Source organism: Corapipo altera, unplaced genomic scaffold, assembly GCF_003945725.1.
Source record: "Corapipo altera isolate COAL_440 unplaced genomic scaffold, ASM394572v1 1, whole genome shotgun sequence".
Classification (NCBI taxonomy): Eukaryota; Metazoa; Chordata; class Aves; order Passeriformes; family Pipridae; genus Corapipo; species Corapipo altera.
This window is the reverse complement of record NW_020884873.1, coordinates 15469564-15612173: the sequence shown is the minus strand read 5'-3', so window position 1 is coordinate 15612173 and position 142610 is coordinate 15469564. Positions and strand designations below refer to the sequence as shown.

General features: G+C 41.7%; 6 protein-coding genes across 23 annotated transcripts in view; 4 read left to right on the top strand and 2 right to left on the bottom strand.

The window, feature by feature from the left end:
- The window catches only part of TST (thiosulfate sulfurtransferase), a 14776-nt gene extending 3554 nt beyond the window's left edge, over nt 1–11222 (top strand). The window contains exons 2-7 of one of the 2 annotated variants that reach the window (XM_027663906.1): nt 5266–6093; nt 7622–7810; nt 8731–9058; nt 9345–9492; nt 10734–10844; nt 11053–11222. In XM_027663906.1, the coding sequence (XP_027519707.1) occupies nt 5266–5564 (299 nt within the window). In that variant the 3' untranslated portion in view covers nt 5565–6093; nt 7622–7810; nt 8731–9058; ... (1 more) ...; nt 10734–10844; nt 11053–11222. The remainder of the gene's footprint in view (nt 1–5265; nt 6094–7621; nt 7811–8730; nt 9059–9344; nt 9493–10733; nt 10845–11052) is intronic. The other variant, XM_027663902.1, reaches the window with a different exon arrangement.
- Nucleotides 11223–34217: 22995 nt separating this feature from the next.
- On the bottom strand, nt 34218–46527 carry CSF2RB (colony stimulating factor 2 receptor beta common subunit). Of its 4 annotated transcripts, XM_027663762.1 has the most exons (14): nt 46245–46526; nt 45150–45280; nt 44066–44195; nt 41889–42073; nt 41412–41560; nt 40202–40373; nt 39985–40117; nt 39723–39883; nt 38699–38844; nt 38423–38597; nt 37302–37392; nt 36949–37018; nt 35707–35810; nt 34218–35430 (listed from the first exon to the last, which is right to left on the bottom strand). In XM_027663762.1, the coding sequence occupies exons 2-14, from the start codon at nt 45217–45219 to the stop codon at nt 34233–34235; spliced, it is 2784 nt and encodes a 927-aa protein (XP_027519563.1). In that variant the 5' UTR covers nt 45220–45280; nt 46245–46526; the 3' UTR covers nt 34218–34232. The 4 variants fall into 4 exon arrangements, with proteins under 4 accessions (XP_027519563.1, XP_027519557.1, XP_027519548.1 ...); XM_027663756.1 differs by having other exon boundaries at nt 39985–40373; nt 45150–45502; nt 46127–46527; XM_027663747.1 differs by having other exon boundaries at nt 39985–40373; nt 46127–46527.
- Nucleotides 46528–47758: 1231 nt separating this feature from the next.
- NCF4 (neutrophil cytosolic factor 4) lies at nt 47759–103294 on the bottom strand. Of its 11 annotated transcripts, XM_027667401.1 has the most exons (13): nt 103077–103105; nt 59689–59785; nt 58796–58886; nt 56508–56592; nt 55180–55333; nt 54810–54880; nt 53289–53416; nt 52264–52321; nt 50587–50685; nt 49717–49847; nt 49558–49623; nt 48557–48781; nt 47759–48180 (listed from the first exon to the last, which is right to left on the bottom strand). In XM_027667401.1, the coding sequence occupies exons 3-13, from the start codon at nt 58825–58827 to the stop codon at nt 48171–48173; spliced, it is 1059 nt and encodes a 352-aa protein (XP_027523202.1). In that variant the 5' UTR covers nt 58828–58886; nt 59689–59785; nt 103077–103105; the 3' UTR covers nt 47759–48170. The 11 variants fall into 11 exon arrangements, with proteins under 11 accessions (XP_027523202.1, XP_027523145.1, XP_027523168.1 ...); XM_027667344.1 differs by lacking the exons at nt 58796–58886; nt 59689–59785; nt 103077–103105 and adding exons at nt 100593–100719; nt 103226–103294; XM_027667367.1 differs by lacking the exons at nt 58796–58886; nt 59689–59785; nt 103077–103105 and adding exons at nt 100593–100816; nt 103226–103269.
- Nucleotides 80294–93863, top strand: PVALB (parvalbumin). Of its 3 annotated transcripts, none has more exons than XM_027667465.1 (5): nt 80294–80381; nt 83998–84065; nt 86040–86172; nt 86642–86751; nt 93763–93863. In XM_027667465.1, exons 2-5 carry the CDS (start codon nt 84005–84007, stop codon nt 93846–93848), a joined length of 390 nt encoding a protein of 129 aa, XP_027523266.1. In that variant the 5' UTR covers nt 80294–80381; nt 83998–84004; the 3' UTR covers nt 93849–93863. The 3 variants fall into 3 exon arrangements, with proteins under 3 accessions (XP_027523266.1, XP_027523274.1, XP_027523283.1); XM_027667473.1 differs by lacking the exon at nt 93763–93863 and adding an exon at nt 92094–93722 and having other exon boundaries at nt 80300–80381; XM_027667482.1 differs by lacking the exons at nt 80294–80381; nt 93763–93863 and adding exons at nt 83619–83691; nt 92094–93722.
- A 117-nt stretch (nt 103295–103411) lies between the features above and the next one.
- IFT27 (intraflagellar transport 27) lies at nt 103412–114128 on the top strand. Its single transcript, XM_027667453.1, has 7 exons — nt 103412–103539; nt 106773–106852; nt 107910–107969; nt 108636–108695; nt 109642–109759; nt 110061–110170; nt 110318–114128. The coding sequence occupies exons 1-7, from the start codon at nt 103506–103508 to the stop codon at nt 110414–110416; spliced, it is 561 nt and encodes a 186-aa protein (XP_027523254.1). The 5' UTR covers nt 103412–103505; the 3' UTR covers nt 110417–114128.
- A 13480-nt stretch (nt 114129–127608) lies between these two features.
- The window catches only part of CACNG2 (calcium voltage-gated channel auxiliary subunit gamma 2), a 52332-nt gene continuing 37330 nt past the window's right edge, over nt 127609–142610 (top strand). The window contains exons 1-2 of one of the 2 annotated variants that reach the window (XM_027667439.1): nt 127609–127724; nt 128268–128413. In XM_027667439.1, the coding sequence (XP_027523240.1) occupies nt 128272–128413 (142 nt within the window). In that variant the 5' untranslated portion in view covers nt 127609–127724; nt 128268–128271. Of the gene's footprint in view, nt 127725–128161; nt 128414–142610 lie in introns of those variants that run through there. The other variant, XM_027667433.1, reaches the window with a different exon arrangement.

The window sequence follows — 142610 nt, the reverse complement described above, 5'->3', positions numbered from 1 at the left end:
GTGCTTTTCTTCTCATTCTCAGCCCTGGGGTTGTCCTTATCTCCCTTCTGCATACAGAACTCTTCAAATTTTGCCCATTTTCCCAGCTCTCAGTCCTGCTTCCCCCAAACATAAAGCTTTTGCTCAGCTTGAACGTTCAGTGGGAGTGAGAATGAAATGTAACTTTTTTTCCCCTCTCTTCTCCAAGAGGAGTCTGGAGCTGGGAGTGGGCTGGCTCTGCCTTTGTGGTGTAGTAATACTTGAGGCACAACAATGGAGAGCGAGAGACTTTATCAAAGTCTGTTTCAACCCACAGGAACCTATGAGGACTCTCAGGGAGCAGGCCAGGACCAAGCCTAAAGTGTTCCTTACATTGTAGATTAGACACGATCAGTAATCGTCCCTTCCAGGAAATACCATTTGATGGAAGAGAGAGATAAACAAGTGAAGAGGTCAATAACTAACAACCCCAGGTTTGGGGGTGAAAACTGGAATATTTATTGAACACACGCTTTGCAATATAAGGGTCTTGGGGGCAGGACATATTAATGAGGAGGACGAGTTATGCTAACTAGGGGATGGATTATGCCAACTAGAGGATTACACAATTTTCTGCTAGAGTTACACAGTTGGTTAATGTTTTCCCTTAGCTAGGACCACATGGGGAAAAGAACAAAGAGGTTTCTACGTGGTCTGATATCATCACAAAGTCTTTCCATATCTTGCTGAAGGAGACATGACAATCAACATAGTTAAATATCAGTAGGTCTTGTGAGGAAGTTCCTCAGAGTAAGGAGTTTCTCCCAGCTCCTGCAGTCCATGGCCTGCTACATAATCCTTTTCTGCTGATATGCGAGTTTCAAATTGCTACAAACAAGGAGGCAAGAGAGGAAGCATTTGGAAAAGAACAGCTATCTGCAGCCAGCACACTCCAAAACTACAGGGAGTTAAATATGGACAGAGCATATCTTTTACCTCTTTGACATTAAAAAATTCCATCTGGAGCTTTCATCGCAAAGGGAAGGCTGGAGAGGAGGGGCTGTAGTCTTAGCTAGATAAATAGCCAACAATAAAAACTGTATGTAAGCAGAGAGTCTAACAGATGTGGAAAAGGGGATTAAGTATTGAAGAAGATAACATATTACAGGTTACAAATTGTGAGGAAGGATTGCCAGACACCAAGCTGAGTGAGACTTGGCAAAAGGACTTAAAACAAATACAAAAACTTCTGGAACAAAGTGAATAAAAAGAGAACATGGAGAGAAAGAAAAAATAAGGTTGCTATGCAGTTAGCAGGGGTTCCATGTAAAAGATTATTTGTGTATAGTCTTAGAATTATACTGAGTCTTGAGTCTGTGCTACCGTGTTTTCTTCTATCCTAAAGATAAGTCTTCAGAAGGAGAGCAGAAATAAGGGGAAATAAGTTTATTATTTATAAAGAGAGAGTATAACCAGAAGATATCCCCATGCTCAAATCTGTGAGGCAGCTGATCTCTATCCCAAATATGTGTCAAAAATTAGTTGTGTGACATTGCAACTCCATGAGGCAAGAATTTGATACATTTAATCAGAGAATGGTTCTGTAGGACAGAAACACTAGCAAAGGGCGTATTTTGTATAGGAGATACAGCACAATCTAGTCGGCTGTTGGGCTATTACCCTAACATGGATAGACTAGAAGGCTTTCAAAAAACACTTCAAGAAAAATTATTTTAAATGCAGGCAAATTTGAGTAAAATACCTTGGTAAACACTCCCTGCAGCCAAGGGCTTTATTTCCTTGCCAGCAGAATTGATTGGCTAGATAAGAAAAATGGGAACATGCATGTCTGGAAGTTATGTCTGATCTTTTCTTTCAGCCATTGGAAGCACCTACAAGGTAGTGTTGTTCCATTTGGACTTCATTAATACTTTGGACATGAGGGGCAGTTATTAGTTCAATATAAGGAGACAACCAATAGCACAAGTAGTGTTAGATTTTTAAAAAATTTGACTGGAAAGGAGATAAGGGAGATAAACTTATGCTGAAAGGAGATCTGTGGGACTGGAAGTTGCCAGCATGGTCCCATTATTATGCTTCTGTGTTTTATTTCATGTTTTTCTGAATCATCAAGGCACTGAAAATAGGGGGTTGCTATTGAAATGTGCTGCTGGCATAGCCTTGGGAAGGTCTTAATGGTCATATGGGGAGTATTATGAAGTAGCACCTGCAAATATAGAAGTGACAGGAAGTATAACACTACACAGAGTTGGGTGCTTAGTAGCCCAAAACACTTAACTACTTATGTTTGTCTTACAAGCTGAAGACCCAGATTTGGAAGCAATAGAAGAAGATAAGACTTGAATGCAAGAACCTCAGATGCAATTTAACCGTGGTAATAGCAATCATTAACCTCCTGTCTACCAACTATGGTGCTAGGAAATGTCACTTCCTTATCCAGAAGCCTAGTGGACACCTAGAACTGTTCCTAGGGTGGCCAAAGCAGAGAAAAGCATATCTAACAGGCTCTTACTGGGTTTAGGCTGAGGACATGAGGTTGTTGAGAGTGCTGAGGGCTTGCCATCAGTCTGTTAGAGCAATAGCGGAAGGGGGAGAAGACTATTTCAGCTGTAGGGCAGTGTTAGCTCAAGGATAAATGGTGTATGGAATGACCGTGATGAAGTTAATATTGAAAATCAGTATTCCTCCTCACATGAGCAAGGAGGTGCCTCAGTGGGAAGTTTTGTGACAAGAATCCAAACTGTTTCCGAGATAGATGCTTTTTTTGAGAGGGAGCCTATAAAGTGATCACTGTAGTAGCTGGGACCCAGGCTCTCTAGTCCTGGGGTTCCTTTCTGGAGTTTCTAAGGGTGACTGCAGGAATCTGACATGGAGTATGCTCTCTCTGAGGCAGGAGCAGATGTATCCTCTCCCCTGTTAAGATCCCAGCTGCATCCAGCCTTGCCTTCCAGACCTGTGTTTCTCTGCTCTTGACCTAGCAGAGAGAGATGATGAAACTTTCTCAACCACTCAAAAGCACTTCTTAGGCAGCCCAAGGGATTGTGGTTGTGCAGTTTCAGCTCTGTCTTTCAGCTGAACACCCACATAGATGAGTAAATGCAGTTTCTACAGAATTCCCCATCTTTCAACCGCAGAGTGCAAGCACTGGTCTCTGACTCCAACAGTTTTGAATCTCTGGAGCAAGGAAGTCTCCTTATAGATCAAAATCAAAACTGCTCTAAAATGAGAGTGTTCTTTTCAGATCTGCTCAGCTCCTACCCAAAGAGTTCTTTAAGGGTAATGAGTTGTCACAGCAGTCTCCAATAAGAGAGGGGTACAAACCTATTTTAAGGTGTGTGAACAGGCTAGACAGGTGATAATGACCGTGGTGCCTGGGATACCTAGGAACTGAATCCATGGCCCAGCAAGCTTCTTTGAGCAAGAGTTCCCTTCTAGTTCAGCCTCCAGGACTTCCTGATCTCAGTTCACTTCCCAGTGCCCTAGGATGGTGTGAGAGCATTGTTCTGTGGTTCACAGACTTGTCTGTATTGGGGCAATCACTGGTACTGCAGCAGAGCCCCGCAGAAATCCCTTGCTGAATGACGGGGTCAGGAGCATTCACTCTGTGGGAGACTGGTAGCCTAACCCAGGCTTTCTCTAGTAAGAAGCTTTGCAGTCTGAGAACTACATACGACGTTTTCTCACACTCAGGTTTTATTTCCTCTCTGTCATACAGACACTATATTGATAAGTGAGTTTTGCAGTTCTCTGTACTGAAGTGATAAACTGTTGTTTTCTGAAACTGGAAAAATGTGGTGAAAGCATCGGTCCAAAACACTGTCTCTAATTTTTTTTTTCCTTTTTAGACGTTCGTCCCTGCAGAAGTCAGCAGTTTTTCTCCTGACTTCTCTCAGTAATGCTAAACACTTCTGAAGGATGCATGAGGTGACTACTAGACAACTGTGCCATATTTCTAAAGCACTCAGGGTGGATGAATCAAGAGACAAAGAGGAGCCATCTGGAATAGGGAGAGAACTTGTGAAGCTGACTCAGGACATCTTTGGTTGTCTTTAGGCTCTGTCTTTGTCCAGCAGAGCAAAATTCCCCTCCTCGATACGCTGCCAAGGCCCTGTTTTCTCTATATGATATATCTCGTCATGCCATGACATCAGTCTGCGTGAATGATGAGACTGCAATGTCATTATGATGTGTGATGTCAATCCCTGACTAGGTATAGTTTAGAATCATTTGTGACAGGTTCCCTGCCCCAGTCTCTTCTCCTGACATCAGTTACCCTGGTGACTTGGGCAACTGGAAAGCTGTCAGTGAAATAGATTACTATGTAAGTGACTTTCTCAGGGTTGTCTCATTAGAAGTTCAAACCTAGCAAGGAATCATTCCCCCAAATGCATTTTCAACGTAATATATAGTGTTTCTGGCTCCAGCAAGGCTTGATCCAAAGCCTCTCAAAATCAGTGGAAAAGCTTCTGTTGATTAAGCCTATGGTGACAGAGTTTGTATTTGAAGGGCGTGATGACAACCTTATCCATCATATTTTTATATCTGCTTCTCTCTAAAGACTTCGTTTTGAAATGCAGCTTTCAACTTGCCTGAAGTGGTCAGCTATACCAGCAGAAAAACATAACCCATGCTGATTTCATCCATAGAGTGGATAAAAAGTGATACAAAATCTGACTTCTCACTTTTCTGACCCTATTGTCCCAGGATAGCTGCCTCAGCAATAATATAACTGACTTTAAAGTTGCTTTATGATTTACTGTGATTTCTGTTATTTACTTTTCTGAAATATGATTTTAAGGTGACACAGGAATAAACTGTGAACATATAACTGCTTTCACAAATTCCACGTAGAGACCATGCTTCCTGCTTCTGAAAACTGTTTCTATGCACTGCTAGCATACTTGGGGAAGCTCAAAAATGCACTGCTGCATTCATCTTTACATAGATGCCTATAATGCCTTTGCTAGGGCTTTTTCTGTGTTGGTTCTTTGATTCCTGTCATGTCTAGGGTTTTGTCAGATTTCTACTTCTCACTGCTTTCAGTGGGGAAAGAGTTTGCTAAATATTCTGGAAGCTTTGACTTCAGCAACGTTGAATAATCTTTGTCCTCCTCCTTTTACCCCTGTACTGCTTTGCATCTTCATCATCAAGTGAAACAAACAAGTCTGTTGGAGAGAGTGAAAGTATCTGCAGTGATGCCTCTTTAATATCTCTTTCTTGAACATCTTTCACCACCTGCATTAATGTGTCCTTGCTCACATTTCCTTTTCCTGTTCACTCTTGCAGGGCTGGAATCTGGCCACATCCCTGGTGCTGTGAACATACCCTTCCACTCATTCCTATCCGAAACCGGACATGAGAAGAGTATTGAGGAGATCCAAGAAATATTCCGTGCGAAGAAAGTGGATCTCTCAAAGCCGCTGACGGCCACATGCCGCAAAGGTGTCACAGCGTGTCAGATTGCCTTGGCAGCCTTCCTGTGTGGCAAGCAGGATGTGGCTGTTTATGATGGTTCCTGGTCAGAGTGGTTCCACCGTGCCCCACCACACTACAAGGTCTCTGAGGTGAAGCGCAACAAGGCCTAGAGGGAGAGCTTTGTCTTGGGCAGTGAGATCTAGCAGCTATTTCCAGCCCAGAGTAAAGTGAAAGGGAGGAGATAGAAGTAAGGAAAAAATATGCTGATTTGTATTTTGCAAATTTTTCTAAGAATGATCAGTAGATTTCTATTAATCTTCTGGGTTTTCTCAATTAATAAAATCTAAGATGATGCATCTGTGAATATTTTGAACTCTTCTCTGTTACCTGTAACATGCTTGTGCTGAGTGGGAAAAGCACCTTTGCAAGGAGAGTTACACACTTCCCTGGAGACTTGCAGAAATTCCAGTGGCCTGATGAGAGCTCGGGTCAGGAGCAGGATGAATGAAAAGTTGGGGGCTAAAATACTGGACTGGATGCGGGACACAGGAGGGTCAAGCAATGGTTCTGTCATTAACTCAATGTAAGACTTTTTGCCAGCCCAATCTCTTCCCATTTGTAATGTGGAAAATGGGGGTGCCTTCCATATGCCAACCAGATCCAACCCATCAGGACATGTGTTACCTTGCTGGCGTTCAGGTAAGGCACATCACAGAGGAACTTCTCAGCCCACTGATTATTACCGTCTACTGGTTTTCCAGATAGGCAGCAATGAGGTCCCAACAAGAAGGCTGCAAACAATCAAGAGGGACCTCAGGGTCTTGGCTCAACAGATCAAGGGATCTGGAGCACAGGTTGTGGTCTCTTCTATCCTACCAGTTGCAGGGAACGATGGGGCAAGAAACAGGGAGATCATTTAGAGGAATACCTGGCTTTGAGACTGGTGTTACCAACAGAGTTTTGGGTTTTTTGATTGTGGGTCAGTTTATACAACACAGAGCCTGCTGACAACAAATGGGGTCGTTCTGTCTCAAAGAGGGAAAAGGATCTTAGCTCAGGAGTTAGAAGGGCTTATTGAGAGAGCTTTAAGCTAGATTGGAAGGGGGAAAGGGACAAAACCAGGCTTGCCAGTGATAAGCAATGGGGTGGCATGCCAAAACTTGAGGAAGTAAGTGCTAGTAAGATCCCTCAATCTGCTCCATGAGGTGTCAGCTACCATGAACCACACTCAAAATGTTTCTACCAATGGATACAGCATGAGGAACAAACTAGCAGCTTGAAGCTTTGGCCCAGTCCCAGAGATACGACATTATTGGCATAAATGAAACTTAGAGGATGAGTCCTGTGACTGAACTGCCATGTTGGACGTTTAGAGGCTCTTCAGGAGGAATAGGCAGGTCAGGTGGGTTTGAATATGAGTCAGCAGTGCCCTGGCAACCGGGAGGGCCAACCATGTCCTTGAGGGCATCAGGCAAAGCATCGCCAGCCGGTCGAGGGAGGGGATTGTTCTGCTCTGCTCTGCGCTGGGGCAGCCTCACCTTGAATATTGTGTGCAGTTTTGGGCACCACAACAATGTTAGGGAGCATCCAAAGGAGGGCAACAAAGATGGTGAGGGGTCTAGAAGGGAAGCCATATGAGAAGTGGCTGAGATCACTTGGCTTGTTCAGCCTGGAGTCTACAACTTTCTCTTGAGGGAAAGCGGAAGGGCAGGCACTGATCTCTTCTCTCTGGTGACCAGTGACAGGACCTAAGGGAATGGCATGAAGCCATGTCAGGGGAGGTTTCGGTTAGATATTAAGAAAAGATTCTTCGCCCAGAGGGTGATCCATCACTGGAACAGGCTCCCCAGTGAACTAGTTATGGCACCAAGTCTGACAGAGTTCAAGAAGCGCTTGGGCAACATTTTCAAGTATATAGTATGATTCCAGGGGCTGCCCTGTACAGAGCCAGGAGTTGGACTTCAACAATCCTATTGAGTCCCTTCCAACTCAGGTTATTCTACGATTCTATGATTCTCCTTCCTCTCTAATGAGAGTCAGGAGCTCATGTGAAGCATTTGGAGATGCTAGAAGATCCAGTTTGCTTACATACAGTCTTGTTGATTATCATGACTGTGTTAGGAGAGTCTCCAAGAAATCCTGTCTGTGATGTGGACTTCTGGGTACAGGTATTTCATGAGACATGGACCTTTTACTCTGCTCCTTGTTTGTTTTTTCAGTCTGCCAGGATAACCCTTTACGCCATGTGGATTCTGTTTCCCATGGAGATGGAGCTCATAGCTCATAGAAGGAGTGAATGCTGTTCCTCAGCAACCATCTCCACTCTTCAGCTTCCATCCCACCTCTATACCTGGACTTCAGCAGGACCTGCCTGCTTGTAAAAATCACTGTGACATCACCAGGGATCATGGACCAGGTGAGATAGGTAGCTATGGAAGAGGCTTTTCCTCTTGGTAAATCATGGATCATTCCTTTAAAAAAAAAAAAAAAATCCAGTCTCATTTTGACATTCATGGGGCTCCTCAGGTCTGAAAAGTCAATGAAACCTCCTCATATTTTGGAGACCCAGTCAAGTGTGGAAGGCATATGAAACCACTCTTGGCCACACCTGGTGGCTGGCGAGAATGGCCAGTTCCTACACTTATCTGAGGAGGTTAGTTTTCTGCCTCAAAAGACAGCTCCCTCTTCCTCCAAGGCTGCATGTCAAGAAAGTCAGAGTGTTAGGCTATGCTAAATCTTTCATTCAGAAAGAAAGATCAAGTTTAACCATTTTTAGCTCTTTGATCAAGATATGTCTTTTCTGATTGATTTTCTATTGCCCGTCACAGGGTTGGCTTAGCAAAGGAATAAGACGTACTTCTTGTGACTTCTGTTATTGAGAAGGATGGTAAAATGGCCTTGAAGTCCTTCTTGGCATCAAGGTGTAGGAGTCTCTGAGCGGTGCTTTGACTTTGGACCCTCAGGGTCAGAAGTAAAACAAGAAGCATGACAATAACATCATATACAGTTACAAACTAGAAAGTAGGAACAGTTTCAGGCTTTGGTGTCATTTTGTCCAGGAGTAACTGGGGAAAGGAAAGTTATTGACGAATGGGATTTGGGAAATAGTCACATTGCCTCACTACACAAAAATTCTGCTTTGTTGGAAGAAATGGGAGAAGAGGAGGAATTTCTACATTAGCAGACTGTAAAGTTCTTTCCACTGAATATATTAATAATAACAAACAGACCTGGTTTTGTTTTATGTAGGAGGTGGGAGTTAACACAGCAGTTTATTTAGCAGCACAGATTCCTGCACTTTGATCATGTGTAACTGTATGGTTCTTCTTTAAAAAGAATCAACAGTGATAGAGAAAAGAAGCAGATTGTGCCCTGTGAGTTAGGACTGGCTTCCTCTCTTCATCTCTTTTGGCCCTGTTCTTTTTGTGGAAGAGGATCTGTCCCTTAATACCTTTGCAGAGCATGCAGCACTGACTCCTGGAGTCTGACTGATACAGTAACTTCAGCTTCAGGATCTCAATATTGTATAAGACATGCTGCTGCAAAGAACTGGCACAGTGTAAAACCCAAACTGGTGGTGGTTCAAGTCAGCCCTGGTGAAGCACTAGGCTTCCTACTCCACTGGCTGGTGTCTTCATTCCAATGACTGCCTCAAGAGCAGAAGGTAAGCCTGTATATCATGTCCTGAGCTAATTTGACAAATCCAAACATACATCCCTACCTGATCCAGATCTCATTTGAACTGCTGCTAGTGCCAGCAGACTCACAATTACCATATTTATCACCATGGGCCATGGCTTCAGTTTTAACAGCACTGAGGGAGACTCAAGGACAGACCCAGGTCTCAGGGATTAATCATAGCTCAGAGAGCTATGCAGGGGAGGAAATGCCAGGAGTTTGCACTTTGGAAATGTGGAATGACAGTGGTTCTCTGTTGTTTGTGTTTTCAGCAACGTCAAGCTCAGTGCAATGCAGATTTAGACACAGGACAGAAAAGACTCACTGACTGTACTGAAGTGACAAAAAAGTCTTTGGACTGGACATCTCTTTCAGATTATGAGCAGCTGGGTTACAACCTGAGATCAAACCTCTTCCAAGGTGAGGGGATACACATGCCTATCCCTGACCTTCAAAGCTGATTCCATCTACGCTTTGCCAGGGCTCAGGGCAGCCACATTGCTATGTGCAGACATCTGACTATAGGCAATACTCACTTTCTCTGCTTATTCCTTCTATCCACAGTCACTGCTTTTCCAGACTGTGGTACTTGAGGAAACACAATCTAGATCCTCCCATTCTATTCTATGCATCCTATCCCTTTCTTTTCATTCACTCTTTTTTTTCCAAGGTGTGAAAAGCAAACATGAGTCATGACTCTTGTTCTCCATGTTCAGAGCTGTCCAAATGGACACCATTTGCAATTCAGTGTCCTCTGTCATCTCCAGTTGCTAGTTATCTCCAGTTCCAGTATTGACTTTATTTCTCTTCAAGACTTTAGAGATGTGGGGCTCTGAAATATCTTGCCCAAACCTCTGTTTCCAAGGTTCCCCAGGATCCTTCTGTCATTGGAAACTGAGCAATCATCCCATTTTGTTACCATCATATCCAAGAAACTCTGAAATAATTGTCTGTGATTCTAGTTTCTCATGTACCAGCATAAGACACATTCCTTTTCCTTGTACAGTACGTTCCATGTCAAGACCTTGCTGGGTATTGAAGACTGCATTGTCCTCGGTTTGTGTAGTCACACAGAAAGGAAGGACATCTTTCCTCAGGGAGCTCAAAATCATTATTGTCAAGAAAAAGGTGTGATAAAAAGGAAGGTGAAGTGGAAAGGATGAGAGATTAAAATAAAGCCCCCTCGTGGCTAAAAGTCAAGAGGGGATGAATAGAGAAGTCACAGTTGGGAATTATCTGTCAAGTATTGTGGCAGAAAAGGGGATCAAGAAGGGCTGGAGTGTTAAGATGGTAGTTTTTTTGTGGAGTTGTGCTGCTGAGTAGGAAGCTACTCACATGAATGAGGAGATTCAACATGAGGTAAGTGGGCACTCGACTAAAGAAAGGGCACTGGGATACAAATAAAGATGATACCTTACAGCAACCTCTGTGTGTATCTCATACTTGAGGATGAAAAGCAGATAAATTGGCAAACACAAGCTCCCTCCTGGGTGATGATGAAGCTATTTTTCAGCACTAGTCACAGACCTGATCAAAGGTACTGCAGTCAACACATGCCTTTTCTTCAGCCCTTGAAACTGCTGGTGTTGCTCTCCTGATCAATTCCAGGACTTCAGTAGGGTGATTTCTGCATACAATTCCTTATTTGCTGTTCCTTGCAGGTGGCCCACTGAAGAGCCGAAGCTTGATGAGAGATTCCTACACCCCTGATATAATTCAGAAGGCAATCAGAGATCCCAAAAATTGGCATGGAAGGAGGATTTATGAGCTAGGTATGGCTTCTGCAGGAAAAGTACATTGCTGAATTCCTTAGATGGGTGCTGCTTCTGCCAAAGACAATGAATGGGTTTGGGCAAAGTCACAAGAGGACTAAAAATTGGCATTTTAAGAAGAGAGGAGCTCTGCAGCTAGGATAATCCTTTGGGTATAATAGCACTAGGAAGGAGGCTGTATCTGAACTATGATTTGCCTTCTTTACAGGGAAATGGTATGAGAAATATTTCCTAGATCTTAACGTGCAGAAAGCAATGAAGGACAAATACGGGGATAAAAAAGGCAAGCCTTAGAAGATGAAGGTTTGAAGACTGGAGTGCATTCAGCAAGTGATCTTTTTCCTCAGCCATCTAATAAACCTCCATGTAAAACCTGAACCCATTGCTTGCTAACTGTCAACAGCAGGTTTGTTGCTGATTCTCTCTTGCCCTCTCTATTAGAGTGTCTCTGGGGAGAGCAATGCAAGATAAATCTGAATATAAATGCAAAAAAACCCAAAACACTTTGTTGGTCATTAGTACAGCAGGAATGATTGGTGTGTGAGGCACATACCTTTGCAGAGGGATGTGGTGGTGAGACAAGCCCATACAGAAATTCATCTACTCAGCACCTAAGTTGGAGTAGGACCTGTGAGCGGTGTAAGAGGGTGATGGTGGAAGGGGTGCATGTGTGTGTGTGAGAAAACTCATGTTTGCCAGAAGATTCGTGATGTGTGGACAGCTACCCCAGCAGTCCAGAGAGAAATACAGAGGATGCACTGGGAACAAACGAAGGTTGCCCAAGGACCTGAGTGCTGTCTACCTCTCTCACTGAAGACTAGAAAGCACCCGCACAGGAAAGCTTCAGATCTGTGTGTACAGGGCAGCTAGACACACCAGAAGAACCAGCTCCTTATTGATACTTCCAGGGTGAATTTGGGTTCTCTTGCCAGAAGGGCACCAAACCATGTCCACTTAATAACCTGGGCATGGCTCTGTGTGATTGGCACCCTACGTGGGGTAGTCAAGGAAGGTTTTCTGCACACCATTCTAATTCTGTTGTTATATCTGTCACACGGAGAATTTCAGGGAGCAGCAGTAATGTGTGAAAGCAAATGGAAATTCAGTTGAGGAGGCATCAGTGCATTCACTAAAGCCCACACTATTTGCAGGCCAAGCAAATGAAAAACCAAACAACAGCTTATCCCACCTAAAGAGAATAGGAAAGCTGCAAGAAGCCCAGGACTTCTCCAATCTGCAAATCACCCCACAATGTGCACGGACCCTTACTGAAGCTCTCATAAGCCTTACTTGTCCCTGACAGCCCTTTCCCTAACTCAAAGATAAATGTCGCTCAGAGAGAAACGTGTCCACCGCACAGTCTGTACAATCTGAAATTCAAGAGCATATTTGGACAGTAAGCAAGAATCACCCAAGGGCTTGAATGATACAGGACATGCAGGGTCTTTAGAGCTTCCTGATGTGTTTTTCTCACAAGTTTAATGGTCCTTATTGCAGGATTCTGCCTTCCAGCTCCAAAGTGTAGCAGTTTCGTGTGGTAATCACAAAGTACATTTCTGGCAATAGCAATGCCCTGATCTTTCCCATCTGGTCCTAAGCTTTTTCCCACTTTAAAAGATTGATGCTTTGCTCCCTGTTTTGGGATAGAATTAGGATTGTTATTTCACCGTTGGCTGGTGATTAGATAACAATATGCTGACTTTGTTAAAGTAGTGAAGGAGGTTAAAATTTAACTAATATAATAATCGAGTGATAATCATTTTCCACTGCCAATAATTAACCATTTGGACTTCTGATGTTTCCAGGCACATGTCCAAGCCTTTGAAATTAAGGAAACTGGCCAAACGGCAGCTTGTAGAAACCTCCCTGTGGGTTTGCTTTGTACATCAGTACTAACTGGCTCCTGCCTGAGCGCACACGCCACACTAGCTCCAGCTGAAAAGCGCAGCTCTGTAGGAACAGCCTGTTCTCTGTGTTGCAGCCAGCTCTGATGGCCAATATAACTCCAGGTACATAATAAACGCTGTCTTCTGAGACCACAGCAGGTCCTAATCCAGAAAACATGGAGCTGAGCAGAAATCTACTGATGTTGTTTGGCATACTGGAAGCAGGCAGTTCAGGGCACAAGCAGCTAATACACAACACATAATGTGGGCTGAATCTGCACGTAGAATTACAGATCTGTTTCTACTAGACATTAAAAATGCCTATTAGCCATTAGAAATAGACACTAGGGCAGGCAGACTGCAGGATTATGGTACAGCTTGAGGTAAATACCCTTTTGCTATCTGTGAAGGGCTCATAAAGAGACTGGATCAGAAGGGAAATGGACTGAAATGTCCTGTTGGTGCACCACTGTGCACAAACTGTGCATTTTCTCTTGCAGTGGAATGAAGTCACTTGGTGTGCTTTTTACAAATTACAATATTTTATAAGCACTTAAATAGTATAAAATACTTGGCATTCTATAATGCACTCAAATGGTGACAGCTGTTTGATGATAAACATAGATGTGGCAATCCCCCTTCATCTTCTTTTCTTTGCCAACTGTTACAGATCAGCCAGGGACAAACACTTTCAGAGAGAGGTGACACACTGAAAGCTTTCAGGTGACACACTGAAAGCTGCAGCACAGCCTCTGGGAACAATCAATAACTGAAGTCTCTGAGTGCTGAACAGACAAATTTAGCCAGAACCTTCGTTTGGACCATTGCCCTGTGTGCACTCTGTGTTGACTAGAGTGCTTTAGCTACCTGAACATGTGTAGTCAAAACCAGCTTTGGAATCTCCAAGTATCATGCCATATGAAGTTAGACAAGAATGAGCCAAAATAAGTGCTCACTGCAGCTGAAATCTCTCTTCTATCCATTCTTCTGCTCTCATTCCTTCTTGTTTGCTTTGTGCTGGTGTTGACACTTCCCTACGCATCCTCTGAACTGAGCCAACTTGATAAACCACCAGAAAATCAATACAGAAGAAAAAAAAAACAAAACAAAACAGAAACACAAACGAAGTTAATAGGTTAACAAATTAAATTTTCTAAGCAAAGGACCTTGTTGCAGACAAAGAGATACAGATGTTGAGGAAGGAGAGTGGAAAGACAGTGGAGGGGGAAATGGCCTTTCCCTGCCTTTTTAATGCAGTGAGAAATTAATCTGCCTCCGCTATTTTGTCTCACTGGACTCAGTGCTTTGCGGCACAGGTAGCCTGTATTTAAGTGATTTTACACGGTCTGGTCATTGGGTGGCAGCTCTGAGCCAATGTTTTTATCTGACAGGGCAGAACTTGGGGGGAAAAGTGAGATTTTCTCTGGTTTAGCTAAGCCATTCACCAAAATTGCTCTTTAAGAACTGTTTTGGTCATCTATAAAGTCAACACATTTGAAATAAAGATAATTATAGTATAAAGATTTGAAACAGAAGGGATCTGTTGCATCTAAGCTTCTGCAGCACTCTCCTCATTACTTTTTCTTGCAGTAATGGCTATTTCCAAGTTCAGGCTTATGCATACCTGCAGTTGAGGCACAGACTATTTTGCAGGATATCACTTTTAATAAGGATTTCCTGTTCTCCAAACAATATTTTTTTCTTTTCATTTAACCCTCTAACCTCTGCCTATCTCACGTTATCCTGAACAATTCCAACCATTGGTATCTCCACTGTGTATGACTTTGAATAGCTCATATAAAGAGATGGTGACAACTGTAAGAACAGAAGATGGTCACTGCAAAAAACTCTTATCAGAGTCTTCAGCCTGCTATTCAATGCAATCCTTTGTGCTGTAAAGCTTGCATAGAAGTAAAACTTAAATTCAGAGCTACATCCATCCTGAGGTAAGCCCAGTATTCCTAAAAGAATGGAGTACTTACTGCTGATCCTGCCTATAATGGGATAAAAGAGAAATCCAGCACTGCTTGAAGTGTCAAGAGATCACAACAAAAAGGGAGTGGGTGGACTTCAGTGGATTTCACTCTTGGGCACTGGGTTTAAAATACAATTGTGTCTTATGTTTGAAGGTATTCAAAACAGTTATTCATCCAGAGAGAATGGTGATTTGAGGGTTAGGAATTACCAGTGTAGTTCCCCTTGATACTGGTAGAGCAAAGGAGGCATGCAGCAAGAAAGTTAAAAAAAAATCCAAACTCAAATAGTGCATTCCTCACAGTTTGCTTTGGGTTTTGTTTGCCACAGACTCCTCTCTGACAGAGCCAAGACTTCATGGACTGAAGCTGCCAAGAGCAGTGACCTGGTAGGAGAGGTGGGATCACTGCACTTGGAAACAACATCTCCTTACAGATGGAGAATGGGCTCTCTCAGCTCTCGGCAAAACAGGGGCGAGGGCTACGTTAACAAGAAGCTTTCAGGTTCTGTTTCTGATTTTAGTAAACAGGCCTACCAATTTTTGTGCTGAGTTGCTATTTTACCCCTTTTAATAACATTCTCTTTTGTTTAAACCCTTGGATTCATTGCTCCTGAGCAGGAAAACTGATTATCCAAGCTCATTATGTGCCCAAGCAAAATCATTTTCTTTTCCTATAACCTGAGAGCCTTGAACTGAAATTGATTAACTATTTTTAGAAAGAAGCCCTAGCTAAATCTGGCTTCTTCCCCTGCCAATCTCACCTATCAGGGGAGTGCAAAACAAGCCTATCTAAATGGAGGTGCATGGAAATTATGACTTGTCCCTTTTACCAAATACATTAATATAACTAAGAAAGAGGTAGGTTTATTTGAGATCTTTCACCACGTTGGATTAGAATCAGGAGAGGAGAGAAAATGTGGAAAGAAAATGTGATTATGATGGTGTCATTTTTCAAATTTTCAGATTGGTTGTCTAAGACACCTACAACTCCAGAAGGCTTTTCTGAATCTCAGAGCTGGCTACTTTCCCTTTCCAACAGCTTTCTTAGGGCTCTGAAGACCTGAAAGGTCTTTGTGCATTTTCTTCCTTGTCCCTGATGGATCCACCATCACGTGCGGGCTCTCTGATCATTTTAATGCATTTACAAAACTTATTTACTTGGTGTGATGGGTTGACCATGGCTGGCCTCTGAATGCCATATATTCTCACTCCTCCCTCCCAGTTGTGCAGCAGTTTTTACCCTTTCTTAGGTATGTTATCAGAGAGGTGCTACTAAGCCACTCTGTCACTTGCCCTCCTCAACTGGACAGAGGGAGAGGAAAACTGTTACAGTGCTGCCATAATTAAATATGACTACACAGATCTCCAATACAGGTTCTTCAGGAAAAAAAATACTCCTTTTCAAAATATATGTAAGGATATTTTTGTGGGTTCTGAGTGTCTGTGGGGGCTTGAAGGGCCTCCAAACACATCCAGGTGCAACTCAGGAGAAGAGGTTGGTGCTTGACCTCAAACTGTGACCATGACACTGGTTTTCCCAGGAGAAAACTCAAGGCAAGGGTGGTCACTGGGAGGCTGGATGAAAAAAGCACAGGACTTAGCTGCTACTGACAGCTCTCTAACTAGCAGCTCTCTAAGGTGCTAACTGCATACAACAGATGACCTGCACTGTCTTCCAGGAAGCTACAAGGAATCTTTGGCCCCATCTCTTGTACACTCCTCAGAAGATGCAAGCCTTGAACTTTTCTGTGCCACAGGAAAAGATCAACTGTTTACTGCCAACTACAAGTGTTCCAATTCAAAGATATGCAAGCACAATTCAGCTTTTGAGAAAAACTATATTTTTCCTGTAAATAAAGCAGGGCCAGGGACCATTCTCTGGCCCCCTGGCAAAATGACCCAGATCAGCTATGTCTGCAGACTTGCTGGTCTCCTTGGTCTCCCACAGAGTCTCTGCAGTCTAAAACACAGCTAAAGTTTTGTGTCTCTGTTTTTCATTTCAAAGTGCACTGTGACCACTGTGTTATAGCTGTACTGGCAGCGAAAAGGGATGTGTGCTGCACAGCCTGGGTGCAAAGCCTTCCAGAATACTGTTGAAGGACACTGGACACAGCCTACCCTGGTACAGTCGTGTCCATGTTGCCCAGTGGGAATGGTTGCTATGCTGTGCTATCTCCCAAAAGGTGCCAGGCTGTTATCTTGGAGAGCACTAGTTGGCACAGGCCAAACCATGGCAGGGAGAGTGCTGACAACAAAGCAGTGCAAGCAGTTACAAGGCATTGTGTGATACTACATCTTGGCCCTGACTTATTTAGGAGTAATAACTCAGGCAATGTGACTGCTAGCATCAGCATTTATGAAGCTCACAAGCTTTCAGGGATACTTTTCAGTTAGTTTTTCAAAATAAAGGTCCTCTGTCTCTTACGAGCACTGAATGTGACACAAGAAAAAGGGAGAAGACAACGATTTCCAAGAAGTTACAAACAAACCCATCTTTCCTTCACACGACTTAGAAAAGTATATATTAAAAGAGCTGACTCTTCCTCCTAAGAGCCAGATGATTATCATGAAACCCAAGAGTCAATTTAATTTGTGTCAGCTTCCTTGACTGCTCTGCAAGCTAGGATATTTTCCCAAATAGAGCATCATAGTCACCTTCCCACTCTGTCTTTGAAGGTGTGACACAAATTTGAGGCATTATGGACAATTTGGAGCTATTTCTGATCACACTAACTAGGAACAATGCAGCATTTCTTTGTTTACATTCCACTTTCAAAGTCAGACTTTGCTTCAAGGAACAAAAAGTATGTCATTTCTAGGGGATGAGGAGGTAAGGGAATATGTGTATTTTTGTGAGAGGGAAGCTGAGTTTGGGCAGGCTGGGAGGAATTCAGCCAACATGTTTACCACCTTATTAGGTCAACATCTTTTATCTAAACCTATTTCCAAAGGAAATACAGAGGAAAAAAAGGAATCAGGTTTCTATCTTCCAACTTCCATCCAGGGAAGTCAAGGTCTGGACCTGTAGTGATTCCTTACAATTTCCATAGATGTTTGAAAGGTGTACACAGGCTTAGGATATAAACAGGTGAGAATGCTTCGTCCTTCCTATTGCAATGGGTGATATCCATGTGCAGCCTGCTCTCACCCTGTGGTTAGTAAGGAATCTTGCAAGAAAGGAGTAGGGGGTGGGCTGCTTACTCACCCTTTCAGCTCTTGAAGGTAGTTTATTTGCCTCAGAAGATTACTGAACTCCTCAGAAGTGTTCTGCCAACTGAAGACCGCCTGACTGGCTGCCATTGGCCAAAAATAAATATTACAATACTTCTGAGAAAAGAGAGATTGCATTGAGGCCAGGAAGAGCCAGGAGCCATGGGCACAAGAACACCAGCAGCACATTTGTGATAGATACTTAGGACAAGAACAAGCTTCCAGGCATTCACACTGTGTAATTAGATTTACAGACTTATCAACCTGTGTTTAGAAGTAATCTTTTCTAAATAACTTTTGTCCAAATAACCTTGCTGTTCTGATTTTTAGGGCCATTCTGTTTGCCCATGTAAACACAGTAGAAACATTGATAGAGGCAGTCTCACATAGATGGACACACCACTCTGAAAGTATTCCTGGCGCCTTCATAGCCTCTGGATTTGTTCTAACATTTCAATCAACTTTTCCCTCCTTCGTCCTTGCTCCAATCTGCAGTTCCTTTTTGCATTTCAGCCTTCGTTCTCTAGCTGGAACAAGCTGAGATCCTTTTCTCTTTGATCTTCACTAGCAACGTTGCTGTACTGCAACGAGGTGGGGTGGGCAGCTGCCTTGTTAAGTGAACCCAGACAGCTCATGGCTGCACCTCACTCCAACCCCAGCTGAGAGAATGTAGCTTTCTACAGAGGCTTTTCAGCCACTAGCAGTTGCTATTACTGACACATTTGCTGGCAGCAGCACCTGAAATGGAACACATGGAATTTCTCAGTGCATTTACCAACCTACTCTTTTTCCCCACCGTGAATCATCTCCAGAGACTGAAAACATGGTTGTTTTGTGCAATGTAAGAAGTCTCAGCTTTTTAACATTTCTTAATTCTCTACATCTTCATTTTCTACTCAAATACAATAAACCAGTAGACCACTAAATAAGGGAAAATCCATACCCATGAATGTTGACGGCACTCCCTGTGTATGGGGAAGCAGCAAAGCTGTTCTGCATTTCTTGTTACTGTGAGATGAAACCGTTGTCAATGAGGCCAATGCCTTGCTGCCACCCTCAGCTCCCAGCCCACCTTCCCCAAGCAAGCAAAGTCTGCAGCTTCCATAGCAGAAGGCTTGGCAGTTTACATGTGTACATATGTCTGTTATGCTGTGCTTACACTGGAGAAGTCAAAGAAGGTAGACCAGAGAAATATAGCCACCAGCTGGGACAGAGGTTTTGTGAGGACTGTGGGACTGCAGAGCTCCTACAAACAGAATTTTTTTTTTTTTTTTTTTTGGGCACTGTGGAGTCCCTTGTGCCACAGGAACACTTCTGTGGTTTGAAACTTCAATCCACAGCAAACTGCTAACATTTGGAATGTGATTCAATACTGAAGGGATAGTAAGAGCCACCTTCTCCATTGACTTCACAGCTGTAAGGTCAATTCATGAATGAATCCTACAGCTCTTTCTCAAGAATAATAGCAAGATAACTTCTCCCTATTCTTATTTCATGTGTTTTCTTCCCACCCTCCAATCTCTATCCTGTTTATTCCTCCATCTCTAGCTTCTACTATTATATTTTTTTTCTCTTTCTCCTATCTCTTTCTTATTCTCTGTTCCTTCCTCTCCCTCATACTCTCCAGTTTGACTGTTCTGTTTTCAGCTTGAAAGGAAGCAGAAGTAACAAAAAGATAGTGCAAGACATATCTACTATCTCTGAGAGGAAACCCAGTGAGAAAAACAACTTCTGTTTTTTTCACAGTTTGTTTTGCAGAAATTATTTTAACTTAGCTATACTCTGGCTGGCATAAGGAAGAAGTAACCTTCTTTACCAATCTGATTAGTTTTATCACCACTGTCTCTACTGTAACATTTTCTCCACTTGAGTGCAATAATTAACATGTCCTGCTATATTTTGTGTGTATGCTATCACAGCAAAGGCGGGGAGAGTGATTGAAAAGATAATGAAACCAACTGGATTAGCATGCTCTCTTTCCTGTTCTTCCCCATCCTGTACAGATCCAGCTTTCTCCCTAGCCTGGACATAACACTGGTGTCTGCAAGCTGGATACTGTGCTGGCTGCAAGATCACTTCACTGTCCTTTTGATCAGCTCCAGCTCTTAGGTTCATCAGCCAAGCCTCTTTAGACCCTTCACAGAACACCAGCCAGGAACTTAGTTTTAACAGCAGTTGTTAAAGTTCAGAATCACATTCATGAATTGATGAGCCTCAGAACACTCCATCCATGTGCAAGTTGTAAGAGGTATGTAGTTGTGACAGCACTGTAGGGTCCTCATTGGGATGCTCTCTGAAAAGAGGAAACAATCAGAAGACAGATCAGGCTAAAGGAAACAGTGGGAAATGGTAAAATAAACACAAGTTACTCTACACTGGAGAAGGCAGAGACAGAGAAATGAGGAGCTGGGTGATGAGATCTGTGAGGAATATCCCTGATATTGATCCCTACTGCATGTATTTCACCAATAAAAATTGACCCTTCGTGGGAGAGTGGCAAGAAGTCTCCAGCATCAGCTGTTGCTGTTAAGAGCTGATGTACTGTTGCTACATTGTCATTTATCAGAATTTTATTGTGAGTCTTTGAACTGAGAAAGTTTCAACTTTCTGAACACATTTGTTTGTAAATCAAAATGGTCATGCAAAAAAAGTAAGATTCTGGTTTACAACCTGCAAAGAAAATCTGGAATTGTTTTGTAATTGGTAAAATTAATTTTCAATAAATATTCTAATTCAAAAGATAAGTCCAAAAGGTTAAGCTTGATGTTTGGAATTCATTGGACTTCATGCCTTTGAATCAAATGGGCCTTATAACACTGGCTAAAACCTCAAACACAATGTTTTCTTTTTTCTCTTTCTCTTCCCCACCCCCAGACAGGAATCACAGCCATTCCCATACAGTGAACTATCATCTAAGATTTCTGATTTTACCTCTGTCTTCCTGAGCTGCAGAGGCCTGATACCCCATGAAATTCCAACACAGATGGAAAACTGTCCAGCAAGTGTGAGTATAACACAGAAAGCCTAACAGCAGCTCTCCCCGGTAAGAAGCCTGTTGTTGGAGGAAATGACAAACTGGATAATGCTGAACAGGGATTTATTTAGCCAAGCACTCACATCAGCATCAGTGTCCTAGGATAAGAATAGTTGTGAGTCCTGGTAATTCTCTGCATGTTTTGCAATAAACAAGGGTCCAAGCTGAATGGGAAGACCCTCAGGACCTAAGCAGTGTAGTGTTGACTCTTCTACCCCTTAACAAGAGAAAGAGTCTGGCAGACATCTAGAGACATAACTTCTAAAAACAACTATAGATTTTTTAAAAGCCAAACAAATGCTCTTACCAATCCACTGCTCTTCTAACAGTTGAAAGAGGTCTCAGTATAAGTCAGTAAGGGCAAGATATGAGTGAGTGATTTATTGTTTAAGGCAAAAAACCCTCAGATGCCTTATTAAGCAGGCCATTCAGCTTTGCCTTTGTGGGTTGTTTTAATTTGGTGAATACATTCCTGTGCTCACTGAATAAGCCCACTTGCCTTAGCAAGGAAGCTTAGCTCTAGGAAGTCATATGCAAAATTGCATATGCACTAGGAGGTTATATACAAAAATGAGAGGCATCCACTCTGTTTAACTACAAAGTCACAGAAAAGAGAAAGCTTTCTGCCAAGGAAAATGTACTTCAAAAATCTAGCAGCTGAAAAATTCATGTCCCTCTATCAGTAAACAAACATACCTCATGGGTATGGGATTTGCAGAGAACCTGCTTTTCCTTTTTCTTTCATGAAAAAGATCTAGGCAAGGGTAAGCTGTGTCTGTGTTGAGGAAGGTCACTGTTAAACAGGGAAAATTAATGTGCCCTCCCCTGAGAATTCAAAGTCCGAGAACAGGAGCTGAATTTGTCTCTGCTATCATGGGAACTACTGGCCCGGGGTCAGCTTGGTAGAGAGCTCTGTTTTTCAGAAACAGTAGAAAAAAAGATGGCAAGGAATGATTTTACCATTCCTAGCAGCCCAAGGGCAGCTGATGCCTAATCTTGCAAAGAATACCTGTACCCAATCCAAGGTATTTTCAGGTCCAAAAAGTGAAACAGGTTGTTTCAGCCATCATAGAGTTATTGCTTGAGAGACCATAGAATACATGGCATTCAGTACTGCAAATCACATGTTAGGCAAGGGATTATAATCCTCCCGAGTACTAGAGATACATGTTTATCTTCGGAATGATAGGTGTGCAATGGTGCGCTGGGGTAGAGTTAATTTTCTTCACAGTAGCTGGTATGGGACTGTGATTTGGATTTGTGCTGGAAACAGTGTTGATAATTCAGGGATGTTTTAGTTCCTGCTGATCAGTACTTACACTGAGTCAAGGCCTTTTCTGTTTCACCTCATCCTACTAGTGAGTAGGCTGGGGGTTCACAAGAAGCTGGGAGGGGACACAGCCAGAACAAGTGATCCCAAATGACTCAAGGGATATTTCCCACTGTATGGCATCATGCTCAGCATAGAAAGCTGGGGAAAGAAGAGGGAAGAGGAATGTTTGAAATGATGGCATTTGTCTTCCTAAGTAACCACAATGTGTAACAAATGGAGCCCTGCTTTCCTGGGGATGGCTGAACACTTGCCTTCCCTTAGGAAGTGGTGAATTAGTTCTCTGTTTTGCTTTGCTTCTGTGCCTAGATTTTGCTTTACCTATTAAACTGCCTTTGTCTCAACCGACAATTTTTCTCACTTTTACCCTTCCCTTTCCCATCCCACCATAGGGAACTGAGTGAGCAGCTGCGTGGTAGTTGCCAGGTGGAGTTACATCACAAACGGGTACATTTTCAATACCTTTTATTAAACACCAGAAAGCCTCCAACACTTATGAGTAATGGCCAAGTTCCTCCCTTGTGCAGGTCCTGTGCCTCTGCTCCATCAGCTGTGTTATCAACTGAATCTCCACTCGTGCCTCATAGGAAGCAGCCAGACCTCACTCTAAAGAAGTCTAAAGAAAATGGAAACCTTAGAGGTAGGACAAGTCAACAGATATAAGGAAGAGACACCTATTGGTGAGATAAAAAAAGGCAGGATGGAAGAAAATTTTCTTACAATCCATATCAAAACGACACCTAACAATGGGACAGGCAAAGTCACAGCTCACGCTGGTAACAGTCAGGCCTACTCAGGTGTGAAACTTCATGACTAGTCAGTTTAAGTAAATATACTGTCAGGCTTTGAACACTGTCTAGCCCATGAAGTTTGGGGTCTTCCCTAAATACCATTCACAACTCTCCCACTGATACACATGTGGAGAGTTGGGATATGTGTGTACTCTCACAGAGTCTCATTCTCTTTCTGTCAACAAGATGGAAGTAGAAAATAAAGGCAGGATGAAGAAATGCCAGGCTAAGGGAAAAGGAGCAATAATAGAAAAGGAAGGAGGAAAAAAAGAGTCCAAAACTCACATCTAGTAGTTCCAACCCCCAAACCCAAACAAGGAGCCAGAATAAAATTGATTATGAGCTCTCTCATCTTTACAGCTTTACATGCAAGCATGATTTTATGTTAGGACAATTCCTGGCATCACTGACTGTTCTTCCTCAAATGAATGCTCAGCAGTCACTGTTGTTCCTTCTTTGTCACTGAGTGTAGCTGAAGTCAAAACTCTGTGGTTAGGTGGGAGTCTTGGGCTTTTTAGACCCCAAACCACCTCTTCAATCAGCACTGGTATCATGTCTCAGAGTAGCTTCATATGTAGATGGTTGATTAATAGGCAAACTTTCTGCCTCTTCACCATAGGACAAGGACTGCTGTTTGGAACTAATAATAGGAATTTCTACCTTCTCCCTTCACCTTGAGAGTAATAAATAACCCCTAGGTTATGAGAAGGAATTAATTATCCATGTTGGTTCACACATCTGATTCATAAAAAGTACACTCCACTGAAACATAGTTCCATTGAACCATGAACCTGTCCAAAAAGAACCACTTCCCTGCCTTTCTTACCACTCTTGCTCTCAAAAACACACTACTGGTGAATTGAGAGATCTAGTCCTCCTATTTCTTCCCTTTAAGACCTGATTCACAGGGCTGTTAGGGGTGAGAGGGCTCACGCTGGTTTGTTAGCGGTGAGAGGGCTCCTTACCAATTCCTTCCCCACAGTAACAGCATGTGGGCCTCACCTGAATGCTGAGTGGTCTTCAAGGCAGGTGTTATTTGACTGTCTCATCTCACACACTGAGTCAGTGCAGACGTAACTCTCAGTGGGACACCCAGAGCCCAACCCCTCCCAGCAGAGCCTGGACTCCGCTTTCCCCTTTCAGTTGTGCTGTTGTAGTCTTCAGCACCAGCAGCAGGTTTGATTTCACAGAATCCTAGAATGGGTAGGTTTGGGAGGGACCAAACTTATCATCTGATCCGCCCCCCCGCTCAAGAAGGGTCATCCTAGAGCACATTGCACAGATTTGCATCCAGGTTGTTCTGGAATATCTCCAGCGAGGGAGACTCCACAACCTCTCTGGGCAACCTGTTCCAGAGTGTGGTCACCACACAGCAAAGTTCTTCCTCGTGCTCATGTGGTACTTACTGTTCCACATCAGTTTCTGCCTGAAAGATTTGTTCTCTCTGACATTCTTGACTTTAGCATAGGTCCTGCAATTAGGTTCCTGATCAGATGTATAAAATTAAGAGGAATAGGGAAGTTCACTGTTCACTGTTACACTTTGCTTAAACAATTTCCCAGAAGAGTGATATTTTTCTGCAAATGAGACGTAACGATCTCTTGACAGAGGCTGAACTTTACCGCTTGTTCCCTTTTCTGTTGATCTGCACTCGGAACCTGTCCTTTAAATCATCATTCTCCTTGTGTGCAATGCTTTCTGAAAGGAAAATTCATTTCCATGAAGTTAAATGGTCATTAAATAAAATATTAGTTTACGTTGTCAATGTTGTCTTAAAGACACATTCTTGCTAAGCCTGACATGTATAAAACTGTCTCCATCCAGTAGCACTAGAACTGTGGATTCTGCTTAAACCAAACCCACACAGTTGGGGGATAAAAATTCAAGCCACACTCTGACTACATATTTAATTTAAGTGATATCACTCTGCATCAGTAGAAGTGAGGAAAATACACTCAAATGGAGACAGTGTAATTTAACATATATTTAGATCTTTTTAATCTCAGGGAAAAAATTAAGGGGAGTGGTGGCATTTAGATAAGTGAGAGGCAGTGAAGTCTCTTACTGTTTTCTCCAGCCTAGATTGCAACCTCTTTGAAGAGAGCACTGTAGTTTTGGGCAGTGCTTTCAACAATTGAAAGTAGCAGAGCTCAGGCAACTTTGGATTACATCTTCCACAGCATAGACAATTTTTTGTGAATCAGTGCCAGCTGGAAGTGCTTTACAAATAAAAAATTAAAAAGCTAAAAGAAAAACAGAGTGGGCCAAAGAGAGGAAGAAGAAGGGAAAGGCACTTGACAATAATTTTCAGGATATATTGTAAAACTTAATGTTGTACACAGTGTACAGACATGAACTTGAGAGTGAAGACTTCTCATCTTCACATTCCCCAAAGGACACACATGCACTCTCCTTCTTCATACTTTCCCAGATCAAAAAAAAAAAGAGAGAGAGAGAGAGAGAGAGAGAGAGAGAAAGGGAGATGTGTAAGCTTATCCTTCCAGTTTTTTCTTAACAGGCAGAAGAATTATACCACTTAGATGGAGAGACCTCAGTGGTGAAAAATGAGGACTGGTATGGCATGGATATTCATGCACTATGTCTCTTGAAACTTCAGTCATTCATAAGTAATTGCTTTTTATCCTTTTCATGCTTGTTAAGCACACCCGCACTGTGTGTGATTCCAAGCAATACTTTGTTACTCCTCTCACTTAATTTACTCCAATTAAGTTTTGGCATCCCTAGACACAAAGAATCTACCTATCAGATGGAGTGTTTTTGCAACAGAGCAATGCTTGGTGAATATGAGATTAAAGTTCCCTTAAGTAGAACCGAGGCACGTCTGTTCAGCAAAGCTGCTACGGTAACTTGGGCTTGCATGGAATGTGATGGTATCACTGACAGCAAATTCACCATGTTGGTCTCATGGCAGAGTCTGGCACTAGCAGTTACCTTGTTAGGTTGCGCAAAAATGACTGTTCCAAGACATAACTGTGCTAAAAAGGCCTGAAGAGCTTTGGCTTAGGAAAGGTGAAAGGTAACTTCCTCTGTATAGTCAGGCTGTGAAGCCTTTCTTTTTAAAGGCTGCACAAAATTAACTGGTGTGTTAATTTCTATCTAAAGTGGTATCAAGTAAGAACCTTTAGCAGCACCTTAGGGCAGAGGTTCAAGAAAACTATTCTGATACAATGACCAAGTAGGAGGGATCAGTCTGCTCTGTTTGCTGATGCATAGTGAAAGCAACTTTCATGGGAATATATAAAAAGTAGGGCTACTGGGATGGGCTCTGACCAGAAACACTTTGATTAATCCTTTCAGAAAGCACAGAACTGTGAATTGTCAAGACACACAAAAAGGCCATTTGTAAATCTGTCAAAAACTTTTATCCCAAAGAGACACTTAATTGGACTGAATAGATGGATAAGTCAAGCCTTTCAGCTCCAAGACAGGACATGAAGATGAAGACAAATCATCCTTTAGACACTGTGTGGGTCTTGACATATCCATATGGGCCATCCATAGCCTCTCTTGCACTCAGTGGAAGTTTTATCAGGCATGTGATGTCATGGATTGATATCACAGTAGCCAGGCATCATCTGCTGGATTTAGCCTTCACCCCCAGGAGCAGGTCACCTCCCAAAAGGAGATCCTGAGTTACATGAACACTATCAACACTGCACCATGAGTTACTCAACAAGTAGCATGTGCAGCAAGGGCTGATAGGTGTCTTTGGGAGGACGGGTTCCCTTCAGGAGCAGAAAAATGGAAAATATCTCCTTCATTTCTCATGACCAATACAAACATGGACAAACATTTTGCTTGAAAAGACACGTGCAGTTGAAAAGATGATATAGCACAAGGAATCTAGGCATGCCCTCAGTAAGTGCCAAGAAAGACCCATTGGTGGTGGCTCATACCCACACTACCAACAAAGAAACAGCAGGCGAGAGGTCCCGAAAGCAAAGTTTAAACTGGGAGGCTGAAAAGGCAGTCCTACATAGTAGCATTCCTCAATGGTCCTGTTTTTATACACTGTCACATAACAGAGTCTCAGCGCATGATGGATTAAACCATGTAGGGAAAGAGGGATTATATTTATTCATATCTGGTAAAATTTCGAAGCAGATGAAGTATATATAAGATGGGTTCCACCCAATCAAAACAGAATCAGTGCTGCTGACATTTAAGATTAAAGACACTATGAGGCAATTCTAAAATGAAAACCAAGGAAATTATGCCAGATGTGGAAAGTAAATTGTTCAGATTGATCTATTTGTGTGTTCTGAAACCACAGAAAGCCTATGACTCAGAAAAAGGGATAGAACAGAAGGTGAGAAAAACAGAAACAAAACCAAAAACAACCTGGGTAAGCAGAGCATATAAAACTATACAACCAAATCAAGACAAATGCCTAAATATGTCTATACAAATATTTGCTTTTTAAAATACATTTTAAATGGCAGAATCATTGGCAAATGTCTTCAAAAAATTAATAGGCATTAAGGAATGTTGATGAAAAGAGTAGATTCAGTAGAACACTAATGCACAGATTTTTCCAGGACAAGGCAAAGGTTAGAGCTCTGGAATGGGACCACAGACTCCACTCAGCTGTTAGCGAACACTTTGACACGGCTTTTGTCTATACCAAAGAGCAAGCAAGGGATAGTTTCCAATATGCAGTGTGGAAAAGGCCTTCTATTGTTGGGGAAAGAGACTGGATACACGAATCTTCCATGACTGCTCTTACAGCCAGAAAGGAACCTTGATCTACTTTATTTGCTAGTACGAATCTAGTCACAGTCTACCTTTTTAGCCACTGTGAATGATTGCTTCTTGCAGTTATTTGTGAAAGCACTCATGAGAATGCAAAGAAACTGATTTAGTCCTGAATAATATACAAGACCTAGTACAAGTTGAAACAGTGAAAGCCACAAGTTTTCTACAATAATATTTTTAGGAAAAGACTGGCAAAAATAAAATAAGCCCAAGAAGCTGTTAAAGAATCAAATGTTTTCAGTGACAAAGAAGCTGTTTAAAGAATCATATAAAAATGTAGAGGTCCACTTAGGCCTTTCATAAGTCTACCCATGCTATGAAATTATGGTTATCATAGCCTTAATATTCTGAAAAAGTAAATGAGGCAAGACGCATAGAGAAAAAGGATAACTTACAATGATCTTTTCCAACTACATCCTTCTGTTTAATAAAACATAATTACTTTCTTTACAAGCCTTGCATAACCTATATTCTTACTCAATTGCTTTCTTATCATATGAATCTGTAAAAGAAATTGAACAGTTAATTGCCAAACAAATAATTGAGGTAAATAATCAAAGGCTTTGACAGGCCTCAACATCAGAGAAAAAGAAATACCAAATGAAAGCTTTGGAGGAGTACTCAGAAAAGAATCCAGGCAACTGCTGACCAGTCAGGCTGACTTTTGTACAGGATAAGTGATACAAACTGTAATGAAAAATAAAAATAGTAGAGAAGAATCTTCTGGGGAAGAATTAACATCTCCCTATAAAAGAGAATAGTCGTGCTTATAAAGCTAGTAGAGTTCTTGGAAGAACTCCAGAAGCAAATGGGTACAGGGTTATCCAATTAGTGTATCATACCTAGATCTCTAAAAAGCTTGAAGTCTCTAAAAAATGCATTTCTAAGAAACAAAGAGATAAAAGGAAGGTTATCATGGAAATTAAAGTCATTTAAAGAGAGAAAACAAATGGGAAAAATTAATGGCTAGTTTTCATATTGCAGGAAAGATTTAAGTGATTTCTCCCAGGAGAATTATGATCTTCAACATAATTATGTGTAAGACTGAGTGATGAGAAATCTCTTACCTGAGAGATCTGAGTGACTGAAAAGGCAAAATTTTATCCGGGTTACTCCAACCTAATGATGAGGGAGAAAACACTAAGTTATTAGGTATAAATGGGATTAGACATTAGAATCATAGAACCAGGGATTCATAGAATGCTTTGGGTTGGAAGGATCCAAACTATCTGCCACAGGCAGGGACATCTTCCATTAGACCAGGTATCTCAGAGCCCCATCCAACTCGACCTTGAAGTTTTTAATGAAGAACCATCCACAACTTATTTGGGCTACCAGTTTCTGTGTCTTGCCAGCCTCATTTAAAAAAATTTCTTCTTCTAAATCTATCCTCTCTCAGTTTAAAACTGCTGCCCATTTTTCTGTCACTACAGACCTTGGTAAAATGTCTCTCTCTGTCTTTCTTATAAACTACCTTTATATATTGAAAGACCATAATAACATGACCCTGCAGCCTTCTCCAGGCTGAATAACCCCAACTCTCTCAGCCTGTCATCAGAAGAGAGGTTCTCCAGCCCTCCAGTCATCTTCATGGCCTCCTCTGGTCTCACTCTAACAAGTCCACATCTTCCTTGCACTGGAGACCCCAGAGCTGGATGCAGCACTCCAGGTGGGGTCTTATGAGAGCAGAGCAGAGGTGCAGAATCATCTCCCTCAACCTTCTGGCCACACTGCTTTTGATGCAGCCCGGGATACTCTTGGTTTTCTGACCTGTAAGTGCACATTGAAATATAGAAACATAGACATTCACGTGACTGAAAAAAAATAATTCTAACTAAACAAGACCTAAGAACCTGTTAGAGCAGACAAATAATAATGGGAGAGTCCAGTTATCACAGACTGTCTAAATAACCTGTTTTCTTGAATTCAGTTCTGGTTATCTCATATCTGAATGAATACTGTAGAATACTGTGTAGAAACAGAAAAAGTACAAAGTTGTTAGAAGAGTTACATGATCTATAGGAAGAGAGACTAATTACTGTGGAATTCTTCAGCTTGGAAAAAAAAACAACTGAGAAATTATTTGACAGAAGTTTGTAGCATCTCAAACAAGAGATGGTGAATAAGGAATGATGGTTTATAGATTCTTCTAGAACAAAAGCTAAGGAGCAACTTGCCATGCAATTGGCACAAAATGAGTTTAGGAAAATGTGGGCATTATTTTTTTGTTTGTATGGTTTTATTTATAAACAAATTTAGTAATACTTTCCTATCAGACATTATGAAGCCAACAATTAAGTGGTTTTAGAAAGGAGTTAGTTGAACCTCTAAAGGCAAGAGACATGAAGCACATATTGTCTACAACACCTTAGATGTAACCTCCAATTCTGGAATGCTCTGGGCCAGATACCAGGTAAATGTATCAGTTGAGGATTTACTTATTTGCTGGATACTGATTCATGTTTACTACACCCGGACTTTAGCATCCACTGCAAATATCGGCAGAGACAGAATACTGGGCTAGATGGAATGATAGTTTAGATCTAATGTGTTAGTCTTATCTTCCTATACTACAGTCTCTGCTGCAAGTAGAAGGGGGGAAAAGGGTGTCTTTAGATGCTGAAACAACACCATGAATCTCTCATGAACCTGCAGTGAATGAAATAAACTTGAAAATGTGTGTCAACATCTTATATACGTCTGAATGCTGCAGGACAAACAGCTTAGAAGATGAAAAAGTACTCATCTCAAAACTTTGCAGTGCATGTGCATACTGTGAACCAGGAGCTGGAAAATTTTGAAAAGGAGAATAGGAAAAGCTACCCAGTTGTTTCAGATAGCTTTAGAACTCCTTCTCTAGACAAACAAATTATCCTTCAAGAAGGAGGACCATATGCTTCTCTATCAAAGAGCTGGAAAGTACAAAACAAATCTGCAGAGGTTTTGAATTAAAGCTGGCTCATGTTGAGTGAATTTGCAGAGGAGTTTGGGCTCACCCACTGAACATCATGGTGAAACATCTATTGTGTAATATGAGGAGTTGTTAGGATCCAGATTGTAGCATATGGAATCCTGGTAGGCCCTTGAAAAGGCTTGTATAAAGGGCCAAAAGAGGCACAAGTGCTACTTATTCCCCATGTAGAGAATGTGACACATTGTGTTTCTTTTCATGGGAATTTCATCTCCAGAGTGAGAGCAGAAGGGAGCAAGCAGAGAGTGAGGAGAAGAGGCAGAGATCATTCATTGGAGTTCTATGGGAGTAAGGTTGTGTGTAAAACATGCTTGTGAACAAGAAACCAAAAGGACTGCAGGATCAGTTAGGTTTGTTTTCCATTATCCTGTAGAGGTACAGGATTCTATGATTTTATGATTCTCAGAAATTCTCCAGCTGTCATTCCTTGAAGTCTTGGAGGGCTTTCCGCTGCAGGTTTCTTTTTCTAGCAAACCATTCAGCTCCATTTTCCTTTCTTACACAAAAGACAAACCCTGAGACAGCAGAAAAAAAACAACAGAGCAGTTCAGCATTGACCTTATTTAGAACCACTGAGAACACAATATACTTCCTCCCCTAATCTCATGCAAATTCAGGTAATACGTTTCTGGTTGATGAAGATTATGATACGGAATACTAAAGTGATTACTTCAGAGCAATGAAAAGAAAAATGTCTGCTGTTGAAACACGGGCAGAATCTTTTATGCTTGAGTGGGCAGTCAGGAAAGGGTTGCAATAATCTCATAACTGTATATACACTGCAGTGTAAATAGAGAGCTGTAAAATGTGATTTACAGTATTGAGATGCTTACCTCTCTTTTTTTGACTACATCAGAAACATAGGTAGCTCATCACGCAGATATACAGGCTGTGGGGCTGGAACTACTTAGTGAGAAGCCGTACAGAGAGGAGCATGTCATAACTGGCTCCTGAATCATCACAATGATGATTCCTCTCCTGCATAACAGTGCCTAGCACTGGGAAAGGTAGCAGCAACCTGCTTTTGCACAGTAACTTTGGGGCTTAAGCTAATGATCAGGAAGTTGAAGACCTGGGACTCATGACAGCTTCTAAGTCTTGAATCACCACATCAGCTTACAGTATTGTAAAATGCTTTTTACCACCAGCACTGCACCTGGATCTCATGCAGAAGAGCATGGAAGATTCACAGGATCAGCACCAGAAGTTTATGGAAGTTTTGATTCGGTAACCCAGTAAAAAGTGTATTCCTCTGGCATAGCAGAGCTATAGATTATGAGCCCTGCTTCCAACATTCATTACAGATTTTATTTAATAATACTTAAATGGATATTGAACAAGGAGTCCCTAGAGCAGAAATTCATTCTGCCCTAAACCGATTGTTATAGTTACTAAGAAAACCACTGCTCAGTTCCCCTAGTTTGACAATGGCATGTTACTCTGCAAGTTCCAGGCTCCTGAAGTGATCTTCAGACAATAATATCCACTCTGTGAATATTAATAATATCCACTCTGTGGATATTAAGTGCTTGTGTCTGTAAATCCTGTCTCCAAAATCAGCCTCTGCAAATGCCCAGTGAAGTGCAGAGAGACAAAAGGAACAGAGAGCTCTTAGAGTGCTGATGACAATGCAAATGGGCTCCATTCAAAAGCCACTGAGTTGAATAGAAGTTCTCCCACTCACTAATCTTCTTGATTATCAAACCCCAGCAATTCAAGGCCCAGGAAAGTGATGCATATCTAAGATGTGAAACCAGATACAAAATTTGCATATGAATTTAAACATCTCCTTTTAGGACACGATTAGAGCACAATCATACAGCCTGGAAGAAATTAATTGTGCCACTCCAGAAAGGCCAAAAAAATACATTGATTACAAAAGGTCTACATTGAAAATCTCATGAAGTGGTCATCAATATTCTCTATCAGAGGCTATAACTGCGTGTCTTTTACTGTCAAGAACACCAAACTCAATTTGCACACCTTTCAGATTTAAAATGGTATTTCTGAGAATGAAATCCTCAAAAAACAATTCATTTCACTGCAATTTCTGAATCAGCGCTGTCCCATTAACCCAGCAGGAGGAATCAGCTGGCAGAAACACAGAACTCATTATCTCTGTCAAATAATATAGCAAAGTCAGGAGAAAGTGTCCTGCCTCACAGGTGGCATAGCTAACATACAGAATTTTTTGAGGCCTGATCAAACAAGCTAATAGTAATTTTATGGTAACCACAATATTTTAACATATGAAAGGAACATATTTATATGAAGAAATAATATTTTTATTAGTACAGATTTTATATTTGAAAAAAAAAGAATTTTTTTTTTTGGAATGCAAGTCCACCTTCAGATCTGAAATCAAAGCCTTTTTGCTGGTCACAAAGTCACAGCTCTGAACAAAGGCTCTTTCCTTACACCACTTTCTTTACAGCAAAACAAGGAAAAAAATGTCTCCTCTTTCTCAACACATCTTATTACTCAGGAAAAAAAAAACAAAGAATCAATTACACAGTTAAGATTAAGAATATTATGTATAAACAGTCAATGAGCTTAAAATAATATGGTATTTTAACACTTATAAATAGAAAAGCTGCAGCAGATTTAAGCTTGTGCAGCTTCCCAACATTTCTTGTGTACCGTTTTCTGTTACCTGCCCCACTCCCTCTCTCTCACTGAACCTTAAGACTCCTTGGTTTTTCTTTCAGCCATGTTTCTTCTTCCAAATGGTTCTCTACAGCCTACTTTATGTATCCCACTAATGTTACCTTCTTATCCTTAGCACTTGCTGTGATATACTGCACATTAACATTAAGAAAGCTTTCCTGGACTTCAACTTTTTTTTTTTTCACATTTTATAGTTTTACCCTTCTATAACTATCCTGGTTTTTTGATTTTTGGGTTTTGGGGTTTTTTTGCCTTAGACAATACCTATTTCATACCATAGTGGAAAGGCAGAGATATGAAAGTCCCTTGGTGACTTTTAGATCTATTTTATAAACACATAGAAGTTCAACAAAATTGCTCTTAAGAATCTAAGTTTTCTTTCCAAGGTTTCCAAGCTTATCTTCTTCTGTTAAGTCTGCATTTCCTGCAATCAGTTTTGCCAGGCAATCTGGTATAATTGCAAGATGATTGTGATCTGTCACAGGATCATAAGGAGGATAAACTGCTCATTGTGGATAAGTCAAAAAGTTTAAAAAACGCCAAAGGCAAATACATGTATTTCATGCCAATTATGTGAAGAGCACTGAGAATGACACTGAGTTACTTCAAGTTTTTCCACATGTTGGACTGGAAGCTTGAAGATGAAACTGGTGTTTATTTGTTTCTTGGTTTGAAGGCTCATTTTCATCAGACAGTTGCAGCCTCTTTCGGTTATCAGTCTCTTCGGTGTTGATTAGTATTTGCCCATTTAACAGATTTCTTTGATCCTCAAAGATTGCTGCCAGGAAAAGTAGTCATCTGATTTCAGGATTTTGAAAAGCTGAATAGCCTGCATTTTTGATACATCCTTTTCCTTGCCAGTGATGGAGTCATCGTCAGATACAGGCTTCCCAAGTGTTGTCTTGCCCTCAGAAAGTTTCTTGACTTGGTGGTCTTCCTGACCATTATCCATCTTCACACTGGGTTTTAGGCTGTGGAAGCAATAGTCACCAACCTGGCAAAGGAAAACTGGCTCAGTGCTGTCAGGGTTCAACACCACTAAGTTACCCTCTGACAACGGCTGCTTTCTAGGAAGACCATTTTCCTTCTGTAAGACAGGCAAAGGAATCTTTGTGGCTTCTGAATGTCCGTTGAGGCCTAAAGGCACAGTAAGATAGTCTCCAAACCTCTCCAGGTGCAATTCAGGAAAAGAGGTTGGTGCTTGACCTGAAACTTGGACCATGACATCAGTTTTCCCAGGAGAAAACTCATGGCAAGAGTGATCACCGAGGGGCTGGGGCTCCTGTGAGCCACCAGGTGACTCCCCAGCAGTGACAAGTGGAGGATGGGGGGAGGAACTGGCTGATGGCAGTAACAGCCTCTCTGTGGTGATGTACTCCAAGGGACACTGCTGAGGAGATGTGGTACAGCTGAGAGCTTTTGGAGAGCTCTCTTCTTCTGTTTCCATCTTGGTGCCTTTCCCACAGGCTGGTGGGGCCGGTGAGACTTCTTCCTTATCACTGAGGTGCTGCATCATTTCCTTCTGATCTGTGAGTAGGTAGGGCTTTGGAGGACCTGCTCCTGGCTCTTCTTGCCTCTGTGGAGCCTGAGGACAGTCTTCCCTTGGGAGAGTCACATACTGAAGGGAAACTGATTTCTTACCGAGTCCCACTTGGTCCAGTTCCAAGGACTTATGTATATCAGGGTGGGAGGACATCACTGGATTGTACAAGTATGGACCATTGAAAGCAAAGCAAGGGATTGCTGTGTGGGAAGCAATACTTGCGTCAGCACTGTTTTTCCTTGAAACAGGAAAGGAATGACCAGCAATCTGACTAGAGCAGAAAACTGGGGCATGCTCTGCCTCATTTAAAGCATGGTATGAGTTCTGTAGGTCCGGTGCAACAAGGGAAACATCCGTCTTTTCAGTCTGCCCTTCAGGGCATTCTGCCAAAGTCTTCACCTGCCTGAAAGTGGGAAAGTTAAAAGTTGCTCATGAGAGGGATTATTGTGGTAAACATTAAACATAAAACAAGCTTATTTGAAAAACACATAGCTAAACACAGGCTTAGAAAACAGTTTTCTTGGAGATGCAGTCTAACCCAGGTAATAAACAATTGTATCCCCTTCTCAAAAGTAACCTGTACAGGCTTTTTAGTGACAGAGCATTTGATTGTATCCTGCCATGATGCAGGGAGTTCTTAGAGGCTATCATCCACAGTGTCACTGTGCTGTTCACTCACCTGTCCAGAATTTGAAGGAAACTAGCCTGCTCCATCTTCTCTGAAAAGTTGTATTTGTTGAAGTCCAGCTGGTTGCTTGTTGGCCAGTTTCCCAACTGTGGTTTCTGAAATGAAAAAGCAGACATGACCGAAGAGCAGTGTCTCACTGGCCGTAGAATCAGAAACAGGAACTGTATGTTCCTCATGGACAAAGGTACAGTGTGCTGTGTGAAAAACCGGCTGAAGGGCAGAGCCTCAAAGGTTTTAGTGAATGGGGCTACATCTGGCTGGTGATCAGTCACCAGCAGTGTACCTCAGAATGCAGTTCTAGGGCCAGTTCAATATATTTATCAATGATCTGGATGCAGGATTTGAGGGCACCATTAGCAAGTCTGCTGACAATCCCAAACTGGGAGATGCTCTTGACTCTCTCAAGGGACAAGAGGCCTTGCAGAGGGATCTAGATAGATTGGAGCATTGGACAATCATCAATGGAATGAAATTTAACAAGTCCAAATGCCAGATTCTCCACCTGGGACAGCATAATGCTGGGTACAAGTACAAATTAGGAAAGGAGTAGCTGGAGAGCAGCCCTGCAGAAAGGGCTGGGGGTGCTGGCTCAAATCAGTGTGCACCCTGACAGCCAGGAGGGAAAACTCTGTCCTGGAGGTCTTCAAAGATGGCATCATCAGCCAGTCGAAGAGGCAATTATCCTGCTGTATTTAGCAATAGTGTGGCCTCACCTTGAGTACTGTGTGAAGTTCTGGGTCCCACAATTTAAGAAGGATTTTAAGGTACTCAAATGCATCCAGAGGAGGACAACAAAGCTGGTAAAAAGGCTATTTTGGAGAAAAGGAGCATGTCAGGCAACCTCACGTCTCTCTATAACTTTATGAGGAAGGAAAGTTGAGAGGGAGGTGCTGATCTCTTCTTCTGGATATTCAGTGATCAGCATTAGCTAATTAAGTTTGCTAATGACACTGGATTATTTCAGTCAGTTAAAATTTTAAAGTACTGAAAATTTTCTAGCTTGATTTTACATCACAGTGGTGCTGACAAGCACAACACAAAGAAGTCTACTGGTATAAATATAAGAACACTATTACGTTGAGTAGGACCAGCACTTCTCCTAAAAATAATTCATCAACTAATGAATATAACTATTCGTTGTGGACTAGGAAACAAGAAAGGCTCTCAAGATTTCTGGAAGTCCTGAAAAAGAGAGAGAAATAATGAACCCTTTAAGGTACAGTTCCCTCTTACCCCCACGTAGCTCTGGATCAGGAGACTCTTTCTGGGGTTTGGAATATTTTCCTCCCACATTTTCTTCTTCCTGCAGCAACAACACAGAGTTTTCAAGATTTGCTTCTCAATGTGACTGCAACCAGAAAAGACTGCACCCCATACACTGTGCTGCTCTGCGCAGCAAGGCACAACCAAGGCGATGGCACAGCACCAACCCAGCTCTCACCCTTGCACAGACATGGACAAGGCTGCCCACCAAGGTTAATCTCCACATAGATCTCTATCTCATGGGGGACAAGAAGTGCCTTAACCTTTATGCCACCCACATGGCCAACAGGCTGCTGAATGTCCTAGTTGCAACGCAAGCCTACCTGAGGAAATATTTATAGCTGCAACAAACAACTATTAGCAAAGTGATGATGAGAGCTGGGAGCATCACTGGGAGAACCACTGGTGGCAGAACTGAAACAGAGAAAAGAGAAATAGGTATCCACCTGTCGAGTGGCCATTTCCTATAACAGGTTTTTCACTCTGGTCACTCGTCACACAGGAAGATCAGGAAAACGCAAGGGGTTATGTCAAGAGACAGGATCATAAGGCTTTCAAACCACTGGAATACCCTCCAAAACAGGACAGACCAAACATGACCTGTACAGCTTACTGACCAAAGGAGTTCATTGTTACCTTTACTGATACATTTTTTAGTTCTAACTGACGTCAGAGTAAACAATTCATGCTATTAAGAAGATGGTTAGAAACCTCAGTCCATCCTGAACAACAGACATGTCTCCAGGCATCTTAGGTTTGCCTGACTCTACAGTTCTGAAGAAATGGGGTTTCAGAGATTTTCTAAGAGCTTTCTCTGCTATCAGCAACAACAGCACACCAATTTCTTCATGAGTATACTCATCAAAATTTGCCTAACAGTATCACTGCTACAAGTTTCCTCAGAACAAATCATGTCAGATCATATTACTTTGGGCACAAGACTGTATGAGGGCAGTTATTCTGCCTCTCAGTCAAGAAACAGCAAAAACACGTAAAGGTTTTATCTCCAGCATACCCTACTGTGTGTTTTACACAACCCTATAGTCACTGTGCAAATATAAAAAACTGATGGCTTATATTCTGTCTTCTTTCAGTCTCAGGCTCTTCAGTCACTGACAGCAGAATGCAATACTGGAACCAGGAAACAAGGATGATCTTTTGGGCAGGATCTCTGTTTCATTTTCCATGTCGAAAACTTTATGGTTAGTTGTACTCACCTTATGAAGGCAAGTATGAAAGAAACTTAAAAGGTCATTCACCTTATTCACTGGCATTGTTGCTGTACTGCAAGGATGCAGGCAGAGAAGCTGCCTTAAGTGACTCCAGATAGCTCATGGCTGCACCTCACTCCAACCTCAGCTGAGAGCATATATTTTTCTCAAGAGGCATTTCAGCCATTAACAGTCCATGAAAACCTTACAAAAGCAGCCTGCATGAAAAGTACCGTTCTCAGTCTTCCAGGTGAACTCCTTGCTCCATTCACTCCAAGGCCCCTCATAATCCAGGGGCATATTCACCCTTGCACGCATTTTCCCCCTATATTCTGTAGATGCTGCCAGCATCTGCAGAGTGAAGATGAAAGGAGGTTCGTCATTGCTGATATTTAACTTCTGGAGAGTCTGGAAAGAGGAAATAAGCACAAATGACAAGGTAAGAAGAAGTTTCTTTCCATTTGTCCAGCAAAGAAATATCCAGGACTTCTGCACTTTGTGAAAGTTACCTTTTCATATTGGTTGTTTTCCCAGTATTCAACTTGATATCTCTGTGTTATGAAGTTGTATCCCATAGTGTGTTTTACCCATCTCAGTTCATACTCTTGGTTCTCTGTTGCTTTTACTGACACGTTTGCAGGTGGCAGCACCTGAACTGGAATACATGGAATGTCTCAGGGCAACCTACTGGGCCACTGGAAAAAGTGATTCACTTTTCCCCCACTGATTTCACTTCCAGAGACTGAAAACATGGTTGTTTTGTGCAATGTAAGAAGTCTCAGCTTTTTAACATTTCTTAATTCTCTACATCTTCATTTTCTACTCAAATACAATAAACCAGTAGACCACTAAATAACAGAAAATCCATACCCACGAATGTTGACAGCACTCCCTGGGTACAGGGAGGGAGTGAAGCAATAGGTGAAACATCGCTACTGGTCCACCACATTTCCAGAGATTTTCATCTCTCTTGGAGCTACCTCCTGATATTTTCACCCTCTGCAAGGAGCTCTCCCATCTTTAGTCTGCAAAAAATAGCTCAGATACCTCCAGATACATGTAGGCAGAAATGATCCATCTGGTGCACCTCACTGGGCAGAGGATTCCTACCTCATAGAGTATTCCAGGGGCCAAGGCACAACCCACAAGAGCTCCACTGGCTTCTTGAGAAATCACATAGTGACACACTCCCCACAAACACCTCTCACCACAGCTCCCTGTCACCTGGGACACTCTTGAAGGTCAATCACAGAGAAGTCAGCAGGGTGAAAATCACTCACTGATAAGCTCTGGGTTACAACCTGAATTTCCGCACAGCAGTTTCTGTCACCATCACCTTCCTCAGAGTGCCACTGAGGAACTCCACACCTACATCCCAGAGCTCTGACCTGACACAGTTCCTTTCTTCGTCAGTAATTGATTCTTCTCCCTACTCCCTTTTCTTCCCTGCCACTGTCTTCAGCCCCACTTGCTCAGACAGGCATCTCTCCAAGAAAGAAAGAAAGAGAAGGAAGAAACAACACAGTAACTAACTGTTCTTGTAGCTTTCAATCAGTTTCTCCTCCATCTTGGCCCGGACAGACACATTGTACTGGCTCTGGCTGCTGGAATTGCTAACAAGGATCTCACAGCTCTGCACCACATATGGGATATGGGGCAAAGTCTTCTCATGCACAGGAGAGCATTCCTCTTCTCTGAGGGGAAAAAAAGAGGCTGAACTGAGATCAGGGGAATGGGGCAGAGCAGAAACCCCATGGGAGAGGCACAGACATGCTGCCGTGGGCAGAGCACGTACTCTGATGATGGAGTGGCCCTGAAGAACAAGCCAAAGAGGACAGAGGTGGTGATCGCTTTCTTCACTTCCCAGCTGCAGGTCAGACGATCTCCACCATTGAAGAGGCAGCGAAGGTTCCTGGGCTGAAGGCCACCTTCAAAGAAACAAGTGACAGGAAAGGTCTGGCTTCTCAGCCAGAGCTTCCAACCCTGCACAGCCCCTCTCCATCCTATACTACCTTCAGGGGTCTTCCATGACGCCTCCATGCTCCACTCACTGTACTGCCCAGAGAAGCCACTGGCCTGCCCTGGTCTGGCTCGCACACGGGCAATGTAGCTGCTCCCTGGGATGAGGTCCTCACGGCTGAGATTGCAGTGAGTGGTGCTGGAGAGCAAGAGTGAGGCAGCTCCCTGTTGTCGGGGGATAAAAGGGAATGGAAGGGAGGGAGGAAATTGGGGAGTTGGGGAATGGAGAAGAGGGGTGGAGGGGGGAAAGAGTGAGAGGAGGTGACTGCCAGCTGGCATCTCTCAACGGTCCCACACACGCAGTGGTCCATGGCCATGCTGCCATGCAGTGGTCCTTACTCCCATACTAGAGGGGCTTCAGCACACATGCTGCCAGCATGGCACAGGAAGGCTGAGGCACAGGCACTCTCAGGCACAATCTCTCCCAACAAGTAGGCCAACTTCTGCAGCTTGCAGAGTCCTGACTGTGTTTGCCTCCAGCTACACATGTTCATAACTCTCAGTGCAGAATTATGTGGGAATCTGGACAGGATACTTCCCTTAAAAACTAAAAATTAAGCTGACAGATACAGAAGAGAAACATCTGAAGGTCCAGGGAAACAATAGAGCAAAGGATATGGACTCCTAAAAACTAAAAATTAAAAAACAAACAAACAACCAAAAAAACCCTAAACAAAACAAAACAACAAAAAATAAAAACGAAAAAATCCTAAAACCAAAATTCCCAACAACACAACCAACCAACCAAACAAAACAAAACAAAACAAAAAAAATAAACAACAAAAAACTCCACCAAAAAACTCCAAAACATATCTTTCTCCATGGGGGAGCAACTTCAAATGTATTTTGCCATTTTCCCCTCATGAACCCACAGCCTCCTGTTGGAACACGATTTAATTCAATTTGGGAGGGATTCAGGGCAAAATCAATTCCAACTCAAAACCCAAGCACAGCACCCCTTTTTGTTTTTTTTTCAGTGGAGAAGAGAGCTTTGCTTTCAGTTCATGACAAATGGTATTTCACTGAGCAAGTCACTTGCAAATAGAAAGAGAGCCCCTTCTGCCTGACCCAAAAAACATTTGTTGCATCTTCTTAGTACCTGAGAATGGAAAGGCCATTAATTCACACAACTTTTACCACAGACTTTCAATTGCCCAAAATGGTGCAGCCCAACCCAGGACAGCTCAGCTCCTCCACTCTTACCTCCCAGGACTCCCATTCCCGCTTGTAAGTGACTTCATACTCCAGTGCATTGTCCAGCATTTGGCTTTCATCAGCTGTTTTCCAGGTCAGCAAGAAGTCTCCTGATGTCATCAAGCTGACTGAGAGGTTCTGAGGTGGAAGGGGCTGGACTGGAAGGTGATGGTGCAACACATGAGTAGAGACAGTGAGAGAAGGACACAAAGAGGGGAAGAGAACACCTAGGTAAGCTTCCCCATTTCCAGAGTATGTTATCCCTGCCACACTAAGTATCTTCTGCTTGACTAACTCCTGAGATGATACCAGGTCCAACTGCTCCCAGAAACTTGCCTTTTCCTCTCCCTGACCCACCCTTTCAATGTGGAACTCTTGGTAGTTTTCATGATGGAAGTGGAATTCAGTTCTTGGCTGAATGGCAAATACAGTCCCAAAGATCCTTAAAATTCATTGGAAAATGAGAATTTGGTATTTAAGTCTTACCATTTTGGAAAAGATCAACATTTAGTTCTGCTTGAAGCATCTTGTTAGGTTTGAAGCCATAAATATCTTCTACCCCCATTCCAAAATAGTCTGTAGAGTTGCGACAAACCCAGCGCACATACACATCAGGAGTCTCGTGTAAGTCATTTTCTGTCTGGCGTTTGCAATACATCTCCTTGTTCTCCCTGTGTATAAAGTCAGCTATAAAGATCTGATCTGGAGACCTACAGTTAACACAAAATTAAATACCTGAAACCAATTTCACCCCATTCTGTTCTTATAATTTACTAAGGCACTTATATCCTCTTCTCACCGTATCTATTAGTCCTGTTTTGCATCAGTTGATATGACAAATATTTTTAACACCACGATTTTTGTCAAATGCCTCCCCATTTCAAAGTTGTACAGCAGAATGCTATATTTTAGTACCAGTCTGTTATTTTTACTTTTTAGCCTAGCTCTATGTAATCTCATATTTTAGGTGAGAAATAGTACGATGAAAATTGATGCCATGTAAATGCACCTTTTACTCAAAGTGAAAAGCAGTAAAGTTCTGATGATCCTTAGCTTATTGAAGACATTCATTTTACAGTCCCAAAAAGACACTTAAAAAAAGATTGTCCAACCAAAATGTACTTCTGTATCCTTTGTAGTTCTGTTCTGACAAGGGACCTCAAGCCTTCATTAAAGAGTTCATCCAAAATGTTAATCATTCTTTCAGATAGCCTTTCTCCAGGCCAAGGAACATCATGAAAATTAGAAACAGTATTTTAAACTAGGCAGGAGAGGGTAATATTTGTGTGTTTGCAGTAGCCTTAGCTGCTGGAGAGAAATGTTGCTTTTTTTCATACTCTCTGGAATTTTTTTTGTGCTTGTGGCTTCATGCCCAGTATATTATATTGTTCCAGTTCAGATGAGAAATATTAACTTGCAAATATTTAAGGCCAAATGCTGTCTTCCAGGATAAGATGGAGTCTTCTAGCCAACTATATGTCAGAAAGCATTATTCAGCACTATTACTAGTTTTAAAAGTTGAGTATTAGCAAGGAAACCAGGGAAATTGCTGAAATATGGGTGGGACTGACCATACATGTGCATAACCTTAAATGAAAGAGTCAACCCAAGGGTTGTGAAGTCCTAAAGATATTTCTGTCTACTCACCATTACCCTATAGTTTGGGATTTAATCAACTATTCTTCATCTATGAGCTGATGGTGTTTAATTGCTGGCTGTTTTGATTTCAGCTGTGTGATTGTCCATGTTTAATACTCACTCATCTGATGAGTTCAGTAATGTTTCATGATCCACACATTCCATCAAGTAACAATGTTGCAGAGAATCCTCCAAAAGTCCAAGTAACTTTATGTCATCTTTTCCCAGACGCCTTAACTTCAAGGTCCTGTTCCAAAGTTCTTCCACTGATTTCAGTTGCTTTTAGATCTATTAATTCTCTCTTGTTTGCAATAAAATTAAGAGTTCTTTCTCTTTACCCTCCTTCCTGTATCCCCATACTCTAAATCATTTTCTTCTCAGCCATCCATCTTTGCCTTCCTCTCTCCCCTAACTATTCCTCCCTTCTGTCCTTTCTTACCCTCACAATTGATCCAGTCTGATGATTCGGTTCCCTTTTCAAAAGGAAACAGATGTAACAGAGAGATACTGTCATAAACACACCAGTATCTCTGTGAGGAAAACTGATAGCACAGATGAACTTACCAGTCTTCTCTATCTCACAAACACAGAGTCTATACATGTTGCTCAGAAGTGATCAAAACCACACTCTCAGTGATGCTTCTAAATTGACAAAATGACATGGGGAATGCCTTCTTCCTTTTGGGTTTATAAAAACTGTCCTTTATGCTCACATTTTTCTGACACCATCTTCTGCCCTCCATTATTAGCATCCTATATGCCCCATCTTATCTCTAATCTATTAACTCACAACAAAATCATGGAAAATAATTGTAAAGGTGAAAAAAATAACTCCAGTAGCATGGTCTGTTCATTATTCCCTTCCTAAATGAGGCCTCAGAAGCAGGTACAACTTTTGTTTTAACCCAATGACAGAAAGAGGCGGGCATGTTTTCTTAAAATCTGCCTGCTGGTCTCTAGGATTCCAAGTTATGGCCAGTTCCCCTTTGGTCTTTTATCCAGCTCAGCACATTATAGGTACTTACATTATAACATCATCCCTGTGGTAAAGAATCATACCAACAAGGTCATGAGCATCTGAATGCTCCATCCATGTGCAGGTGACCTGTGAGTTGTAGTCATTCAAGCAGCTCAAGCTTTTCATAGGGATGCTCTCTGAGAAAGGAATTCAGGAAAAAAAAAAAAGGATACAGTGACTACAAACGTAAATAGTGAGAGATAGTAGGAGTACAAAACAGGTAAGGCACTGATAACAGTACTCTCCTCTTGCCACCAGAAAATTATTGGAACTAGATTCATGATCCGGAAACAGCCAGACCTCTCGTGAGAGATAATTTTTTTTTAAGTTCACAATGTTAAGTTGGAAAATACAGACTTGCCTCTAGCACATGCACTAGGAGGCAAGTTGCTTTCTTATCCTGCTTTATTTTCTCTGAAGGTAATATCTGTGCTGTGCTATTGGGATATTGCAGCTTCAGATGACAAAGATATCAGTGTGCATACATGAGTGTGCTCCCTCAAGTAGTTTTTCATGATAAGAGCTACTATCAGCTTATTTAAGGGGCTTTTTAGGGGTAAAGAGTAGCTCTCATTGCATGAGAAAGGAAAGATATTAAACTCAGAAACACAAGCAACGGATATGGCAGATGGTCTCTTTATCTGTCAGCAATTCCACAGGAAGAAAATCAGGTCATCTGGATGTTGCTCTTGGTAGCCCCCACCACCCTGTCTTGTGTCTGTCCACATGACTACACTCCTATACAGTTCCATTAGAATTATGCACCCCTTCATTTTCCTGTTTTCACTAATTATCAGGGTCTACTCCTCCTTTCCATTCACTCATTATCCAGTCAGCTTATTTATCTCATCCATTTATCCAGTATTTCGCCTGTCCTTACCACCAACATACAACTGATTTGTCTGCACGTGCATCTGCTACACACTGGTTTTAATCACGATGTCTGTTCTCCTATAGTAAAGACGGTATAGAAGGAAGCAGAAAAGCAAGCAAAAAATGAGGAAGATCATTAGTTGAAAGAAGCAAACAGATACAAAAAGAAAGGCAATGAAGGAAGGAAAGATAAAAGAGAATATAAATTTGAATGTCACCTCGAATGGCTTGAACACTGAAGACCAAATACAGGTTCAGTAGCAGGATGAAAATCTCTTTCATGTTCATACTGTCCTTTGCCAGCAGGCTTGATCCTAATTCAGATCATAGTCTTCTGCTTACTGTAGAGCTGCTTGTTTTCATTTCACATAAAGAGAAGTAAAACTGAATGAGGGAACTTCTTTTATATTTGTGTTGGAGTGGCATTCAGAAAGAACTTCTACCAAGCATTTATTGTAGGACAAAATTCATGTCTTCTTGTTGTGTGAGCTTGCAATACAACCAAAGAATGAAGCGAATGCACATTTGCAGGAATTCTGTCAGCTGAGTAGCAACAAGAAACATTCCTGATCTGTGAAGAGAACTCAGCCTTCAAATTTATTTATCCTTCTCCTCTTTATGCTCAAAGCCTTCCTAATGAGCCACTACAGTGTTCTGTTTTTTACCCTTCCTCAAAAATATGATCTCCAACCACATAATTCCTGGGAGCTATAGTGGTTGAATTTCCATATTCATTCACTTTCAGATTTTTCATCAACATGCTACTTTTCTAGCTGCTCCCCAAACAATTTACAAATTGTAGACATAATACCAAAGAAACTATTTTCTTTGGTGATTGTAGAGAGTGAGAGTAGATTGAGCAGTTCCAAGACCACGGACCACACCGTTCATACTGGAATTCAAACCCTTTTGGCCATTTCTCATTGCTCTCTCAAAAGCATAATGCACTCACCTACTTAAGTACATTACAGATCTGAGACTTTTTTCTACTTTAGGGGAGCATGGAAAAACTCCTTTTAAATTCCTATTGACTTTCAGACTCTTGAACATCAATTCCTTATGTGAGAAACAACTGGCTGAGCCAATGATGTTGAATAGTCATTATAGCTAAGGAATCCCTTAGTCACTCACAAGCCTTTGTATGAGGGCAGACTCTGCCATTTTGTTTCCCCCACAAAGGAAGCCATTCCCTTACCTGGACCCAGAGATGTCTGTGAGGCAGATCATTCAACCTGAAGGGTGAATCTCCCTGTCCAGCCTGCCCCCACGGCACCAGAATCCTCTGATGCAGAAACCAGCAAACCCACACTTGCCTAGAACTGGAGACAGAAGGTATCAACCAAGCACAGGATTTTCTTGGCAAGTAAGTCTTCAAAATAAATGCTGCATCTTCCATGCATCAGAAATGCCACTTTCAGAGAACCAGAGCCCACCCCTTCAAGGGAAGTCTATGCAATTTCTTGTAAAATAGGAAGTCTGTAGTTCCTATTTTAGCCCCCAGAGCATGCACTTAAATGGCACTAAGGGAAGGGAGGGAAAGGAAGTTTGTCAATCTGCGTGTTAGCAATTACCAGATCATGGGACTAATGTATTTTAAGAAAAAGAAAGGATTGACTGCAGCAGAAGTAAGGAAGACAAAGAAAGAATTTCTGGTTTTCACTCCAGTGCTGTTTCTTGCTTTAATCTAGACTAGACAATCTTCATGGCAGGGATCACACTGGACTTTCCTTTGTACGTCTATATTGAGGACTAGTGAACTACCTCTATTTCTGTAACCCTTTAGTTTGAGCAATATTTCTAAAAGCGAGTTTTACCTATTTCAACAACAATTAATAAGTGCTAGAGTATGTAGAAGAAACAAAAGAAAATTGATGAGAAGAGTTGATCTGAAGTTATCCTACAACCAAGGCAGCCATGATCTTTTAATCCAACTTTAAAATTTAGGTCAGTAGCCTTCAATAATAAGATCTCTAGGAAAGTTAGGTAGCCATAAGGAAAACATAACTCACATTTTTGCTCTGGAGGGTGAACTATGGAAGACTGAGCCCCCAGATACAGAATATAACTGCTAGAGTCTGTCTATCCTGCACTGATATATACTACACCTCCTCTAAATTCCTGGAGTACTGACCAAAACCACAGTTAGCTCAGTTACGCTCTCACCAGAACTGCAGCAATAAACAAGGGAAAAAAAAGCATAATGTGAATAAGAGAAACATGCAGAGTAAGATGAAGAACATGAGAATATCTGAGGAAACTGTGTGTCAGGAGCTGTCTATATAAAACCTGCAGACAAGAAGGAGAATATGCAACTTTGCTGGATGGGCAGAATTTACTTTGTATGGAGTATAAAGGCAGAGAGGAATTATCCTGCTCTGATTTTCAGAGGCCAGTATGTTTATGTTCTTCCCCCACCCTTAGGAAAGAGATTTCTTGTTTCCCAACAGACATTTTCCCTCCCTCCCCTTCCTCTCTGAAAATGTTCCTCCATTTTCAGACATACATGCTGCATTGCTGTTTACATCACAGGATCTAGCTGTAAGTAAAAATCTTCAGATGTCATTTGCTCTGTTAAACTCCAGGAACAGGTAACAAGTAATCCTGCACACCAGAAGCTTTGCAGACCATGCATGCCATTAGATTTCAAACTTACAATGTACTTTCTTATGTATCACAGCATGTAAGATCACTGACATTATCACTGTATATTGCTTCATCTCCTTTCTAAACTGTAATGTCTTTGAAACAGGAAGTTACATTTTGTAATAGTTCAGTAAAATAATGTCAACCAAATCCCCCCCCCAAAAAAGACCCAAAAACTTTTAAATAAAAATTGATAAACTCATATTTAACTTTATTTGTTGAAGAATCTGATACAGTAATTTCTTGTTAGTTCTCCTTTGAAACAAAGTGTCCGAAAGCAGAAGATAGACAGAGAATAAACTCCTTTTTGAATAGGCGTCATGTATGTTTTCCCAGAATGCAGAAATAAGTAGTCTGTACAATTACAAAAAGGTCTATGAGGAACACCACAGGTGTACTAAGTTTGATTCAAAAAATTCAATATATTGGGCAGTGGAAAGAAGAAAGCTAAGGTGGGCTGCAATTTCTTCACTGAAGTACAAAAAAGTTTTCTTAATCCTTCTAGAACAAACTCTGAATGCCTGGTCAGACTCCAACATGACAGAAATAATTATGCACTGGCACACAAATGTTCATATCAGCAAATGAAGAGAAAATTATGGCAATCTAGAAAAAAAGAAAAGTTTATGAAGGCATTCTGGACAAATAATTAGCTCTGGGAGCGAGTATAGAGATCAGAGCAGGTCTTGGGACTCCGGACATCTCTATTGCAGGCTAACACTGACTTGCTTTGTGAATATGGCCAGTGATTTTATTTCTCTATTCCTCACCTACTCTGGTTTCTATGTAGATGTCTTTATTGCAGAGGAGTGCTAAAAAGCTGTAGAAGCTAAGTACAGATTTTACATTGAAAGGTAACATATTACTAAAAATTACTCTTTTCAAGGTCACTTCAAAGCCATAATAAAGGAAACTGTCTGAAGAGAGGGATTATTAAAGGACTGTATAGCTACCTACTGGAATATATCTATATAGCACTTACATTGTTCCTACTATTTGAGTAGCATCTATTCCTGGACTAGTGTTGTAGACACCCAAGTCATCTTTGTGAGTGATGTGCAACCTCCAAGGAAAAAAGTGCTTCTCAGAGGGCCTTTTCCTGCTCTGAGATACCATGAGTTCAACATCCTCATCGGAGAGCAACCGGATCAGATCCCCATCAAGGTCCCGATAATTCAAAGCAATGTCATCTTGGTCAAACTCCCGCCTGGTAGAAAAGGAATGGATTGATCCCCAGAAATCAAGGAATGCCTGGGAGGCGCTACATGATGAACAATATACTGACAATCTAATTAACTCTGCTAAAAGCCACACAAAGCCTTGCATGTGTTGGCACTCTTGATACAGCTAGTACTGGAAATTATACAGCCACATTCGTGCTGCGCTGTGTTTAAGCTAAGAAATCTATCAGAACCAAGAACCATTTCCAGTAACACCACACAAATGGCACAATTAATCTGTATGTTTGATAAAATTCCCATACAAAAAATGCTGACTGTAGTTACTACCCACTTTTGCCTACTTATAGTTGCTTTTTTTCTGAGGAGTGTAAGAGTATTAGCATGGGTGTTCTATTACTAATATTTGATGTTCTAAAGTGTTGATATTCAACACTAGATCAAGTTAGTTTAACAGCAGTTTAGCAGGTGTTAGAAGGTGAAGTCCTGCATCCTGAAGAAGGGTATTAGGCAAAAGATGTTTTCAAGGGGTCATTGCTCTGACCTTAGAACAAAAATGGAAACTTCTACACAGCATAAGTGAATCAGAAGTGTGGGTCATTCCATACTTATTGACAATCCCAGGAAGACAGGTGTTTGCACAGATGGCCCTGGGCCAAGTCAAAGTATAACTTCTTCAAGACATTTAAAAGTATTTCACACCCAAAACCTGGTGATGACCAAGTAGAATGTGAAAAATCTAGGACTGGCATAAACTTGACAAATGTTTAAGCATTAAATATACAACTAACTGCTTGCATTGTACCTCATCAATTCCATGAGATCTTTGAATGATGGAATGCTGCTCAGATCCTCTTCCACTGAGATATCCCTGTAATCAGAACAAATCTATTCTTTACATATCATGAAAAGAGAATTATTGGTGTTTCTTCAGCAATAATATGGAATACTATTTTCTTATTACCTGATAGTGCTCACAGTCTCACTGTGGTAATAACAGCGGACTTTATTGACTGTGTCTTCCTGCTGTGGTAAATCTTTTATGATCTTCACAAAAGCACATGGGAAAATCCCAGTGGCATCATTAGCAGTTCCCTGGAATGATGGGAAATATTAGAATCAAGAAAATCACGCCATTTTGGCCACATGCATAAGTTCTGGAATTCAATTAATTTCCACAGAAACAACAATAAGAATTTTTCTACTATAATCCAGAAAAGAAAGGCTATGGAAGTGACCTGATGGCATCCCTACAAAAAGATTATACAATTGCATAGTCAAATATCAGGCAGGAGAGTGAAACAGTGTGTAAAAAATGAAAGTCAGATGGTTAGCAAGGAAGGCTGTGGTGTTTGAGCAAGCAGAGATATCGTATCAGCAAACACGCAGTATGTTCTCCTCATCCTCTTTCAGAAGACTGCTGCATTACCCAAGTTCTCTCTAATCAGGCTGACGTGTGTTGTGGTATGAAGCATGAAGCATATAGCGACTCACCCTGAGGCAAGAAACCAATTAATCACTGAAATGGAGTTTCCATGTCCTTTCTGTGGCCTTTTTGTGTTCTAATCACTTCCAAAGAATTTAAGAACATTCCAGCAGAAAAAAATGCAAATGAAAACTGAAGTCTGGAGGGCAGAAAGTTTGTAAGCTAAAAACCATCAAGGAACACAGCAATTACAAATTTGGAATCAAGGATTTATTCTTGACAGTAAGACCTGATTATGGTAGAGTTTCTCCTTGAAAGGAGGAGACAGGTCGCAAGGATTAGGAGAACCCTTTCTGCTCATATATGTCAAGGTATGCTAATAACTCAGTATTGCTCTTGCAGTCTTACCTCCAACCAGTCTTTATTTACTCTGCTGAGTAGGTAGATCAAGTCTCCCTTCTTGAAGCTGAGTTCCAGTTTATTGGTTCCAGGAAAATCAAACAGTGCCTATGAAAAGTAATAACACTGAAATTATTAATTCACAGAATTACAAAAGTAAATCTTTTTTTCTGTTCTGTACTTGAGGTGAAAGCATAAAGCAGCAAGACAGTGTGCATTTTGTCATCACAGACGTATTTCTGGTATAAGGTCGCATATATTTGACCATAGTCTGCAGTTCTCACAATTTCTTCTCCTACTCAGCACACACAAAAATGCTTCGAAGAAATAGTGAAAGCACTAGGATAAACATGGCCCTGAGAGAACTGCATGCTAGGATTCTTAAAGTGGCAGAACCTTGAGCACCAGAGAAATAAATATACATAAGCTGAAAACACTTAAGAGCAAATAAGACAACAGAACTGAAGACAACTGACAGCTTGAAATCCTGAGAATTGAAGAGGTATATTATTTCTGGTTGCAGCTTTACAACTTTTAGATTCGCTGCAAAATATCATAAAAAGCCTTAAAAAATTGCAGAACTGTTGTGTCCTAATTTAAGGGTAAGTAACTGTTGCTCTTACGTCTAGCTTTCAGGTCTATATGCTGAACTGAGAGATTTGGGGAAGCCTGGGAAATTGACACGTAGTTAAAATGGAACTTAGATGTCCTCTTCAGGGGGGAAAAAAAAAAAGGAAGTGAGTACATGCTACCATCCTAACAAACTGTTCTTGGATAATTAATGTTGCTGAGTTACAAAAATGCACATCTCCCCCATTGTCCTTAGAGAACATGATAGCAATTTAAACACTCTTAGAGAAGCAAAAATGAAAAGGTGTTCTCTGTTCTGTGTTGAGATAGTTCTTTCAGTTTTGTTAATGCCAAAGTTCTCCCAACAATAAAAAATAAAAGACAATGGCTACTGTTGTGCTCATAGTTCATGTGTCTATTTAGTAGCTCTTTCAAAACCTCTTTTCACCTCTTGAAAAGTTTTGGTAGGTATAATTGATATTAATCAATTCATAGATAAAACCCAAGAGGTATGACTGTTCCAAGACCTGTCACTGTCAGTGTGAAAACCAAAACCAACAAACCTCAAAGCATTTGATGGCCTTTTTTAATCTTACATAGCAAAGTTCCAGGAAGCAAGACGATGCTCAGACAAGTACTGGTTACAAAGCAGTCTCATGTGCTTAATACTGAGACAACATACCACAAAAGACAAGGGTATAGGCACTTTTCAGTAGAACACTTATGCTACAGAAAGTACTGAGATGCCTCACCTGCAAAAGCTTTTAAACATATGCTGAAGTCAATGAAGCTGAAGCTTGTGTTTGTTATAAATTTAATTTATGGTTATCACTATGCAAATATGCACCATTTGGCAGCAAGCTGTACATGTCTCATTTTTGAATGTCCTGTTGTTCTGACTTCACAATGGACCTTCTTACTACTCAAGTGATGAGGAACAAAACACTTCTTTCCATCCTTTGTTTCACTCCCTGATGTTAAAATCAATTGTTTTTCTCTGTTGATTTCACTTTCTTCCCCCAGGTTCTAATTGGAAAAGGCAACTTGATGGATGAGGTACCAAAGTAAAACAGAGTTTAATCTCCTATCCTGTGACAGGTTGTGCAGAGTACTCACCTCAGCCCGTGGGGCTGCTGTGCGGTCAAAAACAGGCACTTGATGTGAAATGCTTTTACTGCAAAGGAAGGGGACAACAGGGAGATAAACATGCCTTACTAGTCATAAAAAATGCTACACAATCAGTAATACAGTGTCTGCATTTTTACTATTTAAGAGGCACGCAAGCCACAGACCACTGGAGAAACTGCATGAAAATGAATCTGTGTGCAGCACTGAAGTAAAAAAATATGGATGCAACAACATTGCCCTAGTTCCCTCAGTTTCAGTTCAGAGTAGCAGCAATCTAATGGTGTCTGCTGTTGAGAACAGATGGAATTTTCAATACAGTCAGTATCCTGGACTTCCACAGCACTGCTCAGCCCCCCTACTCTGCCTTCTGGGCATCTCTGTTTCTAGCATTTATGGCATTTAGTTCAAACTCTGTCATCATACACACATGCAATTTCTGCAGTCTTTGAGGTAAGTGAAAAGGAAGCGGGTCCATCTTTGCTATGCTGAAAGGAGAATTAATTTCTCTAAAGGGTAATGAAGTATGGCGTCTACTTAACAGTTCTCCAAAGGGATGTCAATGATGCTATGTAGGACAGGCCCCTGTTTAGACAAAGGACAAAAACAAATTAAATATTCAGTTTCATTTAGTGTCTGAACCAGATCTCACTGAATTCATTGCCAAAACTCACATTGACTTCAGTGGTGCAAGCCTATGTCATTAAACTTGGCCTGTATATTCTGCACATTATAATAGAGATTACTATTAAAGAAATACAGGCAGATAGAACTGGACAGTATTTTTTAAAAGCAAGCTATACTCTCCTTTTGCAAGTACCACATCCACTTTAAAAATCTGAGATTACTGAAAAGAAGAAATACTGTGTTCACTCCACCACGAAGATCCTCATATTGGGAATTCATGGATTCACATGGGAAACACAGTGGTGACCCTCATCTCTCTCTCTCCCCCCCCAAAACTGGACAGCATCTTTTGCATCAAGAAATGCTGAAAAAACATGTCAATAACTTACACTCGGCGTGTCCGAGGGCGAAGCCGTCTCAGTCTGTGAGGCACCTGCTCGCTATCGAAGGTTGAGTGGTAGAAGAACAGCCGTACATCTTCATCCATCAACACCCAAGCAGGGAGGCAGAGTAGGTTCTGTGCCAAGAGCAAGGAGGAAGCAGAGTGTAGCAGTGGGAGAGATCAATTCTCTATTTATTTACATGCAACAAATATGCCTCTCTGACCTACAGGATCATGAAGGATATTCATTACTGCCAGAAATCTCTCTCCTCTCCCTTCTCACTCAGCAGGACACAGCTGAACAGCTGACAGTTTCTCTTCTTTACTCCTGGAGTTGGCCAATGCATTGCTTCACTCTTTTTGTACCTGATTTACTGCAGGAGTAAATTGGTTTTTGTGTTTCCCTTCAGAACATGAATGACTGTGGAAAGAAGGCAATCTTAAGTCATGTAAGCCTTGGCTAGTGCTTCAAGCTTTTAGTGATTTGAAGTCAGGTCTTCAGTTAACCTGCACACAAAGAATTTCTCTCCTTGATGTTTACTGGATGCATCTTCACTGTAGAGTAGGTATAACCAGAAGCCCACCTGTCCTGATTCTGGCTGTGACAGAGCCAGTTTTCTTCTTAGTAGCTGGTACAGCACTGCGTGTTAGGTTTAGCATGAGAATGATGTTGGTAACACACTGCTGTTTTAGTTGCTTCTAACTAGTGGCTTACTAAACCAAGGACTTTTCAGTTTCCATGCTCTGGTGGTAGTGAGGAGCTACACAAGAAACGAGGAGGGACCATGGCCAGGACAGCTGATCCGAATTGGCCAAAGGGGTATTCCATGCCATAGAATGCCCAGTATATAAACTGTAGGCAGTTGGCTTGGAGCCACTGGTCACTGCTCAGAGGACTGGCTGGGTATCAGTCAGCAGGTAGTGAGCAATTGTATTGTGCATCACTTGTTTGGTTTTTTCTTTAGTTTTATTTCTCTCTGTCTTTTTCACTATCTCCCTTTAAATAACAATTATTAGGATTATATTTTACTTTATCTCAATTATTAAACTTTTCTTATCTCAATCCATGGGTTTCACCTTTTTCTGATTCTTCTCCCTATTCTGTTACAGGAGGGAGCAAGTGACTGCACAGTATTTAGTTGGTGGGCAAGGTTAAAACACAACCCACACACCATTCTCCCAGTCTTTTAGACATACATACTAATTCTGTATTCATCCAGCATCTGGAGATTCACCATTTCCTCATACATCTCGGGTTGGGTTTTTTTTTTGCTAAGGACATCTATCTGTATGCAAAGGGAGTGAGTGAGCCTCTGTGAACAGTGTACTCCAGCAGATCCTACAGTCTGAACAATCTGGGGAAGAGGACTGCAGGTTGTACCCCAGTGTGCACACTGTGTATTCAGAAAAATCAGTACAGAGAGAAGCAGATACCTAGGATTGTAACAGTACTGTGTCTCTTAGCTGATTTCAAGGGGTAAATATCCGCAGTGCTCAGGGCATTCTCCACCTTAAAATTAGGTTTTACCTTCATGTAGACATTTAGGATAGGAATCCTGTTCTCAGCAATTTCCCTTTTGGCACCAACAAAAACTTTTCCTGGAAAATATAAAACCTGTGACAGTTATTGAAGAAAAAACAAAGGAGGTTGTCAGAGAAATGAAGCAATCAGTAGAAAATAGGATCTCCAAGAAAATACATATTTTCTAAAGCATTTTATGTTTCTAAATGAACTTTACCACAAGCGAAGGTACTGCCAATGGAGCTTGACTTCTCTGGCATCTACAGCTGGGAACTAGTTCCTTGTCACAACTAGTTCCCTCAATGAACTCCTCTTTGGGACAGCCTGGGGCTGATAAAGCTGCTAATCATGGAAAGACTTGGTACTGACAGCTTACCTGGCAATACAGGGAGTGTGCAGGTGAATGGGCTATTATCACTCTCTGGCCCATATCTCTCCTCTAGTTTGGTGTGCAGGGCATAGAACTCACGATAGCGTCGGAAAATCAGGTATCTGCCACGACCTTTAAGCTTTACTTCAATGACAAACATCTGAAACAGAGAAGAGGGATTCAGGCTGATATTCATACTCATAAATGCTTACCAAATGAAAGTAAGGCAATAGGATCATAAGATCAGTGCTCCATTAGAGGGAATATTCTCTTAGGGGCAGAGTGGAAAGCAAGCTTTCAGTCAAGCATCTGCAGACTCAAGAACTAGAAAATAACAAGTTAGCACCAGCGTGGCATATTTGTGGGTCCGGATTTCCCATGATGCATATCCCTGTGGCTGCTTTACTTTATGCTATATAATCTTAAAAGGAAACATGAAATGACTAGATTCTACTTTATGCTTACACACCTTCCCTCAGTGACAAACAAAACACATTAGGGAGGTAAATACAAATATTTTACAGTGAGATGCTTTGGACATCTAAGTTTATAGACAGGCATCTAAATGAATTGATTTTTTCAGAGTTGAAAGCATTCATACTTCTTTTTGACTTTAAGGTACACAATTTCAGAAATTATGGTCTGACTGCCTCCAACCAGTATTTTATTTCTTATCTCCTGAAAAAATTGCTTTACTCTAAAGAAACCTATGATTTCCATACACTGACCTTTGAGTCACATTGCAGCCAGATCCTTCAGAAAACATAAAGACAGAGCAATCAAACATCACTACATTCCAGACTAAAACCTGCATACTGCAGTGGGAAGAGTTTATGAGCAAAGTCTCCAGCAGAAGTCAGACTGAGCTGGTCATATTCAAAATCTTCAGAACCTTAGTGCTTTCCCCTACTATTCCCTTCTTGTGTGTTCTTTCATATTTTATTAATATGCTATCTTCTGTGGAGATGTGAGCATCCTAACTTGCCAGTACTAAGGAATAATGACTCTACCCTTCTACCCTTCTTGAACTCCTTTACCACTCTCTTCAGCAAAGGTACAGCACTCCAACAGGAAAAATTGGAGATTAGGTAAGAATTTAGAAAACAAGTGATGTTAGAGGATACCTCTGTCACATTTCACTCAGAAAATAAATTTTTAGACTAAATCTATGATAGACTATGCTCCATTCTAGAAAAAACAAGCACTGAGAAGTTTTCCACATGGAACTATTCATGGCAAAAAGCAATTACACCAGATTAACTGCATTTTGCTTCCCACGACCAAACCAGTCACAGATGAAGGCATATAGAGATAGAATGAATCTCCCTTCTTACGAAGTAGTTTGTAAAGCCCTTCTTCTCCTCAATGTCTGCAATGTTAGCTGAAACAGGTACATCATCTGGAAGCTGGTCAAAATCACTGTGAAGCAAGAACAAAAGATTTAGGTTACTCATACTGGTATTAGCCTTCGAGGTCTCTGTGCCATACAGAACAAAGGCAATATCACATTATTTACTGTCAAAATCAAGAAGCTAGAAAATCCTGGTGTCTTTCTCTTCCTCTGGAGGTCTGATCTCAAGATTTCAAGTTTCTGTAAGTTCAGCAAAGTCAGTGACCACTGTGAGGATTCAACATGCCTGAAAACCACCCTTATCATTCCTAGGCTTTCTAGAGGAGCAGAACTACAAAAAAAAAAAAATGCTTGAGCTGCTAAGCTTTTCCTGCAAAATGTGATCAACTGTGGATGCATTCTTAATCCTTCCTACAGCATTTAGAAGACTTATAGTAATAACTCTGCCGCAGTATATCTTATTCTAGGGAGATCATTATATATCATGATTTATACTGTTATTATTACTGCATTACTGTAGGGAATAGGAAACAGTTCTGAGAAAAGAGCTTGTTGTGCTAGGTGCTGTAGAAACTGACAGCACAAAGCTAATTCCTAAAAACCTTACACTTCGTGTGCAAGATTCATACCACGTACCTTGTACATATAAGATAAGAAACAAAGGATAAGCACAAACAGAATAAGAGCAAAGAAAGACAAACATAGTATTATTCTATATCATAACTAGTGGTGCCTGCACCAGCTGTCAAAATGTTGTTACATTTTCTTGTAAACATCACAATAAAGCAAACTCTTAAAGAGGTTTTTAAAAAGAATGAGTAGGCTAGCAAATATTTACAGGGAGATCTCCCAGTCACAATAGATAAGATTCATCACAGAATCACAGAATACTCTGAGTTAGAAGGGACCCACAAGGGTCATTGAATCCAGCTCTTAAGCCCGTACAGGGATCGAACCCGTGATCTTGACGTTAACCTTCACAGCAGACAACCTGAAGTAAGAGCAAAGACACTTGTTTGAAAATGTCAAAAATGTGTGAAGGAACATATGATAGTAGGCAGGGTTAGAAAAAGCTTTGCAGATCTTAGAAAGTATTGGATTTGAAGCAAAAGAGAAGGAAGGATCCTTGCAGGAGCACCTAAAGAGCAGCCGTATGAGGGAAACAACTGAGCTGTAGACAGCTTAGGCCTTCAATTTGAGCAGTTACAGCTATGAGATTGTAAAGGAATGTAAACACTGAAGATGAAAAAAACAGAAAAGGAAGAAGAACTGCAGTAAATAACAGGTGTTGTTTTGAGAGTTGCCAGCACGTGAAGGAATGCTGACCGCCTATTAGAAAAGGAGCTTAGGCACGTGAACAAGAACACTTAACCAATGAGATATGGTATATTTGTGCGTGGACAGAAGGAAAAGACTATAAAACTAAGCCTTCTGTAAATAAAGTGCTCGCTGCCTGTCAACTGACTGAGTGTGCGTTTTTGTGGCCGCTGCAGCCATATTACTACAAAGTCATATTACTTGTCTATAATGCCCACACAACATAACAGCAAGGACTGGCAGGTGCTTTTTTGTCTGTGACCTTCTCCCTGGTACAACAGCTTTGACAAGCAGAAGACAAATTCACCTTTTCTTCAGTCTTATAATTCAGTGTTGTTAGAGGGGTATTTATATTAACACCTAAGTAAAAAAAGCATCAGGAATGAGGAAAAAAGGGTAACAAATGAGGTAGAGAGAAACTTTTAAAAGGATCATCTAAGAAATTCCAAGCTGACATAATGTTAAATATTCCGATAATACAAAAAAAAAAGCTGTCAGTTCTCTTGGTTTATCCTGCCAGGAGAATATCCCAAACAGGTGTTTCCATTTGAAAGGATGAAGTAATGATGCAAGGTCTTCAATAGTTTGCTGTTCGAGGAGAATGCCATGAATCAGCACCACCCACAACACAGTAAATACTATCCCTTATTGTGAAGAAGGATGTGGTTATGGAGACATAATTAGTCATATCACAAACCCCAGTAAAAGGGAAACTGTTTGTAGCTATAAAGAGGACAATTACCCATTATGGCCTAGGTGCTGACTATTCCTCACAAAAAGAAGAAAGTCCACTCCAACCTAAGAAATGGACTGCTCCACACTGAGTGGCCTAATGGTGTGGAAGCTAGGATAACAAGAAAAATCACCAAAGATGCTTGCATCCAAATTAAACAAACAGATCACAGCAGTTACATGAGGCTTGTGGGGGAGCAGGAGGAGGGAGAGACACGCTACCTCTTTTCTCGCAGCTGTCGGGGAAGAGACATGGGTTCAGCTTCTTGAATCCAGGTGGCTAAGCTCTACTCCTCTTCTTCTTGGACAATCCCTGGTTGAATAGGATGAACAAAGTCAAATTCTTCCTGTGTGAAACAAGACTCCTTTGCAAGGCCTCAGAGATCTTTTTTTAATGTTTCAGTGTCAGACGATTTCTCCTGTACCTCCCCACCCCCACAAGATTGAGGAAGTACCAGAGAAAAAACAGTCATAAAGAAAGACTGTTCTGTCATGTATCAAAACTGCCACAGTTGAGAAACCAAAAGTCTAACAAAAAGCAGGAACTACGAGCCACACATTCTGTTGTCCACCTCACCACCAGAACATTTGCCTCTGTTGAAAGCCAGCATGAGTGGGCTCAACAAATTCTGTTTTTTCAGCTAAAATGTCCCCATATGCATCCCTACACTAGTGTTCGTAAGCTAGGATGAATACTTCTGATCCCTTCTTGAGGCTCTGTGATTCCTGAGAATCCTCCTTTTCATGGACCAAGAGCCAGGAGGTGGAGCTAAAGAATAAATTTTCAAATGGGAACAGAAAGTGCCATCAGAAAGTTCAACCTTGTCAAACATATGGTATCAGACACAGGAGATGAGCTTTGAAGGATGGATCAATGTAAGGGAGATGTAAGTCCTTGAAAGATAGAGACCTTTTCATCTTCATGCACTCAAAACAATCCACATTTGCCACATACAAAGATAAGGTAATGGCTCGCTCTGCCTTGTACTCAAATGGTAGTGATAGAGTATTTGTATAAAATCAGCTGACAATTTTTCAAGAAGAAAATAAAAGCAAGAAAGTGATGAGGAACTCATCATTTCCTAACACTGTAGATAAGTTGCAACACAGCTTACCCGCCTTAGTCAAAAGCTGTCATGGGTATCTGCCTCTCCATTTCAGACTCTTCCATTTTCATGTTCAATACGTATTTGCTTCCTTCTCCTCCTTCCGCTGTCAAGCACAAAAATTCCCATCTGAATGGACAAAAAATCAACTGGCATCCTTCAAAATAAAATTCTATTTACAACTGTAATTATCAGCTTTGAGAGTAACTGCATTTCACTGCATTTTAATGAAGTAAATTCTTCACCCATCTCTTTTTTGTGGGTAACTGAAGGCACCATTATAGAATTGGAGAGGGGATATAGTGCCTCTTGATGAGAAGGGACCAGGAGAACCTACAAAATTCTGAACTGCATTTTCTGAGTGCTACTCTGAGCTTCCAACACAGACTTAGCAGAGTTGTTTTAAGTGATGATGTTGGACCTAAGTATTTCCATAGAACTTCACACTCTGATGTATACTCTGCTTTCTTGATTAGGCCTGCTAAATGTGCAGCCCTCATGTAACCCTAAATCAGGCTCATTATACTCTTCCCTTGAGTGAGAGAGACAATAATCAAGTTTTATAACTGCAGTCCTCTTGCTCTCTCCTGACATTCAGAAGGAAATAGGAAGAGATCACCTTGACCAGAATTCTTAATCACAATATCAATGTATACGAACTCATGAAAATTCAGGGGAGCCCTCCTGACACACACAAAAAGATGTGGAAAGCACAAGACCTGTGTAAACTTTAATAGAAGCAAAAGAGAAAGGTGCTTCTAAGGTACCTTTCTATTTGATGAATATCATAGTTTTGATAAGAAAATCGTAAAAAGGTTATTCTAATGTTTTCAAATCTCTCGGAAGAGAATATAGATACAATGCACACACATTTTTTTAGTAGACAGAGGATATGACATAATGCAAAAATACTTGCTCATTGTTTACCTGGAGATGTGGCTTTTCAAGAACAAGTTGACAGACAATCTCACAGACAAATTGTCTATGCAACTGCTTTGCTGTAAGTTGAGAAAAACAAATTGAGAGCAGCTCAATTCCACTACTCTCTACTTGAGGTTACAGCAAGTAATAATGCTAACCTGACAGAGCAATGCTAAACCTGCTAAGAAAGTTTACAATTCTGCAATGTATTCTTGTTCTAAACTCAGTCAGAGTCAAGACTTTCTTTTCTGACAAAAGGCAAATTCCTACCTCAGAAGATTGATTAGAGGAATCACCAAGGCTGTGAGACTAAGATTGGAAACACTGCTTTGCCAAATCAGTGCCTCAACTACCAGCAGTTTTCTCTCTATTCCTTCTATTGTGCTACTATAGCAGAAGTAACAGTTTCTGTTATTGAGGCTGAGAAAATAGTCTGGGTCTAGTCAAATCCACATGCTCTCTCTGCTAAAACAATTACTTTATGAATGAAATAAATGTCCATTACAAAACTGATACCTTAATGACAGTACCCACATCAAGAAATGTGCCTCTGCTAGAAAAGTAACCGATGTCATCAGCTGACATGGTCAACTCCCAGTTTTGAGAAAACCCATCGATACACCGTGTCTGGCACAGTCATTATGGCCCTATGCATCGGCCCTTATACATATGCAAGAGAAACCAGGCATCCATCTAAGTGCAAGAAATAGGAACAAATTAATTAATTAAAGGAGACTACTAAGAAAATCCTCAGATGGCTGAATCATGACCATATGCTGACACCATGCAATCTTCAGAGTGTTTTTGCAGGTAGTGCTCCAAAATACTTAGGAGGTAGTTGGCCTAATGGGAACAAGACCCTCTTTCTTTGCTATATGCTTTCAGGACAGCTGAAAATAAACCCATTAAAAAAAAAAAAAAAAAAAGAAATTGAAGTTGTCCTACCTTTCTGAACTTCTTGGGAAAAAAACAAAGAGAACATAAGTTGAGCTGATTGGTTTTGTATTATTCATTAGATAACAACTCAGCTCATAATGTCTGAGTGCATGGATACTCTCCCGGTCACACATTGTGCTGGGAGTAAAAAAGACGCAGGAGTATAGATATATAGAGATTTGGAAGTTTGCTTTGACTTAAATCTGGACACAGTTTCCATTACTGTTTTTTTAGGGTGAAAAGCAACCAGTAGTCATTTACAAAAAAGGACTCTGTTCATGCCCTGCTGATATAAACACAACTAAATAATCCATCTTGAACTAAAGAAATTTAAAGGTCACCATCTAACACTGTTCCTGGCAGCGAATTTGATGGTGCCATTTCTAGAATAAATTACTACTCAACATGAAAGGGCTTTACAGAACCAAATATTAAAGAAAAAGCAGCCTTTTTTTAAATGACATTTTTCTCAAAACTTCAAACTAAATCACGTACCTGAATCTTGGCTTTTGCACCTCTATTGCTTTAGCAAAGCAAGGAATAAGTATTGCAGGGAAAAAAAACACTCTGAAAAGTGAGGTTTTTCTTTAGACCTTATCAGCTATATTGGAAATATGCATTCAACAGTTCCATTCTGGTGTTTGGTAGTTCATGATGCAATAGCCAGATCTTGTCACCTTTTCTTACGTAGAGCAATATCACAAGCAGTATTATGATCTTCCTCACTGTGGAAAACAATTCTTCTTTTAAAATAAACCTGCTTCCTTTAAAAATACTTTAACAATATATAGGATTTATCTCTGGCATAGTAGAATAACTTGGATTGGAAGAGTTAGAAGTAATTTCTCCTTAATGAGCAATCGGGCTTTCTATTCTTGCATAGCTCGGGTGGATATTGATGCCCAGGACTAGGCTAAGTGAGAAAAATGGAAGCTCAGGAACAGCAACAGAATGTTCCTTCATCCAGATAGCATATCACTTCCAGGATAAGAGGCAAATAAGGAAGATATAGGGCAGAGCTTGTCACTACTATTGTGCATGACAGATGTGGGCTGGAAGTATCCCTGTGCTCCAGTCAGCTACATCAATGTCAAAATCTGGTAACTGGCCATTGCAGACAAAGAAGCAGGAAAGAATTTCTAAGAGAGCTATGTCTACAACCAGAAGTTGTAGACATATAACTCCAGAAGTTTAAACCTAGTTTTAGCACATACCAGCAGTGCATCTTTGTGGCAGGAGAGTCTTTGTATTTTAAGTCTCCTAATCATCTTGAGAATCAAAAATCTGTCAGAGTTACTGCTGCTCAAGACAAAGAAAATCCTGCTTCATCTATTTCACAAGTTCAAAAGACCTGTTAAAATTACTCAAAAAAAAAAAAAATATTCACTGAACTTTCCCAAGTTGCAAAATAGGGTTGGGATTTGCTAAAATTTGTGCAGTGCTGCATTCAAACCATCCTACACTGTTACTAACAGTTTAATTTCCCCAACCATTTGACAAAATCCTGTGACCAAATTCCTTTTACTTAATTTAGAAACTTTAGATGAGTGCCTTTAGTTAAGTGAAGTTTTCTGAACAGTGAACAGAGACAGGTACCACTGGCCAGTAAATCAGACCTCAAGTGGGCCAACTCCACCTGTGAAGGCTTTATCAGTCCCCTAGGAATATACATAAATTATAAAATAGCTATATTCCCAGTTTTGTCACCTTATGTTTCTAAAGGTAAGGAATTAAATCTGTCCCTTACTGTGGACCTAGTTATTACTGGTACAAAGGTACCTTCCCATTCGGGACTCAGCTATATTTGGATATGCACTTTTACACTGGTATAATTGTCTTTACCCTAGGGGAGTTGTACTACTTAAGCTACACCGATATAGTCAAAGAAGCACAATTTTCTGGTGCAGAAATATCCAGTCTGCTCATTATAGAGAGTTTATTTTCTAATGGTTCATAAATTGGGACAATATTCCTTAATAAAATCAGGGGGCAAGGGGGCTAGAGATTAGGATAGGCAGGTAAGTGGCAAATATAGAGGCAATAAATATCAAGGTCCTGTAATTTTCAAAATTCTGCCAGTATTCCTCACAGTATATACTTGCAGCCTGTCTCATCTGCTGCCTCACCTACTGGTCGTTTATTGCCTTTATTTCTTGAAAGATAAACTTGTAGAATGAGTCCGCCAATTACTATACTAATAAGAAATTCAATCCCAAATCAGTGGCCAGTCTGTCCATTTCAAGTGTGGAAGGCTGGAGTTTGTGTCTCCCATACCTCAAAAGGCAGAAGGCTGCCTCGTTATGTGAAGCCAGGTCTAAATAAGAGACCTTTCAACTGCCACAGCCAGTTCAGCCACTGGCTTGCTATGTGTGATTCCTTCTGCCTTAGCTCTGCCATCTGTAAAATAGGGCTGACTAATACTTTTCTCATGAGGGTGAAAGTGAGAAGGAAAAATGCTCAATAGAGGTATAATTCTTTGGGAAAGTCAGGTGAAAAGTGAGAAACTACAGCCATTATCCTCAGCAACCCACCTGCAGTGCAAACAGAAACAATATAAAAATGTAGTTCTTTCAAAACGTGCCAGCAATGCTCCAATGCCAGGCCTTAGAACAGATGCTCAAACCCTTAAAAAAGACTGTAGTGGCTAAACTATCACATATGTTAAACAGCAGTAGCTGATGGGCCTGTCCTACCATGGAAAAGAACAAGGAAAGGAAATTAAGAACAGCTTTCTACCTAGAGTGCTACCTAATCTGGGAATATCATTCTGCTGGCAGATTGCTTCAATAATCTGAGCCAAACAAAGGTAGTGGGGGACTGTGAAATTGTGATTTCAAGAAATGAGTATGTGGTGATGGTATCAGCTTAGGAAATTCCCTGTCCTCACATACTCTTGTTTTTTCCTGCCCCACAGCATGGCACCTCTGAGGCTCTGCTGCAAAATACATCAGCTAGCTAATCCAGCTGTAAAAAACATTTTTTTCTAAGCTGCAGATCAATTTCCCAGCCCATCTCACAGCACAGACATCAATAGGGAGAACGAATGAGGAGGAATACATTAAACCAGCACTGCCTGATAACTTTGTCTTACAAAGGCACTTGGAAAAACACAGCAAATGTATGTGTGCACATGTACATCTCCAAACAATTCATTTATGTCTCCTGACAATCCATCTCCACATACAGATACTAATGTAACCTCGTTCACACATATGCTTCAGGGCAACATAACATTGGTGTGGCAAGAATTTTACTACTTTTATGATGTAAGAAAGAAGCCAAAACACACACTCTAACTGTGACTTCTTCTGTAATAGCTTTTCTGAATGAGATAGCTGCTACTCAGATAGTATCTATAGAATCCAGTCCTTGAATAGCTGCTCCTCTCTACTTCAGTGCCTTTGCCCTGTTTGCCTGCACTTTATTTATTTTTCCAGATTTCACTACAAACAACTTGTATAAGCTGTTGCATGATGTAAATGTAGTGCCATAACAGTGGGTTTCTCATCAGGAATCAGACCACAGGAAGGTGGAAAGGAAGGCAGAAAATTATGTCAGCAGCACTTCTTCATGATTGAAAAGCACCTTCCTTATGAAAAGGCAAAGAATAAAAAAATCTTCAGAATAAAGGAAAAGTAGGAAGGGAGGAGGAAGGGAATAAAAACCAAACATCCCTGTTACTAAAACATGCAGTAAAATCTATTTACTACCCAAACAGTTTTTACTCCAAACCAGCCAGTTATGACACTCTCAGATATGTCTGCTGCAAAACAGTAAAAGGTAGAGGGGGATTGATGTCCTGTTCCAGTTCTTTCTGTTCCACGTCTCGCCTCTTGAGTTCTGCTGAATGTGACATTTTTCCCTGGCACCTAATACACAGAACTCTGCTGCTAATTTTATGCACAGAATTCTCAAGCTGAGTAATTTGAGGCCAGAGACTCCTCCAAGAGCCTGCCAGACAGAGTGCACACCCTTCAACACTGCTTCTGCTGTAGAGAAATGGGGGATGGGAGAAGGAAATGAGCCAAACAAGAAACAAAAAACAAGCTTCCAAACTTGTCCAGGATGTTTAGGTGATTTTTGGCTCTTAGATCTACCAGGGATCTATCTCCAGCTCTCTCTGTCCTGTTTGGCAACAGATGGTCCAGTGGATTTCCCAGCAATTACAAAGACCCATTCAGCTTAAGATGCACAGTTTTCCCCTTTTTTTCCCACATTAGGTTATGTCTGGCTGCTCTAAAACTAAATCAGGTTTTTGGACACAATGCTCTTTTAATACTACCCTGATGAGATAGAGTAAGAAGTGATTTCTGCAATATTATAATCAAGGATTTAAAAGAGAATCTGGTTTCTCTTTTCCCCACCCCAGTTAACATCTCTGCATCTCACAGAGATAGCCTGCACTCTAATATATTCCAATAAATAAAGATGAACAACTAACCTTAAAAATATGGGCTGATGTACTTAAAAGGGGATTGAACCTGATGCATCCCCATTAACTGACCAGAAAAAGCTTTATGCCAGATGCCCCTCTTTGCTTCCAGCTGACTGAAGAAATCTTTACTGATGCCTTTTATTGGAATCATCTACTTTCCACAGTAGAGAAAATATTGAATTAGACCCATTTTCAATACTACTTACTTCTACTTTGGTGCCAATAATGCTAGAAGAGAAAATACCACACCACTGTCTTCTCCCTACTCCAACTTTCTTTCTCTTGATGGTATCCACAACACATATTCAGTGGACTTCAGGTTAAAAAGAAAAACAAAAAAGAACTTTGATAATGGAATTATATCAATAACTTCTCCTACTGCAAACACTTCATGCCAGAACAAAATAAACCGCACTGCCTAAAGACTTCTTTAGGTGGTACAGCATCCTCCTCACTAATGCTTCTCTGATAATTATGTTGACCAGCAGTATCAAGTAGAAACCTGGTCTGAGACTAAATGAAATCTTTCTTGAGAATTTGAGAAGAACTGGGACTTCTTTTACTGTTGTTCAACTGCAAGAGAACATCACAAGCTTTAGCATCCAAAGAACTTTCTTAGCAGTTTGTCCCATCGTGAAATACGTGCCTGTGTAGAGAGAAGAAGGGAAGGACTGGGAAGAGTAATGTAGTCCTTTATTCCATATCTGGGGTGTCAGATAAACAAAACATGAGGCATAAAAGTCAGATAACTCCGTATACTGATCTGCTACAGCCATCTTCCACCGCAGAAAAAGAAGAGAATGAGAGGAAAAATAGGGACAGTGCACAGCTGACAAAAAGAGGAACATAGAAGAAAAAATAGGGATGTGTAGAAACAATCAAATGTAAGGAAGGATTGGGAAGAATCCGTCTTTCCTCTAAAAAAGTGCAGTGTATTTCTAAACTTGACCCACATGTGTCTGGCTATCTAATTTATGAGACATGAAGCTGACCAGCCAGCAGGCTGGCCATAAATTATATCTCTTAGATACACCAGGATAATTTACATTAGGAGATAGGAAGGGGAAACTGATGAATAAAAATTTTGATTTTACCCTTCGGGGAGCTGCCTGGAATATACTGTGTTGGTACCTAGAAGTCTGTAGGTGTCCTGAGGTGGTAATACGCCTTGCCAAGACCTCTCCATTATAAAAGCTAATAGATCACAGCCTTTTTTCCACTGTCTGACAGCATGTCTGCCTAGCACAACTATACTTTCAGATCCACAATACATGCGATTTTGCAGACCAGGCTTAAGTAAAGGCTATCTTTGTTTAGTGCAAAAAAGAGAAGACCAATAGGGAGATATAATTGTTAATCCAACTAAACAAAATGGGATTAAAGAGAAAACACAGCTAGACCCTTCTCCTAGGTGGACAATGAAAGGACAGGACACAAAATCTCAAGATGTAACAAGCAAAAAAATCTCACTGGACATAAGAAAAAATAATTCAGCATGACACTGGAACAAAGGCCTAGAATGGCTATGGGATCTCCATCTGGGGGAATCTGCAAACTTTGACTAGACAAATTTGACCTATCCTTTATATTAGGTCAGCTTTGAGCAATTCATTGCACAGATCACATCCAGTGGCCCCTTCTAACCTTCTTTGTTCTATATTCAAATATCAGATGCTATCTTCAGCTAACAAAAGTCTCCATCAGTTACTGGTCAAATTATCCAAAACAATCTGCTTGACCTAAATTAAAATCTCACATGCATTTGGCAACTGTGAACACTTCAGATAGTCTATAGTACTGTGCTATAAAATAAAATTTCTTGTATAAAAAGAAAAAAAAAAGAATGGGAGAAAGGAATGGGAGGAAAGACAAGTTCTAAAACCAACACTTACAAAGTCATTACTTTAATAACTTCATAGCCAAATGTATTGATGGATATTCTCTGATTGGATTGCCAGGAAGAAGCAATCAACTGATCTACATGCCTTGCTTATACTACCTACCTCATGCATCTGAAAATACTTTTGTCTTTGAACTCCAACTTTTCCTTCTTCACCATTTTCCCCTTATGGTGCTAATCCCTCTCCAATCCCATCTTCTTCCTCAACCTGCTTGCCTCTTCACATCACCTTTTATTGTCCTTTTTGATCCCAATCTCATCCTTTGTTCTTCTAGTCTTGAATCTCTGAGTTGGAAAATAATTTCTTAAGGCAAAGAGAAGCTAATTATTTGGCTTTGGGCCTGCTTCTGCTTTGTCAGCTCCCTTGTCATCAAGTCTATCAAGTGTGTGGGGAAGCTTTGGAATGACAAAGAAAGTCATAAACTGACCTGGTAATCCCAGGGAAAACCTGGTCTGCACTAATGATACTTGTAAAATAATCAGGGGAGCTAGATGCCTAAAGTTCCTCAGAGCAGCCTTCCTCAAATGTCGCCTGACACATCAAGTATTCAGTGCCCAGAATGGGGGGAGGAGGGAAATACGTCTGCCATGAAAATGAATACAGCAAGCACTAGACCTGCACTAATTTTATTAACAATTAATTAATTGTTAATTAATTAATTGCTAATTAATTAATTGTAATTAATAAACTTCTTCAGGTTTTCTTTTGCCTTAGTAGCTTGGCTCCCATTACCCTCAGTCTCTTTATTCCTGCTAATGCTGTGGCCTTTAGACATCAAGAGTCATAGTGTAAGAAATAAAAGGGTAATAGACACTTAGCATGCCTGGCTATATGCCTGACACAGTGAAACAAAGGATGAAGAAAAATTTACACAACTTGAAATTAGACTCTTTAGGCTGTTAACCAATGAACAATCAGAAAGTCTGCAGAGTTTTATGGATATACCTGGTTCAGAGAACAAGAATCACAGAAGATAACACTTTCACCATATGACTACTTAACTCCAACTGGTATTTCAGAGATATAACTTGAAAAGTTAGGGACATTTTGCTCTCAGTTACAGAAAAGTCACTGTTGATATACATTTGAACGCCAGATACAGGGGTTACTAGTCCACCTACATCATGATGTAAATATACAAAGAGTTTATGAACATCAGAAATTTTTATACTAGAAAAATCATTAGTTTCTCTCACTCTTGAATCCATATTTTGATTCATCAAAGCAGACCTTTCTACTCTGAACACTGTCTTTCCAATAGTTATGAAACAAAAAAAAATTTAATACACACTTGCCTTGGCAATATAGTTCACATTCTTACTGATGATTGTCTTATGCTTTTGCTTTCAAAGTCTATCAGATTTAGCTAGGCTAACAGCAGACACTCTACTTTTACATATAATCCTTCTTCAAATCTCAATAAACTCTTTGTTGAGATAATAGCCATCCAGCTGCTAAACTCACAAGATAATTAAACAGTCTGTGAAAGGACATTTCTTTTTAAGCAGATTTAAATTTTATCAAATGATTACTCCGTCTTAGTTTGAATAATAATTATTCAAATACTTTTTTCTTTTTAACCTTTTCTCACCTAAGTTCTCTCTTGGGCTCTTGGCCAATAAAAAAATTAATCTGTATAGCAGATAGCAGGATAGCAGAAGGCAACGTGAAGACAGGAAAATATGGCATTAAATAGTTACTGGATTCTCATTTAGGTTACAAATCTAGCTTGAGAGGGACTATTCATGGTTTAAAAGTTAAGGATAAAGAAGACTGTGCAAGATCACAGTGCCTTTGGTATAAGAATTTTTTCTCGCTATGAGACATACAAGTACAATACTTAAAAAAGGCCCCAGTTACAGTTCAATATAGGAAATGTGATGCACTATAAAAAAAGTGAGAAGGAGCATCTAGGAAGAGAAACTTCTAGTAATTTCTAATAAGTCTATTCTGCAAATAAATATCTGTCTGAGTTTTCCTGTATCGATTTGGTTTGAGTCTCCATTTTTGACTGGACATATAAAGTACTGGTCAACATGTCTACTTTTACTATCCATAGGTAGATTTAAAAAGATGTGGTAGCCACACTCTAAGAATTTACACCTGAATTAATGCTGCCACAGAAGTCCAAAGACTTTATGCAAATGTGACAGTCCTTAAGAAAGATATAATGGGGAAAATGAGTTAATAATAGCTATTTTTAAAGGGCTAGCAAATTATCTAGAACTACAGGAGAAGGATGTTTGCTATATGCTATTGATTCCAGTCAAGATATCCTCTCCTTCATTTTGTAAAGTGAACAACTCCCTTAAATACTTACAGATTTGGCTTTCTTTTTCAAAGTGTCTATATCTACGAAAATCTCTTCTTGCCCAAAACCAGCCTATTTATTTCTCTAAACTCAGACTGTATGGTGTGCTATCATTCTAAGGCAGACTTCAGCAGATGTTTTTGTTTTGCTGTCTCATCTTCAGGCTCCTTTTAAGGAGCTATTAGTCTTTACGGTTCCCTAATCCCCCAACTAAATTTATCAGCAGTTGATTGCAGCCAAGAGTTAAGCTAAATTAAACTTTGAAATCCCTGTACAGTGTATCAGATGCACTTCTGGGGTAGGGAGCAGAAAGTTCCAAATGTTCCACTTATCAAAGGGTAGGAGAACCATGATTTGGTCTACAAGTTTCTCAAAGTTTCCATACATTTTTCAAGATGACAACAATTTCCCTGATTTTATATGAGCAAGAACTCCATTGTGGAAACAACTTGTCATTTAAATCCACATCAGGTGTGTACATACATGCATACCCATAATTTTTCACATAGGTATATACTTTCCTCTACAAATGTGTATATTGTATATGGAGAAGGTATATACGCATACAGACTTAAGTTAAGGCTGCGTGCATGTTTGAGACATCTGGTCCAACTGACACCCATGGTGAAAAGGTATTTATCTACATCTCTCTCTCTCAGCGTGTTCCCCAGTCTTCATCCTCAAACACTCAATCATTCCCATGTTTACTTCTCTTACACACTCATAAGTACTTATCAGAAGAGATATCTCTCCTGCCTTTAGTGAGTAATAACATACAGTGTTTTTAAAAATTTGCATGTCAACATCAATAGTTGGTTAGTTTTGATGACAATCCATAATCATCCCTTATTATTTCAGAACTGTGAATTTTGTGGTTCTTTTGTGTCAGAAGATGGACACTTATGTATCCTTACATATATACACACACACCAAAAAACAAACAACAAAAACAACAACAAAGAAAAAAACAAACATCACAATAAAAAAAAACCCTCAAACCAAAAACCCAAACCAAAACATAAACAGGACAGTCCAGTATGTACTCTTTCTTATAAAGAAAAAAGTACATGCATTTAATATGGAAGCTTAAGAGGAAATGGCATATGATAGAGATTTATTACCTGAGAGACAGTAATTGCAATCTAAAACATCAGTAGTTTTCAGAAGTCACTGATATCTAACAAGAGATCAGTACCCACATAGCTTTATAGTGTCAATGAAGTCCCTAACAAACTGGCCTTTTGTCTACAAAGTAATTATTCAATGGTATTAATTGATTCCCATCCCATTACAATTCCTGAGAAAAGCTCTAGAAAAGGGGCCTGGTGAAATCTCCATTAAAAACATCACAAGAGTCTCAACAACAACTGTGGAAGATGGTTCAGATCCTAAAAAGACAACTGAGTTGAGAGTGCAGCTCCCTGGATGTAAAAGTAATTCTTGCAAACCAGGTTACACTAAACTGGTGAAATAAAACCAAACTTGCTCCCCAGAGACTTCATAGCATTTACTCTGAGGCCAAATCAAAGATTTGTTTCCAAAATAATTTTTCTATCCTTTCCATAAGTTGTTTTTTCTTAGGAGAGAAATTGGGTGTCTAAAGTGTGATTTGTGCTGTCTGTATTCCCATGGCTACTAGAAATCGCTAGAAAGGGAGCTGGGCACATCACATAAAGTGTCAGGCTAACAAATACTAACACAACAGCTCAGAGAAACAGATACTTTCTCCCACCTTCATCCTCCCATATCACACTATAAGAAAAGGGAAAAAATAAATCAACAGAAAACTAGCCAAAACCATATAAGGGGATCAAATGTGTCCTTCAGAAATGTAAGCTTATCTAAAAATAGGATGAAAGGCTAAGCAAGTCACTTGTTTTTACTCATAGCAGTAATAAAGGTTCTTGTAAGGGATTTGCACAAGTTCTGTGCTGTTAGAGCAGCATCTGTCTCCTCATTGCCGGAGAAAAATGGTGGCGAGGATTTAGAGCATGTATAACCTGAGAGAGAAATCATCTGTCATTCCCTCACAGGGCATTAGCAAACTTTCCCTCTCCTGGGAGAAGGCAGAGCCACTCTCTCTTCCCTGTCTCTTGTGACCACAGCTTTAAGCGTTGTTACAATATGTTTATATTTCCTGTTTATGAATAATATTAATAATTAGAACAAATCCATCTCTATTAAGAAAGAGTAAAAAAAGCCCAGTTGGAAAGCGAAAACATGCTGTGCAATAAACAGGGTGAACCTGGTAGCAAAGAAAAGGTCAAGTAACAAACAGATCCTCTGTGTGAAAGGGATGATCCCTTTGCTCCACCAAAGTCAAACTGCTGTCACAAGCAATACCTCTCACCATCAAGACCTAGAGCAACAAAAAAGGAAAGGATGGCCCACTCTGGAAGATATCATCCCAGGACAGGATGTAACATGCAATTTCTTGTGCCGCTGTACTGTGTGGTCTCACGTAAACAGTGGATTTCTCGGCATTTCAGTTGTCTGCCCTTTAACAGGAGTAAGTGTTGGAAAAACGAGTTCTTAGGCAGCCAGGTGATAGTAATGGAAGACATGGAGGGGCGCTACCTCAGAGAATAACAAGGTTTTTAGTATGCTCTGATACTTGTTTTTTCCTTCCCCAGTTGAAGAGCAGAATTGTCAACAGAAGTGCAGAAAAATAACAGAGATGATACATTTCAAAGAGGCAAAATGCTGCCAACCAACACATCATTTGTGTCTTGTGGGTCTCTCCTTCATCCACAAGCAAGATATTAATGTTCAATTTTCTGAAATATTTCATTCTTCTTCAAGACAGCAGCTTCTGTGTCCCACTGAGATCAAAACTCAAAGGCCCTGGGAGGCTACTGCCTCTTACAAATAACTGTCAAAATACCATAACATGAGCTAAAAGTGCTGATGCATCTGTACCACATGCTGTGTGGATGCTCCACTTCTAGATTACAACCACTTCTTGATTACAAGCCTTCTTTTACCTACACAAGGAACATACATACAAACTTCTGAAAGGAGGAATGCAAAAATGCCCGCAGTAAGGTGATTGCTACGAGAGATTGCCACTGTGAACATTTTTGGGAAAGAGAAACAATACAAACATCCAAGAAAAAAAATTATGTTCATAATGAGGATCGATTCAGATGTGCATAATATAAAAAATGTAATATAAAAATAATACAAGTTTCTATTAAATGGGTTAGTCCAATAAATATTTTTTTTTTGCAAATAATATTTTAAACTATAAGAATAAACTTTTTCACTTTCTGAGGAAACTAAAGAAATCCCAATACATAAGATTATGAACAAGGTGATAAGATGATTATCAGAAGGAATATCTAAAAGGAAATTGTAAGAAGAAGTTGTGATACACTGGAAATGGCAGAGAAAACATACTTCCCTTAGGAATATGCCTGGAGTCTTTCTTTAATAATTTTTTCTCATTAATTCAGAGGATAAGGATGTTACAAGAAACAAACTCAATTTTTCAATTCGACGTTTACCTGAGGGAATCCCAGGTGAATGCTGCTGGACAAGCTGACACTTGAATGTCTGTCCATTCTCTTAAGAAGTTTAGAATAGGCAGCAAGAGTAGAGGTTTCCTTCCTGAAGTCTTCTCCTTAGGCAACCTAAAGAGATGAAGAAGAGAAAGCACAGGAGAATTCAGTGTTTGGGTCTGATTTAGGCCATGAACTACATGGATATATGTTTCTAGTGCACATAAGTTTGTTTTGTGTGTATCTGCTTATTAACAACTAGACTGATGCTGTACAACTCATTTCATCAGGGTGACTGAAACAGCACTACAGATTTATTTACTGTTATTCTCCTTGGCTGGATTCAAATCATGAATTAAACTTGAGAAGATGTCTCATTTACCAATTATGTAAATGGAAGAATTGTTTTCTAATGAAATATTGGCAATAAATAAACAGCTGACATAACAGTGCTCCTGTTCTGCTAGTAGTTATAGACTTCCTTAGCTAGCAATTTCCACCTGGGAGGTTGGCAGGAAAAGCCCAAACTTGCCATTTGAGCATCACTGCTATAAAATTCTTCCCACTTGCTGTTAATCCAGAAAGTTATGACTCCCTCACAAACCTCTAGCTTTTAAATCCATCTCACTGTGCACTAACAGCTCTGAAATGAATTATAAGAGTGCAAGAAAAAAAAAAGAAAAAAACCCCAACAGATTAATTAAAGAATAACTATCTAAATTTGGATTATCGCAGGATTCCAACTGCTAAAACTAAAGTCCAATTTCCCCCAAAGCTGTTTACCCTGATCTAAGTACTTTGACTGTTCTCCCACCAGCAGCCTAGTATAAATAGGAATAAGTAATGAAGCCATGGCTCTGCTGTGCTAGTTTTTCTGGAATATAACCCCTGTGGTAATAATTACATGGGCTTATCCATCCCAGTGTGAACACCACCAGAGTGTCAATTATGACAAATGTCTGATACCCACAAGTGTCTGTTGTAAAGAAAACCAACTGTTTCCATTCTCTTAACCTTGGGGTCAAGGTTTCCCACTGGGACTAACAGCTTTTTTTCCTGCTGTAAATATCCATTTGAGATTTGCTAGGAGGTGTTATGATACACAGACCTACTCTTTTAGCACTAGCTTTTTTTCTTCTTGGGTAATTTGAGCCTAACTCTCCCCAGGGGTTTACACCTATCTCTGTTTTTCATTTGTATTATCTCCTTTGGGTGAGACATTTCACTTTCTTTTCCACACCATTTGCAGTACAAGCTGGAGAGTCCCCAAAGCCCCTTGGTAGCATGGACTATTAGTGACCTGTTTCTCACCTCTGGGATATCACTTGCAGCCATTTGCTATTTTCAGCTTTTGAGACAATTATCAGAGGAATGGAAAAATCAGTAAAACTGGAACCACTAAGTTTCTGTCCTAGGAATACAGACTTCTCCAAGGCAAACCAAAGAATAGGCCACTGTAGAAGGAAATGATGATTAGTATGTGTAAAATAATGGACATTTTCAGTCACAGAGTAGTAGTATAAAATACATATATACCTAAACCAATATACTCATATGAAGCCTAAAGAGGGCATATATGAACTCAAGAGCATTGTATAAGCAAAGAGCCAGAGTACACATGGAGTGAACATTTATGGTTTATATTTGGAAAAAAAAAGACTTTTTTTTTTGTGGGTACTGTAAGTCATTCTTTTAGTTGGTTTACTTTCCGTATACATTCTGGTTGCCTGATCCTTCCACTTTTCACATGTATGTGGTATTATAAACTACACTGAGGAAAATAAGAACTACCATTGTGGATCAAAATTATTTCCTTCCAGTTCTCTAACCCAGCATCCTGTCCCCAACAGCGGACATAGAAAAAAGCCTTTGAAGGAACATTATGATGTTTTCACCTAATACTATCCCAAATCTCAACTACTTTAGCTCAGGAGCTTCACAAGCTGGATGTGGCCTGTAGGAGTTTGGTCACCTTCAATGGATCTCTTCCATGAATTTACCCATTCTCCTCTCCAACATATAGAAGTACTCATCATCACAACAGCCTTGGCAGACTAAATGTAATAGATGCTACATTCTTTAGTAAGTAAATTTATCTTTTGAAAAAGCTACGGGTTGTATTCACAAACCTGAAAAGTTTAGTGGTACTTTTGTCATGAGAGGTTTCTCCTAAAATTCTGGGAAACTTCTAATGTGGGTATCAACATTTCATCTTCCCAATAATTACCAGCTGTCATACTAATTAAAACTCATATTTACTCCTACTCCTCCAAAAGGCTTTCAGTACAGGATTTCTGGAATTCTGAATCAATGTACTGTATGGTTTATGGTTATAGAGAGCACGTAAGGTGTCTCATTTCAGCTAAGGATAGCAATATGATATTTCTTCCATTTTTAGAAGTAAGATGAAAGGGGACAATATACCTAGGACCTTGTGAAAAGGGGCAGGTTTGGTAGCAGGAGCAGGAGGAAGAAATGTACACCTATGTCATAACTTAGAGACAAAACACCAAAGAAAATGCTGCCATTGTAAGGATTCCTGTCCTGCCTCTAAACATAGGTGAGACCAGCACTGAGCTTTGTCTTAGAGGAAATAAAGAACTTCCTATATAATAAATATTGGCTATAAAATGCTTCAAAATATTTTTAAACAAAATATACTGCAGGCATACAAAATATTTTTTTAAAATATTTTAAATTGTTGCGTGAATTCTTTCCAAATCTACATGTAATGTGGATGGGTTAGTACCCACCAAGATATACATAGTATATACATATTGGTCTGCAGCAAATTTGCCTTATTTGTCATTCTTATATAACAGGGTGGAGACTATAACAAGCAGTTTAGAATACTCAACAAACTCAGACAGCAAAGGAACTCCATATTATGCTGTGCACCACAGTACCAAGAAGATGCCAACAAAACAAGGCGAATAGAAAAAAAAACAAATAAGAAAAATTGTTACAGGTCTAGAGAGGCTGATTCATGAGAAAAGGTGTAACATAAATAATTTCATATAGCTTAGCTTACCCAAGGACTGAGGGATATTATAGCTGTTTGTAAAATCAAATGAAAAGCATAAGCACCAAGAGAGACAAGAAAAAGAAGGCTGATCCAGAGACTTATATGAGCTACTGATGCAATAAAAATATATAAGAGAAAATTTACCTGGCTACCAAGAAACATCTCTTATCAATAAAGTCTTTTATCAATAAAGCCTCTAAAATTTTAGAATACACTTTCAAATAAAAAAAAAATCATATGACTTTGAGCCAGCAGTGTGCCTAAGTGTCCAAGAAGGCCAATGGCGTCCTGGTTTGTGTCAAAAATAGTGAGGACAGCAGGACTAGGACAGTGACTGTCCCCTTGTACTCAGCACTGATGTGGCTGCACCCTGAATCTGGTGTCCAGTTTTTGGTCCCTGATTACAAGGACATTGAGGCACTGGACCATGTCCAGAGAAGGGCAACAGAGCTGGTGAAGGGTCTGGAGCACAAGTCCTATGAGGAGAGGCTGAATGAACTGGGGTTGTTTAGCCTCCAGAAGAGAAGGGTCATGGTGACCTTATTGCTCTCTAAACTACCTGAAAGGAAGTTGTAGCCAGGTGGATGTCAGCTTCTTCTCCCAGACAACCAGTGACAGGACAAGAGCAAATGGCCTCAAGCTGAACCAAGGGAGGTTCAGTTTGGACATTAGGAAGAATTTCTTCCCTGAAAGGGTGGTTAAGCATTGGAACATTCTGCCCAGGGAAGCGGCAGAGTAACCATCCCAGGAAGTGTTCAAGAAATGACTGGATGTGGCACTTTGTGCTGGTGGTGTTCAGTCAAAGGCTGAATTTTATGATCTTGGAGGTATTTTCCAACCTTAATCATTCTATCATTCCATTATTTCTTTAACAAATAAGGAAAAGAAACGATGAGTAAAAGATGGCTGGCTGGTAAACCTGAAGACTGAAGTTGTTTGTTATAACACAAGTAGTAGACATGGGAGATAGCAGCAGGGTAATTTTCCTTTTTAAGGTGCTATGCTAATGCTGTGATGATACCATGCAGAATATTGGGTACATTGGCTGATAGGGACTTGGACCACCTTATTATTCAGACTACAGTTATTTATGTGTGGTGGGAAAGAGGAAAAAAATTATAATGGATGGTCATCCCCAACTCTGTATTGTACACGTATTTTAAAGGGGAAACCCAGTCCTTATCTTTTCCTGAATGAACATAATTGAGATGATAGTAATACGTAACCACATTACCAAAACTAAGGAGTGCTGTAATACAAACTTCCTCCCTAAATTCTATCATTTCACACAGGTGAACTCTCAGTGAGAGCTCACACAGGTGAACTCTCAGAGCCTCTTGCCACAATTCTCCGTGTCTTTCAGTTTCAGGCAGATTTTTACAAATAATCTAGATGTGTCAGATTTTGATTGTATTCTTCTTATTTGAAAAAAATGAACAAAATGCCTTTTAATTAAATACTTGACATGAAACAAAGACGTCACTATATGGTCAATGTGGTCATAAATCTGCTTCTCCCTTTGTAAATAAGCTTTAGTAAGAACTAACTAAAAGGATAAGAAAGGATTTCCACTAATCAGGATTGCTTTCACATGGCTGAATTACACAGAGGAATCATAATGACTAGTCCTGCACTTGCTCTTCTGTCACCAGTGGACAAATGCACTCATTCCAGTGGAGCAGACAGAAATGGAAGTCACACTCCATTAGCCAAAAAGACAGTCCTACAATCCTTATCCTCTCTAAGCTGCCAAAAGAAGGTAAAAGAGAAAAGTTGTTCTGCCAGCTACCAAATGGAAATGAAGCATCCCGCTAGCAACCATGAAATACTGGTATCCCTAAACCAGAGTTTAATCTTGGTACTACATCAAGGGTTTATAATATGTGACAGTTTAAGGCAAACCCCACATCACTGAATTTAGCAAACAGCATACTATTATTACACTATTCCAAAAGTGACACACCAATTGGTTGAAACGTCTGAACCCACATGAGTCAGCTGTCTCACACTGTAATTATCACCTGCTCTGAGCTAGAGCTTGGACACAGTGTTTGTGAGAAATAAAGGAGGCTACTGAAAAGTAATATTATTTCCTCTACTACTGAAGCACACTGAAAATTCAAAAACCACTACAGGAGAGAGAGAACACTAAAATGATTGAATTAACCTTTGTCATGTTTGATTCAATAAAGCTATGTCTTTAGAAATTATCTAAAGCTGCTGGAGTACTTCCAATTTATCAAAGAACTCAGCATCAAAATTATGTTGGTAGTAGAGAAATATTTTTAAATATTCCTATCCCATGCATATCTTATTTATCCTTTCTCACTTCTAGGATCGATTAAGCAAGCTAGAAAAATCAAATCTCAGTTTCGCAGAATCTGCCCTTCCCTAAAGATAATTTCCATTGTATCACAAAAATCTTGGTTGCTTTTTAACCTAAGCAATGTTGGGTTTGACTATTGAAACAGAAAAGATCTTCTTTTTTTATTCATAAATATACTCCAGGTAAATTTGATGCATAATCCTTTATAAAACGTCTTCCTTTGCCAGAAAAACATTAAATATCAGAGAAAGTGTCCCCAGATGGATTACAGAATAGCAAATACCTCTCAATGGCATTTTTAGTTTTGTTATTATTGCTTGACAGAGTAGAAATAGAAGTGTCTTCAAAGGTGTCTTTCCCTGGAATGAGCAACTCAGCATAAAGAAAATTTATATGCTGAAAAAGTTACAGTCAATGTATTATGACTGTATATATCATATCTCTTAATTTACAATGTCTTGTCTCTCCTAAGAAAGCTCAGGTTGTAAATTTTTTAGACTTCTATAGCACCTTGTCCAATGGGGCCCTGAATGCAGATTCTGGATGCCCCTTTAAGTATGAGCAATCAGAATTACACAATTGAGTTTGCTGTTGCCTGCAGGGAAAAAATATTTCTGACTTCCTTCAAGGCCAAGCGGTAAGGCTGAATGTTGCAGCTTCAAGCGCAGGAGGCAATTTAGAGCTGTTCTATTTTGTTTCAAATAGTATCTGCCAGGGCTAAAGAGAGAAAAGGACAAATTCCCGAGAGTGTCTTTGTTCCCCTCACTCGGATGAGGGCATTGCATCTTCCTATCCCCTTCCTTCACGAGCAGAGTCCCATCTCTAGAACGGAACGTCCTGATTCATCGTGATCTCCCCGATGCCACTTTCATCTGATGTATGATTCACGGTCCTTTATAAAATGTTTTCCCTCGCTAGAAACACATTAAATATCAGGAAACGTGTACCCAGATGGATTACAGAATGGCAAATAGGTCTCAATGGCATTTTTATTGTTATTTGCCTTTTTGCCTCGAAATAGCTCATTTATACCGCTTGCCTCTCCCCTTAACACTAAAGTTTCAAGCGGACCATCAGTTTGCCAAGGTAATGAGTTTTCACAGCCAGGAGAAGGTAAGCGCCAAGGATTATTAATAGTGTTCTTCGATTAGTTAAGGGAAAGATAAATGTGACACCGCCAACAAACCCCCTGAATATCTGATACCAGTGAGGAGTGGGTATCACCTGCCGAAAATAGAAAGAGCGAGAGAGATTATATAAGTGGGGTTCCTACCCCGAGTTCCACCTCTTTTTGACCACCTCCCTATCTCACACCCTTTTCAAGCGTGCTTAGCAGAGATCCAAGTGGTAAGTAGTAAGAAAACGCTCAAACTTCCACAGCAAACGTGGATTCGCCAGCTTCTGACAAGAAGCAGGACCTTCGCCCGAAGGAAAGTAGACTAGGATATCTTCCATCCTTCCGACCCCATCCCCCTTTCCACAAACAAAAGCTCGGAAACAAAGAGATGCAAATCTCCGAAACACTGAGGAATGGCTTCCCACAGAGGAGACTTCAAAGGAGAAGATAAGACCATTAAAAAGGAGTAAATAACTGAACACATTGAGGGGGCAATGAGGAGAAGAGGAGGGGAGAAAGTGAAAATAACAAAAGAAAGTGAACGAGAACGCAAGAAAGGACTCGGCGAGCAGAATTTACTGAAATGTCCAGCCGTGAACTGGTAAAAAACCCCTAACATCCAAAACACATAGAGAAATGGCATCTCTCCTGCACACACGATCGCAAGCGATGAGATGAGGCTGCTCTCTTTGGTGTGGTCATTAGGAAGCTAAAGGAAATGTTGCACTCTTTTTGCAAAGGACCACCGTCTTTCTGCTTCAGTGTTTGGCGTGCGGGCTTCGTGATGTTCAGGAAACTCTCCCTGAATTGTTTGCCTTTGGCAAGGGTGGGTCGATTTCTACTTAATTTATTTGGTAGTTTACTTAGTAAGAATTTCATCATTCTGGAGCTGGTGGAAGGGGGAGTCGATCTACATGAAAGCTTCTGGGCAGACAACTTGGAAATCCACGGTGTGGATTTTGCAAATAGTTCGGGCAGGAAAATTGGCAAAATCTCAGAGGTAAAGGAAAACGCGTCATTCATCTCTCAGGGATGATGAAAAAAGGTGAAGGGTCGAGTGTGAAACTGCCAATTCGTGAAACGCCTTTTTTATTAGAATAACAGTTTTGACTACGGCTTGGTGTTACAAGCTTCTGGAAGTTTGCTAGTTGTACTTAAACAGGGGCAGTGCTCAGCTTAGAGATGGGCCTCGGTCGCTCTCCCATGCCAGATTCCCAGCTGTCCGCTTTGCAAACCTGTGTGTCGCTGCTTTCACTTTTCTGGCCATGGAGGGTACACGGTTTCTGAGCAGGGGACAGGGAGCTGGGGGAAATGTTATTTACGCTCTACAGATGGCTCCACCTGATCTGAAGCTTCATTTTTCTGACACCTCTCACTTTTCGCCTCCACAGCATGATTAGGCCGTAGAGCCCTCACAGATCCGATGACGGAGGGAAAGCCGGGCAGTTCGCGCATCGTTAGGGATGCGGAGGGAGCCGCCGGGCTCCCATCCCCAGGACACAGACACGGAATGCGCCTGTGGCCGGCTTGCTTGGCATGAGGCTAGTTAACCTGATAGGCGTCTGACAGCACAGCAGGCAGCGCTGCGCATCGCTTCTGCCAGCTACCTGCTTGAGTTACCCCCGGGGCAGCCTTCCAAATGTGCTCTGCCTTGTCAGCAGAGCGGGGTTAACACCGAAACACGAGTCACCCGCAACGACAGCATCTTCACTGGTGGGAGGTCAGGTGCGTTCCTGTTGGTAGGGACCTAAAGGGAGGCTCTGTGCCTCCAAAAACGAGGGTACCTCAACAACGGGTTTGCAAAAGGTTCATAAAGGAGAAAAATCTGCGGAGACTGAGGCCCATCTCCTCTTCAGACCTCACCGATGCTGAACGCAACGAAGGAGGGTGATGCAGTATCGGGCCGGTGCCACCTGCACTGGGAGCAAGAAGGGATTCTTCTCTTTTCCCTCAATTAAGAAGAAGTAAAGGAACGCCAATGACATAAGGCCTCGACATTTATCTCTGGCAAATAGTTGTATATTGATTGGTCTACACTTAAATTATGTGTAAAATGGACTAACGACAAGGTTTTAACCTGTTCTACAAAGAGGCGTTTTCAACTCAGCTCTCCAAGCTGAACTCCACTAAAGCAAGAGACCCGAGTACGCCGAGTACTGTCTTTACTACACCTTTCCACCTCCCACATCCGAAACAAGGGGGGCTGCTGACCCACGCAGGAAGGTGCGTGGAGCTCTTCTGTGGGGCTGCGGTTTATCTCGTTTCAGCGCCCCAGCGCTCAGCCTCTCTTTCCCTGTGGATCAAGGAAGGATGCGGCCAGCCTGGGGAGAGGGACTCGGCTCCCCCATCCGTCTCCTTATTTGTCCTCGGAGAAAACCAGGCATCCCTCATACCTCAGGAAATACACGGAAAAGGGGGGAGAAGGGGGACTTCCAACCAAAGAAAACCGACAGTCCCTCCCACAACGAAGAGACGCTGTTTAAAAAAGAAAAGGGAAAAAAAAGGGGGGGAGACCCCAATGTCACCTCCTCCTCCGTCCTTCTGCGCTCAGTGGCATGGTAATGATTCACCCATTATAGCTGTACTTGGGCCGCGGAAAAAAAGGATGGGGCTTTTACTTTTAAAAGTACAGAGCAATTACTGCAGCGCGACCCGAGGTTCTGCACCAGCCGCCCCCTTTTCGAGGCCGCTCTCCGGCGGCCCCATTCAGAGGAAAGGTGTGATCGTGGCAGCGGGACCGGGCCGTACCCGCTGATCGCGCCCGGGGATCTCGCTGCCACCGCTCTGTCCTCCCCCGTCTCTCCTGGAGCAGCGATGCCAATACTCCTGCAGAGATCTGCCCTACTACTGGGCCCGAACCTTGGCTATCTCTGCCTAATGGCTCCTGCCCAAACTCTGAGAGCAAGTTGGACTTCTTGCCATATTTCCCTTGAAAAATGGGCACAGATTCTTGGAGAAAAAGAAACAAACCTAGAAAACACATTACAAATCCTAAATCCTTTTTTTTTTTCTTTTGACGCTGCTGTAGAGTGCCCGGTCCCGCCTGAGAAGCCCACTACCTCACAGGAGCTCCGCACGAGCATGTTGTCACCTTGCATCTCGTTTCGCCATATATCACGGAAGATTCTGCAGCATATTGTGTATTACAAACGGGATCTGTAGGATTCGCAGGCATGTGATAATTAATTCAGCGAGGATGATGCTTAATATGGACTGGCCCGAAAGAAACGAGGTCTAAAAGGAATATGTGTGTGACGGGGAGGGGGAAGGGAGAAGGGGGAGATGTTTGAAGTGTTTGAACGATAAGGCAAATGTTCAAAAGCTACATTATATTTGCTTCTCGACCTGAAGAGCAGCTTGAAGCTTGGCATATGCTGCAGTTCCTTACTCATCACCGAATATAACGGGTAAAGCTCGTCCTGACTTACTAAAGGAAAAGGCTCTGCTCTGCACCACTAGTTTGTCCACCGCACCCGAGGACTTGACCTTGGCAAAACTCTTTCTCCAGCCGGTATCTCAGCAGACTCTGGCACTGCTCCAGTAAGGTTTAGGCTCCAGCCTCCCAGGGAGCGACCCCCACTCGCGTCCTCCCCCACCCCAGTCCCCTCAAAAGCATCCCCGTGCCCTCTCTTTAGCTGAACCCTCGCGTCTGTGGACTACTTGGTGCTCTGCAAACTGGAGAGCGACAGCCCACGGCACTTATCCACGCAGAGCTATAGAGCTGGCACAGGTCCAGCCTTTCCCGGTGTGCCATCCCCACACAGCACTGCAGCTTTGGTCATATGAGCAGAAATGATGAGAAAAGCACTTTTTAATCTTTTCGCACTTGCTTCCCTGTTCAAACAGTTGCAGGATGGCTATGACTGACGTGCTCAGCGCTGAGGATATCAAGAAGGCTGTGGGAGCCTTTTCAGGTAAGTGCTTTTTTCTTTTTTTTTTTCTTCTCTCTTTTCCCTCTTTCATCTCTTCAGCTTAGGATAGCAGTGCATTTATTTAAGCTATGGGAAGATTAGAGGAACCGGCTAGACAAAATTTCAAATGAGGATGTGTTTTCAGAAGCGCAGTGAATGCCTCTGACAGGTTTATGAAGTACAAGGCTGCATTCTCAGCAAAGTTGTACTGCACGTTACAGAGGTGAAATACTTATTTTAAAGGAAAGCAAGCAGTAACAGCAGATAGACGTTGGTTCTACGGAGAGGATACTTTCAAAGGGAACAAAACCCTCGACGAACCACGCTGCGTTATATCTTGATGTGGGATGGGAAGTCAGCAGTGGATGTCGGCAGCTTCCCACTCATTGCTGAAATTCAGTTTCGGGTATTACAGAACTCTGTTTCCCATTTCAAGGAGATAAGAAACCGCTCTTGTACTTCCTATGCGGAAACCCCGGGTGGATTTAGCTTTTCGGGATGGAGCAGAAGGCAACAGTAGAGCAAGCGGGTGCACTGCTCGACTGCAGAAGCTCTCTGCAGGGCGAATAGCTGCAGCGGTCCACACTTTCCTCTCAGACTCCTCCGGGTTTCAGATATTCCTTATCCATCTCATTCATCGCGACCCCTAAAACTGACAGCAAACCCTCTTCTCTGTGCTTACAGAGATTCAGGTAGTTAAGGTTGCTTTCAAAGAAACGCTAGAAATCGTGCTCCCGGATGCACGTTCTCCACCCCCTCCCCCAAACTACCTGGCTGACCGCACCAGCCCGGAGAAACGCCTCTATCTGTCCTGGTCTGTGCGATGACCTTCCCGAACAGACAGAAGCGCAAAACCCGCTGAGCCCGACTCATCTCAGCAGCCGGAGAGTCGGAGGGACTCACAAACTGCTTTGCTCAATTGAGCAGCTGTTTTACTCATTAGCTTCCATTGTCCTATGGCCATCTCCAAGTATCGGAGCAGATGCAATTAGCAGCAAGTAATGACAGATCTCAGTCAGGCAGATCACGAAAGACTGAGCTTCCTTAATTTTATGTAATAGGAAAATTTAATGCGGCGGGAATAAGAATGCACGGGGAAGGGGAAAAAAGTCCACCGCAGGTTTTGGAGGTCACTGTATCGGATTTCTAATCCACATCACAGTCATTACGCTACCTGGGTGGGACAAAAGCGGGTACGGTTAAAGGACAGGAGAGGTGGAGCAGGTAAACTCATTTATCTCGGCTCCGATTTCAAGGGCTCCGGGTTGTTTAGGGTTTTTTTTCCTCCCCGGAGACCGTTCCTCACAAGGTCTTGCAGGCAGCGCGCCGTACAGCACTCCCTTGCAGGATCTGAGCTCACACACCACGATTGCACATACCTTTTAGCGGTTGAAGTGCAACACTGATTTCTAGTAAGTCTCCAGGAAAAAAACGAAACAGAGCTGAAACAGTCGTGTGCTCTGAAACACTTCTCGCAATGCTAGGCTCCATGGTTGAGCAAGAGCTTTTTTTGGGGTTGTTTTTTTTCCAAGGGTGGAAATGTCAAAAAGTGACAGCTATGTAATAGTCAGAGTCTGCCCTCAAATGTCTGTTCTGACTTAAAACTTAGCAAAAACAAAATAAATAAAAAATGTTTAAGGCACTGAAATGAGACTAAGCAGGTTAGAACCCAGCTCCCAACTCTATCACAGACTTGTATGACCTTGAGCAAGTCTCGTACCCCTGTAGCTCAGCTCTTCATTTGCAAAACGGAGGCATTGCCCCTCTCCCCCTGCGTTTATTTCCATTAGCACCTGTGAAGCATGGACGATTACCCTGCATACAGTGTCACATCCAGCTCCTACCACAGCTGGGCTCGACTGTTCCTCCCAGGACAGGACAAACAGCAGCATGGAAAGAAAAAAAAACCCACGGGTGTGTGTTGGTGTATGTTTCAATCATTTTTCTAAGCATTTCTCTGGTTTTCATCTCCTATAGCGGCTGAATCTTTTAACTACAAGAAGTTTTTCGAGATGGTAGGATTGAAAAAGAAGAGCCCAGAAGATGTGAAGAAGGTTTTTCATATTCTTGATAAAGATCAAAGTGGCTTCATTGAAGAGGAAGAACTGAAGTAAGTAAAGATACATCCTTTCTCTAATAACCCCACCTTAAGAGTCTAATTCCCCGTGGGGTTTGGTTTGTTTGGTTGGTTGGTTGGTTGCTGGGGTTTTTTTGGGGGGAGTTGTTAACAAGAATCTAGGTAATAACATACATTTCAAGTTCTTGACTAGTATTTGTGTGCAATATGAGCTGTTTGCTAAGCATATGATCTTAAAGTGTATTGGAGATATCTAGCTGTAACTTCGATTGTAGGATGCCTGAAACACATGAATGGTCAATACCTTACAGATAGTTCTTCAGCCAAATGCAGTTTCAGAGTAAAGTGCTTCTCCTGAATGTTAAAGAAGGTCAGAAACAGAAGATACAACTCTGGATTCCAACTTGCATATCAAATCAGTGGTAAAAAAAAAATATGCAGTGTAATTGCTCGGGGAAAAAAAACCAACCCAACTTTCCTTTTTTCCTTGCCTCCTCTTCAGGTTTGTACTGAAGGGCTTTACCCCAGAAGGAAGAGACCTATCAGACAAAGAAACGAAGGCTCTTCTGGCTGCTGGAGACAAGGACGGTGATGGTAAAATTGGCGCTGAGGGTATGTGATTAGAGAAGTAAACTTTGACAGTAACGTTCGAATATTACTCTTACATACAAGAACTGAGAAAACCTAGGAATCACTGGGGGCTGTGACCTTCTGAAGGACACAGTTTGGGTTTAATGAAATGCCAAGTCCTGCTACATTTGCCATGCCTTGCTTGGAGGCTTTTAGGGAAGAGGAGCGGAGCTCTGACACTAGAGGGGGCAAGAATTCACAGAACCCAGGCTGTGGTTCAGGCACAATACAGCGCAGGACTAAGTACCCATCCAAATTCTAGTTCAATTAGTTTAATTTGTCTGTTATCAGTGGAGTGAGGATCAGGACACTTCAATTTCAAAGGTCCAGGCTCGACTATAAAACTTAGAAAGAAAAAAAGCTGGGTACCAGCATTTCTGCTTGATTAGTTAGCAGGAAAGTAATGCATGACTTAGCAAAGCAATGCTCTTAAAATTCAAAGTACACCCATTTTGCTACAGAATTTCTATACAATAACAGTCTATCCAGCTTATGCTAGTGTTTATGTGGGTCTTCACAGCTAAGAAAGCTTGTCACTCCCTTTTACTGAATATGAGAAATACAAGAAAAGAACGACTTTTCCTCTCCTGCAAAAAACTACTCCTGTTTACTATTCCCCCTTTGGATGAATCAGTTTAGCTCATATAAAAAATTTCTCCTTTTTCCTCTTTCTGGGAGGTGAGAGTGAGTGACACATATTGGAAGAGACATGAAGAGATGCGATTCTGAACTAAAACTTTCCTCATTGCAGAAGATAGTAGAAGTTTGTGGCCAGAATACTAAGTCACCTAGAAACAGACAGTTGCTAAGTTTTTTTGCCATATTGATAAGCCATATCATAAGTTAAAATCTAAAAAAATACCTAAAATGCTCATATCTCTCTGTGTTATCTAATCTCTGGGATTTGTAAAAAGACAGAATTTAAAAAAGAAACAAAAAGCAAAATACAGTAAACTAACATACTCTCTAATTCAGAAGCTGAAAAAACAACACACAAAATCAGCCACTGACATATTAGTCAGGTGATACATTAGCTGAACTGCCCATTCATAGCACATTGGCATATCAGTGACTATGCCCCTGTTCCTAGACCAAAGTCTCTTAATTTCTCGGATTATGACTATAGTATGGTTGCAGAGGAGCAGTTGTGCAGCGTTTCAGGGAGGCTCCTGTTAAACTTTAGCAGCACTGCTGAATCCAATATGGGTATAATTATTTGAAATTTCATTATAATTTTATTCATTATTCTTTATTATATGGGTCTTCCTTATACACATTAAAATTAGTGACAATAGTACTACTGGGCAAGATTTTCAAAAGAATACCTAATCCAGGTAAGTAAGCTTATAGCTGATTCACCAACCTCATATTAGATAAATTTTCAGCTATTCCAGAAGACTGCAAACCAAATCAAAATCAGTCTCAACTGGAATAAAAGAACTATATTGCAGAATGATTTTGGCTTATACGAGAGAATACAGTATTAATATTTTTACTTAAGATTGACCACTTTTTTTCTTAAAATTGAAACAATGCCTGAAAGCCAATACATTGTAATAAAGCAATATGAAATGCCTCTTCTCCTTATCTCTGTCTTCTACAACTTTTATTGTTCCTTAACTTTGAAATGGAATTACTCTGAATTTATACTTGATAATGAGAAGAGAATGATGTGCTTTTTCCTTCTGCTTCTTGTGATTATATCTCTACCGTACAACACTACCAAGTTTCTTTTCCATTTCTTAAATTTGACTTCAACAGCAAATTGTTACACCAGAAATGCTTGAAATACATTCCCCATTTGGGACTGTGCCCAAAGGATGAGGAGGACAGATACTTCCCAGTTTTTCCTTTGGTTCATAAATCCAGTTCCAGAATATAACCACATAGGTAAATAAAACATAAAGTCACGAATGTACATCGCATTCATATTCAGCATTGCAATGCTCTATTTTTGTTGCAAACTGTTTGTTTCCCTGTAACTGAATTGTCAGGCATCCCTTTTACCCCTTGTTTCAAGCACCAGCTTCAAACAACACTATATGGTCACAAGCATGCAGCCTTTCACAGGGGTTAATGTTAATTCTCCAGATGGCCCTCGAACGCTGTCCCTCAGGAGCCCAGAGCAGTTGTAAGAACTGATCTTCAGGGATTTCTAACACCACACAGCCAACTTTGTCAGATATATCACCACAAACATTAATCCCAACCTAATCAGCCTTCTTCTAGCTAGGGTCTCAAATTACAAATTTCTTCTTAAGTCTCTTGCTTTAAACCTCTTCTCATTCCTGCAAGACCGTTCAGCTCTGAAATAGTTTCACCAGTTTACCTCTTGTCTGATCATGAGTTCTAGCTTGTGGTTGATGTGCCAGTTTCAAACAATTGAAAACTTGCAGCCAATTCATGTAAGACATGATCATCTTCTGTATGGTGTCATACCCCCACCATACCCCACCAATGTGGACAGATGATGATGAATATGAAAAAAGTTGCAGGTCCAGGCCAGGTTACCTAATAATGCTACCAATATTAGCTTCCAGATTGGACTGGAAATTGATGCTGAAGCAGCTCTGCACGCTTCAAGAAAATATTTACAAGAAAGAGGAGAAAAGAAAATTAAAATTTCTGCTCATAATGTTGGTTTTAATCTATTTTGTGTATTAGCATTGGACATGCAAGTCATGCCTTTCAGTTTCTTGATATAAATAGACTTGAGAAAGTACATAGAGACTTTTCAAAGATCATGCACTGTAGGCAGAACAAATCCAAATTTTTATCCCAGTAAATCAGAATCTTTTCCTTCTCACAACTCAACTCCTGCAAATATTCTTAAGTGTTTCAATTATTTCCTTTAAATGTTGTAAAAATGTGACATCAAGCATTCAAAATTACAACTGTTAAGTCATGACCTTGCCACAGGTAAAAGTCATGACAAAAATGAAGAGTCTTTCGGTAGTTCTCCATTTTTTATCCCACTTTGTGCCCTTGTATCTTACATAACAAATTACTGTCAGTCATTACTTATGAAGTTTCCTAAACAGATTTGCTATTGCAAAGACAATATAAAAAACATAATCTGATGAGAGAAATCGTGAGCCTACAACATGTTCTTTGTAATTACAGCTGTCATACTAGTAAAATACTAGAGGGTATGCATTAGGCTGGTATATACTACTAAACTGTACTGAACACAGTGAAACAATCCTCACCTAAGTCAGAGCTTTGACACAAGACAGCTAGTAAATTATGTTACATGACAAAATAGTCTAAATGCTCATAATTTAAAGCTATTATTTGTGCAAAGAAAGACATAATTTTATTTGGAAGGATAACTACAACTGGAAACGAGGATGTAGTCAATCACAAGGATTCCCTTACTAACAGGCCACAGGCAATAAACATTTACAAGAATGACCAACAGGCAGGGGCTACTATATACAGTGCCTTATCTCAGAAGTTCTGCATACATGAATACCCTTTGTAGCAGTGCCTCCACAAGCCACCCGTGATTGGGCTAACCTTCATAAGAAGACAGTGAACTAATTTACAAGATTATTCAACTGGAACATCTTTGAAATATTTAAAGTATATTGAAAATCCTGGGGAAAGTATAAATCATGTAGCAGTTATTCATGAAGGAGTATTTTATGGTTTGCTGGCTATCAGAAAGTACCTATGAAATATATTGCCATTAAGTGATTATATTGCTATCAAAATGTACTATAGAAAATATTTGGCTGCAAGTCTGAATAGCCTTTTCCAAATATATTCTATAGATACAAATTATTATTAAAAAGATTTAATTTAGCTGTAGCAAGAATGACAATTTTTTCTAACAGTATACACATAGTTAGTTTTCCCTTTTGCAAAGGTCTCATCCATTGCAGTTCATGTTTCTCCCTGCAGGATTTATTCACACACTGATTTAATAATTATACCCTTTCTCCTTTTCTGCCCAGAATATTCAGGGTGTCTATCACAAGCACTTTATGTTATCTCTTAAATTCAGTTTGCAACACTTTCGATCTATGTACCCACCATGTACAGGATTTATACATGTCTTGTGTTAACTAATCTGCATCACTAATCCTAATTTGGATTTACATCTTTCAAAACGATGGATAAATTGGAATTAATTTAAACCCTCTGACACTTTTATTTCTCAGTCTGGTTTGTCAGCATTTGGCAACATTTTTTGGACATGTCATCAAAAGTGCTGTCTGTTTGCACACAACAGTCAGTCAATATCTCACTGGTTCATAGTCTAGCATTTTTCAACTGAACACTAGAATATTCTTTAAAATGCCTAATTTTCACCTTCTATCTTTCTTAGTTGCCAGACATTACTCTTCACTATGTCAAACTTCAGTGATTTTTTTCTTGAGCCTTTACAGACGACTGCCTCCCGTATTTGTCATTTTCCTCTCAGCTGATTATGTTAAACCCATAAACCACTCTCTCTGCATACCCTCTAATCCCTTTATCATCTTTGTTGCCCTTCTTGGGATTCCCTCCAGTCTGTCATTTTTAACGCGCTGAGGCACATACAACCGTGCAAGGTATTCTCATGTGTAACCGCTCCAAGGTTAGATGGAGTTAGGAATTATAACCAGCCAGCTATTCACTGGGATACAAATGTGCTTTTTCCATGCTTTATCTCCCTGCTGAAAGGCATTATGTATACTAAAGCATAAAATAACCCCAAATTGCACATAGATACATTTATGTAAATATTATGGATGTAACACTAATAAAAGCCACAGGGTAAAGTCCTGGCCCTCTGAGACCACAGAAATTTTTCTCATTCTCAACAATATGGTCAAGATTGCTACATAGGTTGGTACCACCCTTCTGGTTTTGTAATTTGTCATTTTCAGCCAATTTGGCATTACAAAATTGAGTTTAAATGCAATATGATTATAATATAGGCAATACTTTGAAAGACTCATTAATGATTCTCTTTGCCAAACTCTGATATAAAGGAAATTTATCTTACTGCAAGATTAAATTTCCAGTTCTTGCCTTCATCCCATTGAGATTTACAAAGGAATAACAGGGAACTAATCAAGTTCTTCAGATGAATAGTAGTGGACAGTCCTGACAGTCTGGCATGTATAGCATTTCTCCCTTACCCTCAAAAATCCTTTCATTTCACTGTAAGATTTCCCAAGTCATACTTTCCCTTTAATTAACTTGGATTTCTTTGCTCTTCTGTTATTGTGATGTTTTTGCTACAGCAGTGACTCTGTAATCATTGTAATATGCTTCCTCCTTCTTTATATTTTCTTTTTTTAATATTTTTAAAAATTCTTTCCCTTCTCCAGAATTTGCAACTCTGGTGGCTGAATCATAAAGGCTTTGACCAATGCAAACCCTTCACCCATCCTTCACTGCCCAATTCCAACCACCTCCTGCTGACTGCTTTGGCTCCTGTTCTATTTATTTATGTTATTTTATACTCCAGCTCTGTTCTCTGCAATCCTGCAACTCTGTAATTGTGCTGAAAGATACTGTTAAAATAATAAAGGTCACATCAATCTGGGCTTTCTTCTCTCTCACTACAACTTGTTTCTTATTTTGTGTAGGCTTGGCACACACTGAGAGAAAATGTTACTCTTTTTTGCTGACATCCCTGCTGCTTTATCCCTAGCTAGGGTAAAGTGGGAAGAAATTTAAAAAATTATTTGGGATAAAACACGCATATAATGAATCATTCAGTCCAAGTTCTGAACTGTGGTAAAACTGACTGTATTATTTTTAAGCTATCCCTGCTAAATGGGTGCATACTCATAGCCTGGAAAATCTCTAGTGATGGAAAATCTCTAGTGATGGCAATTACCCAACTTAATTTGGCAGTTTGTTCTTTCAACTTAATCAGTGTTATAGCTAAAAAGTATTTCCTAATATTTAACCTACATCTCTCTAGTTGCAGTTTGGTGATCAGTAAATTGATCCTTGTCTGTATAATTTGTTAAATTTGCCTGGTCCAGGAGAAATTTGGGATAAGAGGTTTGACAGGAATATCAGTTGGTGCCAATCATACATCGAGATAACTTCACAACCTATTAAAAAGCAGTCACTTCTAAAACACAGGGCATGTTTACTATCAGCATTACACAACTATCTAGGACAGTAAGAATGGAATATTCACAAGAAACAACAATATATATTTCAGGAAAGGGGACACCAAGATTCAGGTGTGATGCTGCTGTTGACATTCCCTCTGTTAAAACACTAAATCAAAAAATCTCACCAAAAAACATTTATTCTAACATTTACCAGAGAAGTGAGTATCTTCTTTGAAGTTACATACAGGAAACTGAGACTCAAGCTAAGGAAATTACTAGACTAGAGCCAGCCTATGGCACAGCTCAAGGAAATTACTAACTAACAGTAAGCCCATGGCAGAGCTCAACACTTTTTTCCTAAATCCCGTTCAGTAACTTTGGCACCAAGTTCATGCTTTTCACCTCTGTCGTTGTTGTTGTTGTTGTTGTTGTGTTGCTTTTAAAGCAAAGATTAAAGCAGGGGGAAAATCCTTTTAGGCAACATCTTCCCCACATCTTGACAGAACATTGATTACTACTGCAATAAAAAGGAAGGATATTTTCCATTTCTGTGTTCCAAATGAATCCCTGTAGCAATAATACCTTATTCGATTTAGATTTATTATCACTAATTTAGCACAGACAAAAAGATAAGGCTAAACCCTGTCACCATTACACTGTAGAGAACACATCCTCTGCCACAGCGATTACCCAATGCTACTCGGGAAGCCAATAAATTCTCCCTAAAGCCATTGTAGATTTTCACCCTGTAGTAACTTGCAAGGAAGACTTTTTGCTGAAGCTGCTGTGCGTTAAAAAGAAATCCTCTGGTTTTGCACAATGTATATACGGTTCTGAAGGATGTATTGATTTTTAAGTATTCTAAATAAAGCAAAAGAAAATGGATTGCAGTGGAGCGAGTTTATTTATTGCTTTTCCTCGGCAGCTGCTGACCTCACGTGGCAACAAAGCGCCATTACAGGAGCACACAAGGCTACGGAAAAAGCATCAGGAACTCCGCCGTTGCATTAACATGAACGAAGATCCATGGAATTCGAGAATCGACATAAAAATCACTAAACACACAAAGTGTTTTATAGTCCCTTCCTATTCTTTGAAGCTGCAAGGATTTGTATTTCAATGCTTCACTGGATGGCATGAAAGCTGAAATTTTATCCAGGGCTTTAACAAAAAAATAGGACAACAGAACAAATAGGAAAATAAACAGAGCCACTAATGAGTCTAAAAAAACATATTAGTAGCATATTATGTGAAATAAAGCAAGTTACAACAATACTAATGGGAATATTTCACTAACATAGAAGTCTGAAGACCTCAATGATCCCTGTTTCAGTCTTTCTTCACATTATTCCCTCAATCACTCTGGAACAAGCAACACCGAGTGCCTAATTTGGCCTGAAAAATTTCAGCTATATAGTAATGGATAAGACGAAAAGAAATATCTCCCACTTTCAAACTGGAAAAGTTGCAATGGGTAGAGAGACCTCCAAAATACCATTTTTACTTTTCATGGTGACAGTACTTGATATTCTAAACATGCATTTGGTCAGTTCAAATATACAAATATCTGGTATAATCAGATCCTATACTCAAATTCTGTATTCTGAGATCTTATAATCAGAATTCTCAAAAAATCTATTTAAACCCACTTTTTTCCCCTAACTGCATTTTATATTAAAAGTTCAAATTTTAGTATTTCATGTCTCTGATACTAAAGAAAAAAAAATTCGAATACATGTGTGATATAAGTAAATCTCTGCCAAGAGACAAAATTACTGTTTTATCAATTATCATCAAACCATTATTTTTTTTCACTGCTGAGTCTTCAATGTTTCTCTTAAATTCTTACTTTTCCCATCCAAGTTTCTGCCAAACCTTCTCCAAATCTTGAATTGTCCTATTTCCAATTTAAAAAATTTTAATAATTTTCTTGGTAGGTGGAAGTTATTTAGTTGTAACTCAAAATGCAGCAAATAAATGCAAAACTTTGTTATGACAAAATAAGAAAACATTTTATACACAAAATATTAAATTATTCATTTTCATATTGCTCTTATTTTAATAAGACTGTCACAGAAACTGCTGTAAAGCCTGAAGAAAGCAGAATTTGCTACAAAATTTAATCAGGCTTTCAGCAGTGTGGATTATAGCACGCTTAACAAATAAAAAAATCCACATTACCCCGCAATGTACTATTTTGTGAAGAAAGGTGGCTTAATTTTCATATGCATAAGCAAAGGAGCAAATTTGCTTTTTCCCACAAAACAGTTACCTTAATTTTCTTAATTGGCATCTTACATCTTCTTCTTTGCCCTGAACAATAAGTGTTCCATAATTATCTTCCCTGTTGTAACACAGAAGTTACAAAAAAAAAAAAAAAGACTTCAGCCATCATCTTGAAGACAAATTTTAAAATAATCAATACACATCCTCTCCTTAGATTCATATCCAATGGTTTGTAATGAGAAACAACTGGATGACATAAAATATGTTTACAGATAAAAAAATAGACCCTACTTGTTCATATTGGTATTCTATATTGCTAGGGAAGAAATACAGCTCATGCTCAGCTACAACTCAAAAGGAAGAATAGCCAAATCCTCAAGTCATAGCTAAACCATCACCTCCTGACATTAGCATTTTAACAAAAAGGGTTTGTATCAACAGACCATCACCAACTCTTAAGATTTTTCCAATCACCATTTACCATTACTAAATCTTTAATCGACAAATGCATAATAGTTTATACTTTAAGGGTCATGCCAAGCTCTTAATGGAGTTTCATGGATCAGCAATTTCCCACATGTCTTATTTTGGGAATCAATGGACTGGAGGCCAAACACCTGTTCACTTCGTAGAAGCTGAGTTAGGATTTATATTTACAGTCTATTCACCAGTCCTGAGCTCAACACTGTCTAATGTCCTGCAATTGCTTCCACACTTCAATCTTCTTGCTTGTTTTGCCTTTTCTGACTAAACTAAATACTTTTGAAGACTGGTAATGCAGTTCATGGTCTCCTTTCCTGCAACACACATAAGAATTTTAGCAAAGCCTCTGTGCTATAGCATCTAAACATTATCAACATTCTGTCCAAAACAAAGTTAATATTGTTACGGAATTAAAAACTGCAGCATTGCACAATATTTACAACAAGCTCTGCCTTAACAAAATAACATAAAAAATTATGCCTAAAGGTTCACCGAAGTCACAAATTAACCCACAAAATTCTTATTAATGAGCATAATGCACAAAACAATTCCATTTCATTAAAAGATCCTAGACTGAGATTTAAATGGTTGGCAGATAAAGAACCCATTCTTTTATTTACAAATCAATTGCAAATCAATTTCAATCAATTCCAGCTGAGGTTAAAGCACATATTGACGACGTTCTAACACCACTCGGGAGCTACCGGTAACACAGATAGCAGAGCCCAGGCTTTAGCATATGCTGGTGATTAAAATACCTCCTCCTCTAGGTCCTGGGCTCTCTCATTGCTAACGTGGTCTTGAACCTGAGTTGCTGCTTCTTCATTCTGAGAGAGCATTTTAGCAGAGCTCTCCAAAGAGACACACCCTTTAGAAATCCCTGACTGTCTGACTGCGGGATCTTCTAATGTGGGATAATTACTTAACAAGGGAAGAAGTACATTTCTCGTTATTGCTTATTTGTTACTTAATATATTTGTTACTTAACAAAGTAACAAAGCTTAACAGAGGGTGATGCACTTTTAAGGACAGCAAATATAAATACAAATACTAGAGTCCCTTCTACAGCCTTCTACTAGAAAGACAGAAGGGACTGCATGAACTACAACAACAAATGGATCACACAATCTAAATATAAATACTGAAAGGCCTATGAAACTAATAGGAAAGCCTAAGCTGGTGACCCTGTGCAACATGCAGCTAGAAAAGATGTTTCTTTCACAAACTCATTCATCCCCCACCTAGAAAAACCTAAGTGAAAGGATCTTGTCTGAATCAGATTGTGCAACTCGTATCACAACTAGAGATTCTAATTCCAGGAGATGCTTTGTGAGTAGTTAATGGTTTATGTAAAAAAATACAGTTGGTTTCACTGGTGTTACAGTAGCACAAAACAGGCATTAAAAATGGATACTTAGGCCTTCAGTTGGTAAGAACATGATAACACTCTATTAATATGGACTTTGATTAGATATTAGGAAGAAATTCTTTAATTAAGCAGGTTGCTCAGAGAAGCTGTGGATGCCCCAACCCTAGAAGTGTTCAAGGCCACGTTGGATGGGGCTCTGAGCAACCTGGTGTCCCTGCCCATGGCAAGGGGGCTGGAATGAGATGATCTTTAAGGTCCCTTCCAGCCTAAATCATTCTATGACTCTAGACAGGTCATGAGAGGCTCAGGATCAGATGTTAAAGGCTTAACCATTAATTGCTAGAGGGAAGGTCCATAGGTTGCTGAAAATCCAAATGGTTCAGAGATATTTTCAAGTTTTGGAAACTTGGCCTGAAAGAATTTTTTAATTATAACATTTAATTGTTAACGAATTCTTTTTCCTGTATTTTCACAATGCAATGCAATTTTAAAAGTGTATCACTAGAAAGATGCTAAAATATATAGGTAATAGCAAATTATCTCACAGTTATTACTTCTTTAATATAAAGAGGAATAAGAATTATGTGGCTATGCTAATTTTATGCTTCCTTCTGCAGATGAATGAAGATTTTCTGTCTTAAAAACATTTGCATTCCCCTCCTTTAAAGCAATTTTCAATTTTGCTGGATACAGCACAATTGCATCTACTCTTTCAGCTGCAATGGGTTGTTGAAACTGAGCTATTGCCCAGCACCTGCTCTTAGTCAGACAGCTGAAATCAGAGGTTAGGGGAAAAAATAAAGATTTTATGTCATTGTAATGCAAGTCTCCTTTTAGGTTTGCTGCAGTCAGTGTTCAATTATGTTCTGTAACAACCTCCATTACTAAAGCCAGTGTTTTGCTGTTCCTCTCTGCATATATTAACTTCCTTGTTCACACGTGAAAGCCTTCTTAGCAAAGCAGAGTCTTAAGAGACAATTGCCCATAGATTTAATGAGCCTACATTTTTGGGGGGCTGTTGAGGATCCTAATGTTCAAATGCATCTTCATTTTGAATGCTCAAAAGAGAGGTAACTGATACAATAGAACTTAAATGATTTCTCACTGAAGGTCTGATAGGTCAAAATTAACCCAAAATTCCATCTACTCTATTCAATACAAAACACAGAATAAATAACAATGAAGGGCTCTCATGTAATTTTTATCCTATTTTTACAAGCTCTGAATCCTTCTCGTTCAGAATTTTTATCAGTTCACTGTGTAGCCCAGAAGTTTAAGACTTCATCAGAAGCAGAAACCAAAGCCCTACAGCTGTAGGAAGAAGGCCACAAAGATTTTGACCAGCAAAGCTCAGCAGCAAATGGAAAGGAAGTACCTGGTCTGAACAGCTACTGGGAAGGCAGGAGCAGGAGCCTTGCTTTTGAAGCAGGAAATAAATGGACAGAGAGCTCTGAGACAAAGGCCAGAGGGTGAACTCAAATTCAAGGTCTGAGGAAAAGGAAATTCAGTGCAGGAAGGATTGGAGATTATTAGAGTGAGGATTTGAAAAGCTTAGAAGATATTTTATTATAATATAAATTCATGATAATAAATTGACCTTGAAAAGAAAGGACATAATTAAGGTGAAAAAGTTTGTGCCTAAAAATTTAACCTGCTATAAAAGTGAAGAGGATAGAAAATAGAGTGTTGTAAACTTCTGAAAATCCAATTAGGAGTCTCAAAGATTTTTCTTCTCCTTCCTCCATTAAAACTCCAAGTCCCGGAATCACATGGCTGACACTTAGTCTTCAGCAAAGGGAAAAGCATTCTAGCTGTCATGCCTGCAGGGAGAACCTTGAACATTCAAATCCTAAAAGCACAAACAGAATATAAAGCAAAACATAAACTTTTATTTTTTAATAAATCTCATTATTTTATTTGAATGTAATCTGTCTTGCAGTTTTTAACATAAGATACAGCATTAGTGTAAACTGAGCAGCTGCTTTTTAAGCAGACAGCAGCTAGAGATCCAAAAAAAGATTCCCAGCTGCTATCATAGTCCTCATCACCACATAATGACTGGTGAGCTGGAATTGTGGGTAGCTCATTTAAAGATGTCACGTATTCATATATTCTCTGTTTGGCAGATTAACCCCTTCCCCGTGATGCAAGAGCGTGCTTGATGCTCACTTACCAGCATCCAATCCCCCTGTGCACGGCTCTGTGCAAAGGAGCATGACACAATTGCTCCAATAACAGCGCTCACAGCTGAGAAAGGCTCAGGCCACACACAAGGCCACAGCAAGCCCTCAGTCTGTCACAGACTATCCCCCATGGAGAGATCCAGACAACTTTCTGTATGAAGTTCCGGTTCCCCGATCAACTATCCACATCTAATCCTTTGGGGTATATTGTTAAAAAATAAATAAAGACTTTAGGGTTTGCTCCCAGCACTTTTCCTTAGCTTCCATGTGCAAGAACAAGAAAATAAAGATTCAAGCTGGAATTTTTCCAGGTATATGCAGGATAATTACTCCCTGAAAATTCTCTTTATCTTTATCCTTGTGGATTTGAATGTATCCTTGAAAAATCTTTCCCTCATTCCATATTCATTAGAAAAGAGGACACAACAGTTTCAATTAGCATACTCAAACCAAGTTTATGCCTTGTGGAGGCACCTACCCTACATCTAGTAATTTACCACTTTTCATTGATGCCACAACTGCCATCCATTTCTAACTTCCACTCTCCCAACAGAGTAGATCAGAAACAAGTGACAGATATGCCAGATCAGTCAGAAGGGTTGTTGTAACTGCCAACAAATCCTTTGGCTGATTCAACCATTTTATAATCATCTTACATTTCAGTGCACCGACTCTCAGCCAAAAAGCCTTCATGGCTGTGTCTCAGTCCCTGCCACAAAAGAGCAAAATCGGAAGACCTGGAACTATAATGGCATTATCAACAGTGATAGAGAAAGCATCCAAATTCTCACTTCTGTGCTAATAGCCCCACTCTGAGAAACAAACGGCAATTTTGGGGGATGCCAAATGAAGTAGCCCTCAAAATAGATGAAGTTTCTATTTATTCCACCGCCTGGGGAAAGTGTAAAGAACGGAAATCTACAATAAAATTTGCACATCCGTTCTTACAGTTTTTCAAAGCTCTCCAGAGATATCAAAAAACATTTATAGCCAATCCTGTAAGAATCTATACAGATTAAAAAAGCTGCATGAACTCTGAATATTCATCCATTTGCAAGATAATTCTGATGCTGTTTTGTCACACTGTTTCCTTTTAGTAACATAAGATTTAAAAAAGAACTGACAAAATACTTTGTATTTAAGAGATTTCTTACAGAAAGACCTACTAATTCCTTTTCCTCAACATTAATGCCCTCCTGAGAAGCACTGATACTCCAAAGAAAGCTACAGTATTTCCTCAGTAGCTTTTATTAGGCAGCATGTTCAAGTTACAGGTTGTAACCTGCCCAACTCTGAACGTATCCAGAATGTTTGCATCGATACATGAATAACTACAAAAACAAGTCCTAGGAACATCAGTGAATTCTGCCTCACAAAAAAATCACTTTTTAACAGGTATGTTTTGTGAAGTGCCCGACAAAACCTGAAACACAAACCATGCATCAATCTAAAAGACTGTACAACCTTGGTTTAATCCTCAGTGCGAAGCCTTACCTTGAGCCTAAAATTCCTTGCCACTCCCGCTGGAGCTGCAGTTCCACCATCGTTGCCTTCTGTACCCTGACGAAATGCAAGCTGCACACGGACACGTGCAGTTCATCTGCTGTTTTGTGACCACTGCCTAAAGGAATGTGACTTTAAATCTCAGGGTCTTGTGGCTGTCAGGGCAACTTATCCTGCTCACATGAGAGGAGTGCTTTCCACTCACAGGAATCTTGCTTTATTTGAGGAAGAAATGAAATGTGTGAATAAAAAGAGTGCTCTGTTTCTCCTGAGCTGGTAAATACAGGGTTTAACCAAATAAACACTTCTCTAGGGTAAGGACATCATCCTCTGGTGGGGGGTGGGGGTGGGTTTGTTTAAATCCACAGGGTTTCTCTTCCCCTCTTTCTCACGTATTCAAGATGAGAGAAGCTTCAGTGAGCACAGCTACCAGTATTCCAATTTATTCAGCAGCAACCCCTGTGGACTGCTAACAGCAGACTGTGATTCTGTTTGGATTACAAGGTGCAGATAAGTAATTCCATCCTTAATCTATCACTGTCAAAGCTGGTAATGGAACAACTTTTACCTGTGAGAACTCAGGTGGAGGAAAAGACCAAGATTGAGTAAAAAAAAAAAAAAAGTGTGGGGTAAAAGGACAGAAGAAATAGAGAGGATACAAGTCCATTAAGAGTTCTGTGCACACATGCATGCAGAGGTAAGTAGAAAATGAGGGAATGGGATAAAGGACCAGGGTGCTAATAGGAAAGCAGCATAGCCAGACTCCAAGCAGAATTTTTCAACAGCAATAAAAATCTCACTTCCAACATAATCTATGCCTTCTATTACACTGATCCCAGTGTAAAATGTTAGAGATGTTTTACCTCAGCAAATGCTGATGGATACTACTACATTGCAGCCACGATCAATAATTCTGAAGTAAATCATAATGGAGCCTCAAAGCCTTCGCATACAGACCTGTCAGTAAACTGGGACAATATTACAAATAGACAACAAAGGATAATGCAAAGATTGCAAAAATGGAACAACACAGACACAAGTGGATTTCTCGGAAGATGGAGTGGAAGGCAGAAAAGATGAAAGGGGAGGGAAGCTATTTAGACATAAGTGATGGAGAACATCAATAAGCCACACCTGTCTTATGTGATGGAGGATTCAGAGATGGAGAACAGTGAAAGCAATAAGGAGACCTGGAATTAATTTTTCTTTTTCTTTTTAAAAGAACCCTCAGTAGTGACTCCATCACTATACTTCAATACAGTTATTATCTACAATTAAGGTTTACCCACTCAGGCTGGAGAAGTCCCTTTCAAATTTTTTAGAGAAACAGTGTTATTTTATGTGCATATAAAATACTCCTTTGATTTTGCTATGGGATCTCATTATTTTTATGTTATTTTCTTCCTGGTTAGGTTTCTGGCAGATGTGTCACATAGTCCCAAACATGTAAAATGGGTCATTCATCCTAGACAAAGGTAAAAAAAAGCTGCCTTCTAAGCAGGCACTACCTTGAAATTAATATAAAACTTGGAACAATTTATTTTCAACCAACAGTACTTCTGGAATGTCCAATGTTATAACCCCAATATAGATGCACTAATAATTATTCTTTTTTTCCCAAGCTTACTCACTACTTTTCACAGCAAGCAGATTCTGTGCTCCAGAGTAAACAACCCAAAGTGTAGACAAGCAAAGTTTATACCCTAAGAAGTTTATACCCTAAAAGTGTTGTTTGCTTTTAATGGTATGCTTGCTGATGGCGTAAGACATTAGAAGGAGAGGAAAACACAGGAAGCTTTATTATCACCTTTTTCAGCTCCAACCCAAATCCACTGACCTGGACTGCTTAAGGAAGACAGAAGATTAGTTCAAAGAATAAGAATAGGGCAGAGAAATAGTTCACTAGTAGTCAAGGGAGATCTTAGCAAAAATATTTGAAAATTAAGAAAAACAATAAAGAAACCAACCTACTGCAGCGTGAAAGACTACAAAAACAACAAAGGGGGGAAAAAAGGACCAAAATCCTGAGATATTAAGAAGAAAGCAACTAAGAAATCAGAAAGAGAACTTTCGCCGTCAGTATGATAACAGTCAAACACAAGGAAAAGTGTGAACTGGAGGAAAGGATAAGGGATCAAATGTTGGCCCGGGCTGAGAAGAAGCACAGCTCAACTTCCATTCTAGGCACAGTGGCCTCACAAACTGCCTGCTCTAAACGTGCTGATCAAGCCTCGTGGCCGACTTATAAATCTGCCGCAGCAAAGCACAAAGCCTGGTGCAATCCCCGCTCCACCTCCAAGCCCCGAGGAAAAAGTGACCCAAATGATGGGACCGGGCGGAAGGGACGGCTGCGGGCGGGAGGGGGAGGAGAGTGCCCGGCAGAGCGCATGCGCAGGAAGGCACCGGGTGCCAGGGCCCTTCCGCACGGAACATCGGGTTCCGTGGGTTCATAGGCACGAAATGGAGGTTTCTCACCCTCGCTTGCCTCTTTCCTCCTTGGTGCTGCCGCAGCCCTTTGCCGTTACTTTTACTATTTTCTGCCGCGTCCCCAGAGGGTTCATTTCAGCCCCGTGGTACAATGCCCTGTGCTCTACCCAATAACAAGCCGAGTCCCGATGACGTACTTAGTTGCCGGGCAGAATTCAGCTCCGTTCCTTCCATAGCTCCGCGGCGCCACCGGGAGGGGCGGGGGGGGGCGGGTTTGAACGACGGCGCTCCTGGTGGGCGGGAAAAAGTCAAGAGAACCAATAACAACTGCGAGAGGCGTTGACGAGCAGAGCCCGCAGCCAACCGGGATGGGCGGGCGGTCGCTCGGTTGCCAGGGCCGCGCGGTTGCCAAGGCCGCGGTTCAGCGCGGTGGCGGCTCGGCCGCTCTCCTGTCCGGCCCGCCGCCTGCCCGGGGCCATGGTGAAGCTCGCTGCCAAGTGCCTGCTGGCAGGTGAGTCTGGCCCGCCCGGTCCCGTCCGTCTTGCTGGCTGCAGGGGCCCAGAGCGGGCGCCGTGGGGTGCGGTGAGGCTGGCAGCCGATCCGGCCTGGCTTCCCGCAGCCCCTCGTGGAGGGGCCGCTCCGACGGAGAAGAGGTGGGGAGAGGAGTGAGGACCTCGGCTCCCTCGGGACGGGAGCGGTGGAAATCCCGTTTGTCGTTGCCAGCCCGGTGTCAAGAGCTGTGCCCAGGGAGGGTGTGAGGCGTAGTCGGACCGGCTGAAATGCAAGGAAAGGATCTGAAAAAAAAAAAGGGGGGGGGGAACCTCACCAAAAAGAGTATTTTTGCAGTGTGGAAAGGAAGGCAGAGGACGGAGAAAGTGTGAAGGGAGCAGGGTAGACAGCTGAGTCCTGCCTCATTCCGGAGTCTTGCCTTGGGCTGATGTGAAAAATTCATGTCAGAAATCAGGGTGATTCTGAGGGTGATAGAAAGGTAAAGCCTAAGTAAAGAATAGAAGGATGAAGCACGTGCACTTCACAGACATGTCTTTTTCTCCAAGCAAGTTGGAGGTTAACCTGGGGGAAAAAAAGTGAGGTGAAGATATCGATTTATTTAGTCAGAATGGATTGTAGAGCTGTTGAAAGTAAGTACAGATGATTGTTAACACTGCAGGAAGAAAACTTCTTCTTCCCTCCCTCTACACTGAAACTCTGTGCAGCCTCAGCTAGAAGCACAAATCCATAAAACCTTTGTGTGCAGTCAACTCCCAGCTTTAACTCTTCACTCCAAATTCTTTCATACAGAGTAAAATGTTTGCCTGTTTTAACCTCGGAAGCAGCTGACCATGAACTCACACAAAGTCATGTGTGGTCTTTGGCAAATGCAAAAGTTAATCTCCCTTGTGCCTCTGTTGCTGTGGACAGCATGAGTATCTTGCATGTCTTCTAGATTTGAAACTTGCACATCATTTCCAATTTGGAAGTTTCCTACTTCCAATACATAGGCTTTGTAAAGTCTTTCTAGTTTTGTTGTTTACTGTTGCCAAGGCGAATTCTACAACCATTTTTAAATCACATAGGTTTTCTTTGGATGACATGTTTATGTGCTTAATCCTGATTGGGTCTGGGGCTGCCTTTTCAATTCTGTTTGCAACACAAACAACAGGAAGATCCTGTCCTTTATGTAGCTCTCCTATGTGCTACAATAATATACATATATTATTAAAAATAATAAATTAATGAAGTAGACCAGGCAAAATCGCTTCTCTCTTGCAGAAGAGACCAATATAGTGAAAGAGACATAAGAGATTAGTAGCCACAACAACCTAAAGTGAACAAGAAAATGCAATTACATAGGTAGGAGCAAAATGATCAGAAATGGAACAGGAAGCTTTTGTGTACCTAAGGAAATGGTTATGAAGAGTCAATGGCTCACAGAATTGGGAACTGCACCAAGGTCAAAGGGGAAAAGGGCTTTTATTAGGAAAACAGAGACTATTAACTTGACAGTAGAAGTGATTCCTGTGTTATCTCAAGGGTAATTTACAGACACACAGTAAAAGGTATTCTTGTCTGAGCTTGCTGTGGAGACACTACACAAAGGTTTTCATTGCAGAGACAGTTGGCAGTAGGAGGCATTTTGGACACACTGCAGATTCTGGCAAAATAACAGAAATATGGGTAGAATATATGCTGTGGGATGCAGTACTGGCAGCTGAGACCAAACTAATTGAAAAGGGCAAGGAAACTTATTTTGAGGAAGTATAGTGGTGTCGGGCTAAAGAGGATGGCAAAGAATAAGGAAAGGGAAAGAACAACTGGGGCTGTCAGATAGAAAAAAGGCAACACATTAGTTAAGAATTTGTGCTGGATGATGCCTTCAAAGTTTGGAGCAGTGTGTACTTCTCTCATTTTACAAAGACCGATCTAATTGTCTATTGAAATATGGAATAGCTTCCACTCAGAACAGAGTGTTGTCTTCCGCACAAGCTTGAACTGATCAGGGAACAAACAAGCTGACTTACCAGATTTTCCTGTCTAAATATTATGAGCCCAGCTCAGCTCAAAGTAAGTAAGCTTGCTAAAAATGTTTAAACAAGAGCTACATTTGGTTAATGCATCTAGGAGCAATTGTTACTATCCAAAACCTCCTTCCTCCTCTGTAATATTATGTGGGCAGATAGGTCTACCAATTTCCTTCAAAACACCATCTAGGAAGCTGTAACAGGGTCAAAATATACCCCTTTCTGGGTTAATTTATTAACACATAATGTAAAAGATTTGTATTCCAGGCTTGGCTGTTATGAGTGTACCTTTAAAGGGTAAAGCTTGAACCACTGAGGTATTTAATTCCTGGCTCCTGTCCTTTTAACTATCCAACCTAGAAGGACATTATGTGAAGAGATTATAAACCCTTTATAAGCATTAACTTAAGTCTTTGTTTTGCAAAGGTTATGATATTTTTCATGAAGTAATAGGGGCATATGTGAATTCTGTAGTTCTCTGCCATTGCTTTGGATCTTACCGAGTTTTGTAGCAGCAGCCAAAGCCAGCAGCTGCCAGGTTTGCCCAAAGTGTTGTGCAAGCCATATCAGAAAGCCTTGGCTCTAGAAGAGCAAAAACTAAAGCCCCTTGGTTTTCCTTCCATAAAGGGATGAATCAGCAGGCTCTTTCTCTCTGACATTTGCTTCTGTTATGCCCAGGATGCAACTAATGAGCCACCAGCAGCATTGAGTCAGCAAGAGCTGCTCTCTTAGCAGGATCAGCAAGAAGAGTTCATTGAGGAATGTTACCAGCTTAAGCAGCTTTGTCTCAGTATATAACAAGGATTTGAATCTGGGGAAATGGGTAACATAAGGAGAGGAAATAAGCCTCCTATGCAGCCCACTGTCCCTTATCACATTGCTATTTTTTCTACATGGTAGCATATTTGGGAAATTTTAATTGTTAGATAAGGGCTATGGCATAGGCATGAATTTTAGAACAAGCAGCAGTTCCACCCTGATCTGGCAGTCCTTTGCTGTTGTTCATAGATCATAAATCTAATGTCAGCACCAGTATGCATAATGGCAGTATTCATTTCCTCATGTTGGTATTACCTTTTAGATTGCTGTGTGCTTCATATGACAGTTATCTTGCCTGTAGTCCGAGTTAGAGCATCCAGGCTTTTAGGGCATGTGATAGTAAACAGAACTGAGGGAAAATAAGATTCTCTGGAATGAAACAAAAACTGTGTTTTTGGTTTTGCAGGAGATCCAGCTGTGGGGAAGAGTGCTTTAGCCCAGATGTTTCGCAGTGATGGGGCTCATTTTCAGAAGAACTACACACTGGTAAGCACACAACAGGCTCTGATTGCTGTCTAACATTTTTCTAAGTAGAATGAGGAAATTAGGAGACCTAGAGCAAAATCAGTATGATTTTTAGTTGAGGCATTCAGTGTAGAATCTTGTAGGGTTTTCTTTCTCTTACACCCTCGATTCTGAAGGGAAACCCTTTAGTATTATGTAAGTCTACATTATGTGGGTGCTGGTGTTGAAACTTAATGCAGAGTAATTTAGTTAATTTTCCTGACGAACCAATGTTTTCACAAGCTTTTGTGGTGTTAGAGAGCTTCCCCCTTTAGGGAGTGCTCTGTGAAAAAGCCTTGCTGAAGGAGAAGGCTTTTAATTCCAGCTATTAAATGTGCATGTGGACAGTGTGCTTATCACTATGCAAACACGAAGATGTGCTGCATAGCCCCAAGATAATTATAATCTACAGAAACTGTTCCCAGATGAAGAGGATACAGTTTGCAGTCTTTCAGTGTAAGAATCAATGGTGATGACTAATCAGAATCAGTATAAAAATAAAAGTAAATATAAGTAAAGTAAAAAAAGGAAAATATGAATGTGGAGGAAAAAAGCCCTAAATTTTGTTTATTCATTGAAATAAAGATGGAAACCAGAAGTTAAGGATAGAAATAGAACAAACAAACAAGCTACAAAGCAGAATGAGATAAAAGGTGGAAGAAGCACAAATAACCTCAGTTCCATATGTTAGCTGATCACATGGTTGGTGCAAAACGTTCTCAGGCGTGTGTTAGAGCAGCAATGTGAGAGTAGGTGCAGCCCTGCAGATTTCAGCTAATGCTCTTAGCTGTATATAAGCAAATCTCCTTGGTTCTTCTCCTCCTTTTTCCCCCAGCTGAGCAAATCTATGAGTCTTTGACATGTTGGTGGGATTATGTTACCAGAGCTCTGAGGAGTATTGCTGAGTTCCCAGCGGTTTGTGTTTGATGGGATTGTAATGATTCACGAGAATTGCCTCAGTCCAATGCATAGTTGGTATGCAGTTGGACAGGCTCTTAAAAACTCTTCTGATCCTCGTTTTCCTGATTCTTCTTGACAGACCACGGGCATAGATCTGTTGGTAAAGGCTGTATCGGTTCCAGAGACAAGTGATAGTGTGGTGAGTTTTTCTGTGACATAAATTGGGTCAGAAAGAGACAACCAGAGCTCAAACCTCACGAGTCTCATTATGATGGAAGATCACTATGCATGTTCATATGGCAATTAGGTTGCATTAAGGAAATAAGCCTGACTGTGTACGATTGCTGATACTCCAGGGTTAGTTCAGTCTTAAAAATATAAGTTTTACATACTCGTATCCAACACAACATTGTAAATCAAAGTTGTTGCCAGATTTGTTGAGATTCTGTTCTGTCCTTTGGGGCATTCAGGTTTAGTTCACGTTTCTTGGAAACTAAAGAAGCTGAAACTTATCTGTTATTTTCCCTTAATGCCCTATCCCCCCACTAATGGAATGTACCCACATGTATAATTTCATGTAAATAGTACAGGTTACTGTCCCACTCCACATATTTTGTTTCCAGTAGAGATGAAAAACAGACTTGGAGCCTTGGAGGTAAGCCATTGATTGGTCATTCTTGAAATACAACTTTATTTTTCTCACTCTATCTAGAGTTTTCTCAGTGCGGGGAATTTGTCCCTTAGGGACATGACATTGCTGTACTGAACAAAACGTAGGAGTTACAAGTTGCAGTATTTACTTTCAAAACCTTTCCCTACACTGCATTTTTCTTGGCAAGAGCCTTCTTTCTGTTTCCGCTTTCAGGAATTCTTCATTTTTGACTCTGCAGGAAAAGATCTATTTTCTGAGATGCTGGAGAAACTGGTAAGTCTTATGTAACAGTCCTCTTCTTCCAAAGAAGCGCTTTTGCTTTGAAGATCTGAACTCCTCAGTCTGGCAGATGTAGCAAACTTTGTCTTTAGTGTAAATGGGAGCAATTACCTCAGTTGCCAACGCATCCTGTTCTACCTCTCTAAAACTTGTAGAAGTATTAGGAGAAATACTTTCCAGAGGAAGGAAAGTAGATAGGCAGTTTTCTTACAAAAGAAATACAGATTTGTTAACTGAGAATTTCTGTGTACTGTTGGTTAAAGTTATTTTTATTTCTTAGAAAAATACCTATTTTGCTGCTACTTCAATAGTGGGGGAGGGGGTTGTGTTACAGTGATGTGTTTGATCTAACAGGATTCATTCTTGTCCTTTGAGCATAATACTGTCCTTGTTTTTTTTCCTTCACATATCTGTGGCCTTAGCCACAGTTCTCTACTGTGTTATCTCATTTTGAGAGGTAGAATCAGTTGATGTGAGGTTTCATAAGATGGCTAAGTCAACCTAATGATTCACTGCTCTACCAGAGGCAATTCCACTTTTACCCTTGCACTAGGTCTGGTTTGCAAGGGACTCTTTTAGAAGCTGGCTCAGCTTCTCAAACTGGAGGAAAACCTTTCTACTTTTTTCTCTAGGATTAATTTTGTGCTGATTCAGCATGAAGAATCAGCTTCCCCAGTGATCAGATGAAAGCCAGAGCGGATACAAGTAAAGGAGCAGGACTGTACAGACAAGAATAGGGAAAGAGAGCAAGACCACCTCTCCCAGTGCCAGTGATCCATTTAGTTGGGTCATTTGAAATGTGAAAGCTCAGCCAGGGCATAGGATTCCTATATATTCGGCTTTTTATTTTCATCTTAGCAGCTGTTTGCTGTGTTTACAGCCTGGCTGTTGACAACATCAGTTTCATTAGAGCTGACAATGTTCCTTTCTTGCTGCGCAGTGGGAGCAACCCAACGTTCTGTGCCTTGTGTATGATGTCACTAATGAGCAATCTTTCAACAACTGTACCAAATGGTTGGAGAAGCTGAGGGCTCAAGCAGTTGGGGTGCACATTCCAGGTAAGAAATGGCCGTGATTCTTGTTATGTACTCCCCTCTTGTATGACAGCAGTTTTTCCCACTGAGATGTGACATAGAGCGTTTATTTTAAGTCAGAGCTTCTTCCAACTCATTTACTTTTATCACAAAGCATGTAAGGCATGAATATGTTTCCTTTTTTGAACCTTTTCTAGGTAGTTGTTGCCTTTTCTCCACACCTCCAGCTTTTTCAGCTACTTCTACAAATGTTCCAGTCTTTATTACTAACGAGTCAGCATTGATGGGCTGGGTTTTTTCTTGTTTCGTGTCTTTTTTTCTGCAGGTGTCTTAGTGGGGAATAAAACAGACCTAGCTGATCGCCGAGTTGTGGAGCAGAAAGAAGCACAGAAGTGGGCTGAGAAACACGGCCTGGAATACTGTGAGATGTCAGTGGTGGGTATCTGCTCCTTTCACCGCCTGTGGAAGTGGATGTTTGTCGTTGTCGTCTAACTCGGTTTTAATCTTTCTTCTGTGAAGCAGAACATAAATAGTCAAGTGATTATTCCATCTGTCATTCATAACTTTCTTATTTCTTTACAGAAGGAGATGAAAAATTTTGAGACCCCTTTCCACATCCTGGCAAAGTTATTCCACCAACTCTACAAAGAGAAAGTAGAAACTTTTCACTCACTAGCATGACTGGTATGACTTATTTATCCTCTAAGCTTCTTCTGGTGCCTAGAATCCTGCTGGATGGAATACAGAGAGAAGAAAAAAGATGAGCTATTTGCTTCTTCATGGTCATCTTCTGGTAATTCAAAATAAACTAGAAATAAGCAAGTGGAAAGACACTCCTCTGAAGTTGCTACCTCAGCATTCCTTTCATGTCCTCTAACTTAGTTCTCTGCTCACTGAAAATCTGCTGGGTTGGAGGAGGCGGGGAGTAAAAGGGAAGGGCAGAATGGAAATTGCCAGCTCTTTGCTTTGATATCTTCTTGTCTGAACAGACTTCCTGCTGCTACAAGCAAGGATTTAGAGGTTTGGAAACAGAGAGAGGAAGCTGACAAGATGCTTTTTGACTTAAGCAACCCAGCCCTGATACATACATTGCAGGGCAGGACTGATTTGGCCCTACCTCTTGAAAAGCATTTTCTGGAGGAGGCCTATGCCCTAAAATCAGCACCTGGAGACTGAGGTGTGTGGGGCCTGAGCTGGATTTAGGTGTGTTTCTAGGAGTGCCCACAGTTTGAGGCCTGTTTTAACAGTGTTGCCCTTAGCAGTTGTAGGAGTGATATGCTGGTGACTAATACGTGTTTCTGATTTCTAGAATGTTTCTTTCCTTCGACATGGCTCACTGTCACTGCCTGGTGGGAACTGTCTCACGTCCGTACCGCTGTCACTTGGTGACGCAGTGCCCTCTGCTGGTCCCAGGTCACAGGAGTTCTACAGAGGCTGCCACCTCCCTTGAAGTGAGCGGGAAGGACTTCCTGCAGGCACATCCAAATTGGTTAATCTGCAAAATGGGGTCAAATTGCAAGAATACCTCTTCTATTCTAAAGACGAGTCCAAAATGTAGAACAGATTACCTTTTCTTCATTATGTCTTTGTCATCTTATGTATTTTTGTATCATTTTTGTCAGCTGAACTTGGCAATACCGTTCTGATTAAGTTCAGTTCTCAATCTCAGAATCAGAGTCCTGTTTCTTGTTAAACTCTCCCTGCTTCTCATTGACTTTAGGATTAAAGACCACAGTTCTGGTGTTGCTAGTGGAAACGAGACTAGGGAAATGAAAGACAGCCTGGATAAGTTACTCTGACTCAGCCATGTCTGGGTAGAAGTTTCATATTAGAAAGGGTGGAAGCTTAGAGAGAGCTGCTCTTTTGTGTGGAGCGCTGACGTTGCGTGTGTGAGAGTCGGTGCTAATGCAGAATGCAAAAGCATCCGTGGTAAGGTCCTGGCTTGTAACTGAGCCTAACACCGAGAGTTTCAAAAATTTAACCATTCTCTTCTCCCAGATTATGGTAGATTCCCTTGAGCAAGAGAAGCTGAATTTTGTAGAGAGTAAGCACTGAGTGATTTTTTCAGGCAGGCTTTTCAGGAATCTGTGTTTCAAAACTTTTATACTTATGGTTTATAATCATTTTTATGCTCAGTGCTAGGAAAAGTACATTGAATTGAACGTAAGAAATATGGTTGCAGATGTTGTAGCAGAGTTTATGAAGCACTTCAAGAATCTGAAGAAGCAGCTGGGCTCATTTCACTGACAACAGTGTCTTGATGCTGGGAATTAACTAGGAAACATGAATACCAGCTAAAGAGGTTGAGTAGGAGCTCAACCTACACGAAATAAAAAAGAAGAGGTTCTTTTGCTAGAAGCCACCTCAAAAATTACAGAACAGCTGGGAAGCTCCTGCTTTCTCCGAAGAAGGAAAGGGTCCTCCGTGATCTTAGGGTAACCAGAAGATTCACTCATTTTTGAATTGGATTGACATTACTGGCATATGTATCTTACATGGGTTGTCTTGTTAATCCTGGGGGTTGTTTGTTGGTTTACATAGGCTGAGTAGACTCTTGCCTGCAGGTGCTGGTACCTCTGACTATTGAGGATAAAAGTTATTTTGAATGCTGTGCTGATCTAGTTAAAGAACTAAAGAAGTTTTGTTTTGATTTGGTAGCTCATTTCCCCCTGGTTCTGTTGGTGATATGATTACAAAACAAGACACATGTTTCTTCATATTGAAAATAACATACCAGATGAGTATGCCACCTGTGACCTGGTGTACACAGGGGGTACGAATGCCTTGGGAATAGGTAATAAAATGAATCCTATGCAATCTTTAACCAGGGAGTCCATCTCTCTGCACCAGAAGGACCTCCCATAACTTCAAATAAATACTTTAAATGCACCAGTAAGATGAAGATTGGTGAATTCTGTTTTATTAAATGAATGCAAAAGCTGGAGGATCTCATTAAGGGAATGCTTGCAGTGGTGATTTGTGATTTATGGGGAAGCTGCTTTTGAGAGGTTAGTGAAGAAAAATGCATCCCATGCAGGGAAAGATATATTGCCTGAGAGAGGAAATGTATGATCCAATTAGCTAGCAGTAGGGATTCACCCACTGCCCCTTTCCCTCTTCCACAGGCCATAACTACAATTGGAAAAGAAGTGATGTCTAAAGCATGTTGTCCAACTTGCTTTTTACAGGACTATTTCAACCACTAATGTAGAGACACAGTTTAATGTCCTTCAAAAGGGTGTGTTTGACAATAACCATCCAACCCTTTTGATGCATTTTAAAAGCACAATATATTGTCCTTCCTGTCTAATGTGCTATATAATACCAGCATGATGCAGGTGGTGCTTGTTGCTATTTTCCTAGCTTATTTGTGACCTTGATTGTAGGGGCCAGTAGTGAAGAGTAGGAAGAGAACATGAGAGCCAGACATGGGAAGGCTGTGGAAAATAGTTTTGTGTCTGTGTGAAGAAGTTCAGGGTGGTGTGTAGGTGAGCTGGGCAAGCAGGATGAGTAAGAGTCTGAAGCCATTATTAAGTTTCTCTTACTGTATTTACAAACTGTTATGGTCACATCTGTAGGGTGAGAATATGTGTTTGCTGCCTACAGCCTTGGCATGTCTGAATTATGAGCGCTGTGGAGAACAGTGGGAGGAAGACAGAAAGCCTGTCTGCTGACCAGGAAGCTTGTTGTCTTCTTACAGCTCCCCTGCTTTGTCCAGCTGTGCAGTGCTGCAGGTGCTCAGCATGAGTGTTACAACACAGAAAAGACCCAACTCAACCAGAACTGAAATTTCAAAAGAAGGGGGAGGAAACAAACAGACCTTTAACTGGTTTTAATAGATATGTAGTCCTTTTTCCTGCTTGCTTATTTGATTAGGCAAAACCATTTCTTTCTTCTTTGGAGCCTCTCATTCTTACCTTTCCTTTGGTCCTCATGGTTTTGCTCAGAATCCCTGTTATACTTGTGCCCTGCTTCACTTAGCTTGATACATCACCAGCTGATTTTTTTTTTTATCCTTCTGATTTCTGCATTATCTATTCCCGAGGCTGCAAGACATTTCTTCTTAGAGAGATTAATAGAAGAAAGAAAACAAAAGTGGAATTTTTAGTCAAATTGTCTTGGAAGAAAGAACCTTAAGAAGCTGTCTGACATTCTGAAATTTTACTGGAAATTCATTTGTGTAAAGTTGTCATATTAAAGATGCTTTAATGGGTTTGTTTTGTCTTGCCAGACTACTGTGCAGTGAAATGCAGGATGTAAAATTCCAGAAAGATCAGGTTTTATTGTGGGAGTAATAGGAGTTTCAAAGCTGATCCTACTGTGATAAGATCTGTTCAGTCTTAACAATGGAGTGGTCACTGCTGTTCATAATAAAGCATTAAATATACTGAAATGGGGCTGTCAAAACAGTTTCTTTTAGAGATTTGTTCATTTTAGAGACTTAAAACTTAAGAAAGGACATCTTTTAGAAGACTGATCTGATAAATGACACCATTTGGACCAGGGTTATTTCTGATATAACTTCAGTGACTTAAAGGGCTGGATTTAGTCTTTTATGCCAATTGACTCCCCTGGGTAAGCTTCATTTCTTTACCCACTATACATCTTGGATCAATCTGACCTGATAGCAAAAGACACATGATGTTGTTGAAAATGAAATACTGCCTTGGGGCAGAAGGATAAACTGTGTGGCCTCCTGAGGTCCTCCCAGAAATACTTTCTATAATTCTATTAGATTAAATGGGGAAAGAAGTAGCATGGAAAGCACAAAACAGGCTAAACCATAAACTAGCAATTAAATTGGGAGCTGGGCTGGGCTGCAGCAGAAAACGTACAATCTATCCCAATTAAGAGCTGTATCTCAAGAGAAACTAGGAGCCTGACGCAGGTGCTGACAGCAGGGAAAACACTGCTTTTTCTGTTCTGGAGGCAGCAACTGCTTTCTACTGGTGCTTACACAGATCTGTGGGGGTCCTTACCCCGCTCAAGGCTGTGCTCTGCTTTTAATAATTACTGTATCTATGATGTTCAGGTGGCAACTGCTTGTAGTTGTGATCTCATCTGCCTGTGCAAAGCCAGCAGTGTGATGGCAGGTTATCTGCTAGTAGCAGGAAGACAGTCCTATTACTGACACCTGCATGATGGGACCCTTCTGTCCCCATGCATTCTCAGTCCTTTTCCTATCTCGTACCTGCTCCTTGATGGAGAATATCTGTCTCTGTTTGTTCTTAGCAAGTAATTTTTCCATCTTGCAGATGGTACTCCTTGGAAGCTGGGGCCGAGGGACTTCTAGGACCTTCTGCACTGGAGATGGAGTCTGAGCAGCAGCTCTTTGAGGGCCATGTTAGCCCCTGCAACATCTCTCTTGGCCTAAGGGCACATCATCTCTCTGCTTCTTGCGTCCTATTTCCTTCTCCTGCTGTCATCTTGCCTTGAGAACAATGTCTTCTGTGCCAGTTGCCCTTGGCTCTGTTGACCCGGAACAACAACGCTTGGGGGAGGGAGAAAGAAGAGAGCTACTCAGTCTCCAGGCTTTTCAGGGCTCTTTAGCCATTGTGACTCCCTGTCGAAGTCACCTGAGAGATGGGGATGTTGCTCAGACTAGAGTGTAATTTCCTGGCAGGAGACCACCAGCTGAGTCCTGGCAGCCTCATCTTGGCTCTTCAGAGCTTGCCACAGTATAACTTTCACAGACACTGGCGGTTCTCATTCTGAATTGGGAGTTTTGGTGGGAGTTTTGGATGTTTTTGTTTGTTTTTTTTTTTACTGCTTGGGGGTCTTCCTCTCATTCTTCTGCCATGACTTCACATATTTCCTCCCCTAGAGCTGTTTTTCAGGAGAAGCCTGGAATTGCTCTCTTTCCTGGTCTGTGAGATTGAATTGACAATGTTTAAAAGGGAAATGTAACAGACCCTACATGTCAAGTTGGGGTCAGGGAAGGGGTCAGTTTGATGAGTTTCCCTCCAGCCAGCTATACATCAACTGGAGAAATGTGGAGCCTGTAATGTTTCTGCACAAGTACTGGAAAAATAGACAATAAGAGGACTTCCAGTTAAGGACTGTGAGCAAAAGGGTATAAAGGCAGAAGTGATCCACTTCTGTGTCCCAAACAGGGGAAATGCAGGAGCAGTAGGGGAAAAGGAACGTGTAGGAAATATGTAGGTCTGTATTCGTTCATGAAGAGCACAAAGGATTTGCTGAGGCAGAGTGGAAGCGTGTGATTTAGGGATGGGAAGACCTAAGGCTTTTCATGGCTTGTAGAATGATACATGGAAATAAAGTGGGAGGAAAAGTAGTTTTTGCATGAGCCATTGAGGCAAAATGAGGATACAAGGTAGAGCTGAATGACCTTGCAGGCGATAAGTGTAAATAACTGAAGATTTTCAGGACCAAGATCTCGGGGCCAAGCTCAGTCTGGGGGATTCAGAGCCATGATGAGAAAGGTCAGTGGTAGCAATCAGTTTAGATTCAAGATATGAGGCCTGTGTTAGAACAGAAGGCAGAAAGAGTTAAAGTCTGTGTGACAGGATCGACACTGGCAATAGCAAGAATCCAGAATGATAAACCTAGGAGTAGTGTGGGGAGATAAGAAGAGCAAGCTGTGATGCTGTGAGCAGCAGTGGCTGGAGACAGCATATCCAGATGAGACCAGAAAAAATAAACTGGGTAAGCTAAGGGCTCTGTCAGACTATCAGGGTCGAAGAGTGTGAAGAGGTGTTGGAAATTCATTTTGAGTACAGTTCTTCAGAAAGGATTTCTGAGTGGAGGGAAATAAATGTCTACAATTGTTACCTAAACATCTTCATAAACATATTTAAAACACAAATTAATTCCTGCACTATCTCTATTTTCTTTTGCCAGAAAGTGTCATGATTTTTCTACTTAAACTCTTTAGTTTTGGATGGTGGGGGGAACAACACATGCACTTACTCCTAACTGTGGCTGCAGCATCCTGAATACATTATGTTCATCTATTCAGGGAATGGAAAGAGAACCTGCACCTCATCTGACCAAGCAGAAGTGCCCACTACAAATTGAGCACTGGCATCTCAGAACAGAAACTTCATGATCAGTTCATACAGCAAAAAACCTCCCAAGAATATCAACATTTAACCTCAAAAAAAATAGAAAACATGCAGTGTCTGTGAGGTCAGTGGAAGGTAGGTAGAAATTACTCCGTTCGTGAGTAAAATCCTACAATAAAAAATACCTTCCACTCTGCATGGAAGGAATCTCTTTTCTGTGTTGGATTCCCTTCTCTGCTTTTGCTAATTCATTTTGACTCCTGTGAAACCTTGCTTTCTCATAGTCTAACAGTTGTGTGTGGCCACTGTGTGCAATATCTATGACTTTGTTTCTGTTATATTGGGTGACTTCAGTTTGAGGGCCACAAAACTGGTTTTGAAATTCAGGTTGTAGCTGAAGCATCAGGCATAAAATCAGCTTGTATGCACAACAGAAGAGAATATCTAGGAAAGATGTCTTACAGGGTTAAGATAATGCTTTTCAGTGCTGTTGTCAGCAGAGAGAGGCTGCAATGAATGTGAAAATGTTAGATGAGGAAGGAAGGCTGGTGGGTTTGGGTTTCTTGTAACAGGTAAATGCAGAAGAAAGGATGTTGCAAGTCTGTGCATGCAGATATCTGGGGAGGCAGTGGAGGAGGTAAAGTAGCATTCTTGAACGATATCATGAAACTGGGGAAGGGCAGGAGGACATTTCTGGTATGAGCAAGAGCAGAGTAATATAGACCCTGTCCTCTAGTTTTTGCACCTATTAAAGTATGGGGAGTATTTCCCTTAGGCAGTTTCTCTTGCTGGCCTTCACAGCTGATTGCCAGAAGGGTGGCTTTCTCATCACTGAGACAGAAGTGATCACTGGATGCCATCTCTGTCCATAGCTATTTTGATATCTAATTGCTCTTCACTGTCTGTGCCTCTTGCCTTTTTCCTCCTGTCTCAGCACATGGAGGTCTTACCTTACAACTGTATGTTCCCACAATTCTGCTACACCTCCCATGATAACAGCCCTCCCCGTGACCTTAAGACTACTTAGATCCTCCCATGTGCTTTTTTTTCTGGCATTATGCTGTGGTCAGAAAAATAACCACTGGTCCTTCCATCCATTGCCACCCTTTCCTACCCCTCTCCTCTCCATCTGGTATTAAGGAAGACCTTGTGCCCTTTTCAGCTGGCTAGTTCTGGCACAAAGCTGGACTGGTATGGGAGCGAGAGCTGTGCCCATGTCAGATGTTTGTCTCTACATGGGTGAGGGGCATCCAAGGCAGGGACCCTTTCCTCCTTTTATCAGATTGCGCTCATTTATTATACCATCTGTTTTCCCAGTGCCTGAGATGATGCTGGGGATATGTGACTTGGGGCACTCAGGCAGAAACTGGCCTGCACAAGGCCAGCCATGTGTTTGCCTCCTAGCAATGCAGCGGTCAGCAGCAAATTCTTTGCTGCCGCCTCCTCTCAGTATGGGAGAGAACAAGTGTGGGCCTGGGTGTGTAGGAGACACAAAGAGATGAAACACAGCGGGGAGAGAAGGGGAGAGAGACATGGGGGTACATGTGTGTCAGCTGGAGAGAACTGTGGGAAGGAGGGACAGACAGACAGATGGGCAGAGGTGGGGAGAAGGAAAGAAGAATGGATTGAAGGGAGAGAAAAACACAAGGAACTATGCAGGAGGAGACAAAGAAATGGACTGGCTGGGGGACAGGAAGAGAAAGGCTGTGAAGGAACGAAAGATTTGGCAGATTTGGCAGAAAGGCAGTTTTGGCAGGGTTATGGTGTGGAGATAGATGGATTGTCTGTGCGAGAGAGATTTGTGCCAGCCAGGTACTGCAGTCATAGGTAAGTGGATAACTACAGAGCTAGAGATAAATTTTGTGTGTGCGTGTCTGTAGGTGTGTGCATGTGTTTATACAGGACTGAGTAAGGGTGAGCTTATTGAATGACAGTGAGGAAGAGGAGCCCTAAGGAAAGAGGAGAGATAAAGCAGAAGAAGAAAAGAACAAGGCTAGAGATGAACCCTTGGAGTGCATTGGGCAGAGAGGAGGAAGGGGATTTGTATGAGAAGAAGGGAGACTGAAAGCACTTATACGTTTGGGGCTGAAGTTTTCTTATTGGAACCTGACAGAGGACACAGGGCAGAGATCAGAGCACATTCCCTGCTACTAAACAGAAGCATTCTTATGCATGCAGGGCTCGCTGCCAGTGCACAGAGAGACCCAGTGGACCCAGGAATGTAAATGCCACTGTGCTAGTGCAGACTGTTTCCTGCCTGCTGAACTGCAGTGTGTACCTGATCATTTGCAACCTGTGGACTGCCTATTTCAAGCGTACTTGCTTGACTACTAGAAACTGTTAAAGATGGCAGCTCAGGCATTAATTTATCCTATTTTCCCCCTTCTCTTGCCCTTTCCTCAGAGTGTAGTCACAGTGGAAAAGGAGAGATGAAAAAGTAGTGCCCGAATTGACAGGCACATTGTTGATTCTTCTACCTTATGTCACAGATAACACCTTGCTTTCCTGCCTGACTTGACCTCTCCCCCTTCCCTTCAACCCTTTCTGTTCTATTCTTTCCTCTGCCTTTTTCATCTCTTTCTTTCTCTCTTCCTTCAACTTTCTATAATTTTAGATTTTTACTCTTCCCTGTATCTCCATCCCCCTTTCTCTATTGTGTTCCAGACTAGGAGCCCTGTTTCCCTTTTCTGCTCCTTTTTTTCTCCCCCTGATTCCTCCATCTCCTTCTGTCTGTGCCTGTCTGCCTGCTTTCTCTCACTCACTGTCTGTCTCTCTTGAACTGGGTTGTGAATTCTGTTGGCATCAGAGCGGGACAAACTGTAAAACCAAGGTTCCCGGAGGGCCAGGTTGTGATCATTTTATTTTTACAATGTCCTTGGATGTGTAAAGGTGTTTGTTTGAGGGGGAGGAGCAGTGCATGAGCTCCATGTGGGAGAAGAGAGAGGAGTGCAGGCCAGAACGAATGAAGCTTATAACCAATATAGGTCAGTTGCAGAGAAGAGTCCCAATGGTCTGTGAAATAGAGAAGTGCTTTGTCGCTTCAGACTGGCTTGTGGAAAGATGGCAAATGAATAGTTTTATCTAACAGACACAAGCAGCCTGGAAAAGTGTCCTCTCAAAGAATGCAGTAGTTATGAGCATGGGAGGAGGACCAGCTCTTCACAGATCACTGCTTATCTTCCAGCCACCACCATAACCCAGGAGGGAATAACCACCCTTTCTCCTGCTCTGAACTGTCTTCTCCTGTGAGTGTTCCTCTGTCCCTGATATGGAGTGGGGAGCATGGCCGAGATACATTTCTCTGTGCCCCCTGACAGACTCACTTACTGTGCCAAAGTGGACAACAACAGAGCAAACAAATTAGAGAAACGCAAAGGAGAACCCCAACTCCACACCCTTGGAGGATGGGTTGGAGTGGTTGGTCAGCCTCTGCTGGGGTCAATGCTGCCAAGGAGACCCACTTAGCCAGCATCATCAAGGCCCTGAGCTTGGTCTGATGGAACTGTATGAGCCAAGTGCACTGCTGGGAGTTGTTCTGCTCTGCAGTAGACTCCTCACTTCCCATGATTTGCCACCGTATGAGTAACCTCTGCTTTCAGATCTTTCCCAGAAATTTTCAAAAGTGGTCAGTAGCTGCAGTGAATGACTGAAAGTGTCAGATACTGATGAACCCACCTATTGCCTTGGAATTTAATTTCTATTAAGAAATTTGTTGGTTTATGAGGCCAAACTTAATCTGTTAAAATTACATTAAAATATCAAAACAGAAGTCCACATTTTCAGAGGTATTTGGAGCCCCTACATCTCTCTGAGTTTGATGTGAGATGCTGACTGCTCAGCACAACTGAAAATCAGGCCAGTTCTTCGATGTCTAAACATGGAGTTAGAAACCTAAATAGACGTATGTGTTTTGCTTGCTTTTTTAAAATAGACCTTTATTCCCAAGGCGGAGAATACCACCTTTTCTATCAAATTTTTATCCATGGAATACTCTTCCATGCATCACCATAATGCTTCAGTCTAACATTTGACTGGCTTAATCTGATGTGTTTAACCTACTTCCTCGATAGGAATTCACATGGGGGATCCTAAGCCATTACAATGGTAATGTGAAACCAAATCCTAGGAATTCATACAATAGCTCTGAGGACACAATATATCAGCTGACTTTGTCTGAAACAGTGTTTTAGGTACATACTCATCTCACAGGATGCCACTCTGACTATGTGGGACTACAGAAATAAACTCTTCTCACATTAAAATTGGTAACCTGTTACTGACATCAGTGCAATATGGTAATTATGAATTTTTCTAGGAAAATTCTTAAAAACTGAACTCCTGAATAGGTGTTGGGATATGGGCTGCTCTTGATTTGTCCCTCTGAAAATTCAGAGTGACAAAATAACCTATCCTAGGGACTAACCATTTCTCTTGTTTTTCTTAGGATGTTCCTTCAAGAATCTCTTTTGACTCTGATTTATTACTGAGCATCAGAGAAGTTAAAAGTTCAATATTCCTCTCCCTGATATCCTAAACTATCTGACAGAAGAAGAGCTAGGGATGTCCTAAAGAAGACGAAAAATCTGCATAGCTGTCTTGCTGAAGGGTTCCCTGTGTCAGTACCACCAGACCTAGGAGAGCAAGTCTGCCCCATGAAGGAAGCCCAGTGATACCTCTGTAGCTGCAGAGGACTAGATGGCAAAAGCTCATATTTGGGCTGGGCTGTGGCTTTAAATGATGATGCTGAATAGATGAGGCTGCACAGGATCCTCTGGACTGTCCCTGTCTGTGCCCTTTACACTGAAAGAAAGATTGATATCACAGAATATCGATCAGTGTCAACACGAACCATCCTCACTGTAGGCCTCACCTTTGCCTCAGCATTTATCATTGTGCTGATGCTTCCAGGAAGATTCTGAAAACCTTCAGTTCAGAAAAAAAATAAGGCCTTTCTCTTTTTTGCCTTATTCTTTGCAATTTTTTGATTACTGATATGTTTGCATGAAAATAGGCTTTTTTTCTTCTTTAAGAACTAAATCACAGCCAATGCACATTTCCTCACTGGTGTTTCATAAACCTATTTGTCATGAAATGATGACTTTTTTTAACTTGAGGATTCTGAAGTTGACTAGAAGAGACCATCACTTCCATAACAGACAGATCAAGAGTGAGAGTCTAATCTACTTACAGTCAGGGGATGGATGGACAAAGGCTTTACTGGGGGCAACACAGTTATTTGTTGGCATATTTCAGGCACAGTGGGCAGTGAGACCCATTGCCTCTCTGATGCATTCTGGAGACCTTTCCCTGTGGCATAACCTTTTCACCAACTTTTTGTTGCCTGGCATATGGTTTCAAGGTTGGATTTATATGGATACCAGTGGGAACTGTCTGTGCCTTGTTTTGGACATGATTGGGAAGAAAAAAAGAGGATTTCCATGGAAGATCTGGGAATACAGCACAGGAAAAGCAATGGCTGTATGCTTGTGAATAAGTGGGTCTCAAGATGGATTTCTGTGGTGTATGGTTTATGCAGGGGTAAGGGTGTGTAGAGGCACATATTTATTTATACACAAGATGGTTCATCATGAAGGTATCTTGGGATTATAAATCAAGTGTAGAAAAACATGTGCTCTGGAGAGGACAAGTGTGAGGGACAGCATCTGAGCGGGGGATAGTGCCTTTAGTTTAGCATAGGTATGCCAATACGTAGGGATAGACATACTGGTGTGGGGGGGAATGTTCTCACAACTTTTCTCTGCTAATCTTATTCAGCAAGTTTGTACATATATGTATGCATATATCCTTACTGTGGGTACTTTACCAAATACTAGAATTCTAGCTAGAGTGACTTGTTAGCAGCCTGCCCTCTGTTAGAGCTAATGGGTTGCAGGCATTGATTTTTTTTTCTGTTTCTATTGATTAGGAGGCTGCTGTACATACAAACCTTAGCACAGCATGGAAAGAGAAAGGGAGGCAAAATAGTTCACATCCCAGCAGCTCATCATGGCGGAAAATTCATCCTGGGAATCTCTTGTCTTCTCCAACCCACAGGGTTCATGAGATGATACTTTTTTTTTTCCCCAACCATCTTCAAATAGCAAACATTTCAAAGGTTACCATTCAATGGAAGAAAAGGTTGCATGAGAAAAAGAAGTCTCACATGGGAAGCACAGGAGTTCTAGCTTCAAAACTCAAAATGAAACAGATCTCTTGGGTATCCATGGGTACCCAACTCATTCATAACAGCACCCAGATCCCACTAAAATCAGCTTGAACACTTTCACTTGGGTGGGCTTTGTGATTATGTTCTGAATTTTTCTGTGCCTCAGTGCCTCTGCAAACTAATGAACATGTTACTTTGTAAGAGGGTTGTGAGAGGCTAATTGAACTGTTTGCACAACATTTAGCTTGGAAGAGGATATAGGTCAGAAACTGAAGGATTTATGTATGGCAGGATTATAACCTCATATTTGGTGTCTGCCAGAGTTCCACTCCTGCCTATCATGAGGTTTTTGTGCACTCTCAGGGCAGCATCCACACCACTTTTGCATGGAAGTATGCTCATTTTATCTGTTAGATCTCTGTATCCCATATCTCGATTTCTTTCTTACTTTCTATAAGAAAGTGTTACACTAGAGATGACTTTGCTGTAGGATTGAATATTTGACGTTTAAACTGTCTTTTAAGTTGATCTTCAAGTTATATGAACCTGAAGATAAGAAAAGAGGACCAGTGAGGCTTTTTCCGTGTGTATTCATCTCCCTACCTCTATCTCATCTCAATTTCTAGCTCCTTCACTTGCGATTCTTTGGCAAAAACCCACATATCTTCTTTTCTTAGCTTGCTAGTTTGTTCAATTGGTCTGAGAAAACCACCAGCATGAAGATACGATGTGAATAACGTTTCTTAGGTGCTTTGGGACCCTCAGCTTTGGATGTCAGTGATGGCTGCTCTGATTGCCCCCTCTGCTTGTCTAGCCATACAGATATGTGACATTTTTCTTTCTTCATGAACTATCATACATTTTAGTTCTCTTTCTACACCTTATCTCACTTCTATCTTCTCTGCCCCATTGGCTTCCAGTTCTATGATCATCACCCTAACCCCAATTTTTTTTTCCTAACATCTCCTCTGCTGGTGCATCTGCCTATTAACACCTCTGCTCTGCCTGCAAATACAGCTGCATCAACTCCATCTCTTTTACATCTCATTACAGCAGCTCCTTCTGAGCTGGCCTCCCCAGGATGAAGATTCCTAGATACCAATTTTTATACTCTATTGCTGTCTGATTTTATCCTACGTGCCAAAGAGCTCCACTGCAGCACTCAATCCACAAACACTCTATTCAGTCTCATTACCATCCCATGGAGTTCCTTCTGACTTTGTGCCCTTCATCTTGCTTCCTGTATCTTTCTCATGCCCCTTTTTTTCCTACAGCACTGCCCCTTCTCTCCACAAATAGCAGCACTCTTGGTTTGCCATTGGAAGCAGACTTCCTGTGGCTCCCTGTCTCATCAGCTTCTCATTTCAAGTAATTTAAAATGTAATTTAAAATCTCTCTATTTCCTCCAGACTATTAATTTCTCTCTCCTTACTCTTCTATAGATGTCATTCCGTGTTGTGCTATTCAGGAAGATGCGACTTGTAAAAATCTGCCACAGTGTTTTTATTCTGTGTTCTTGTTTTGTGTTATCATTTTTAATGATTCTTTGTAGGAAAGATGAAATCTCAGCACAGCATCTATCCACAGCACAAGCAGTCACACAGGACAGTCTGGCATTTGCATTGCCTTTGTTCCATTCTTCTCCTGTGGCATTTAGAACTGTAGAGGGATTATTGTGAATGGTCTAAGGGTGTATAAGTAGGGTAGCAGGAAGAGAATTATTTCTGGAAATGGGGAAGTGTGAGGCAGGAAGCCGTGTTTGGTTCTGATCCTGAGATGTGCTGAGTTCTCATAGGTCTCACTTCTCTTAGCCAGAGATTAAAGAAATTGCCACCCTGCAAACCTGGCCTTCTTACACTAGCAATTTCTTCGGGGAGAACATGCCCCTCTTTGAGAGTACAGAGTAACTGAGGAGCCCACTTTCCTTGGAGGTATGAGCTCCACAGATTTCCAGAGTGGTTTTCCTATCCACACATGCAACGTTTGTGCCTGATGGATTTGAGTGCCAGAATAACCAGATGAAGTATTTTCCTCTTCAGAGTTTTTCAGGCTCCTGGCCCAGATTTTCTACCTTGCTTTGAAGAATGAGAACATTTGAATACTGGATAGAGTTGCAGAGGAATGACCACCAACACAAAAAGAAAATGCTCAGAGTCCCAAGAACTACTTATTCTTCCCTTATGCGTTCCCTCTTCAAGGCACCTTCCTTCTTCCAGTGAAAATAGAAGGGAAGGTCCTTGAGTGATCTTCTATAGCTTTCCCAGAGAAACCCTCACAGAGCCTCCTCTTCAACACAGGCCATCCCTGAAGAACCCTAATCTCCCACCATCTTAGGGGTGTTCTCTGCATCTCTCTGCCTCTCAAATTCCTTTGCACCAAGTATAACAGTTCAGAGAGCCTGTCCACAAGCTACCATCCTCCACACTCTTGCAGCAGGCTGTACTCAGGCTACTAAAGATGCTTTGGAGTCACCTCCCCCCTTGTTTATCCCCAGCTTTTTGGCAGCTCTGTGAGTGCAGAAAGAGGCCCTGCAGGCTCCTACGGCAGAGGGCAAGGCTAGGATTCCCTCAGATTAGGCCAGGGTTTGTTCATCCCCAAAAAATATCTCAGTGGCCTCAGTCTGCAATGTCTCCTATTACCCCTCCCTTCTCCCTTCCCCAGGGCCTTTCCTTCCTGCTGCTGGTGATCTGCATATGGCTGATGCCAGACACCACGAGTGCTTGCTGATAAACACCTCTACCTTGTTCTCAGCTGTGAAAGCAGCCTGGATTGTACCCTCCAAATAGGGGAAATGATCAAGGGTCTGTAGGGCAGCCAGCGGCCCCTTGGCTGCTTGCTACAGAGCCCTCCATTTCCAATGGTCCCGGGGCAGATTGTCCTGAAAGGATAGTCTCAGTCAGCACACAGAGAGGGAGAAGGGAGAAGAGATAAATGGAGTTATGAAATTGCGGCATGGCTGAAGCCCTCCAACTGGTTCAACTTCCCAGCACCCACTTCCCTCAGCCCTGCTCCCCCGCACAGAACAGCAGTGAACCTAAAGCAACTCTTCTGGTCTCCTTTTCACTGAACAACGAACCTGATCAGAGAGAAACAAAATCGGTAGCATCAAGAATTAGATTATTTCTTTTCTTTATGATTGTTGCATTAATGAGCAGCTACATGTATAGAACCAGGAGGTGACTAATGTAATTAACCTGGTGTAATGATACTGCTGAGGAAGAGAGAGAGGATTATGCTATACTTAGATGTCAGTATTGCACAATTTTGTGTATGTTCTTGGTACTATCAGGTTGTGTCTGACACAGGAAACTTAAGCAGTGATAGATTTCAGGCTGCATCCATTCAGCTCATACATCTTTATGCATAAAACAAGGATGTGAAAGGTGGATTGCTTTCCGGGAGTTGTGGGGGTGGAGGTATTCCGTTTTGGTGGTTCCTTTCCGTAACAAAATGATAGTAATTACCATAAAACGTCCTTTCTCATGAAGAATCTTCCCAAAATGTCTGCTTCTTGGAGCAGGCATTGGGATTTCACAGAAAGCTATAAAGACAAAGTCAGAACGCACACAGTGGGTCCACACAACACTGGTCAGGAGGAGGCAGAGGGACAGAAAACGAGCAACACCAAGACATATACAACTTGCAGCGAACCTGAGAAGAGTGAAGAGGAAGCACTTAAAAATCATAACAACAGCAATAAGAGCAGAAATACATGCTTGTTTTTAAATTACCCTTCCACGTTACATTTCACCCATCTCTTGGGGAGAGAAACGGCTGACTGAAGTTTCTGTGCGGGTCTAACTGCGGTGTGCGGGTCGCACTCGCGGCTCCAGGCACCTACTGCGGGGATGCGAAGGCGGCTGAGCCGGGGGACGGCGGTGGGGGGCTAAAAGGCGGAAAGCGAGGGAGAGCCCCAGCGACGCCTTCCCCTGAGCTCCGCGGCGGCCCCCGGGGAGCGACCCTTCGCGGGGCCGGCAGCGCCGGGCGAGGCGCAGGGCGGGGGCAGGCTGCCCCCCCGCCCCTCGCTGCCTGCCTGCTGCCTGCTGCCTGCCCGCGCAGAGCGGAGCGGGGCGGAGGAGGAGGGCGGCTGCCGCCCGCGGATGCTGGGGCGCGGGCGGCGCGGGCAGGGCGGGCGGCGCGGGCAGGGAGCTGTCCTTCAGCACCGCGGGCCGCGGAGCGCTCCGCCCGCACCGCCGCCCGGGGAGCTGTCCTGCAGCACCGGCGGCCCGGGAGCGCTCCGCCCGCCCCGCCGCCCGGGGAGCTGTCCTGCAGCACCGCCGGCCAGCGCCGACACCGCCGCCGCCGCCGCCGCGGGGGAGCCGTCCAGCGCCGCGCCGCCACCGCCGCCTTGATGCAGTAGCGGGGCCCGGGAGTCGCCGGGGGCCTCCGCGGGGTAGGGGGTGCCGCAGCTGGGCTCCGCTCTGCGCCCCCCCCCCCGGGGGGGGGGCGCCCCCCTCCCCCCCCCCCCCCCCCCCCCCCCCAACCCTCCAGCCCCAGGAGCCCCCCTCTCTCCTCGCCCACCTCCGCCGGGAGCGAGCGCCGCGGCTGTGCGGAAAAGCCATGGGAGGCGAGACCTCGGCACCTGTTCAGCTGAAATCAAGGGCTTACAGTATACTGGGCACTCTGGCTTGGTGGTAGGAGCGAGCGAAAGGAAGGAGAAGCAAGCAAGAAAAAGTGAGAGAGGATTGGAGCGACTGCCGCTGCCGGGAAAAAAAAAAAATAAAAACCCAAGGAAGATAACTGGGAAGGAAAAGGATTTTCATGGCGCAGGCTGCAGAGCTAAGCAAGAAGACTGAAGGTTGCATCTCTGCTCTTACAGTCTCTAACTGTCTAGGTCCAGATAATGAGAGATTGTGTTGAGGATGCTGCTGCTGCTCCCCTGTTCACTGTGGAAGCCATCTCCAAATTAGCCATTACATATGGAAACTGGAGACCAGAATTTTAGAAAAAGGGATTAAGGCGTCTCATTTTGGGGGGGGTTCTCTCTTTATTTGTTTGGTTTTTCTTGGTTCTTTTCTCTCTTTTTTTTTTTCTTTTTCCTTTTTCCTTTTTTTATATTTCAACCAGAACGTTTCCGATTTAAAAGGCAAGCCTCTTCCCGTGTGGTCTTTCTAATTTACACTCTTTTCCGTGGGCTTTCTTACCTCCCTTTTTTGATATCTATCTCTCTCTCTATACCCATTATATTATTAGTCGGAATTATTATTCTTTTATTTTATTAAACACACACACCCCAAGAATCAGAAGGCGGTTGGGTATTTGTATAATGAAGAATTATGGGGCTCTTTGACAGAGGTGTTCAGATGCTTTTAACCACCGTTGGTGCTTTCGCTGCCTTCAGCCTGATGACCATAGCTGTGGGGACCGACTACTGGCTTTACTCCAGAGGGGTTTGCAAGACTAAAACTGTCAGTGAGAACGAAACCAGCAAAAAGAATGAGGAAGTCATGACCCATTCTGGATTATGGAGAACCTGCTGCCTGGAAGGTATTTGATTCTGGATCTCCACACCCCCCCACCCCTTCCTCTCCCACCACCCCATGTTTCTCCCTCCTCCCCCCCAAAAATCCCTCCACATTCCACCATTTTCTCAGTTCTTTCCTTTCACCATGGTTTGAGAGTGGTGGGCTCAGTTACTCAGGGCACAGAGGCAAGAAGACAGGCAAAACATTCACTGTTCCATTCCCTTCTCCCTTCCTCTTTATCACCCTCCCCCCCTCCCACCTTCCCCAAAAATTCACTTCCTCTCTCCAACTGGAATAATGTGTGTGTTACAAAACCACCAAGAGACCCTTTCAAAAAGCAACTGTGCAGTCTGCCTGTCTTTAGCTTGTTTGTATTGCCTGGGTAAGCAATGCTAAAATGCTGTGTTATTGCTGTGCTCCGGCTGCAACCAGAGAGTGAAATAATTGCTCTCTTTGCAAATGGCTTATTTGCAAAGACAAGACTGTGAGTGAGGGGCAGCGTGGGGAGGGGGGGGACTGCAAATCACTTGGGATGCAATTATTAGTTCCTTTCAGGAGGGAAAAAGAGAGAAAGGGAAACAACCCTGATATGTCCAAAATGCCTCACACAGTAAATCTAACAATACCAGTGATCTCAACCAGAGTTCAGAGCATTTTGTAATGTCTGTAAGCAACCACATCTCACTGGGCTGGATGCAAAAGGGAAAGGGGTCTAGTTGGTGGCTGATTGGTTTGGTTTGGGGCTGGAATTTTTCCCCAGTTTGTTTGTTGTTAGAATGGGGGGGTGTTCTGGGCTTTTTTTTTTTTTTTTTTAAGGTTTATGGTGAAGGCTAAAAATAAACAAGTCTCTGAATGGAAAAATCAGCCCAAGTCTGATGTGGTGAAACTGAACAGCAACTCAGTGACATGTCTGATGGCAGAAGAGACACCGCCGCAGCCAACTTCTGGAATCAGACGTTTTTAAGGGAGGGGGAAAGAAAAGAGGGGCCAGTGATTCGCTTTTAAATATGTATTGCTCAGTACTGCTATTGGTGTACGTGTGGGCTGGGGAGGTGGTCTTCAGCCTGTGCTGAAGGAATAGGGGCAACTGATGTAAATGCGTGGTTTATGTTACACACGTAGTGAGAAGGAGAGAGTGAGAGCACAGGAGCACATTACAGCCCATTGTAAAAGCCCTGTTTATGAATCAGCTCCCAGCTGGACGGTGGGCTGCTGGGGGTTCATGGACATCCAGGGACAAGATCTGTGTCTACCGGTGTCCACTGGAGCTGGGTGTGCCTGGAGATCCCTGATGGGAGAGAACGGGGAGTGGGTACCGCAGAACTGATTTTCTTAGCCCGGCACAGGGAGATGGAAGGCAGGGGGAAGGGGGGAATAAACTATGTATGTTCTGATGTCTCTCACCAAAGCAAGCTAAAGCTGCTGGTTGGAAATGGTTGTGTCCGGGAAGAAGCATGAATTTCTCCCCCGTTCTTGGTGCAAACGGTTGAGTGATGGCTGAACATGTTTTGAATAGCTAAGTGACTTCATTGAGCGATGGTCTATTTGACGCATACTGCATTTAGTGCCCTTTGTCAACCCAAACTGCTGCCTTTTAACATATCCTGCAGAGGAGCTCTATGCTGAATACTATATGCTGTATCCAAGCCAGAAAATCAATAGCAGTAAATTAATGGGGGATGTTTTAAACACACTTGCTCACACATGCACAGATTTCCTCCAAATAGATAAATATATAGAGTTGTATATTAATAAAAAATGAAAAGCCTTTCACACAGATATTCATTACAACCAGGGAAGGAGACATCTCCTTAATTAAAAATTAAAGAGAGAGAGAAGGGAAAAGAAAAAAAAAAAAAAAGAAGAAGCTCAAATGTAAAGCCATGCAGGGAAGAGAGGCTGCGGGGATGAACTCCCTTCCCTGAGCCATGTCCCCAAGCTGGAGGGAGGAGGGAGGCTGGGGTGGAGATAGGAGGTATGAGGACCCCAGCCAGGAGAGGCAGTGAATTCAGATCATGTCTATCTGCCCACAGAGCCGTACCCAGAGGGACGCGGTCTGAGGGGGAGGAGGAAGGGGCGGGTGAGGTTTGTCAGATTGGAGGAGCTCAGGGCTCCTTCTCCTTTACATCTGACAGGACCCCACAGGCACTGTGGAGAAGCGGCTTGCATGGCAAAAGAATGTGCCAGGGTGCTTCCAATTAAAAGCTCTGTAGTGCCCCCAGCCCCCACAACACTGCTGCCAGCTGAGGACCCCTGCCCTCCCTATTGATGCTCTCCAGTGGGCTCAAACTGCAGCCCCGCATGAGGGGTGTGAAGTGCAGCCTGAGCACAAGCTGCATGACCCTGGTAGGGTGCTCTCCCTTGCCCCAGACATGTGAGGGTTGGGCCAGCCCGTTCCCCCAGCCCCTAAATGCTGGGCAGTACTGGCAACTGGGGTAGGAGGGTGCAGTGCACCACGGGGGAGCTGAGCCCAGCTCTGAGCCCCTTGCCTGAGGGCACAGGTTGCATTAAAACTTGGGTAAAGTCTTGGTAGCAAGAACATCTCAGCAGAAGGCAAAACCATCGCCATAGGCACATACTGACAAGGGTGTGGGTATGAGTTTGCTTCATCGGGTGGCACAGCATAGGTCTGGCATGGCCACTGCTGAGATGCCTCCATGTAGCTTCCAGCAGCACCACAGCCTGCATTGGGTGGTGGCTGACACTGTCTTAATCCCAGGACAGCATAGCCAAGTATCCCCACCAGCCCTTGAATGGCAGGTCTCTTACTGTCATGTCTGATCACCGTAGAAGGAGTTATCTTCTTTCTCGGCAGAACAAATCAGAAAGGTGTCCCTGGTTGATTTGCTCTCCCTGGTGAAAGCTGCCTGCTGGCGAACAGGAGAGAGAAGGATGCAGCAAAGCCTGCTTTCCCCCATGATACGGAGGGTGGGCAGATTTATGGAGGGAAGGGTTTGGTCCCAGGAGGCTGAAAAAAGAGCAAACCCCTTGGATTCTGTTCACAGCCTTCCCACAGTGTGGCAGAGGCATCTGACAAGGGGTGTGGGGCAGACACTCTTCTTCTGCCTAGGGTGGGTGTCAGGGCAGGTCCATAGGGTGAGGGGAGGTAGTGAAGAAGAGGGCAGGAGGCTTTATAACAAGAAAATAATCAAAGAAGGAGTCTAAACTGCCATCTACTACTTGTAAGAAGCCTCTGATGACCTTGCCTTCATTTCTGGGGATGTGGAAGAAAACTGGCACTAGTCAAAGCTGTAGACTGTCAGAGATGGTAGACACCTCATGTTAAAGTTATTGTGTTAAATTATCTTTTCTCTTCTTGCCCAAGAGATCCAGTAACAAAAACGGATGTGAGGATTTAGTCTTGGACTGTACACACAGATGTGTTATGGTCAGAATTGCAAGTTCCTCTTGGACAATTTTGTCCCCAGGCTTTCAATTTCTGAGTTTCCCTCTCTTCAGTCATTCTATTCCCCACAAAGGAGTTTCAGACAACATTTTCAGATCTTTGTGTTGATTCAAAGAGGAGTGTTATTTTGGAAGTTCCTCCTCTCTTGAGATTTCTTTCCCCCCTTTCTTGTGTCCTACAGGATGCCCCTGCTCCACAGTGGAACTCAAGCAGACAGGTGGTGTCAGATTGCAATTCTGATTTTTTTTCCTGTTCTTCCTTAAGATGATTCTCTCTCAGACATTGAGGTTGCTCAAATGTGTCCCCAGACCATTCAAAAGTCTCTATCCTTCAAGAAAAGTATCTTTTCTCAGCCCTTTGACTGTGTAGGCACAAAACACACACATACACCAAGCAATTGAGATCTGCAAGCTCATACCCCACAGGGATACTGCACCTCTTACAACTTCGAAATGGCTGCAGATCTTCCAACCTAATTCCTTCTTGGCACCGAGTGCTTTAAAACCACTTTTTATTATGAGTGATGCCTTACCTAATTCTTTAATTAACTCCTGTAGATCTCCTATAGGATCTCAAAAAGTGAGGGACAATGCCTTATCAGGGTCTTATGAAGCAAGCAAATGAATTGTGTTTTATATCTGCAGGTTATTGGTTTTGTCATGTTGTCATTATTATTAGGAAAGGGATAGGTCTGGGAGGCTTTTATACTGAGAAGGAGAGAGAGAAGAGTCCAGAGCAGGCAGGCATGAGTGATCCACATGAGGTTAGACATCCCTGTAGATCTGACTGGTGTGAAGGCAAGTAATTGAATGAATGTTGGTGGAGAAAATAATTCTTGCCTAGAGACCCTTCCCAAGGAAAATTAACGAGCTGATCTGTTCCCTTTCCAGCTTGTTATATCTGAACAGTGCATGAGAGCTAAGTGCAGATTCAGTGTTTGCAAAAATCAAGACCTGACAGCAAAGTGAGGCAGGGCACAGGCAGTGGGCAATCTTCTACCAGACCATTCTGGTGCTGCGTCGCTTCCTCTCACTGCCTTCTCTCATTGCTGTTTGTTCCTGGTGCACCTCTTTCCTTTCGTGTCCACCTTATGGGTAGGGGGTTTTCCCTATTTTCCCTCTTACCTTTCCCAGTTTCCTTTATTTCAGCCCTTATTTCTGTCAGCATCCCTAGTTTTGCTCTGCAGAGTTGCCTGCCGTCCTACTTCCAAGGATCCACAAGTCTACTGGGTGCTTTCGTCTGATCCTTGCCCACTTAATCTAGGGCCTTTTCTGAAAATTCAGTGGATATAGCAGTAGATTAAGTCAGAGTCTCCATGTTTTCACAGTTCAGGACCAGGAGCATCCTAGTCCAGCCCTGAGATGCAGCAGGAGGAAATGGCCCAGCACATAGCTGATTGCTGCTGGTGCTGCATCTGCCTGGGAGAAAAAGGATTCAGAGCTGGACAGGTCTTGGATGAAGAGGAAGACAAAGGATTTTAAAAATGGGGTGGCAGATGGTGAGGAAGAATTACTCAGGATCCCAGACTTTGGTGGGTTTGGTTCTCCTCTCAGCTAAAATTCACACCTGACTGAAGTCACCAAGAAGACAGGGATTTGAGGGGCTGAGAACTGCAAGCTCAACTCCTTTGTAAGATCTGACAAGGAAATGCTGTTCCTGACTAGTAAGTTGCTAGAACTGACCTTTAAATTGTTTTTAAATTGCAAATCTTCCTGCTGACTGAGAAAGAGGAATGGGTTAATATTGTCCTGAAATGCACCAGAAATTGCCTTGCTGAAAAGAGTGAGAGCAAAATGCAGTGGGAGGGACGTGAAGATGCAGCGTGGCAGCAGTAATGTATAAAGAAATTACACAGAGATAGAACAAATGTCTCTTTACCAGGGAGACCAGGAGCTATTCCTATCCAATGTTTCCCTTTTATCCCATCTTTTTCCCCATGCAGCCCTCTGAGCCCCCGTCTCACTTGGCTGCGGTTTGGTACGATCTGAGCAAGAGTTTTAGGGGAGGAGAACTGCTGAGGTTTGACAGCAGAATCTCCATATTTATTTAATTTAAAAGCAGTAGCGAGGAGGTTGCCGAGGGGAGCAGGGAACATTTCAGGCTCTCTGATGACTCTGCCCCCTGCCTCTGTTTTAAGAGCAGATTCCCAATCAAGCATACCCAGTTTATCCCAGGGGGAGCCCTCGCTGCTCCGTTCTGCGCTGTTTCTCCCTTCCATATTGCTCTCGTTTTCAGGGGATGTGCTGCTGCCTTTCACGGGCACAAAACCTTCCCCCTTGCAAGGGGCTCTCGGGGAGGCAAGGAGGCTGCTGCCGGGGGAATGGATTACAGTGGGGCTCTCACTCCATCTCCTCCCCCTGCAGCCCCCATCCCAGAGCAACAGCCACCCAGCAGGGGAAACACAGAGCACAGAACAGTTTAGGCATACGCAGAACGTATGGGAAATACAATACACCTAAAAGTTATTTTTCCCTTGCCCGTATGACCCCAGCTTTTTCCTCACCCTCCATCTTTGACTCATTCTATCCATCTCCATTTTAATTTGTTCTCGTTTCCCTCCCCTGTTTTTCTTCTTTATTTTTCCCTTTCATCTTCATGTCTCTTCTGTGGTTTCTCTCAAAAGCATCTTTTCCTTCATTATTTCTCCCTGTTTCTCTCCAAGTTCTCTGAACCCCATCCCCCTTGTTTTCTCCTCTGTTACATTATCTTGTCCTTGCTCTTCTCTGTCCCCTTTGCTCCTGCCATCTCATCTCTCTATCCTCTTTCCTCTTCTCCCTGCCATCATTTCCCTCCGGCTTTCCCCCACCTTACATACAGTCATTCCCCGCAGCTAAAGGACCCGATTCTTTTGGAGCTCTGCTGCCTTTATGCTCTAAAGCAACACTTTTCCAACCCCTCTCAGGCTGTCCCCCTCCTCCTTTCTCTGACCAGTGTGCCCCCTCCTCAAAGTAGTGTATGACACCAGTTGCAGTCTCTGTCTCCTCTTACCCCCAGGGTAGCTCTACCTCTGAGGGGAGTGAGAACCGAGTCCTCCCTCTGCTCCATTCAGTGCTCACTGCCTGTGGTCAAGACAACATCCCTCCACTTTGCTGCCTCCAACCTTCCATGGCCAGAGGGCTCACTGGCAGCTCAGCTGATGAGCCGGCTCATTTGCGTGCAGCCAGCAACTGGGCTGGAAGGAGCTCATGGTAGCCCTAAATACCCTCCCTGGCAACCCTCAGACATGGATCAGGCCAGGATCCAAATGGAAAATAAGGGTCTCTGTAGCCATAACCTTGGGGCAGTTGTTGTGCGCTACAGTAAAGGTTGTCAGGAAGAAGAGTCTCAGCGAGCAGTCGTCCTTTTCAAGCTGTTTACAGGGGGGATGATTTTCTCTGGGATTCTCAGTAACACCTAAGGGGGTAAGGTGAATGGGGCTGGAGGCTCCGGGACAGATGGTTGGCTGAATTAACATCAGTGAGGAAGGGCAGAGGGTATTGTTGGCTGGGGAGAAAAGGGGGATTGTATATTTTGCAGGGCTCTACATGAACCATGGTGACTCACTGGATATCAGAAACAGGGACATTGCTGTTAGTGGTCCATTGCAGCACACGGCTGCAAACAGGAAACTCACCACCATCGAGTACCCTGGCATAAGGAACAGAACAGGAGGGATAGCAGAGAGTATAAGAGCAAGGGCTGCCCAAGGGTGGGGTGTTGCTAAGTCAGCAAGGAGGACAGGGACAAGGAAGTGTAGGAACAACTGTGTGTATGAAGGCAGTCTGCAAGACTAGACAAGTTTGCCTGGAAAAGGAGGTGAATGAGAGGGAAAGTGATTGGATTGTGTTGAATAATGAATGGGCTAGAGAAGGTGGATCAGTAGCTCTTGATTTCCCCATTTTGTAACACACAGACAAGAGGACCTGATGTGAGTCACCAGAGACCCAGTTAAAGCTTTCTCATTTGATGCATATCAGGGCATTGGAGCTCATTGCCACTGGAGCTCTCGTGGCCAAGATTTTAACAACATTTAGCAAGCAAGTGGGCATTTACGACAGAGTTCACAAAAATTAAGCGTCCTCCTAATGGATGTGAACAGCATTTTGGGTGTTTTGTAATTCAGCAATTAAGCCAGTCGCCATAAAAACTAGGATAACATTTCACAAGGGCAGTCTATCCCCTATCAGACTGCCATGTGGTTCTTGCCTCTTCCCTGAAACATTTGTCAGGGATTAAAACAGAGCTCAGATTTACTTAGTCTGGCATTTCTTTTGTTTCTAGATGCTATGCTATGCCGTTGCAATGTAAGACGCAAACTAGGCCTGCATTTCTGCTGGTGTCAATGACTGCCCTAATTTGACAAATTAACAGCGAGTTTAGGTATTTCTATCATATTTTTCTAGGAAGGATCTGGGATAGAGAGCAATTAAGAACATATGAATTAAGTAGAGTCCTTTTTCTTCACACCCCAGGGTATAAAATAAGTAGTTAGCAATGAAGGTGCTATATATGTGCAAAGAATTATTATTGTTGAAGTCCCTGCTTCCCAGAAAGCAATAGGCTTTGGGTCTCTTTGATGCTATCACGACTAAATTAGAAACGAGGTTGTCTCTTTTCTCTTGTATCTGTGGAAATGATTACTGAACTGGCATCTGATGACGTACAATACTGTAGTGTTTCTATGCACAAGAGATGGAGGCCCAGTTCTCCCCTTGTTTGCACTGATGTAACCTCACTGACTCGGAGGGAGCCACTCTGCTTACGCTGCCCGTGTAGGCAAGGGGAGAATGAGGCTGAGGAAGGGCTGTGCGTGCTCTAAACAGCCATGCCCCCAAGGTCACTGCGTGTCCCTGCTTTGCCAGTGACGTACCCAATAAACCAGGGGCTAAATTCACTTCTGGTGTGAGTGGGTGTGACAGCCCTAAAGTTAATGAGATTCTGCACTTATTTACACCAGCTGCTCACCCAGTCCAGCAGTTTCTCTTTTAACTATTCATATTTTCGTTGTCTTTCACCATCATAAGAAAAATTCAACCTGGCTGCCCCCCCCCTTGGGGCAAGAATCCTCTTACAGACTTGTCACCCTGGATGGGTGAGCGTGTAAAATGCCAGTGGTGACCACAAACCTGCTGACGTTCACCTTCTTTTTCTCTTCTTTCTGCATTTCTATCTTATATTGAATCTCCTGTTTTTTATTGACAGCTCTGTGTTTCCCAGCCCCATTTGTTCTCCTTGTGTTACAGAAAAACTCTCCCATAAAATTCCAAACTACACAATCAGAATTTTCATACCAAGCCCTGCAGGATAGGTGAAATCCACTTGTTTCTGTGTCACAGGCTGCTAAAGTATTTATACTAGCTTCCTATCAAATCTATAACTCCCCAGAGAAGCATATGGACTTTATCCTGCACCTCCTATTCCCCCAGAGCATATACTCCTATCTGCTGGCTGTGAAAAACAGAAAATGAGGATGGTATACAAAAACCTGAGAATGCAATGACATTCTATTCATGGGTAGGGATTTTTCTCATGTGTGTTTTTGCTAGAAGCAAACAACTATAAATTTCTGTTTTAGCTTGTTGTATAAAGTATACATTCTGTCAAATAAAGAATAACACTATCCACCTCCGTCCCCTGGATTTTCTATCCCTTTCTGATTTTTCTCTTCCTATTTCTCAGTTTTCACTCTCCTCCTGAACATGATATTTATTTTTAGTGCCTGTTTTATTTTTCTCCACCCACTGCTTCATAACTACATTTCATTCTTAAATTTGCTATCACTCAGAGAATTTCTCTCTCTCTTTAGGTCTTGTTTATACCACTAGTATAGCTGCAGTCCAATGAATCATGCTTGAACACTGAATATTTCCCAGGCTTATGGTCATGTTCATTCAGTATCATAGACCAAGCACTGTGAATCAAATGACTTTTCCTCTAACCCTGTTTACTGACTCCTGCAACCTTACTGTGACCTGTCCATTGTAAACAGTAAATTTCTGAGACTCTGTTACTGGAGCTTTATCTCCACTTGAGGATGCTGCCTAATATTTTTCTTTCCTCTATTTTTTCTTTTTCATTCTTGGTTTTAATTTTTCTTCATTATCTTCATCAGTCCTCTTCAGAATTCACTGTTTCTTCTTTTCTTCCCTTTTTGTCTGCATCATCTCTCATGTTCCCATTTTTCTCTACCAACCCTAACCCCCGATGACATTTTTTCTCTTCCCTTTACGTTTTTAGCCCATAGTCCTCCTGGGTAGGAACTACTTCCCTTGATTCCATCCCATTTGACCTCTATGGAGAGGTAGTGGAAAAAGATTCATGACTAAGTGTGTTCACACATGTGTGTCTGCACACGTGAACACGTGCATCTCCTTCCAGATCCAATTGGTATGAAAGCTTGGTTGTTGAGATGAAGCGACCGGCTCTGACTTTTGCCTTTCAGACAGCCATGAGGAGTCATTCCTGAATGTAGATGGCCCCCAGAATTGCCTTCAGACTACAGGGTCTCAAGGGATCAATCATCCAGAATTTCTGCTGCTTCCTTTTAGATTCAAGCATTGCCCTTTTCCTTAGGCTGAGGGTCACGGGTTTTTGAAGGGCAGCAGCAGAATCATGAAAGAAGACATTTTTCTCTTGCTCATTTTTGAGTGAGGGAGTGAATGAACTGCGATAAATATTTTTCTGTATATAGCTAGAGCTGTCTCAAAGAAGTGGCAGAGGAAACAGATGGCAGAGGCCCTTTATAGGCAGCTGCTGTTGTCTCTTAAGGTGTCACCATCACAAGAAAACTGGTTGTAATTGGGGAGCTTCAAGATCAGTAGCGCCTGAAAGGACTCGAGCAGAAAAGAATGTCATCCTGTGTGAAGGCAGGGGGGAGGGAGAAAGAAATCAAATATTCAGAGACTAAAAAAAATTAGGTACAGGGAATATGTGGAAGCCACTCTGAAGTTTTACTGAATTTCATGACCACAGAATGGATCGCTTCCCTGCATTTGGGAGTCCATAACTGGCCAGAGACAGCAGGAACGCTGTAAACAGGGTGAAGAGGTGGGTCTAGTGTATTCTGGGGACAGCAAGAGGGGCTGATGTCCAGAGGAAACAGCTGAGTGAGAGGCTGTGGAAATGCACTGTGGAAATGGAGTTGGGGCGTGGGGAGGAAATGTACAGGAATAGCTATCTCCAGACTCCTTTCTCCTCCAATTGCTTCAGAGCACTACTGCAGAGTGCGCTTCTGGTATGGGGGATGCTACAGTTTGGTGTAGAAGCCTCTGTCCCAGATATTCCTCAAATAATTTGCCTGCCTGGAGCCCTATCATCTCAGTGTATGCAGCACAAAGAGAAATTCTAAGTTAACCTGTGACATAACAGAAGTGGAGACATATAGCTGCTCACTCAAGAAATAACCAGGGTTAGGTTCCTTCATATCTTTGAGGTTTGAAGGGATTGCACGGTGGGCTAGACCCCTAAGTCTTCCAGACATGGAGTTGTTTTAATGTCTCCTGCTCCCCTTGTGTCTCCAAAAATAGGAGCCATGTATTTCTTTCAAGGAAGTGAAAATTCACAAAGAAGTTTCATAGGAGATTTGGGAGAAAACCAGTGAGGATGATAGGGTCTCTCATGAAGCGCAAGGGTTTCAGGCAACAGAGCAGCAGTGAACAGGCTCAGTGTTGAAGATTAATTGGAGCTGAACATTGCACAGTTGTCTAGCTGAGACATCTCCATTGAAACTGTACTCAGTAGTCTAAAAGGAAACAACTGCCAGAAGCAGAGCAGAACTGTTTTGCTGTTGGGAAAGGGAGCAACAGAGAAAATAATATGTCTACCCTGCCGAGTGAACTGCAATGTAAACAGCAGCACAACACACAGGAAATGCTCGGGATTGACAATTTTCCTAAATTTCAGGTGACTGCCTAGTCATTGCACCACTCTTTCCCAATCGTTGTTCCATTCTTGTCTTCTTCATCCATCACTTTGCCCATCTGTTTGCAGGAAAGCATAACTCAGAAAGGCCAAGACTGGCTTTCCAGGAATTAATTCCAGAGGCTGTCTAAGATCACAGGTGAAAGGTGTTTTTCTGTGTGCTGCATCATTGCAGCTTGGCCCACATTTACAAGAACAGTGAGGGGGAAAGCATTCAGAGCAAAGCAAGACTGTGAGAAAAAGCATTGTGCGGATATAAAGGCACCATGACCAGGGAGGGCTTTTATTCTTCTGCAGAAACTGAAGGGATGGGTTGTTTCTGGGAATAAACTGACTCAGCTGTGGAGGAAAGCATCTCTGCATGCTGAAAACAGAGGGACAGTGGGTGCTGGAAGGGTCTGTCACAGCCAGAAAGAACAGCTGGCCAGAAGGAAACACTAGGAAAGAGGGGACCCAGGACTTGGCCACATCATAACAAGGGAAGGTGCTAATAGGGATGCAGTGTGAGTGCTGGAAGGAGATAATTAAGAAATACAGTCTGAAAGAGGAAGATGAGTCAGGAGAAACCCTGGGACTCAGAGGTAGGAGAGCCTTGAATTGCTGAGAGAAGCAGGAATATCAGCTGGAGCTGATGGATGGAGAGACAGACCTCCTCACCCACCTTCTCTGCATTGTGGAACAGGATAGATTTTCACCTGCTGATGCCAGCATCTTCCACCACTGAAGGTTTTTTCTCTCACTCCTTACTGCTCCAGCCCATGGGAGAGAAAGAAGGGTTCAGACACATATAGACAGGGAAGGATCAATCACGTAGGCCAGCCAACCATGAACCTGCAGAAATCTGGAAAGTGTGACCAGTGGTTGCAGCTCCATGCAATCAAGTCTGAAAGGCAAGGAAAGAAAGAAGCTGGAGTATAAAATGTTGGGCTTGACTTGATGATGCCAAGAAATGTACCTATGTAAGCAACTTAAGGCAACATGACAATTTCCTACACTGAGACTAGTCACATGAATTTGTCCTTCTTCTGGAGGCCTGGGGTACAGTTTTCATGTCAGAAAACCCATGGCTTGGCTAAATTGTCTTTAGTAAAGCAGGGGAACCAACACTTAATGCTCCTCTCTGGCTGCTGTACTTTGGTAGAGGTTTTCTGAGCATTTTACCTTTTATTGCCTATGTACCATTGCAGGTGCACCAAAAATACCTCACATAGAGTGGAAACGCCTTTATGCTAGACACTGTGCATACACAAAAGCTGTTGTCCCTACATCAAAGAAGTGACAATCTGAGATGACAAATGACATATGAAAGACAGTAAAGCAGAAGACAGCAAATGTGTAGAACTTGTTTCTCTGTTGTTCCTTTTGACATCAGTAAGAGGGTATTACACCTAGAACTGACTTCATCTCTTTATCCAGGCAGAGCAGAATGCAGAATAGGGTATGCCTGCCCAGCACCAGGCAGTGCCAGAAAGAGATATCCAAACAGCTCTAAGCAAACTAGCTTAGGTATTTCCAGCCCTAATGGCTACTCAAGCATGGTGCTCTGCACAGGCAAATTAGCCGTGTGTCTGAGATGCAGAGCTTACTTAGGTGTGTAGGATCCAAAACCCATGCAAGGTCACATTACATTGTACCATGGAGACATGAGCCTCTGTCAGTTCTCAACCCAAATCTAAATCCCTAAGCCCAACCATAGGTATGCCTATGTGGTTGGAGGGATTTTTCCCCATGCTTGGTAACCACAGGTGGTCTGAAAGAAATGAATGATTACATCTTATTCTATTCTTAGGGGAGGAGTACTGTATTATTTGGGGTTCTGAAATGGAGCATGGCCCAGATGTGTCTGCAAGTGCTTGAGAAATCCTGAGCCAGAAGATGCCATCACAGCTGGATTTCTCCTTTGCAGTTTTAGCAGGCAGGGCTGAAGGACACAGAGACTAATCTCCATGTGACCTGCAGATCCTGTCTTTTCACATGAGGACTGAAGCTTGCTGAAGAGGCAATGCTGGAATGCTTTTGCCCATGTGGTATCTGCCCTGGGGATACACGGCCACTTCTGTCTCTAGGGTTGTCACTTACCAGTGAAAATTCATTGGATTCATGACAAAACTGCAGGATTTACCAGCAAAGAAATAGTTTGTTCTGAAAATAAATAAAATCTGATCTGGAGGTGGTAATTTACTCAGACACCCAAGAGATCACTTATTTTGAGCATCTTGTTTAATTCTCACTGAGACTGCTAGTTTTGTCAATCTAGATCTTAGTTTTCTTGGGAAAAGAAAAAAAGGTGTAGTATGTTACAGGGCTTCTTCCCCATAATAAAAATAGACTAAAGGACTCAAGGAGAGGAAAGCTCCATGCTCATCACTTCACTGAGCTACACCACAGCAGTGACAGTAGTTAAACCCACATCCAAACAAATTCTCAAGACCTATATGAAGCCCTGCTCTTCCTTGGGATCCACATGAAGAATTAGATCTCTGCAACAGATACACAGTCAGTAGCTCTTCCCAAATAATGAACTAATCAGAAAGACTAAAAATAGGCTGCACTGGAACATCAGTTCAGCCATTTGGAATGTAGAGCAAACGGCACTGAATGTGTTTAATGAAGTGAAAGGGCTTTGTTTTTAATCACTGAGGTATTGATAAATTGTTGATAGGTGATCAAATATGGACTATGCTTTCAAGTGTTGTGACTTTTTGAACCTACCAAGACCCTCTTGAGCCACTCTTGTTCCTTTCACTGCTAATGTAGTAGGACTTCCTGCCCTTTTCAGGACCTAAAATAAGAATAATTGTAACGTCTTTTTTTTTTTTTTTTCCGGATAACAAACATTTGGCTTCTGGGCCAATGATCAATTTTCAAGACTAAATGTTCATAGTTGTACAAAATCAGACCCTGGGAACTGGGT

Bases quoted from the DNA above. Each gene is read 5' to 3' on its own strand.
- CSF2RB (XM_027663756.1), bottom strand. From the start codon at position 45,219: ATGAACATGAAAGAGATTTTCATCCTGCTACTGAACCTGTATTTGGTC. The intron at 37,393-38,422 runs GTACTTTTCATG...TCTCTGTTTCAG, and splicing joins CACCTGGAAGACTGAGAACG to TTCTGCCACCAGTGGTTCTC. The intron at 35,811-36,948 runs GTAAGAGGGAAC...TTTTCATTTCAG, and splicing joins TGATCCAGAGCTACGTGGGG to AAACCACAGTTGGGAAACTG.
- PVALB (XM_027667465.1), top strand. From the start codon at position 84,005: ATGGCTATGACTGACGTGCTCAGCGCTGAGGATATCAAGAAGGCTGTG. The intron at 84,066-86,039 runs GTAAGTGCTTTT...CATCTCCTATAG, and splicing joins GGCTGTGGGAGCCTTTTCAG to CGGCTGAATCTTTTAACTAC. The intron at 86,173-86,641 runs GTAAGTAAAGAT...CCTCCTCTTCAG, and splicing joins ATTGAAGAGGAAGAACTGAA to GTTTGTACTGAAGGGCTTTA.
- NCF4 (XM_027667341.1), bottom strand. From the start codon at position 103,162: ATGAACCCTCTGGGGACGCGGCAGAAAATAGTAAAAGTAACGGCAAAG. The intron at 50,686-52,263 runs GTGAGTACTCTG...TACTTTTCATAG, and splicing joins CAGCAGCCCCACGGGCTGAG to GCACTGTTTGATTTTCCTGG. The intron at 49,624-49,716 runs GTAATAAGAAAA...TTCTGATTACAG, and splicing joins GAGACTGTGAGCACTATCAG to GGATATCTCAGTGGAAGAGG.
- IFT27 (XM_027667453.1), top strand. From the start codon at position 103,506: ATGGTGAAGCTCGCTGCCAAGTGCCTGCTGGCAG. The intron at 109,760-110,060 runs GTAAGAAATGGC...TTTTTTCTGCAG, and splicing joins AGTTGGGGTGCACATTCCAG to GTGTCTTAGTGGGGAATAAA. The intron at 110,171-110,317 runs GTGGGTATCTGC...ATTTCTTTACAG, and splicing joins AATACTGTGAGATGTCAGTG to AAGGAGATGAAAAATTTTGA.